The 134,985-nt window shown below is 46.2% G+C and overlaps 6 protein-coding genes across 9 annotated transcripts in view; 1 reads left to right on the top strand and 5 right to left on the bottom strand.

The window, feature by feature from the left end:
- LOC132780361 (uncharacterized) overlaps positions 1 to 6,804 on the bottom strand; it is a 13,894-nt gene extending 7,090 nt beyond the window's left edge. For 2 of the 3 annotated variants that reach the window (XM_067460644.1, XM_060784020.2), the window contains exons 1-4: positions 6,481 to 6,804; positions 6,213 to 6,342; positions 3,052 to 3,108; positions 911 to 1,013 (exon numbers count right to left, since the gene is read on the bottom strand). In XM_067460644.1, coding sequence (XP_067316745.1) covers positions 911 to 1,013; positions 3,052 to 3,108; positions 6,213 to 6,335 — 283 coding nt within the window. In that variant the 5' untranslated portion in view covers positions 6,336 to 6,342; positions 6,481 to 6,804. The remainder of the gene's footprint in view (positions 1 to 910; positions 1,014 to 3,051; positions 3,109 to 6,212; positions 6,343 to 6,480) is intronic. The other variant, XM_060784021.2, reaches the window with a different exon arrangement.
- A 4,155-nt stretch (positions 6,805 to 10,959) lies between these two features.
- Positions 10,960 to 29,990, bottom strand: MEAF6 (MYST/Esa1 associated factor 6). Its single transcript, XM_060784400.2, has 8 exons — positions 29,678 to 29,990; positions 28,201 to 28,316; positions 27,968 to 28,055; positions 24,911 to 24,956; positions 23,043 to 23,238; positions 16,558 to 16,587; positions 15,799 to 15,832; positions 10,960 to 11,341 (listed from the first exon to the last, which is right to left on the bottom strand). Exons 1-8 carry the CDS (start codon positions 29,879 to 29,881, stop codon positions 11,333 to 11,335), a joined length of 723 nt encoding a protein of 240 aa, XP_060640383.1. The 5' UTR covers positions 29,882 to 29,990; the 3' UTR covers positions 10,960 to 11,332.
- A 4,004-nt stretch (positions 29,991 to 33,994) lies between these two features.
- On the bottom strand, positions 33,995 to 40,984 carry SNIP1 (Smad nuclear interacting protein 1). Its single transcript, XM_060784018.2, has 3 exons — positions 40,734 to 40,984; positions 35,994 to 36,550; positions 33,995 to 35,214 (listed from the first exon to the last, which is right to left on the bottom strand). Exons 1-3 carry the CDS (start codon positions 40,890 to 40,892, stop codon positions 34,944 to 34,946), a joined length of 987 nt encoding a protein of 328 aa, XP_060640001.2. The 5' UTR covers positions 40,893 to 40,984; the 3' UTR covers positions 33,995 to 34,943.
- Positions 40,985 to 41,023: 39 nt separating this feature from the next.
- Positions 41,024 to 49,297, top strand: DNALI1 (dynein axonemal light intermediate chain 1). Its single transcript, XM_067460645.1, has 6 exons — positions 41,024 to 41,204; positions 45,230 to 45,420; positions 45,531 to 45,700; positions 47,302 to 47,480; positions 47,618 to 47,782; positions 48,931 to 49,297. Exons 1-6 carry the CDS (start codon positions 41,124 to 41,126, stop codon positions 48,964 to 48,966), a joined length of 822 nt encoding a protein of 273 aa, XP_067316746.1. The 5' UTR covers positions 41,024 to 41,123; the 3' UTR covers positions 48,967 to 49,297.
- A 343-nt stretch (positions 49,298 to 49,640) lies between these two features.
- On the bottom strand, positions 49,641 to 63,170 carry GNL2 (G protein nucleolar 2). The gene is made up of 16 exons (XM_060784019.2): positions 62,985 to 63,170; positions 60,223 to 60,307; positions 56,560 to 56,654; positions 56,202 to 56,341; positions 54,721 to 54,905; positions 54,294 to 54,360; positions 53,988 to 54,146; positions 53,437 to 53,550; positions 53,090 to 53,218; positions 52,689 to 52,793; positions 52,301 to 52,459; positions 51,768 to 51,875; positions 50,984 to 51,399; positions 50,660 to 50,739; positions 50,254 to 50,351; positions 49,641 to 49,790 (listed from the first exon to the last, which is right to left on the bottom strand). The coding sequence occupies exons 1-16, from the start codon at positions 63,046 to 63,048 to the stop codon at positions 49,656 to 49,658; spliced, it is 2,139 nt and encodes a 712-aa protein (XP_060640002.2). The 5' UTR covers positions 63,049 to 63,170; the 3' UTR covers positions 49,641 to 49,655.
- An 8,221-nt stretch (positions 63,171 to 71,391) lies between these two features.
- On the bottom strand, positions 71,392 to 108,067 carry RSPO1 (R-spondin 1). 2 transcript variants are annotated; one of them, XM_060784015.2, is made up of 6 exons: positions 107,796 to 108,067; positions 87,333 to 87,735; positions 80,558 to 80,749; positions 80,068 to 80,214; positions 76,651 to 76,839; positions 71,392 to 72,085 (listed from the first exon to the last, which is right to left on the bottom strand). In XM_060784015.2, the coding sequence occupies exons 2-6, from the start codon at positions 87,562 to 87,564 to the stop codon at positions 71,961 to 71,963; spliced, it is 885 nt and encodes a 294-aa protein (XP_060639998.2). In that variant the 5' UTR covers positions 87,565 to 87,735; positions 107,796 to 108,067; the 3' UTR covers positions 71,392 to 71,960. The 2 variants fall into 2 exon arrangements, with proteins under 2 accessions (XP_060639998.2, XP_060639997.2); XM_060784014.2 differs by lacking the exon at positions 107,796 to 108,067 and adding an exon at positions 100,241 to 100,540.
- Positions 108,068 to 134,985: the final 26,918 nt, after the last annotated feature.

Here is a 134,985-nt window from a genome sequence, read left to right on the forward strand (position 1 = left end):
TTTGAGGCAAGTGTGAATGTTGCAATTGGCCCCCTTGATTAGCATTTAATGGCCTAACAGTTATCAAGGTCTGGCTTCTTACTGCCTGGAGAAATCCTTTGTTGGGAGGTGATTAGTTGGGCCTGATTGTTTCTTGTCTGGAATTCCCCTGTTTTTGGGTGTTGTTCTTTATTTACTGTTATGATTTTTTAATACTGGTAGCCAGATTTTGTTCATTTTCAGGGATTCTTCCTTTCTGTTGAAATTGTCCACATGCTTGTGGAGTTCAATGGCTTCTCTACGTAGTCTGACATGGTAGTTGTTGGAGTGGTTCAGCATTTCTCTGTTCTCAAATAATATGCTGTGTACAGGTTCACACGTTCTGCTATGGCTAACTTCTTTTGTTGAAGTGCTTCTGGAAATGCTTCTGAAACACGGACATACAGACCGGAAAACACACAACAACCCAGTGATTCCAGCCATGAAAGCCTTCGACAATACGAGGGGAAAATTGTTGTGGATAAGAGGTGTTGATAGAAGGACAAAGAAGCCGAGGAGATGGGGAAAGGCTTGTGTGTGCATGTTTTTGCTTTGAACTAGCTGCATTTCAGATCTCATGGCACATTTCTTTCTTTGCTGGTCACCCCCAGTTTTGCTCTGGCCAGGAATAAAGCTGGAATTTGGATCTCCTGTCTCTAGTGTCATTCTTATTGGAAGAAAAAGGCACTAGAGACTCACCAAGCCTCCACAGTTGGAGGAGATCACAGTCAAGGAAGGGGTCATCCACATTCATCGTGTCCTCCCTATGTATTTTGTTTGGTTGATGGGACACAAAGGAGGCTCTCCCCACTGCAGATGCTAAGCTTCAAACGCATGCATGGACACATACACAGAGGGAGACATGTCCCAGCCCTTGGATCTTTGTACCAACCTGTATCCCAGGACCGGGGGCTCTCTAGCGGTGAGGAGAGGGTCTTGTCCCCATGGGTGACATCTCCAGCCTCCTCCAGCCACAAAGACAACGAGGAGCAGCCCTGCAGCAGAAAGGACACAGAAGGGAAGCCATAGCTGGACAGGGGACTCAGAAAGAGCAGGATGGGCAGAGGAACAGGCTGCCTGCACATGAGCCAGGGCACTTCCTGGAGTTACACTTCAAACCTATTCCAACCTACAAACAAATTCAACTTAGGAACAAACCTACAGAACTACCTTGTTTTTAGGGGCAGCTTTATATACCTACTAACATAAAATGAAATTAACTATACTATTGAAACACCAATTAAAACCATAAACTAACAAAAAGTAATCAATACAAGTCTAGTGCATTTCTTTTAAAACATTGGTTTTCAACCTGTATTCTGTGGTCCACTGGTGGGCTGCGAGACCTAAAATAAGGTCCACAGCTCTAGATTATTAAATATGGTTTTCTGTGGATGAGCAGATGGTGACTACTGGATGGTATATGTTCTGTATCAGAAACTAGAGTTGATGTGGTCTATCTAATGCAATTTTCTGAATCAGTACACCAAATACCCAAACAGACTCTTTGTTGTTGTTCATTCATTCATCGTTTCCGACTCTTCGTGACCTCATGGATCCCTGTCGGCCGTCACCATCCCCAGCTCCTTCAATCTAAAGTTAACCAAAAACTTATTTGTAACCTTTTTGGTACTAATGTTGGAGAGTGGACCCTGGTCAAAGTGGTCCCTGGTCAAAATGGTCCCTAGTCAAAGTGGTCCCTAGTCAAAGTGGTCCCTGATCAAGTGGTCCCTGATCAAATGATCCCTGGTCAAGTGGTCCCTGGTCAAAGTGGTCCTTGATCAAATGGTCCCTGGTCAAGTGGTCCTGGTCAAAAAAAGTTGGGAATCGCTGCTTAAAAACCTTTAGCTGTAACCAACAGACACTTGTTGAAGACCCATCTCTTGCTGAAGAAAGTCCTTGCCTGCTCATATAAGCTAGACATGGAGATGCTAGCTCAGGTTTTCTTGAAAGGGAGTCACAGAATTAGAGAAAGGCCACCAAAAAAATCCCTCTCTTGAATATGGGCCAAATGTACTTCTGAAGACGAAGGTATGACCCTCAAGGCTGAGCTGTTGATGGGGATAGCGGTCTCCAAGGAAGGAAGGCTCTTGGTCCAGGGATAGCGAGGAATGGAGTGGGCTCTGGACCCTGGGTCCACAGTCCTTACAAGCACTTTCCACCAATGGATCAGAAATTCAGCCTTTGCTTATAAATGGAGATTGAATGGAGCGGGTGGCCAGTTTTAAGTTCCTGGGTACTACATTGTTAAGGAAGTCCTGATCTGGGGCAGCATTCATACTGTGGCTGTGTTGGTTAAGCGAGCCCAGCAGAGATTGCATTATCCGAGACTTTTAACTGAGTGAAAAACTGCTGGTGACTTTCTACCACTGTGTTATAAAGAGGGTTCTAATCTATTGCATCTGCATATGATTTGCCAATTGCACATAGGAAGATGCTCCAGAGAATTATTGGTTGTCCTCTTTCTCCCCTCTTTGGAAGAACGTAATAATTCCCGCTGCCTTAAGAAAGCTCAAAATATTTTTAAGGATCAATCTCACCCTGGATACTCTTTTTTTTAAACGATTACCATCTGACAGACAGTATAGGATGATAAAAACAAGGACAAATACGCTGAGAGATAGTTTTTTTATTCCAGAGCTGTGACTATATTGAACTGTATGGTTTCACAGATGAGGCATGAGGGGTTGTGCAATAGTGATTAGAATGTGGAAGGATGAGTGTTTTGTCTTTGTAATTCTACATATATAATGCATATTGGGGATGGCATTGCATTTCGTTGTATGATGTACAATGACAATAAAGTTATTCTATTCTATTTGACAGTTGCAGAGTGTGGGCTCATCTCCTTCACCTTCCACTGACCTTAACTTCCAGATGCACTTTCCCTACCAACATCTACTTCTCCCTAGACTCCTTTCCAGCCAGTTCTGCCCCCCACTTTCAACAAATGCCAAGAGCCCCCCCCTTTTTTTTGTTGTATTTGCAAGGGAAAGGGGTCTCTTTGTCCACTGAGTGATTTGGGGGCCTTACCTCCTGCACCAGCTGGAAGATGACTTCCCAGAAAAGCTTGTAAAGGAGCAGAGCAGCCTGGAGGGGTTTGGAAAAACTAGAGTTAGCAGAAAGGAAGCCCAGGAGGGCGAGGAAGACACAATGCGAGATGAGCGTCCATGGCATGACATTGAAAACTTCTCAGGGCTTTCCTATATTCTATTATATCTTGGGAATTGCCCCTGAGGGAGACAGAAGAGGCCGCTTCCATGAGCAAAATGTCCACAGCTGAACAGAAGATGGTTATATCATCTCATCTGCATCCCTGGTAGTGCAATGGGTTAAACCCTTGTGATGGCAGGACTGCTGACCGACAGGTCAGTGGTTTGAATATGGGGAGAGCAGGTTGAATTCCCTCTGTCAGTTCCAGCTCCCCATGTGGTGAAATGAGAGAAGCCTCCTACAAGAATAGTAAAACATCAAAAACATCCGGGCGTACCCTGGGCAATGTCCTGGCAGACGGCCAATTCTCTCACACCAGAAGTGACTTGCAGTTTCTCAAGTCACTCATGACACAAAAAAGAAAATCTACACGGCAAGTCCCAGTGAGCTTCTACTGTATTTACTCGAATCTAATGCTCACATCTTTTCTTATCTTTTCTTTTTGGCTAAATTACCTTCCCAAACTGCATTACATTCTCATCATACAGTCATCTTTGAGCAAATGCAAAAGTGGAAGCTGCTTCGGGAGTACCAGGAGGTCCTATTTGAGGGATGCCATCCCTCCTTGAATTGCCATAGAGTTATAGAGTTGGAAGAGACCTCATGGACCGTCCAATCCAACCCCCTGCCAAGAAGCAGGAAAATTGCATTCAAAGCACCTCCGACAAATGGCTATCCAGCCTCTGTTTAAAAGCCTCCAAAGAAGGAGCCTCCACCACACTCCAGGGCAGAGAGTTCCACTGCTGAATGGCTCTCACAGTCAGGAAGTTCATCTTAATGTTCACATGGAATCTCCTTTCTTGTAGTTTGAAGCCATTGTTCTACATCCTAGTCTCCAGGGCAGCAGAAAACAAGCTTGCTCCCTCCTCCCTATGACTTCCTCTCACGTATTTATACATGGCTATCATGTCTCCCCTCAGCCTTCTCTTCTTCAGGCTAAATATGCCCAGCTCTTTAAGCCACTCCTCATAGGGCTTGTTCTCCAGATCCTTGATCATTTTAGTCGCCCTCCTCTGGACACATTCCAACTTGTCAATATCTCTCTTCAAATGTGGTTGGTGCCCAGAATTGGACACAATATTCCAGGTGTGATCTAACCAAGGCAGAATAGAGGGGTAGCATGACTTCCTTGGATGCTCAATGCTATGCAATGGTGGTATTTGTACTTTGGTGAGGCATCAGCTTTCTTTGGCAGAGGAGGCTCAAGACCTTGTCAAACTACAGCCCGATGATTCCATAGCATTGAACCAAGACAATTAAAATAGATTCATTCTACAGCATTTATCTATCTCACTGTTTTCTTTTCCATTGCTGAAAGCTTTGGTGTTTGAACACTTTTGTTTTTAAAGAAATCCTAAGCAGGCAGGTACTGTAATGTACACCTTTTGTGGCCAAATTACAAGGAACACACTTTTTGCTGTTGCACATAACATTCGCCAGAACATGGTTATTTTGGTTTCTGGGTTTTGAATATGGATAGCATAAATATCGTACTTTTTCCCACCCACTCCATAGGGTGTTATTTTTCTATTTTAGGGTGTGTGTGTGTTTGTGGCAGTGGGGGTGTTAAGAAACAGGCTAGCTTTTCATTAACACTCAACCCACTTTCCCTCCAGTCAGCTGAGCCGCTTTGGCGTGGTATACAGTGTTCCCTCACTTATTGCGGGTGTTATGTTCTAGGACCACCAGCGATAAGTGAAAATTCGCAAAGTAGGGACACTATATTTATTTTAATATTATTTTAATATTTATACATCATTTTAGTAGTTATACACTTTTAAAGTATTTATAAACTTATAATAAACCCAGTTTCTGTTTTACCGAGTACTCCTCCTCCTCCCCCCCCTCCCTTGCGGCTCCCCCCACCGTCCTCCCTGTCAGTGTGGTGGCTGCGAAGGAAGGAAGGAAGGAAGGAAGGAAGGAAGGAAGGAAGGAAGGAAGGAAGGAAGGAAGGAAGGAAGGAAGGGAAGGAAGCTCTCCTCGCTTTTCCCTTCACTGGGTGGAGAGAGAGTGAAGGAAAGGAAGGAAAAGCCCTTCCAATGCCCCATCTCTCCTACCTTGTTCATGCCTAGCGTTATTTTTAAACTTAAATTGCATTTGGCCCAGCCATAGATTTTAAAATGTGTGTTGTATTACTGTTATTGTTATTGCTTTTTTGTTTATGAGTTTTATTTTAATTGTTTATTGTTGTTGTTGTTGCTTGTATCGACGTATTGTGGGCTCGGCCTCATGTAAGCCACACCGAGTCCCTTGGGGAGATGGTAGCGGGGTACAAATAAAGTATTATTATTATTATTATTATTATTATTATTATTAAGGCTGGAGGGAGGACTGAGGAGGTAAAGTGCCTCGGAGAGTGGCTGCGGCAAAAACCCGCAAAACAGCTAAAATGTTGCAATATATTTATTTATTTACTTTATTTACTTTATTTCTATACCACTTTTCTCAGCCTGTAGGCGACTCATAGCAGTTTACATAGTACAAATTATCACAAGACAGTATCATAGGCAATTAAAACACATTATACATAACAGTCAATATCAATAAACAATCATTATCGTAACACCTCAGCACCAAATCAGAACCATTCTCATAATCCTTGTTCCATGTTCCTATGTTCGATTGCACCGTATTCCTATAATCAATTGCACTGTTTAGCCAAATGCTTGTTCGAAGAGCCAGGTCTTCACCTTCCTCCGGAACGCCAACAGTGAAGGGGCCTGTCTGATGTCTACAGGTAGGGCATTCCACAGCCGAGGGGCCACCACCGAGAAGGCCCTGTCCCTCGTCAATAAATATAAATTAATATTTATTGAAAAACCGCAAAACAGTGAGACTGCTAAAAGCGAACCGCGAAGTAGCAAGGGAACACTGTACCTTTGAATACAGTACCCCTTCCCAGTTCAAGTCTCCTTTGAGAAACCATTCAACCTGGTGGGATTCAGTGAGGTGCTTTTGGGGGTGGGGTGGGGCATACTGACCCAGATAATCCGCCAAAGGAAGAGAGCGCTGTCCACCGCCATGGAAACCAGGCTCCAGAGCGCCGCCAATCCATTCCAGGGGCTCAGCATCCGTAGGAAGGGGTGCTCTGGCTGCTTTTGCATGACACCACTGCAGCAGGAGGGACACAAGCAAGGGACAGAGGTCAGAGGTCTGGAGAGGAAGGACATCCTGCAGACCCCAAACCCACCTACTCCCTTCTCCACCCTCCACAAACCTCAGAGGGCCTCCCTCTCACACATTGCCTACCTGGCAGAATTGCTGTGAAGATGAACTGTAGGAAAGCCATAGACACCATAGAGCTTGAGCGCCTTGGAGAAAGGCTCCTAGTACTCAGTGGGTCATTCTCAGCATCGGACCATTAACATCTCTTAAGAACTTAAGTGGGGATCGCCTTCTTCTTCTTCGCTCTTCTTATCCTCCATAGACTCCACTGCCTGCAGCTGCTGGCTCCCCAATAGGGACCCCCCCCCCCCTTCCCAGAATCTGCCCTTTCTTGCAAAGCTGCCCGCTCTGCCTCCTTGGCCTTCTCAGGGCAGGAGAGAGAAAGGGATTAGATCTTGCAGGCCTTAATCCCATTGGAGGAAAGCAGCACAGGGACAGGGAGGGGGTGGCTTTTGGGTGCTCTCAGGATTAGCAGTGGCCGGCTGTAACGGCAAAGGACGCAAGCAGCCATAACCGCATAACCACAGAGAAGCAAAAGACTTTGGCCAGAGAAGGGGCTGAAAACGCCTGGGTTCAGCATCCTGTGAAAAAATTGGTTAGGGTTAATGGGATTAATTTATGTCGAGCTTCTGCCAACCTAGCAGTTCGAAAACATGCAAATGTGAATAGATCAATAGGTACCACTCCAGTGGAAAGGTAACGGCGCTTCATGCAGTCATGCCAGCCACATGACCTTGGAGGTGCATACGGACAACGCCGGCTCTTCAGCTTAGAAATGGAAATGAGCACCAACCCCCAGAGTCAGACACGACTGTACTTAATGTCAAGGAAAAACCAAGGGATTTTTTTTGTTTTTTAATGTTTGATTTTATATTGTTGTGTCGCTTATTATATTGGCTTTGCATTTTATGTATTTTATTTTCTGGTTTTGTTATGCTTTTGTGTTATATTGTGTGTGCTGTACTGATGGGCGTGGCCTCATGTAAGCCGCACCAAATCCCCCTGGGGGAGATGGAGCGGGGTATAAATAAATTATTATTATTATTATTATTATTATTATTATTATTATTATTATTATTAACCTTTACCTAGGGCGAAAGGATCTGGCCATTTTGTCAGAAATATTGAAAAAGTAGGTATTTTTAATTACAAAAGTGTGAGTCAAGCACTGAAAGAGTTAGTAGGCCGAAGCCTGTTAGAGTCAGTGGGCCAAAGCTAGTGTTAACCTGAGGAGTGTGAGGTCAACCTCAGTATGAGAGAAGCCTCATGTGAGAAAGCTCCAGTGTGAAGGGTGCTGCGTGCAAAGCTAAAAAGGTAATGGTTGTCCCCTGACATTAAGTCCAGTCATGTCTGACTCTGGGGTGTGGTGCTCATGTCCATTTCTAAGCCGAAGAGCCAGCAGAAGCTAGGGCTGACAGCAGAAGCTCACGCTGCTCCCCGGAATCGAACCTGCAACTTTTCAGTCAACAAGCTCAGCAGCTCAGTGCTTTAACCCACTGTGCCACCGGGGGCTCCGCATGTAAAGCTACTATGTATTTATTTGTGTTATGGAAACCTAATTCTTGTAAATAGTGCAACCATAGCCCTTCTCTCCATCCCGCCTGCTTCACAGGTGCGGCTCGCGGGTACGAGAGATAGGGCCTTTTCTGTGGTGGCCCCGCGGCTTTGGAATGCCCTCCCTACTGAAATAAGATCAGCTACCTCGCTAATGGCATTTCGGAAAAAACTGAAAACCTGGATGTTCCAGCAAGTTTTCGGCTAACCCGACCTGATGATGCTTGATCATGGATTAGCAATCTCGGACAACGAATTTGGATTGTGACTTTAATTATGAGATGTTCTGGTCTGTATTGGTGGCCCAATACTTTTATGTATGTATATGTATGTATTTTATATTTTAACTTTATATTTGTAATTGGAATATTGTAGTTTTAAATATGCTGTAAACCGCAATGAGTCGCCGTATAGGCTGAGATATTAGCGGTATATAAGCGTACCAAATAAATAAATAAATAAACCATATTATTTTACTACAAAGCACTTTGGGCTACCAGTCTTTATGACCAAGACTGCCTTTAATTTGTTTGAATTAAAGAACACCCTCTGTATTTGGCATAAATGAGCAGAGTAAGCAGAGAGCCCCAAAGTTGGGAAATTGGATTTATATATCTGTGGAATGTCCAGGGCGGGAGAAAGAACTCTTATCTTTTTAGGTAAGTGTGAATGTTTCAGTTGGCCACCTTGATTAGCATTTAATGGCCCAGCAATTCAAAAGTCTGGCTTCTTGCTCCCTGGGAGAATCCTTTGTTGAGAGGTGATTAGTTTGCCCTGATTATTTCTTGTATAGAATTCCCCTGTTTTCTGAGTGTTGTTCTTTATTTATTTTATGGTTTTGGAGTTTTTTAATACTGGTAGCCAGATTTTTTTTCATTTTCATGGTTTCCTCCTTTCTGTTGAAATCGTCAACATGCTTGTGGATTTCAGTGGCTTCTCTGTATTGTCTGACATGGTGGTTGTTGGTGTGGTCCAGCATTTCTGTTTTCTCAAATAATATGCTGTGTCCAGGTTGGTTCATCAGGTGCTCTGCTATGGCCAACTTCTCTGACTGAAGTAGTCTGCAGTGCCTTTCATGTTCCTTGATTCGTGTTTGGGCAATGCTGCGTTTGGTGGTCCCTTTGTAGACTTGTCCCGAATAAATTACTGCAACGCGCTCTACATAGGGTTGCCTTCGGTTGCCTTCGGAACTGTTCGGAAATTAGTCCAACGGGCGGCAGCTAGATTACTCACCAGAGCATCCTACAGGGAGCATACCATCCCCCTGTTGTGTCAGCTCCACTGGCTGTCGATCCAATTCCGAGCATAATTCAAAGTGCTGGTTTTGACCTATAAAACCCTGTACGGCTCCGGTCCAGCGTACCTGTTATTGTTATAACCTGTTGTGTTATTGTTAATATTTATTGCTTTTTTATGCTTATGAGTTTATTTATTGTTTTGTATTACTGTTGCTACTGTTTATTGTTGTATTGTGGGCTCGGCCTCATGTAAGCTGCACCTTGGGGAGATGGTAGCAGGTACAAATAAAGTATATTATTATTATTATTATTATTATTATTATTATTATTATTATATTACCTGTCCGAACGTATCTCCTTCTGTGTCCCAACTCGGAGTTTAAGATCTTCTGGGGAGGCCCTGCTCTCGGCCCTGCCTTTGTCTCTAACATGTTTGGCGGGGATGAAGGACAGGGCCTTCTCGGTGGTGGTCCCCCGCCTGTGGAATTTGCTTCCCAGGGAAATTAGGTCATCATCATCATTAATGTTTATGCTTTTAACTGTTATAATTGCTGTTTGGTATTTTATGATGCGGCAACGAATTCTTGCCAATTGGAAGCTGCCCTGAGTCCCCCTAGGGCAGTGTTTCTCAACCTTCCTAATACCGCGACCCCTTAATACAGTTCCTCATGTTGTGGTGATCCCCAACCATAACATTCTTTTGCTACTTCATAACTGTAATTTTGCTCCAGCTATGAAACATAATTTTGGAGTTGTAGTTGTTGGGATTTATGGTTCACCTACAATCAAAGAGTATTCTGAACTCCACCAATGATGGAATTGAACCAAACTTGGCACACAGAATGCCCACGACCAACAGAAAACACTGGAAGGGTTTGGTGGGCATTGACCTTGAGTTTGGGAGTTGTAGTTCACCAAACAATGATGGATCTGGACCAAACTTGGCACGAATACTCAGTATGCTAAATATGAACACTGGTGGAGTGTGTGGAAAATAGGCCTTGACATTTGGGAGTTGTAGTTGCTGTTATTTATAGTTCACCTACAATCAAAAAGCATTCTGAACCCCACCAATGATAGAATTGGGCCAAACCTCCCACACAGAACCCCCATGAACAACAGAAAATGCTGTGTTTTCTGATGGTCTTTGGTGACCCCCTACAGGGGTCCCGACCCCCAGGTTGAGAAACACTGCCCTAGGGGTTGAGAAGGGCGGGGTAAAAATGTTCGAAATAAATAAATAAATGTCCACACCTCTTTCTCCCACCCTGGATATTCTACAGATATATAAACCCAACTTTCCTAGTTTCCAACAGACCGCAAAATCTTTGAGGATGCCTGCCATAGATGCAGGCGAAATGTCAGGAGAGAATGCTTCCGGAACATGGCCATACAGCCCAGAAAACTCACAACAACCCACTCACATGACTGTCTGCCCCTGCCTCCCATCAATTCTACAAGACCTTCACTGAAAAGAGGATGAGGCCCGTGTCGTTGTGCCGTCCCAGGGCAAGGGACACTCAATTTCAGGGGTTCTTCAGGGACAGCCTTTACTATGCAAAGTGTGCGCTCAGAAAAAAAGCCCAGGAATATGGGGAGATTGTATATTGTATTTATTTACATATGGCAGACACGGATATCCCCCTTTTCCACCAAAGGAATGGCTTGACACCTTCGTGCCTTCCTTTCACTTTGAAAGGGCTCAGCAGCCTCCAAACAGGCTGCAGCACACATTAACTCACTTTTTTAAAAAAAATATAAAAACTAGAAATTTAAATATCAAGATTTATTTTTAAAAAAGAAAAAAAACAACATACAAGAAAACTGCGAGAGAATTGTGGCTGGAACCCAAAGCAGGAGAGAAGCAGAAGGGAACATCAAGAGGAGCGTCTCACAATGGATGGCTATGTTCTGAAATGGTTGAGGCTCAGGCCAGTCGGTCCATCGGAGGGAGGCCTGCCTTTCCCAAAGAAAAGGTGCCACCTCCAGCAACTGTTGCCCTTGGACCAGGGCCCCAAACGGCAGAGAAGGCGCATGGTCTGGGAAGGAGCGTTGTGCTTATTCAGTCTCTCGATGCGACCAGAGAAGGCGGGAAGGGAAGGTCAGGAGGGGAGGAGTTCTTGGATGAAGTGGCACAGAGAAGCCTAGTAGTCCTGCAGGGAAGAGAAGAGGAAGGCGGGTTTCAATGTGGGGCCTTCTGCACACAGCGGGAACACAACCCCTCCCCCCAATTCATGGCTCTGGGAAATTGAGACCCTGGCAGGCCCCTCGCATCTATAGCAGCACTTTTGTGGCCTCAAAGCAGCCCTTTCAGCAGCTAAGGATGCATTGGTGCAGCTCCATTTCCCAGGACCTCAATTCTAGGATTGGTCTCAACCAGAGTTCATACACTGAATCAAACAGGTTGGCTGGGTATGTTTCTCTTGGGGAAGAGAAGGCTGAGAGAAGGGGACATGACAGCAATGTTTCCATATCTGAAAGGATGTCCCATTGAGGAGGAGGAAGAGAAAAGGTTATTTTCTGCTGCTCCAGAGAATGGGACTCAATAGAGCAGTGGTTCTCAACCTTATTTATTTATTTATTTACGACATTTGTATCCCGCCCATATCAGCCCGAAGGTTGACTCAGGGCGGCGTACAAGTCGGCAACAATTAGAATCATAGAGTTGGAAGAGACCTCATAGACCATGCAGTCCAACCCCGTGCCAAGAAGCAGGAATATTGCATTCAAAGCACCCTTGACAGATGGCCATCCAGCCTCTGTTTAAAAGCTTCCAAAAAAGGAGCCTCCACCACACTCTGGGGCAGAGGGTTCCACTGCTGAACGGCTCTCATAGTCAGGGGTGTCTATTGCTTTATTGCAAAAACGCTGCAATTGAGCAACGGATGCAAATGACAGGAAAAGAGATCCCACCTAAACATTAGGAAGAACTTCCTGAAGGTAGTGGAATGTGCTAATAAAAAAAAACCAAAGTATGGATCTTTGATGTTACAATCCCAGGCGACAGCAAGGTTGAAAAGCAACAACTGGAAAAGGTAACACAATATGAGGATTTAAAGATTGAACTGCAAAGACTGTGGCACAAGCCAGTCAAGGTGGTCCCAGTGGTGATTGGCACACTGGGTGCAGTGCCTAAAGACCTTGGCCTGCACTTAAACACAAAATTACCATCTGCCAGCTGCAAAAGGACACCTTACTGGGATCTGCACACATTATTTGCCAATACATCACACAGTCCTAGACGCTTGGGAAGTGTCTGACGTGTGATCCAATACAACAGCCAGCAGAGTGATCTTGTCTGCTGTGGACTCATCTTGTTGTGTTTCAAATAATAATAATAATAATAATAATAATAATAATAATAATAATAATAATATCTCATTTGCTGTGACATACTGTGTTTTTGTATATATATTATATATACAAAATCTCCTTTCTTGTAGTTTGAAACCATTGTTCCGTGTCCTAGTCTCCAGGGCAGCAGAAAACAAGCATGCTCCCTCCTCCCTATGACTTCCTCTCACATACTTATACATGGCTATCATATCTCCTCTCAGCCTTCTCTTCTTCAAGCTAAACATGCCCAGCTCTTTAAGCCGCTCTTCATAGGTCTTGTTCTCCAGACCCTTGATCATTTTAGTCGCTCTCCTCTGGACACATTCCAGCTTGTCAACATCTCTCTTGAATTGTGGTGCCCAGAATTGGACACAATATTCCAGGTGTGGTCTAACCAAAGTGGAATAGAGGGGTAGCATTACTCCCCTAGATCTAGACACTATGCTCCTATTGATGCAGGCCAAAATCCCATTGGCTTTTTTTTGCCGCCACATCACACTGTTGGCTCATATTCAACTTGCTGTCCACGAGGACTCCAAGAACTTTTTCACACGTACTGCTCTCGAGCCAGGCATCGTCCCCCATTTTGTATCTTTGCATTTCGTTTTTTCTGCCTAAGTAGAGTATCTTGCATTTGTCACTGTTGAACTTTAATTAGATGCCATATATAAAAATACATACATCAATAAAAAGGAAAAACACATTTAAAAACCATAAAAACAACAAATAATAAAAAATATAAAAACTATGTCTTCTTGTTCAAATCCTCAACCGTTCCATCGCCTTAGCCGTTCCTAGTTCATTTTCCGATATTCTTTTCAATACAGTTCCTCATGTTGTGGTGACCCCCAACCATAACATTATTTTTGTTGCTAGTTCAGAATTGTAATTTTACTACTGTTATGAATCGTAATCAGAATCATCAGTTGGGAGCCCCACCCCTAACCCCGGCACCAACTAGCCAGAATGAAGAGAGAGGGGGTACAGTTGAAGACAGTTCCATCTTGTCTCCCATGTTTTACTAATAATATAATATATTGTATACATATACTTATAATATTATAATGTAATACAATATAATACTACTAATAATGCAATATTATAATTATATATTTTATATTACATGTAATATTACTAATAATATTACAACATAATGATATAGTACAATATCAGTAATATATAATACTGATATTGTACTATGCTAATAATGTAATATATTGTATGTATATATATCTTGTAAGCCGCTCTGAGTCCCCTTCGGGGTGAGAAAGGTGGCATATAAATGTCGTAAATAAATAAATAATGTAAATATCTGATATGCAGGATGTATTTTCATTCACTGGACCAAATTTGGCACAAATACCCGATACGACCAAATTTGAATACTGGTGGGGTTAGGGGGGATTGGTTTCGTCATTTGGGAGTTGTAGTTACTTGGATTTATAGTTCACCTACAATCAAAGAGCATTCTGACCTCCACCAACGATAGAATTGAACCAAATGTGGAACATAGAATTCCCATGACCAACAGAAAATACTGGAAGGGTTTGGTGGGCACTTGTCTCTTCCTCCTCCTCAGTGGGACATCCTTTCAGATCCATCATTGTTTGAGTCCACAGTTGTAGTTCACTTACATCCAGAGAGCACTGTGGACTCAAACAATGATGGATTGGGACCAAACTTGGCATGAATATTCAATATGCCCAAATGTGAACATGGGTGGAGTTTGGAGGAAATAGACCTTGACATTTGGCAGTTGTAGTTGCTGGGATTTAAGGTTTGCCTACAATCAAAGAGCATTCTGGACCCCACCAACGAGAGAATTGGGCTAAACTTCCCAATAAACCCCCATGACCAACAGAAAAGACTGTTTTCTATGGTCTTTGGTGACCCCTCTGACACGCCCCTCACAACCCCCACATTGTGAGTGGGCGTCTATTGCAGAAACTCTGCAATAGAGCAACGGATGCAAATGACAGGAAAAGAGACCCCACCTAAACATTAGGAAGAACTTCCTGAAGGTAGTGGAATGTGCCAATAATAAAAAAAACAAAGTATGGACATCGATGTTACAATCCCAGGCAACAGCAAGGTTGAAGAGAAGCAAAGGGAAAAGCTAACACAATATGAGGATTTAAATATTGAACTGCAAAGACTCTGGCACAAGCCAGTCAAGGTGGTCCCAATGGTGATTGGCACACTGGGTGCAGTGCCTAAAGACCTTGGCCTGCACTTAAACACAATCGGCGCTGACAAAATTACCATCTGCCAGCTGCATGAGTACACCTTACTGGGATCTGCACGCATTATTCGCCGATACATCACACAGTCCTAGACGCTTGGGAAGTGTCTGACGTGTGATCCAATACAACAGCCAGCAGAGTGATCTTGTCTGCTGTGGACTCATCTTGTTGTGTTTCAAACAACAATAATAATAATAACAATAATAATATATTATTATTATATTATAATAATATATATTTCATTTGCTGTGACATACTGCCTTTTTGTCATTAAAATAATAATAATAATAATAATAATAATATATTATTATTATTATTATAAAAATATATATCTCATTTGCTGTGGCATACCGTGTTTTGTGTCAGTAAAATAATAATAATTGGATCACGATTCTAGTTACGAGACGTTAATGTGTTATTATTGATGTGTCATTACTTTGTATACTATGCTGTTAATGGTTTTAAACTGTATGTTGTTATGATTGACTTTTTGCTCTTGTGAACCGCGTTGAGTCGCCTACGGGCTGAGAAACTGCGGTATACAAGCAAAGTAAATAAATAAATAAATATTGTTTGAGTCCACAGTTGTAGTTTACCTACATCCAGAGAGCACTGTCGTCTCAAACAATGATGGATATATATCTCATTTGCTGTGACATACCGTGTTTTGTGTCAGTAAAATAATAATAATAATTATTATTATAATTATAATAATTATTATTTATACACTGCCCTATCTCCCCGAAGGGACTCAGGGCGGCTTCCAAGCAAGAAGTGTCTCCTTGCCTGGAGGTTTTTAAGCAGAGGTTGGATGGTCACCTATCAGGAGGGCTTGGATTGCGTATTCCTATGTGACAGGATGGGGTTGGACTGTGTAGCCCTTGGGGTCTCTTCTGTCTCTTAAGATTCTACGATCCTATTATTCTACACCTTTCATATCCCACTGGACTCCTGCCCACTTGCACTTTACCCAGGCACAACAGTGGGGGGAGCACAAGATGGTGGTGTGTGTGTGGTGAAGTAATACTTACAGCTCGGGGCTTTTTGTTCAGCTTGAGATCGATCCTGCAAAGCAGAAAAAGGCATGGAGTGAAGAGTGGGGTCCAGTAGCTGCTGGCTCCCCCGTCATCCACGGCAGGAACAATACCACCGCAGGCAGAGCATGGCAACCCACCACCATCACCACCCACCTCCCAGTTCAACCAGTAACCTTCAGCCCAGACCCCGTTATAGGCTCTAAAGGGCAACTTGCACCCATTCAATCAGAAAAAGGGGGACAGAATCAGAGGGTTGGGCAGCCCTGAAGCCCACACAAAAGGCATGCACGAGATAGGCCTGTTTAATGATAGTGCCTCGCGAAGGGTTGGCTTTGCGATTGGAGATTGGCGACGAGGCCCTGGAGGTGGGAGGAAATTGCCAAATCCATTTGGGCAAAGCAGGACAAACCAAAGCAGGACAAACCAAGTCCAAAATAATAAAAAGGCCCTCAGTAGAAGCTGGTCTGCTTTTTAAAACCGAGGCAAAGAAGCAGAAGAGAGAAGCTGATTGGAAGGGGAAGGGGAGGATTTGCCAAGGAGATTAAATGAAACATTACCTCCGATGCGCTTTTGTCTGTATTTTAAAAACCTTGCCCGCCTAACAACCTAATATACATACCTACAATTAAACAGATAAACTATGGGTTAGAATGGCTTGGGGGAGGGGGGTGTTGGAAGACAGGAGACAGCAGGGAAGGAGGGGAGGCCTATGCAGCACGGCAAAGAACCCCAATCAAGGCAAGGCAAACTTACTCAAAGTCATAATCAAACATGCCAGACGGGCTGAGGGCCAGCGTTTGAAAGGAAGGAAAAGAGGAAGCAACAGAAATTAGTATTCGAGGGAATTAAAAGTCCGTTAGTTGATTAGAGCCACCCAAGCAAGAGAGCATTTCAGAATGACATAAATTGTGCAAAGAAGAGCCACGGACCAACTGCCCACTGCAGGAAGGGAAAGGGAAGTGAAGGGGCCTCTAGAGCAGGCATGGGCCAACTTGGCTCCTCCCTCCAAGTGTTTTGGACTTCAACTCCCACAATTCCTAATAGCTAATCAAACAGATCTAGCTGCTAGTAACAAAAATCCCTCACTCTGCTTCAGAGAAATAGTAATGGGTTTCTGACTAACCTATCCTCGGTAGTCCCCTGAGTTATCAGCTAACTCTTCCCAGAGTTCTTCCTGCTAACTAACTCAGCCTAGAGAGCTAATCCCTTGTGCTAATAGCCTACCAAGAATTGAAGGGCACTGCCACAAAGACATATAACTCAGAATATCAAGGTAGGAAATCCCACAATATCTGCTTTGAACTGGAATATATGGCAGTGTGGACTCAGATAACCCAGTTCAAAGCAGATATTGTGGGATTTTCTTCCTTGATATTCTGGGTATTATTATTATTACTATTATTACTATTATTATGCTTACATCTGGCTCAATTCGATGCCATTACATATACATAATACATACAGAATTATATATAAAGCATAGTAAATTAATTTTAAAATTAGTTTTAAAATAAAAAGAACATTGGGTTGTTGTAGGTTTTTTTGGGCTATGTGGCCATGTTCTAGAGGCATTCTCTCCTGACATTTCGCGTGCATCTATGGCAAGCATCCTCAGAGGTAGTGAATGCCTCTAGAACATGGCCACATAGCCCGAAAAAACCTACAACAACCCAGCGATTCCAGCCATGAAAGTCTTTGACAATACAAAAAGAACATTAATAAAAGTGCAATAATACTGGCTGTCTAGCCTTATGTGGAAATGAATTCAGCAAGCACAACACAATCGGAAGCCTGCCCATAGTTCATTTTCCATAACATTATCATTATTACCATTGTCAAATTATCTGCCGGCTACCCAAAGGTCTGGTCCCATAACCATGTTTTCAATTTCCTCCTGAAGTTGAGGAGGGATGCCACCACCGAGAAGACCCTGTCCCTCGTCCCCACCAAGCGTGTTTGCACCAAAGGCGGGGCCGAGAGCAGGGCCTCCCAATAATATCTTAAACTTTGAGGTGGGACGTAGAGGGAGATATGTTCGGACAGGTAAGCTGGGCCAGAGCCATACAGGGCTTTATAGGTAAATACGCTATGTGGAAGGGCCCGAAGACCAAAACACCTGGAGGGAGGGCCGGAGTTGGCCCATGCCTGCTCTAAAGGTACCTGGAAGCCAGGGGTGGAGTGGCCCCAATAACCAGGGTTTGGAGCAGAAGGCTCTGGACCCCCCAGGAGACTCCCAAGTCAATAACACTCCAGGTGACAGTGAAAAGAGAGGCAGGAAGCAGAGTTAGGAGCAGTTAGGAGGGGTTCTGGCCCAGGCATCTCTTTATCTCTCTCACACACAAAGACACAAACACAGCATAGCCTCACTCACAAGACAAGAACAGAGCTTCACTGGAAGGGGACGAAAGCCCAGACGAGGCAAAGGCAGCAAGTGAAAAAGATCTCTCTCCCTATTGTCGCCCCAGACTCCCTGCTCCCACAAATAGGAAAGAACGGGATGGGAGGATAAGAGACACCCAGGGTTTATCTCACAGAATCCGCACCCAGGTCAGAACTGAGCAAGGAAATCTGCCTTCATCCTCCGGCAGGAAAATAGAGCCCACGCTCACTCTGGAATTCCTTGCCACTTGAAGAGCTGTAAGAAAAGGAGCACTCTTTCCTTTGCCTGGAGGAAGGGGGCTTAACTGAATGGCCCCTGGGGTCCCTTCCAACTCTATATTCTATTATTATTATTATTATTATTATTATTATTATTAAGCAGAGACTGGATGGCCATCTGTCGGGGGGACTTTGATGGTGCTTTTCCTGCCTGGCAGAAAGAAAGGAGCTGAACTGGGGTCTCTTCCAACTTTATGTCCTACTACTACTATTATTATTATTATTATTATTATTAAGCAGAGGCTGGATGGCCATCTGTCAAGAGGGTGCTGATTGTGTTTTTCCTGCCTAGAAAAATGGAGGGAGTGAACTAGATGCCCCCTGGGGGTCTCTTCCAATTCGATATGTCTTCTTCTTCTTCTTCTTCTTCTTCTTATTATTATTATTATTATTATTATTAACCAGAGGCTGGATGGCCATCTGTCAGGAGGGTGCTGATTGTGCTTTTCCTGCCTAATAGAAAAAAGAGGGGGACTAGATGGCCCCTGGGGGTCTCTTCCAACTCTATGTCCTATTATTATTATTATTATTATTATTATTAAGCAGAAGCTGCATGGTGATCTGTTGGGAGGATGCTGATTGTGTTTTTCCTGCCTAAAAGAATGGAGGGGGTGGATTAGATGGCCCCTAGTGGTCTCTTCCAACTCTACGTCCTATTATTATTATTATTATTATTATTATTATTATTATTATTATTAATACCATGGCGGCAGCCATGGTATTAACAGGGGCTGGGCGCAGGGAGCATACAACTCCTCTGCTGTATCAGCTCCACTGGCTACCGATTAGCTACCGAGCCCAATTCAAAGTGCTGGTTTTGACCTTTAAAGCCCTAAACGGTTCTGGCCCTACATACCTATCCGAACGTATCTCGGCCTATCAGCCCACCAGGACCCTAAGATCTTCAGGAGAAGCCCTTCTCTCTATCCCACCTGCTTCACAGGTGCGGCTTGTGGGAACGAGAGATAGGGCTTTTTCTGTGGTGGCCCCCCGGCTTTGGAATGCCCTCCCTACTGAACTAAGATCAGCCACCTCGCTAATGGCATTTCGGAAGAAACTAAAAACTTGGATGTTCGTGCAAGCCTTCAATTGATTTTTGATGTGATGTTGTTTGACCATGGATTAGCAATCAAGGATAACGAATTGGACTACGATTTAAACGATGAGATGTTCCGATCTGTATTGGTGGCCCAATACTATGAATGTTTTGTATGTATTTTTAAATTTTTAAATTTCTAATCTATATGCTTAAAGTGTATTGTATATTTTAACATGCTGTAAACCGCAATGAGTCGCCGCACAGGCTGAGATGTTGGCGGTATATAAGCGTACCAAATAAATAAATAAATAAATATTAAGCAGAGGCTGGATAGCCATCTGTCAGGAGGGTGCTGATTGTGCTTTTCCTGTCTGGACGGCCCCGGGATCCCTTCCAACTTTATGATCCTATGGTTCTCTGCCTCCATCTGCTGCCCTCTTCTTGCTTCCTGGCATCACAGACACACTTTCCCTGCTGACAGCAGTCTTGGGATCTAACCATTTGGCCACACCGATTTATTCCCCACTGCCTCCATTCTATTCCTCAACTGGAAAGTGAGACGGGAATGAGTAAACGCATTTATCAAAGGAAGCCCGGGCTGGAAGGAATGGGATCCGCACCAAGTTCTGGTGAACAAGGCCAGGTGGAAACCCCTGGGTGAATGTGGGCCAGCCCTCTCCTTATCTCTCTCAACGCCTGTCCTACCTCACAGGGTCATTGAAGGCATGCAGAGACATGGAGGGAGAACTCATCTTCTTGGGTGACATATTGGGAAATGTGACAACAGAAAGGTCTTCCCCTCTGTACTGCAATATCCAGACTTCCAGCACAATACAACAAAGAGACAGAGGCAATTTCTGTATTTACTCGAATCTAATGTTCACCTTTTTTGGCTAAATGACCTGGCCAAATTAGATTTGTATCATATGGTAATCTTAGTGCTCATTAAAAGGACATGGCTGAATGCTATGCAGTGCTGGGATTTGTAGTTTGGTGAGGAACTAGGCTTCTTTGGCAGAGAAGGCTCAAAACCTTGTCAAACTAGGATTCTTTGACAGGATTCCATAGCATTGCTAATTAAAAGGACATGGCTGAAGGCTATGCAATGCTGGGATTTGTAGTTTGGTGAGGAACTAGGCTTCTTTGGCAAAGAAGGCTCAAAACCTTGTCAAACTAGGATTCTTTGACAGGATTCCATAGCATTGCTAATTAAAAGGACATGGCTGAAGGCTATGCAATGCTGGGATTTGTAGTTTGGTGAGGAACTAGGCTTCTTTGGCAAAGAAGGCTCAAAACCTTGTCAAACTAGGATTCTTTGACAGGATTCCATAGCATTGCTAATTAAAAGGACATGGCTGAAGGCTATGCAATGCTGGGATTTGTAGTTTGGTGAGGAACTAGGCTTCTTTGGCAAAGAAGGCTCAAAACCTTGTCAAACTAGGATTCTTTGACAGGATTCCATAGCATTGCTAATTAAAAGGACATGGCTGAAGGCTATGCAATGCTGGGATTTGTAGTTTGGTGAGGAACTAGGCTTCTTTGGCAGAGAAGGCTCAAAACCTTGTCAAACTAGGATTCTTTGACAGGATTCCATAGCATTGCTAATTAAAAGGACATGGCTGAAGGCTATGCAATGCTGGGATTTGTAGTTTGGTGAGGAACTAGGCTTCTTTGGCAAAGAAGGCTCAAAACCTTGTCAAACTAGGATTCTTTGACAGGATTCCATAGCATTGCTAATTAAAAGGACATGGCTGAAGGCTATGCAATGCTGGGATTTGTAGTTTGGTGAGGAACTAGGCTTCTTTGGCAGAGAAGGCTCAAAACCTTGTCAAACTAGGATTCTTTGACAGGATTCCATAGCATTGCTAATTAAAAGGACATGGCTGAAGGCTATGCAATGCTGGGATTTGTAGTTTGGTGAGGAACTAGGCTTCTTTGGCAAAGAAGGCTCAAAACCTTGTCAAACTAGGATTCTTTGACAGGATTCCATAGCATTGCTAATTAAAAGGACATGGCTGAAGGCTATGCAATGCTGGGATTTGTAGTTTGGTGAGGAACTAGGCTTCTTTGGCAGAGAAGGCTCAAAACCTTGTCAAACTAGGATTCTTTGACAGGATTCCATAGCATTGCTAATTAAAAGGACATGGCTGAAGGCTATGCAATGCTGGGATTTGTAGTTTGGTGAGGAACTAGGCTTCTTTGGCAAAGAAGGCTCAAAACCTTGTCAAACTAGGATTCTTTGACAGGATTCCATAGCATTGCTAATTAAAAGGACATGGCTGAAGGCTATGCAATGCTGGGATTTGTAGTTTGGTGAGGAACTAGGCTTCTTTGGCAAAGAAGGCTCAAAACCTTGTCAAACTAGGATTCTTTGACAGGATTCCATAGCATTGCTAATTAAAAGGACATGGCTGAAGGCTATGCAATGCTGGGATTTGTAGTATGGTGCGAAACTAGGCTTCTTGGACAGAGAACACTCAAAACCTTGTCAAACTAGGATTCTTTGACAGGATTCCATAGCACTGCTAATTAAAAAGGCATGGCCGAATGCTATGGATTTGTAGTTTGGTGAGGAACCAGGTTTCTTTGGCAGGGGAGGCTCAATACCTTGCCAAACTAGGACTGACTGACAGGATTCCATAGAATTGCTAATTAAAAGGACATGGCTGAATGCTGGGCAATGCTGGGATTTGTCGTTTGGTGAGGAATTTATTTATTTATTTACTTACTTACTACATTTATATACTGCCCCTCTCAGTCCACAGGCGATTCGGAGCTAGGCAATGCTGGGATTTGTAGTTTGGTGAGGAACCAGGCTTCTTTAGCAAAGAAGGCTGAAAACCTTGTCAAACTAGGATTGTTTGACAAGATTCCATAGCATTGATAATTAAAAGGACATGGCTGAATGCTATGCAATGCTGGGATTTGTAGTTTGGTGAGGAACCAGGCTTCTTTGGCAGGGAAGGCTCAATACCTTGTCGAACTAGGATTGTTTGACAGGATTCCATAGCATTGCTAATTAAAAGGACATGGCTGAATGCTATGCAATGCTGGGATTTGTAGTTTGGTGAGGAACCAGGCTTCTTTGGCAGAGAAGGCTCAAAACCTTGTCAAATTAGGATTGTATGACAGGATTCCATAGCATTGAACCAAGGCAGTTAAAGTGGATTCATTCTACAGCAGAGATGAACTCCAAGGTTTTCTTTTCCATCTCTGGAAGTTTTGGTGTTCTAACACAATTGTTTACAATGGAGAAATCCTAAACAGGAAGCAACAGTAATGCGCACATTTTTTGGCTGAATTACAAAGAGTGCATTTTTTGCCGCTGCACATTACATTTGGCAGCAAATACTTTTCTTGGGTTTCAGGGTTTTGGAAATGGAGGTGCGCATTAGAATCAATGGCGCGTGAGACTGGCATCCATATGGTATGCTGGGGCCTGGGCTGGAAGGGGCTGAAGGGCCTCCTTCCAAAGGAAGGCCTTCCCAGCCCATCCCTGCCTCTCTGCCTACAATGCCCATTCCCAGCCCTGCTGGCCCACCTGTGCCGGTTTTTGTTTTTGCGCTTCTTGTGGCTGCTGCTGCTGTGGTGGCTGGCGGAAGCAGAGGAGGCGGCCTTCTGCGGCTTGACCGCCTGGACGGCACCATCCAGCTCCTCGGCCTCCTCTTGGCTGGGCTCGTTCTCCTGGTTGTGGAAGTCCGGGGATGTGTCACTCTCCGTCCCGCTGCCGGGTTCCCCTGGAGCAACAATTTGAGAAGAGGGGGTGTCATGAATGACTTTTCAATAACTTTAAAGCATAGGTTCGTTTTATTGCAATTTCCAGTGTGAGAGGGTATATCAGATTGCAGAAAAACATTTAGACATACAGATTCTATACAACTACATTTGATTTATAGTTATTTTGGTTAACAAACAAACAAAGGAGAATTACATTTTCAATCACCATTCACACACATGTACCGTATATTCCGGGGTATTAAACGACTGGGGCTATAAGACGACCCCCCAACTTTTGCATGCAAAATAGAGAGTTGGGGATATACTCATCATTTAAGACAACTCCCCAAAACAGCTAGGTGGTTTCTGTCCTCGGGCCTCTGGGCTGCTTCCTGCGCCACCTCCAGAAGGGTCTCCGGCACTGCTCAGGCCGCTCTCCTTCTTCCTGGCCAGGCCTCGTGCAAAGCGCCTCTTCTCCCGCAAGACAATGTTGTCTCGCCAGAGAAGAGGCACTTCTCGCGAGGCCTGGCCAGGAAGAAGGAGATCGGCCTGAGCAGCGCGGGAAGTAGCCCAGGGGCCCGGCCACCAACAAACAAGAGACCTGGGCCTGAGCAAGGAAGACAGCCAGGAAGGGAGGAAGGACGGGAAGCCTTCCCGGGAGGCCGCCATGAGCCAAGGCGGAGGAGGAGGAGGAGGGGAGCCCAAGGCCAAGGCAGCCATAGTATGTAATTTTATTATTATTTTAATTTTATACCCGGCGTACTAGACAACCCCCAAAATTTTATAAGGTTTTACATGCCTAAAAAGTCGTTGAGTACTCCAGAATATACGGTACATGCATTCATCGTCATGCATACAAATATTACCATATCCTTTTCTCCCTCCTTAGAGAAGCACCTGTTAGGCCAGAACCTGCTTCCCTGCAGCCTGCCAACGCATAGTTCCAAAACTTCCATAACTTTAAAACTCCAAAATGCATCCTTTCCCTAAGCACAATGCCACGGATCAGATGTCTGTTTTCCATATGGCAGAACCTGACTCTCTGCACAAAATCTAAGACTCCAAACACACTTCTTCCTCTTCCCTTGAGAAAGAAGGCCAAAGTGACCAGACTGCTCCCTTGCAAATCTGCCACTCCATGGTACGCTATCTCTCCCCTTCCCATGGAGCAGAGCATAGCAGGTGAACAGCGTCTCTGTCTGTCACACTTTGAGACTTATTAGGTTGAGTCTTTTATAGGAATATTCTGCTGTAGTCCCAAAGTTGTAAATTAATAATAGACGTCTTCCATCTTGGATCCATCGCAGTTTCCTGGCCAGATGTCGATTCTTCTTGATAGGTGTTGGTCTTATGTTGACTTCCTTCTTAACATTGTAAACATTTCTGTTATCATTGTCTCAGTTCTTATCAGAATTTACTTTTTTTTAGCAACTTTTAATTACAGTCCAGCAAGCAGGCCTTACTATTTTACTGGTGCTTCCAAAATTATTAACTCCATTCATATATCCTTCCATTCATACAATATATAATATTAAATTCACATTTATCAAATCTGCAATAATATTTTCATGATAGGAGAAGCAAAGGAAAGCTTCAGATGAAGGGCTTCGGGGGGGGGGGGGGGCGGGGGCAGAAGGAGACTGGGACGGCCGCCAAAGCAGCACCAGAGGAAAGACACCTGTCCCAACTTACGTTTCTCAATGAGCTGGTCCTGAACTCCAGCCAATGCGCTGACCGCCTAGAAAAACAGAGGAGAGGCCAGGATGAGAAGGGCAAAGAGAAAGTGGGAGTGAGGAAAGTCCAGGGGTGGCCTTTTAAGACTGTTTGGAAGCTTCAAATAGGTCAACAAGAGGCAGCCAGGTTAATAACTAGGGCAGCGTACGGGGAGCACACAAATCTCATGTTACGTCAGCTCCACTGGCTGCCTGTTTGCTACCAAGCACAATTCAAAGTGCTAGCTTTGGCCTGTAAAGCCCTAAACGGCACCAGCCCAGTTTACCTGTCCGAATGCATCTCCCTTTACAAACCACTGCAAAGACTAAGATCTTCTGGGGAGACCCTACTCTCGCTCCCACCACCGTCACAAGCGCCTTTGGTGGGGACAAGAGACAGGGCCTTCTCAGTGATTGCCCCTCGGCTATGGAATTCCCTTCCTGGCACTATTAGATCACACACACACCCTCCACCTGTCCTTCAGAAAGATGGTGAAGACCTGGCTGTGGGACCAAGCCTTTGGGGCAGTGCAATAAGGCTATAATAGAATGGTGTCCTGAGATGGTTTGTAAGCAACTGATTTTAAAGTAGATGTAAGTGATTTTAATGTTTGTATAGATTTATGGTTTTATGTCCCAGCATTGAATATTTGCCGTATATATGTTGTGCTCTGCCCTGAGTCCTCTGCAGGGTGAGAAGGGCGGAATATAAATGTTTCAAATAAATAAATAAATTGGAGAAAGGTGGGGGGCAAGGCTGGCTGGAGAGGATGCCACAGATTCCTTCTGTCACTTTGAGGGCAGGGTCAAGGGGAGCCTCCCAAATGGTGTCTCGTTGTTCGTATTGTTCTCTGGAGTGTCTTTTTCTGTGATGTCCTCCACAACAGACAAGGTCCAACCATGTGAAAGGCAATGGTTTCATTATTCACGTTGCCCAAACAGCCTCCATGAGGGCCTGAGACTCAATTCCCCACACTCTATGCGAGGTTGCCTTTGCAGACTGTTCGGAAGCTCTGATTGGTCCAATGGGCGGCAGCCAGACTGGTTACTGGAGTGAGGTACAAGGAGCACACAACCTCCCTGTTATGCCAGCTCCACTGGCTGCCAGTCTGATACCGAGCACAATTCAAAGTGGTGGCTTTAGGCTATAAAGCCCTAAACAGTTTCAGCCCAGCTTACCTATCCAAAAGTATCTCCCTCTATGAACTATTTCAGTTAAGATTTATTTATTTACTTCATTTATATACCGCTTTTCTCAGCCCTTGGGCGACTCAAAGCGGTTAACAACAGCAAAATTCAATGCTCAACATCATAAAAACAGTTAAAAAAACAATAAAAATAATAACATAATAGTTAAACATCAATATAACATCTCATTAGCGTCTCAAGTAAAATCAAGATCCAATCTCATCATCCGTTGTTCCATATTCCTATGTTCATTACACTGCCTATTCAAATGCCTGCTCGAACAACCAGGTCTTCACTTTCCTCCGAAATGCCAATAGGGAGGGGGCCAATCTAATTTCTGTAGGAAGGGCGTTCCACAGCTGAGGGGCCACCACTGAGAAGGCCCTGTCTCTCGTCCCTGCCAGACGTACCTGTGATGCAGGCGGGACTGAGAGCAGGGCCCCCCCAGATTACCTTAACGTCCTAGCTGGTTCATAGGAGGAGATGCATTTGGACAGGTAAGTTGGGCCAGAATCGTTTAGGGCTTTATAGACCAATGCCAGCACTTTGAATTTTGCCCGGTAGCAGACTGGTAGCCAGTGGAGCTGGCGCAACAAAGGAGTTGTATGCTCCCTGAGTGCCACTCCTGTTAATATCCTGGTTGTCGAGCGTTGGACCATTTGAAGCTTCCGAGCAGTCTTCAAAGGCAACCCCACGTAGAGAGCGTTGCAGTAGTCTATATAGGATGTAAGATCATCTGGAGAGACCCTGCTCTCAATCCCACCTCCCTCGCAGGTGCGATTGGTGGGAAGAGAGACAGGGCCTTCTCAATGGTGGCCCCTCGACTATGGAATTCCCTCCCCAACGAAATTAAATCAGCACCCTCCCTACTGACTCTGAGAAAAAAAGTAAAAACTTGGCTAAGAGCCCAAGCCATTGGGCAGTAAGCAGTACAAGGAACAATCAGGGATGATGTGCTATTGTTATTTGACATTTGGAATAGCCTTGAACCCTGATTCAAGGGTTCAATGTCATTTTAACGTTTATATTAGTATGTTTTTAACTCTACGTTGCAATTGTCTAAATGTTGTTACGCTTTCATGATCTAATTGATAGTTATATGTTATTGTTGTTTTGTTAGCTTTCATATGTATGTGAAGTATTAAAATTTGCCATAAATATGTTGGAAACTGCTTTGAGTCCCCCACCCCACCCCGGGAAAGAAAAGCAGTATACAAGTAAAGTAAATAAATATAAATAAATTAAAACTTCCATGACCCTTGGGATGGGCACCAAATTCTCTGGCCATCTCTTTCCATGTGTGTGCTCAGGAGAAGGTGCATGCTGGACCGTGCACAGCTGGATGCTTACCTATCCGAACGTATCTCTCCTTATGAACCTTCTAGGACTAAGATTTTCTGGGGAGGCCCTGCTCTCGCTCCTGCCGTCTTCGCAGTCGCGTTTGGCGAGGACAAGAGACAGGGCCTTCTCAGTGGTGGTCCCCCTCCCTCCTAATATTTCGAAAACAAGTCAAAACCTGGCTTTTTGAGCAAGCTTTTGCAAATGCAGTGCAACTGGCAAATTTAAACCCATGGAATGACTGGACAATGCGATTGGAAAATGTTTTTTAGTAATGAGACACTGAGGACTTACGTTTTTACTGGTTTTATATTATATGTTAATTGTTTTAATGGTAATTTATGTTGTTGGGGGCATCAAATTGTGCCGACTGTAAACCACCCTGAGTCGCCTTCGGCCTGAGAAAGGCGGTATATAAGTAAGGTAAATAAATAATAAATAAATAGGGTGCCGCCACCCCCCCCCCCAAATATCCTGGGAGGAGGGAGAGGAATGGGAAGAAGGAACTCACAGCGGCAGAGGTCACCGAAGACTTGCTGAAGAGGCGCTCGGCTTCCTTGAACTTACGGTTCCGCCGGTCGTTCTTGCTGTTGGAGTTCCTGGCAGGGAGAAAGGAGGAGAGGCAGGCACTGGGTCTGGGGCCTCCTGGCTGCATCTGGGGGCAGACCCCTGCACTTTACGAATGCCCAGGGACCACAGAACCTCCCATTGCCCCCCTCAATGTGTCAGGCCTTCCTTGCTTACTTCTGGTTGGTGAGGTAGCGGTCCCACCCACGGATGATGTTACCGTACATCTGGGTGTCCTCCAGGTAGCTGCCCTCAAAGGCATAGATCTGGCGTTCCAGGTTGGCCAGGGTCTCCTGGGGATGGAAGAGGGCAGGAAAGGAAGAAGGAAAGAGAGAAAGGAAGGAGATTGAAAAGGTGGGAAGTTGGAGGGAGGAAATAAAGGAACATCATCAGCCATTGCATCCATGGGGAAGGAAGAGAGGAAGGAAGAAGGGAGGGAGTAAGAAAGAATGCAAAAAGGAAGGAAGGAAGGAAGAAGAAAAAAGAAAGCAAGAAAGCAAAAGGGAAGAAGGGAGGAAAGGAAGGAAGGGGAAGGAGGGGGGAGGGAAGGAAGGGGAAAGAAGGAGGGAGGGAAGTGCAAGGAAAGAGAGAGGAAGAAGGGGGAGGAAAGAAAGAAGGAAAGAAGGGGAAAGTAAGAGAGAGGAAGAGGGAGGGAGGAAAGGAAGGAAGGGGAAAGAAAGAAAGAAAGAAAGAAAGAAAGAAAGAAAGGAAGGAGGGAGGAAAGACAGGAAGAAGGAAAGAAGGAGGGAGGAAGGATAGGAAGGAAGGAGGGAGGGAAGCAAGGAAGGGGAAAGAGAGAGGAAGGAGGGAGGGAGGAAAGAAAGGAAGGAAGGGAGGAAAAAGAAGGGAGGGAAGGAAAGGAAGAAAGAAGGAAAAAGAGAGAGAGAGGAAGGGGGAGGGAAGAAAGGAAAGAAAGAAAGGAGGAAAGAAAGAGGAAGGAGGGAGGGAAGACAGGAAGGAAAAAGGGAGGGAGGGTGGAAAGAAAGGAAGGAGGGAGGGAAGCAAAGAAGGGAAAAGAGAGAGAGGAAGGAGGGAGGAGGAAAGATGGGAAGAAGGAAAAAGGAGGGAGGGAAGCAAGGAAAGAAGGAGAAGGAGAGAGAGAGAGGAAGGGATGAAAAAAGGAAGTAACAAGGAGGGAAGGAAAGAAGGGAGGGAGGAAGGGAAGGGAGGAAAGAGAGAGGGGAGTGAAGAAAGAAAGAAAGAAAGAAGGAGGGAGGGGGAAAGAAAGAAGGAAAGGAAGGGAGGAAGGGGAAGGGAGGAGAAAGAGAGAGAGAGAGGAGGGAGGAAAGACAAGAGGAAGAAAAAAGGAAGGAGGGAAGGGCAGGGAAGAGAGAGGGGAGGAAAAAGAAAATGAAAGGAAGGAAGAAGGAAGGGAGGGAAGGAGGAAAGGAAGGAAGAAGAAGGAAGTGAGGGAAGGAAAGGAAAAGAGGGAGGAAGGAAGGAAAGAAGGGAAGGGGAAGGAAGAGAGCAAAGGAAAGAGTGGGAAGAGAAGGAAGGAAGGAAGGAAGGGAAGGCGTTTGGAGGGAGGGAGGGAGCGCGGGAGGGAGGGAAGAAGGGCAACCCATCAGCCATTGCATCCCTGAAGGAGGCGACTTGGGGGGGGGGGGAGTGCAGCGCCCCTCCCTGCTCCCCTCCCCACCCTCCCTCTCCTCACCGCCAGCTCCTGCTTGCGCTTGACCAGCTCGGCCAGTTCGCGGCGGGTGTCCGGGATCTGCGGGGGGGCGCCGGCCTTGGCCGCCCCTGAGGAGCCCCCTCCCGCCCCGCTGCCCCCTCCGCCGCCGCCCCCCGCTCCTCCCCCGCCGCCCCCTCCTCCTCCTCCGGCTCCTCCGCCCCCGCCTCCCCCGTGCAGCGCCGCCATCGCCCGCTCAAAGAGGAGGGAAGAACGGAAGGCCTCCCGAGGCGCCTAGGCCCAGCAGTGGCAGCAGAACGGCGAGGAGGCGGGGCCAGGAGGAGGCGGGGCCAGGAGGAGGAGAACACTAAGCCCCGCCTCCGAGGGAAGAGCCTTCCCTCCCAGCACTACACTCTCAGTTGAGACTAGATTGACAGGCGTGCGTCCACTTCGGCCCTCCTTCCAGGTTTTGGACTTCCGAGTCCCACAATTCTCCCGAAGTTGGCCCACGCTTGGAGTGGAACTGAATACAGGCAGTAGACACCTTTCTCCAATGCCATGCTTCCCAAATGTTTTGGCTTCATAGAATCATAGAATCAGAGTTGGAAGAGACCTCGTGGGCCATCCAGTCCAACCCCATTCTGCCAAGAAGCAGGAATATTGCATTCAAATCACCCCTGACAGATGGCCATCCAGCTTCTCTTTAAAAGCTTCCAAAGAAGGAGCCTCCACCACACTCTGGGGCAGAGAGTTCCACTGCTGAAGGGCTCTCAAAGTCAGGAAGTTCTTCCTCATGTTCAGATGGAAGCTCCTCTCTTGTAGTTCCACGTCCTAGTCTCCAAGGAAGCAGAAAACAAGCTTGCTCCCTCCTCCCTGTGGCTTCCTCTCACATATTTATACATGGCTATCATATCTCCTCTCAGCCTTCTCTTCTTCAGACTAAACATGCCCAGCTCCTTAAGCCGCTCCTCATAGGGCTTGCTCTCCAGACCCTTGATCATTTTAGTCGCCCTCCTCTGGACATATTCCAGCTTGTCAATATCTCTCTTGAATTGTGGTGCCCAGAATTGGACACAATATTCCAGGTGTGGTCTAACCAAAGCAGAATAGAGGGGTAACATTACTTCCCTAGATCTAGACACCATGCTCCTATTAATGCAGGCCAAAATCCCATTGGCTTTTTTTGCTGCCACATCACATTGTTGGCTCATGTTTAACTTGTTGTCCACGAGGACTCCAATTTCTTTTTCACACGTACTGCTCTTGAGCCAGGCATCCCCCATTCTGTATCTTTGCATTTCGTTTTTCCTGCCAAAGTGAAGTATCTTGCATTTGTCACTGTTGAACTTCATTTTGTTAGTTTTGGCCATTCATCTCTCTAATCTGTCAAGATCGTTTTGAATCCTGCTCCTGTCCTCTGGAGTATTGGCTATCCCCCCGCCCCCCCCAATTTGGTGTCGTCTGCAAACTTGATGATCCTGCCTTCTAACTCTTCATCTAAGTCATTATTCATTTAGGGTTAGGGTTAACCCTAACCCTCTATTCATAAACATTCTACTCTATTCTAAAGCCTTTGACTGTGTGGATCATAAATTGTGGCAAGTTCTGGGTGAGATGGGCATACCGAAACATCTTGTCTCTCTCCTGAGGAATCTATACAAGGACCAAGTAGCAACAGTAAGAATTGACCATGGAACAACAGACTGGTTCAAGATTGGGAAAGGCGTACGGCAGGGTTGGATACTCTCACCCAACCTATTCAACTTGTATGCAGAACACATCATGCAACATGCAGGGCTTGACGTATCCAAGGCTGGGGTGAAAATTGTGGGAAGAAACATTCACAACCTTAGATATGTAGATGGCCAAAAGCGAGGAAATGAGGAACCTTCTAACCAAGATGAAAGACAAAAGTCTGGGTTGCAATTAAACATCAAAAAGCCCAAGATCAGGGGTCCTCAAACTTTTTAAACAGAGGGCCAGGTCACAATCCCTCAAACTGTTGGAGGGCCGGATTATAATTTGAAAAAAAAAACATGAATGAATTCTTATGCACATCTTATTTGTAGTGCAAAAAACACTTTAAAACAATACAATAATTAAAATGAAGAACAATTTCAACAAATATAAAATTATTAGTATTTCAATGGGAAGTGTGGGCCTACTTTTGGCTGATGAGATAGGATTGTTGTTATTGTTGTGTGCTTTCAAGTAGTTTCAGACTTAGGCTGACCCTGAGCGAGGGCCGGGTAAATGACCATGGAGGGCTGCATCCGGCCCCCTGGCCATAGTTTGAGGACCCCTGCCCAAGATGATAGCAACCAGACTGATAACTGGCAAATAGAGGGAGAAACATGGAGGCAGTGACAGACTTTGTATTTCTAGGTGCAAAGATTATTGCAGACGCAGACTGCAGCCAGGAAATCAGAAGACACTTACTTCTTGGGAGGAGAGCAATGGCCAATCTTGATAAAATAGTGAAGAGTAGGGACATCTCACTGGCAATGAAGATCCGCATAGTCAAAGCCATGGTATTCCCCATAGTAACCTACAGATGTGAGAGCTGGACCATAGGAAAAGCTGAGCAAAGGAAGATAGATGCTTTTGAACTGTGGTGTTGGGAGGAAAATTCTGAGAGTGTCTTTGACTGCGAGAAGATGCAACCAGTCCATCCTCCAGGAAATAAAGCCCAACTGCTCATTGGAGGGAAGGATAGTAGAGGCAAAGATGAAGTACTTCGGCCACATCATGAGGAGACAGGAAAGCTTAGAGAAAACAATAATGCTGGGGAAAATGGATGGAAAAAGGAAGAGGGGCCAACCAAGGGCAAGATGGATGGATGGTATCCTTGAAGTGACTGGCTTGATCTTGAAGGAGCTGGGGGTGGCCACTGCTGACAGGGAGATCTGGCGTGGGCTGATCCATGAGGCCACGAAGAGTCGGAAGCGACTGAACAAATAAACAATTCATTAAAAAGTTAGCAAAGCCAATGCTCAAGTGCAGTGATTCCCAACCTATGTTCCGTGGACCACCAGTGGTCCGCAAGAACTAAAATATGCTCAGCAGCCTCGCTGTTACTAGACTATTTCAACAAGAGCAACTGGTCTCGCAAAACTCTCTTATTTGTTGGGAGGGGAGATGGTATGGATGGATGGTATCCTTGGAAATGACTCGCTTGGACTTCAAGCAGCTGGGGGTGGCCACAGCCAACAGGGAGCTCTGGTGTGGACTGGTCCAGGAGGTCACAAAGAGTCGAAAGCAAATGAACAAATAAACAATTGGTTTGCAGGTTACAATAAACAAAGGTTCAGGAAATATAATCCTCAGCATTGTGCACTATACCATATCTTGAACGTTATTATTTTTTTCAGCTTTAACAAAATTGTATTTTATACAAGTAACAAATAGAACAAATAATACAACAACAGACAAAAACTATACAATCACAACATCTCATTCCACACCATGATCCCACCACCTGACTTCTGTAACTACTCCTTGTGAGTCTTTTGTCTATTAAAACCTATCTTTATATCTGCTTTAATAAATTCCCCTTGCAGCATCTTTAAAATCTACATTTGCCTTTCTTTCCAAATATCCAAATGCCAAGCCTCCATTTTTTAGCAAATTCCTCATTGTTTCCTCCTCTAATACCATTGGACAACTTGGCCATTTGAATACAGTCTGGCAACTTTTTCCTCCAATCCTTTTTAGATAGTTCTTTTTTCCCCTTCCAAGATTTCACTAATCTAGTTGCAACAAAGAGATGTTGACAAATTTCTTCCTTTCCTATCTCTCTCTCTAAATAGCCCTAAAAGACATTTTTTGTGTTTTTAAAATCATATTATCCTTGTTTAGCCCCTGGTGGCACAGCAGGTTAAACCACTGAGCTTCTGAACTTGCTGACTGAAAGGTCAGCGGTTCAAATCCAGGGAGCAGGGTGACCTTCCACTGTTACCCCAGCTTCTGCCAACCTATCACTTTGAAAACATGTAAATGCAAGTAGATAAATAGGTACTGCTTCTGCAGGAAAGGCCCTTGCAAGGGCATGCAAATCCCTTGTGGCAGCAGGCCCCAATCTAACCACCAACCTTATTCACAATGGGGACTAATGGAAGGAGGGGGCATGCTTTGTCTCATGGGTCTCTGGTCCCAAATGAAAGCCACAACAAGTCCTTTCATAAGTACAAGGACACAAGATGGAAGAAGGCCAGTAATTCCCCAACAATGTGTTCCTGAGAACAAGGGAAAACACTTGCCGGAGATAGCTTGACGCACACCTTCTGCATCTTCCTGCCGTTTGTAAATTATACTTTACAGAAGAGAGACTGCTTGGAGAAAAATTATCACAACAACAATGCATTCAAACTAAATTTACAAATATTTAATTTTTTAAAAAATACAGACTATTGTAAAGGACACCGAACTGCTGTCCCAAGTTGTTTTCTGGCACCTTCTGCCTGAATAAATGGTCTTTGGCCCCACGCTTACATGATAATAAACCCTCTGCAAAGCCTTGGACTGCCTCCCTCCCCAGCCCTCTCTCTCCCATGAGACACATGACGATGTTGTTCTCCTCATGCTTTTTCTGGGAATTATAGCCACTGCATTAAGTGGGAAAAGGGCCACGGTGGCTAGAAAAGCACTTGCATCAAACACCTTCCCACCCCCTCACCCCCATTTCATCAATAAGAAATCCACAGAAGCCAAATGCTCTTTTTAAAACTCCAGACAGGACAGCCTGGGAATTAGTTATACACACTTATCCCTGAAAACTGGTTATGTGCATTGTAGAAATCCATAAAAAGTCTTATAATTTCTTTCCTTTTAACACATTAATAAAAAACAAAGACATTACACAGAACATTCACCAAGCTTTGTATATTCCAAAATTCTACTTCAAAAAATAATAAGTAGCTTCTATTTTTTAGCTGTCAAAATGGGGAAGGAAGGGGGCAGGAGAGAACAAAATCAATATAACAGTTGGTCGTTTTGGGGAAGGCCCCGCTTTTGTCCAGTATGGTTTGTGGCCTCAGAGTTTTTGTTTTTTTAAAATAATGCAAATGCCACTTCCTTGGCTGGTCCACAAAAAGCTCCCTCGCTTCTCTGGATTGATCAGAACCAACTGAAGAGCTGATTCCGTCAGTCAAGGCCCGCAACCACTGAACCTGGAGGCAAATGAGCCCTAAAGTGTCCCAACGCAAGAGTTTAAGGCAGTGAGAGGTGTCAGGGCAGCGGTGCCTCAACCGTCTGGTCTGGATCTGAGTTTGGCTGCAAAAAAAGGCCCAGTATTCCCTCTTCAGAAGAGCTTTCAAGTGGATTCCTCCTCCTCCTCGTCTTCCTCCTCTTCCTCTTCCTCCGACTTGTGCTCCACTTCTGTGGTGTCTGACGATTCATGGAGGAGAACATACTCCCTGCTGCTGAAACCAAACTTCAGCACATCTTTCTCTTTCAGTTCGTAATAACGCTGAGGCTCGATGCGCTGATTGTTCAGAAACGTGCCGTTGCCTGAACCAAGGTCAATGATGTAGGGCTTCACTTTCCGGCCCGTTGTGCCATCCGGACGGGTGTATTCCACCAACCTGGCAAGAAACACAAGGTTAGGACAGAAGAACACATCCCTCTGAAGCTAGATTCCACCCAGAATTACATCCCAGGTGCCATTAATACTTTAATCACTTTTCTACCCTAGTTTCCAGCAATCTCCCAATAACCCCCCAAAGCATCTTTTCCCCTGATCTCCAGAGACTTCTTACTTTCACACCAATATTTTTCTGGCTCCCTCTCCACTCCTTTGGACCCAGGAGAAGCTTCCCGTACTGACTTACAAAGCTGTCACAGCAAATGTGTATTTAATGTGCATTTCATAGAAATACATTTGAACATATGTATTTTACTGAAAGTTTTATGATGGTGTGTTCTTGACTATGCCATGCTATTACTATTATTAATTTTCTGGTTCACCAAATGTTTCTCTAGGCACCTCTCTGCTTTCCTTAGCCTTATTATTATTATTATTATTATTATTATTATTAATTTGGTGGCTCACCAACTGTTTCTCTAGCTCCCCCTCTGCTCCCCTTAGCCAAGTTATTTCTATTATTATTATTATTATTATTATTATTATTATTAGATACATAACAAAATTAGTACACAGCAAACAAGATCACTATGCTAGCTTTTGTATTTGATCACAGAGCAGGGACTCAGAGTGGCTTACAAGTAGAAAACAATTCAATGCCGCAAAAATAGACATATAAATAAAAACATATATATTAAAAGCCAAAAAGTTTTTAAAAAACAGGTAAAGATTAAAACCAGTAATTTAAACTACACAATCCATGTATAAGTCCAGACTGACCTGTACTGGAAGACAGCATGCTGCTTGGAGCAGGACGGGTGGTCAATGGGGATGTCAGCGATACGTCGATGCCGTCCCAGGAGGTAGGCGCTTTGCCGGTGGATGTACATGACCGGGAGGACCTCATCATTCTTGAAGGGGTAGAGCCGCCACCGCTTCTTGGGGATGCGGGCCTCTGGGGGCTCGCTGTACTTGATCACCACGCCCCGGAAAGTGTTGGTGTCCTCCAGGAGGGCCCCTGAGAGCTCGAAGCTGGGCTTCTCCTTATCATCGGCTGGCTTCTCCGTGCTTGCTCCACCAGGGCCTTGCTCCTCCAGGCCCCCCTCATCCCCACTGGCCACAGCTTGCTGGCGGCGCTCCCTCCGACGTGCATTGTAGAACTCCCTCTGGGCCTCCTGCTCTGGATCCGGCAGAGTGGCCCTCTCCTTGCCGTCTCTGTGGGGCTTTCTCCGGCCAGAAGGGCCCCGGTGACGGTCCCTGTTGTCGCTTCTCCCCCGCCCAGAATGATCCCGATGCGGTCGCTCCTCATGGCCCCTCCGAGGTGGGTCCTCCCGCTCCTGCAAAGGAGAGATTGAGGCCAGTTTCAGCTGCCTGTTTCCTGACTTAGAATAGTGTTAAAAACAGAAAGGTGGATCTAAGCATGGGCAAACTTCCGCCCTCCCTCCAGGTGTTTTGGACCTCAACTCCCACAGTTCCCAGGAATTGGCCCATGCCTGATACACGTAGCCTTAGTGTGAATAAAATAATTCTAAATTAACAGTATATTCAGGTCATTTTTTATTTTATTTTCCTTGGCATGTTTTTGGGGATGAAGGGAAAGTATATCCCAGGCATGGGCAAACTTCAGCCCTCCGAGTATTAGGAATTATGGGAGTTGAAGTCCAAAACACCCGGAGGGCCAAGGTTTGCCCATGCCTGGTATATCCTGTACCTTTAAAAAGTTAATGTGATAGTAAAAACACACACACACACACACACTGTGGCCATTTTTTGAATCAGATGCCAAAAATTAGTTTTAAAAAAGCCAAGTGTCAGATTTGAGCACCACGGAAATCGTGTTCCCAAGTGTAATAATACTCCCCCCCCCCCCCCCCACCAACTGCCACTCTGGGTCCAGAGTGAAGAAAGGGAGACAGAAAGACAGAGTTCCACCGTGTCTCCTGTGTCATTGCTTGGGAGCCCCTCCCCCAGCAACAATATAGTAATGTATAATATTAATATTGTTCTGTGCTAATCATATATTGTATACACATATAATATTGATGACAATATTATAATGCAATACAATGTAATAATAATAATAATAATAATAATAATAATAATAGAAACTTTATTTCTACCCCGCCACCATCTCCCCAAAGGGGACTCGGAGCGGCTTACATGAGGCCAAGCCCAGCAATACATTACAGCAACATAAAATATAAACAACAAAATAACATCACAATAAAATAAACGAACCAATCAAGTAAAATAAACAGTACAAAATAACATCATGGAAAATAAAACATGTTGGGCTAAATGCACAACATAAAATGATAAAACTCTGGATGAAGTAACAATGAAAAGGTACATTTGTGGGGGAGGAGCTCGTAGGGGACTGAACAGTGGAATTAGACTTTCAATAAGGTGGGGGAAAGTGCAATATGAGGGAAACAGTGTAGGTGAAACAACAGGACTGGAATATATGGTCACTCTCCAAAGGCATTAATAATCCAATATAATAACTACATATTTTGCATTTCATGTAATACTACTAATAATATTACAATATAGTGGTATAGTACACTATAGTAATATATAATACTAATATTGTGCTGTGCTAGTAATATAATATATTGTATACACATATAATACTGATAATAATATAAGGTAGTTCAATATAATACTAATAATAATTCAATATAGTAATGACATATTTTATATTAAATGTAATATTACTAATAATATTACAGTATAGTGGTATAGTACAATAAAGTAATTTACAACAACAAAATTGTGTTATGCTAATAATATCATACATTGTATGTACATATAATATTAATGGTATTATAATGTAGTACAATATTATACAAATAATACTACAATATAATTACATATTTAATAGTACATGAAATATTCCTCACAATATTACAGTATAGTGGTATAGTACAATACAGTGACAGATAATACCAATATTGTGCTATGCTAATATAATATATTGCATGTGCACATTATACTGATAATATTACAATGTAATTTATTTTAAACGTCGTTGTGTTATTGTTAATGTTTATTGCTATTTTCTGTTAATGAGTTTTATTTATTGTTTGTATTACTGTTGCTATTGTTTTTATTGTTGTATTGTGGGCTCGGCCTCATGTAAGCCGCATCGAGTCCCTTGGGGAGATGGTAGCGGGGTACAAATAAAGTTTTTATTATTATTATTATTGTTATTTATTTCTCGCATTTTTATCCCGTCCTTCTCAACTCCTGAAGGAGGACTCAGAACGGCTTACAATGGGCCCCATTACGAAGCCATTACATAACAAATTACAGTAATTAAAACCACAATTAAACGTAAGAGCATAATTAACAATACATAAGCCATCATTAAAACAATAAGGCAGTCTCATCAGCCATATCGTCATTCCAGTCACATTCCTTTAAAGTGCTGCTTGCATCTATTGTCCAAAAGCCTGGTCCCAAAACCATGCCTTTAATTTCTTTTGAACAGCTAGGAGGGAGGTGGCCAATCTTACCTCAGTTGGGAATATGTTCCATAGGTGGGGGGCCACCACCGAGAAGGCCTTGTCTCTCGTCCCTGCCAGGGGCATTTGTGCTGTTGACAGGAGCGAGAACAGGGCCTCCCTGGATGATCTTAGGTTACAAGGTGGGAAGTAGGGGTGGATGCGTTTGGACAAGTAAGCTGGGCCAGAACCATATAGAGCTTTATAGGTCAGAACCAGTATTTTGAATTGGGCTTGGAGATGGACCAGCAGCCGTATTATTATATGTAGTAATAATAATAATAATAATAAACTTTTATTTATACCCCGCTACCATCTCCCAAAGGACTCGGTGCGGCTTACAATAGGCCGAGACCAATACAACAATATTGTAATACAATATACTACTGCCAATAATACAATATAATTACATATTTTATATTACGTGTAATTTTATAGTGGCCCCGCGACTCTGGAACTCTCTCCCTCTGGAGGCCAGAACCGCCCCATCCATCCTAACATTTAGGAAACGGGTGAAGACGTGGCTGTGGAGTCAGGCCTTCAATGAATGAGGCAACACCATAGGACCCTGGCTGGAAGTTGATGTAGATCCATCTTAATAGGACGACTGACCACTGTAGTTTTATATATTGTGTTTTTAAAGTTGTTTTTGTAATTGTGATATATGATATTTTAATGAGTGTAGATGTTTTTTATGGCTGGAAACCGGGCTGAGTCCCTCAATGAGGTTGAGAAGCTCGGTATAGAAAACTGTGAAATAAATAAATAAATAAATTATAGTATAGTGGTATAGTACAATATAGTAATGTATAATACTAATAATAATAATAATAATAATAATAATAATCTCAGTTCTTGTGGGTTTTTTCGGGCTATATGGCCATGTTCTAGAGGCATTTCTCCTGACGTTTCGCCTGCATCTATGGCAAGCATCCTCAGAGGTGAGGTCTGGAGCTGGGAAAAAAGGGGTTTATATATCTGTGGAATGACCAGGGTGAGACAAAGGGCTTTTGTAAATTGGGCTAGGTGTGAATCTTTCAAACGACCACCTTGATTAGCATACAATGGGCTGACTGTGCCTGGAGCAAACTCTTCTTAAAGGGTGATTAGATGTCCCTGCCTATTTTTCTCTCTGCTGTTTTTACTGTTGCAATTTTAGAAATTTTTTTTTAGAATTTTTTTTTTTTTTTAGATTCACACCTAGCCCAACTTACAAAAGCCCTTTGTCTCACCCTGGTCATTCCACAGATATATAAACCCCTTTTTTCTCAGCTCCAACAGACCTCACTTCTGAGGATGCTTGCCATAGATGCAGGCGAAACGTCAGGAGAAATGCCTCTAGAACATGGCCATATAGCCCGAAAAAACCCACAAGAACTGAGTGATTCCGGCCATGAAAGCCTTCGACAATAATAATAAACTTTATTTGTACCCCGCTACCATCTCCCCTGGTGGCGCAGTGGGTTAAAGCCCTGTGCCGGCAGGACTGAAGACCGACAGGTCGCAGGTTCGAATCAGGGGAGAGGCGGATGAGCTCCCTCTATCAGCTCCAGCTCCTCATGCGGGGACATGAGAGAAGCCTCCCACAAGGTTGATAAAACATCAAATCATCCGGGCGTCCCCTGGGCAATGTCCTTGCAGACGGCCAATTCTCTCACACCAGAAGCGACTTGCAGTTTCTCAAGTCTCTCCTGACACGACAAAAAAAAAAAAACATCTCCCCAAGGGACCTGATGCGGCTTACATGAGGCCAAGCCCAAAGTACATCAAACAAAACAATAAACACAACATCAATAAACAATCAATAAAATGCAAATCATATAAATCACATAAACAAAAAAAACCCCTAATATTGTGTTGTGCTAATAATATAATATATTGTATGTACATGTAACTTGTAAGCCGCTCTGAGTCCCCTTCAGGATGAGAAGGGTGAACAACACCACCACCAAATACAGTCAGAGGCTCCGGCCTGCCCGCCGCCCAGAAAGGCCCAGGCGGGGCCGCCTCGTACCTGCTTGACTCTGACGAGGCTTCGGCGGGGGCTCCGGCTCCTTTTCTTCCGCTTCTCCTTCGGCGGAGAGCGACTCCCTCCTCCTTCTCTTCCCTCTCCGGACGGGCTCCGCTTCCGGTGGTGGCGGCGTCGACGACGGCGGTCGGCCTCCTCCTCCATGGCGACTGTTGTGAAAGCGCCGGGCTCCTCTTTGCCTTTCTCTCACTCTCAGATTCCGGTTCCGGCTCTCAGAAGTGATGCGCATGCGCCCTTTTCCCCTTCGTGAGGCCGGCTCACGGCGGTGACGTCAGGACGTGCGCCACGGCAATGCCCTCCTGAGCTCGAAGATCGCCATGGCAACCGCGGCACAACAGGCCCGACGGGTGAGGGCACAACAGGCCCGCCGCCACCATGATTCCCCCGGCGGACTCGCTGCTCCGCTATGACACGCCGGTGCTGGTGAGCCGCAACACCGAGAAGCGCTCGCCCAAGGTCAGTAGGCCCCGGAAAAAGGGAAGGAGGAAGTGGAAGGGAAGAGGGAGGCTAAGCTAGGATAGGAAGGAAGAAAAGGAGGAAGGGAGGGGGGGACAAAAGGGAACAATATAATATAGTGTATATACATATAATATTTATAATATTATAATGTAATACAATATAATACTACTAATAATAATCTATATATATATAAATGCTCTGTGCATAATGAGTTCCTTAAAAACAAAAGAACCAATGAACGAAATCACACCAAATTTGGCAACAAAACTTCTCACAACACAAGGAGTGACCATCACTCAAAAAATTATGATTTTGTCATTTGGGAGTTGTAGTTCCTGGGATTTATAGTTCAACTACAATCAAAGAGCATTCTGAACTCCATCAACGATGGAATTGAACCACACTTGGCACACAGGACTCCCTTGACCAACGGAAAATACTGGAAGGGTTTGGTGGGCATTGACCTTGAGTTGGGGGGTTGTAGTTCACCTACATCCAGAGACCACTGTGGACTCAAACAATGATGGATCTGGACCAAACTTGGCACAAACACACAATATGCCCAAATATGAACACAGATGGAGTTTGGGGGAAATAGACCTTGACATTTGGGAGTTGTAGTTACTGGGATTTATAGTTCACCTACAATCAAAGAGCATTCTGAACTCCATCAACGATGGAATTGAACCAAGCTTGGCACACAGAACTCCCATGACCAACGGAAAATACTGGAAGGGTTTGGTGGGCATTGACCTTGAGTTGGGGGGTTGTAGTTCACCTACATCCAGAGACCACTGTGGACTCAAACAATGATGGATCTGGACCAAACTTGGCACAAGCTCTCAATATGTCCAAATATGAACACAGATGGAGTTTGGGGGAAATAGACCTTGACATTTGGGAGTTGTAGTTACTGGGATTTATAGTTCACCTACAATCAAAGGGCATTCTGAACCCCACAAATGACAGAATCGGGGCAAACTTGCCACACAGAATCCCCATGACCAACAGAAAATACTTAAGGCCATCCAATCCAACTCCCTTCATCAGGGCAAGAAAACGTAATCAAAGTCCTCCTGACAAAGAGCCATCCAGCCATAGATAAATAGATAGATAGATATGATTCACACACAGAGATATAGTATCATAGATTTGAAAGGGACCCAAAAGAAGGACTGTGATATGTTGTATGTTCCAGAGTAGGCAAACCAGACAATCTCGACATCAACACTGACAAAGAAACAACAAGAAATACTGTTTACCCACAAGCAGAAAGACATTACATATATTAGAAACCAAAACTTTCTCATTCCCTTTATTTTCCAGATCAACAGACTGGGCCAAAGCGACGCGTGGCAGGGGACAGTTACTTATAATGGGTTGTTGTAGGTTTTTTTGGGCTGTATGGCCATGGTCTAGAGGCATTCTCTCCTGACGTTTTGCCTGCATCTATGGCAAGCATCCTCAGAGGTAGTGAGGTCTCAACAAAAGATTGCTCCAGGCACTGTCAGGCCATTATATGCTAATCAAGGTGGTCAGTTGAAACATTCCCACCTAGTTCCAGCAGACAAGAGTTTTTTGTCTCACCCTGGTCATTCCACAGATATATAAACCCTTTTTCCTAGTTCCAACAGACCTCACTACCTCTGAGGATGCTTGCCATAGATGCAGGCGAAACGCCAGGAGAGAATGCCTCTAGACCATGGCCATACATCCCAAAAAATCCTACAACAACCCAGTGATTCCGGCCATGAAAGCCTTCGACAATACATTACTAATAATGGTATAGTACAATATAGTAATACAGGGTTAGTCAAAATGCATAGGCCAATAAGCCATTCAATTGAATGGCTTATTGGCCTATGCATTTTGACTAACCCTGTATATAATACCTATATTGTACTATGCTAATACTATAATGTATGTATGTATATTAGGCTTGGGCGGTTTCGTTCGTTAATTTCGTAATTCGTTATTAATTCGTATTTAAATTAGCTTACGATCCAATATTGAGCCATGCAGGACTACTGTGAGGAGTAATTAAAAATCGAAACAATTTTTCCAATTTATTTCGTATTGTTTCGTAATTGTTTCGTAATTGGTTCAAAATTGTTTCGAAATTGTTTCGTAATTATTTCCATATGTCTGGTGCAAGTTTTATAGTTGTTTGTTTTATCAGTGATAAAAAATAAATTATCACACCAACAGTCAACAACAGAGGGAGAGGGAAGCTTCAGAAGTTCCCCCTGTCCCATTTGGAGGGTTTTTTAGCATATTGCGCAATCGCGTCCGCCATTAACGATTCGTAATTTTACGAAATTTCGTATATTTTGAACTTTTTTAAAGTAAAATTTCGGAATTCTTTAAAAAAAACGAAACGCAAGGGCCCCCCTAAAAACGAAACGAGTTTAGAACCAAATTTTTCTGTGGTTACCCAAGCCTAATGTGTGTGTGTGTGTGTGTGTGTGTGTGTGTGTGTGTGTGTATAGATCTATCTTGTAAGGCGCTCTGAGTCCCCTTCGGGTGAGAAGGGCGGCATATAAATGTCATAAATAAATAAATCACTTAATAAGATAGGAAGGAAGGAAAGAGAAAGGGAATAATAATATTAAGGGAAGGGGGAAGAAAGGAAATGAGTAAGGATGGATTGATGGATGGTATTAAGGAAGGAGAAGAAAGGGAGGGAAGGTTCATGAATAGGGAAGGAGGGAAGACAGAAAATGAAGGAGAGGTAATAATAATAAAGGAGAAAACAAGGGAAGGGAAAAGGAAGAAAGAAAGGAGGAGAAAGAATGGGAAAGGATTATAGTAAGGAAACAAAGGGATATTGGAGGAAAGAAGGGAGGGAAGGAAGATGGATGGATGGTATGAAGGAAGGAAAAGAAAGGGAGGGAAGGGGAGAAATGGGAAGGAAGACATAAAGGAGGGAGGGAATAATAAGGAGGAAAAGAAGGGAAGGAAAAGAGGGAAAGGGGGAGAAAAAGATTCTTCTCCCCCCCCCCCCTTTTCCCTTTTCCCTCCCAGGGAATGGAAAGAGAATAGAGAGAAGGGGGATAATAAGGGGGCGGGGAAGAAAAGGAAGGAAACGGAATAAGGAAGGAGAATGGATGGATGGTGCGAAGAAAGGGGAAGAGAAGAATAGAAGTGGTCGGCAAAGGTTGTCCTCTCTCGCTAACTCTGCCATGGTTACTACAAAGGAGGAGTTGGAAGAAGGGTTACTTCTCCCACCTCCAAATTGGGCTTTAATAGGGTGGCGGGTTAAATCGCTGAGCTGCTGAACTTGCTGATCTCAAGATTCGCAGTTCACATCCAGAGAATGAGATGAGCTCCCGCTGTTAGCCCTAACTTCTGTCAACCTAGCAGTTAGAAAATATGCAAATGTGAGTAGATCAATAGGTACCACTCCAGTGGCAAGGTAACAACGCTCTATTTAGTCATGCCGGCCACATGACCTTGGAGGTGTTTATAGAAAACACCAGCTCTTTGGCTTAGAAATGAGCACCACCCTCCAGAGCCAGACACAACTAGACTTAATGTCAAGGGGAAAACTTTACTTTATCTTTAGGGAGCAAAAGCAGGTGCAGCCAAAGATCAAAGAAGCAGTCACTGCTTCAGAACAGAATAAACAGCAACCCAAGTGGACAATGAAAGTCTTACCACTCTCAAGTGGGAGCACTTGAGAAACCTGCATAAATAGCTGAGGTCTGGAATATTTAGCTGTGGGTAGCAACATCAGTTCATTGGTTCTCAGTAGCAGCCTTGAGCATCATATGTCTTGTGCCTTGAACCCTTGAAAGATTGACTGTACTTTGGAAGTTAGTGTGCGGAATATGTTTTAGCTTGCAGCCTTGGTATTGGTGAGACAATTTGGCTTTGAACATTTTGGAAAGGACTTTGGACTACTCGTGTATCTCAGCCTTCATTGAATGACCTCAGACTGCTTTGGATTACAATACAGTGTGTGGCTGTTTAATAGTAATTTGGTGGACAGGACTGTCTCTGTTTCTCTGCCTGCCCCTTAGGCCCATCCGCTGAAGGCCACTGCTCCGATTCCACCACCACCACCTCCTGCGCCTCCACTCCCGACGCCGCCCCCCTCCGCCCAAGGCCCCGCTCCACCGCCGATCCCACCTCCAAAGGGCAAGCCCCCTGCCCCATCCCTTGAGGCCGGGAAACACGCTGATGAGATCCTCAACGCCATCCTCCCGCCACGGTGAGCCAGCACTGGGGCCCCTTGGGAGCCTGGGCGGAGGAGGGGAGAGGCAGAAGGACTGCCTACCAGGGACTGACCCACTGGCTCTTCACCCCACTCCACCCCGGCAGAGAATGGGCAGAGGGGAACCAGCTGTGGACGCAGCAGGTGTCCAGTACGCCCAGCACCCGTATGGACGTGGTCCACCTCCAGGAACAGCTGGACCTCAAGCTGCAGCAACGCCAGGCCCGCGAGACCGGCATCTGCCCCGTCCGCAGGGAGCTCTACTCCCAGTGCTTTGGTAAGGAGGTGGCAGGGAGGGAAAGGGGGAAAGTGGTGGGGCTAAGATCTGAAAAGTGGATTTTACAAGAAATTTAAGAATAGGTTAAAGAGAGGGGAGTAGAGAATGAAAAGAATTTGAGAGATCAAAATGAACTGACAGAGATGGGAGGAGGGAAAAATTGCACAGCAAATGTTTTTCAAAACAAGATTGTTTAAGAACAAGTTTAGGAGCAGAGACAGTGAATTGAAGAACAGTCAAACTTGGCACTATCCTGGCGCTTTTTTGACTTGAATTTATTGTAACCACCCCTTCATGTTATTCTGCAGATTAAACTATTGTATTTTTAATTTCATTTCTAGTTTCTGATTGGGAATAGACTAGAAATATTTCAACACTGTGCCTCAACAAAAGAGGCAGGCAGGCTGGCAGGCAGTGCCCTCCTGCGCCCTTAGATCCCAGGAAGGACTTCCTATGATGTCTTTGTCTCTTTCCTCTCCTCAATCACTAGACCCACTTGGCCAAGAAAGGCCTTATGCGGGCTTCCAGGCCAGGGCCAGCTCACTGAGGGAATGAAATTTTACTGAGAAAGCCAAAGGAAGTCAAGGCAGAGGGGAGGAGGGAATGAAGGACTTGAAAAGAAAGAATGAAACATGGCCATATAGCCCGAAAAACCTACAACAAGCCAAGAATGAAACTCTTTGCTAGTCAAAACAGCTGCACAGCAGGAGATAAAAGTAGGAGAAGGTTCAAGAGAAGGACTTTATGACCTGAAGAGAAGAGAAGAGAAAGAGGGGGGAAATTGTTGTGGATAAGATGAGCCAATAGGACAAAAAAGAAACGTGTGAATTGGGGGAGGGGGAAGACTTGTGCGTGAATGTTTAGACATTTTAGAAACCTCCACTATAAAAGGGCTTGTAGCACTATTTTCCTTTTGCACACCCAATAGCTTTGCTCTGGCCAAAATAAATCTATTGCAGTTTCCTCTTCTCTAGTGTCTGATTGGAATAGATACTAGGGGCTTTGGGGGGCACCAAGCCTCAACCAATTTTTTGTGTACAAGAACCATTGCTGCTTCTTTAGCTGAAAGACTGCCCAGCAGGCTGGTAAATTCATGGGACACATGGCAGAGAAGCATAGCTAGGCCACAGGGATTTAATCGCCTAGCAGTTCTCTTTCTTGAAAGGATTTAGCTCAGCAAGTTAGTTTTACTGAATTCTTGCAAAATTCGCCTCAACAAAAGCTGGAAAATGCTTTGAGATCTAGTTACTGACCTTATTGTAAAATTATATTACAGAAATTGATATAATTTTTAAAACAAATGTAAGTATTACTTTTGTGTCACCATTTAATCTGACTTATTTTATCCTAAATCCTGTAGTAGAGCATGGTAAGTAGACAGAGGGGCCTGCCAAAGATCATGGCCTAGGCCTCACTTTAGGATGTTAAAGGGGGGGGGGGGGGCAGGTGCTGCTGTCCTCTCACAAAGGTGGCAACTTTGCAGAGGCTGTGGCAGCTGCCTCAGCCTCCAACTCCCTGCGGCCTTGGAAGTGGAGCAGCAGCATCAGGCCTTGGGTCAGAAGAGCCGGTGGCCAGATCATTGCATGTCTCTTGCCTTGCAGATGAGCTGATCCGGCAAGTGACCATCAACTGTGCAGAGCGGGGCCTGCTGCTGCTTCGTGTGCGAGATGAAATCCGGATGACAATCGCGGCCTACCAGACCCTTTATGAGAGCAGTGTGGCCTTTGGGATGCGGAAGGCGCTACAGGCTGAGCAGGGCAAGGCTGACATGGAGAAGAAGGTAAGCAGAAGCTGCCTTTCAGTGGGAGGAAAAGAATGCCCTCACTCTCATGGAGAGAGGGAGGGGAGGGGTGGGCAGGCCTTTGGTGCTGTCATGCTGCCATGGACACTCACGGCAACCATGTCTTCTATCCTAAGATTGCAGACTTGGAGGAAGAGAAGCGGGACCTGGAGAGACAAGTGAATGAGCAGAAGGCCAAGTGCGATGCCACTGAAAAGCGGGAGCTGGAAAGGCGGCAGGTGGAGGAAAAGAAGCACACAGAGGAGGTCCAGTTCTTGAAACGGACCAACCAGCAACTCAAGGTTGGTCCCCGCTGATCTCTTAGTTCTGTTCATGTGATACTTTGCCCCAACCCAAAGAATTGCTGATTTTTGACAGGTCATTCTTTTGTCCCTCTTAGCCATGGGCGAGTTTGGCTTGATTACTGCAAGTAGTGAGTCAATGGCATTCCCTTTCTGCTGGAAGACCCCCCCCCCCCAAAAAAAAAAAAAACCAATCCCATAGAAATGCCACATAGACAGATTGGCAGTGGTCTTAAAGACCGAGAGGACCCAGGACTGGCTGAATGAAACAGCCCCAAAGCTTTACTGGCTGAGAGGCCTGTGCCATTGCACCCATGCTGCTTCAAGAGATGGGATGCCAGACCCTGGCTAGTAGGCACTGTAACCATGGCAAACCTGCCCCTAGTTTAAAGAGAGGTAAAGGGTTGCACAGGTGAGAGTTCTTCCACCAATTGGTTTTATGGCTTGTTTGTGGCAGGGAGAAGTCTGCTTAAATGCCAAGTCAAAAGGGTACTTGATTAGTAAGCCTCTTGTTAGATCTACTTTCCTCCAAACAGTTTGGGGATTTCATAACTGGAGATGAAAGCTGTTTTTCTCTGAAAGCTTGGCTGGCTGTCTCCAAAAGAAGTGAGATTGGATGTGGCCCCACTCCCTGCTCAGTGGCTGACCAGCCCCATCTCTCGTCTAATGGAGCATGTCAACTTGTCCTGGTTCTTATGCCAAGCCCCAAACTGACAGCTGGCACTCGGTGCCCAGCCATCAGGCAACAAAGGCATTCGTAGCCAGAGGAGGAGGGCAGAGAAGGCAGAAACCACTATTTCAGCGACTTCATCTGGATTTCCTTTTAGAGTTTAATATTATGAAAGGAGACCTTGGTTGCCAGGACACTCTCATTCCTGGCATGCAGAGCTACTGTGGTATGAGCAGAGAGTGGAGCTGGCCAGCTCTCCACTCTGTTCATACCACAGTAGCTCTGCATGCCAGGAATGAGAGTAACTAATGTATAAAACATGGAACAAGGAATGTAAGACTGAATGGGCAGCCCTCACTCCCTTCTTGAAGATTCCAGTGCTCCCCCTCCTCTCAGGACAGACAGAGGTACACCTTTTGGCAGCACAGAGAGAGAGAGAGAGGTTCATTCCTTGCCTTCTCTTCTTTTTGCATTTCAGGCACAACTTGAAGGCATCATTGCACCAAAGAAGTAGGCCTTCGCACAGACACGCCCAGGAAGTGTTATTAGCTGCAAGCGAGCAGGTCTTCAAGCATTCCTTACCCACTTTCCCAAAGAGACCCTCTTTTGCCTGGATCACCTCAGATTCTCATAGTAATGAAAACCCCTACCCAGTGCCTTCAGTCATTCCTATCAACTGGATTTGTATTTGCCTGTCATTCCCATTTTCTGGGGGTTTTGTAAAATATTTTTATGTAATAATAGCAGCAAACCTTTTCAGTACTGTGCTCTATACAAGAGCCTGTTAGTACTGGGCCACAAAGGGTTGTGCAGAGCCATATTAAAGTCTAGTCACATCTCTGAAACTTGGCCAATGTGTTCCATAGACATTTCCCTGATGCGAACAGCCTTATTCTCCCCTTAAATTTCTGGTGCTCCTCATGTCTTTCTTGGTAGGTGAAAAGTTTTGCAGGTATTCAAACCCACAGGCAATTTATTCTTATGCCTTTTAGTTCCGATAATAAGGGCACTGTACGTTTTACCTGTGTGCTTATAGAAACAGCCTCACTGCCTTGTGCCAACCTTGGAAATTCATGACCTCTTAAGAAATGGCCTTCTGCTTGAAAAGCCTGCGGAGCATTCATCTCCCCTCCAAGAATCAGCCATTCAAAGAGAGGGGAAAGCCTTCAAAGCAGAGGGAGACAAGGGAACTATTGATGATGTTTATTTCTTTGTTTTCATTCTCTTCCCAGCCGTGTCCTGTTTCTTCTTGTTCCTGTTTTTATTCTTGACGTTATGAGTCTCATAATAGCGAACTCCGACTTTCTTGGAGTGCTGCTGCCGTTCCGCTCGTCTCCGCTGCAGAAGCAAAGCAAATGTTGATGCTAAGAGCCGCCCCTCAACAAAGAGCCAGAAGCTGTTATGCCCCAAATACCCACCCCCTCCCCCCCCGCCCAAAAGAGCTTGCAGTGATGGCAGAAGAGTTGACTTCTTATTGCAACCTCCTCAGGCTCCAGGGAGACAGCAGGATAAAATGCAAAAGGGTAGCTAGGCTCCCTATAAACTGGTGCCACAGCTGAAAGGCCTCTGCCTGTGCTGCCTTCCCAAGAGCCCACAGGAAGACTAAGGGCAAAGGAGGGGAAATGTGTTGTGGAGGCACCGAGACAGAAGAAAAGCCACCAAAGCCTTCCCTCCGGTCTTTAAGCACGAGTTAAGACCTTCTGGGGTTGTTGTAATATGCTCTTTGAACCTTCTGTACATGACATTGATCGTGCCTGCTCTATTGGCGGGGGGAGCTATGGGGGGCTTCTCTGGCACCTACCTCCTTTGAAGTCAGCTTCTTGCAAGGTTTCTTTGCCAGATCAGCATCCATCTCCTCCTCCTCTTCTTTCTTCCTCTTCCCAACTTTCCTCGGGTGGCCTAAAAAAAGCATTTCAGTAAATGCATTTCAGCCAACCTTCCAGCGCAGGGGTTTCTCTGACTTGCCTTCTTTTGGCTCCTGCTTAGGACACATCCAGGCACACATAACAGATCCCAACGTCTCCGTCCGATTCAACCCCCCCCCCCCCCCAACAAGGACACTGGTTTCAACACTGAAAACAGCATGAGTAACTTAAGGAAGCTGGATGCACATCCTGAGAGGAAAATGCACACATGCACCCTGCCCACCACAGTTAAGCCAGTCCCTGAAATGAAATGGAACTGCCCCTGGAACAGTGGGCCCTTACCTCCCGTTGCCTCTGCTGCTCCAGTCGGGGAGTCCAGCTGTGATTTGGCAAAGACCTTTTCGCTCAGCCCTTTGGGAATCCTGCCAGAAAGAGGGAAATAAGACTATTATGTTCCTAGAAACCCTGTTCTCCCACTTGTGCCTTCAACCCTTGCTGATGGAGCCTGTGTTCGGCCTGTGCAGCAGCCAAGGGCTCCAGCAATGCCATTTTTGCTCAGATGGGAAAGGCAGTCTCTTTGTGGATGAAGCCACCAAACCTCAAGAATGATCTGTACCAACTGCATTGCCCTCCCACTCACAACCTGTTGTTCATAAATCTGCTCACCTTATGGCTGAGAACCGCTTGGCCTTGGCCTTCTCCAGGAACTTCTTGCACTTGGCAATCTTCTCATCCAGTGACTTCAGCAGAGCCTTGGAGTCCTGCCTGGTGACTGCCCCATTGAGCTGGCCATGCGGCTCCAGCTGCTCTTCCTCCTCCCCCTCAATGTCCTCCTCTGGATTACTGTCGCTCTCATCCCCCACCATTCCATCCACAGGGACCAGGTCTTCTTGCGAGAACTCAGGTGCCACATTGATCTTCCCAAAGTTCTGCCGCACCTGAGACAAGGGCCACGTGGCCACAGAAGCAGGGCGGTCATCACTCCCAGCCTCTTCTGCCGGGATTTCTGTCGGCCCCTCATCTTTCGTGGATGGGATGCTCTGAATGGTGGCTGCAGGGACTTCTGAGGGAGCTGCTGTGGGCTGAAAAACAGAAAGGAGGAGAGAGGGGACATGGGAATGCCTCTGTATGCCATAATTCCCCCCCACACACAGGCGCATACCAACAATCCAGACAATGTCTTCCACTGACAGGATTTTAATTGCCCACAGGCTGACACACACATGAAAGGAACACTGGGAAATGTGCAAAGTGAACTATCACCCCTGTGATCTCTTTCATATTAAGAGTGGGATGATGTCTGCTGCTGCCATTCCAGGCAGGGCTCAGGAAGGCTTCGACTTGAAAAAACTGGAGAGCACTGGTTGCCAGGCAAAGCCTCACAGGCTCTCCTCTGGGAAGGCAGCACCTTCCTGTTCTTAATGCATCCCAACGTCCACACAGGCTTTACCTGGGGCCCAGGCTCCATGTTCGGGGGTTTCACAAAGTAGGGGATCCGGCCCCTCTGCCAGTCATTCAGCACCATCTTGCTGACTGTACGCACATCAGGCTCTCCTCCCTGGAACAAAGTGCAGAAGCCCTTAATTTGGGACTGACAGGCACCCAGAGAGAAAAGTGAGGCAGAGCCAAGCTGCCCCTTCCAAAATGCAAGGCAGGTGGCAAACAGAAGGGAGAAAGAAATCCTGGGGAGGAACTCCCTGGAAAACTCATTAGCCCAGTACACATGGCAGGGGGTGGCCCTTTAGCGTAGCCCCGTGGGCTCTTCCCATTCTATGCCTCTACAATTCACTCCTTTGACTGTCAGCCATGGCCTGCCACTTGTCAAGGGAGACACACAAGGGCAGCTGCTCCCTTCACCCCTCCATCACTTCTCAAATGCCGTTTGGCACAACCAAACGGTAGTGTAACTGCCAACTGCCTGCCCCCACAATGGTCCAGTATTCAGAACCCGCCCCACAAAAAAGAAAGGGCTGCCTCCTTCACCTTGAGCAGCTTCCCTGTCTGAAAGGCCAACTTCTCCAGGAAGTCCTCTGCATTTTCCCAGAAATCAATCTTGTAGGTCCTGCTGACATATTCTGCCTTGGCCCGCTCCAACACCGCAGCAATATGGTCTTCTGGAGTCTTGATTTTTTCTACCTGAACCTGAAAACAGCAGAGGGCCGGTGTTACTTCCGAGTAACTTTAATGTTTTGGTCTTTGAAGTTGTCCTGAAGCCCAGAGGCAGCAGCAAGGAAGAGGACAGGTGGCTCTGAAAGGGCAGGCACCAATTATAGGAGGCCCATGCATTGTCCTTGTAATCTTTTAAAAGGGAAGGCACGGCAAGGCATGGCCACACAACACTTCAGCCAGCATTCCCTCCCTCCAGACTCACCACCCCCTTCAGCACGATGTCTGTTTCTGTGTCTCCAGAGGGATAGACGACGCCTGGGCAGTCGATGAGGAATATGCGACGCATCAAGGTGATGTACTGCCACACCTGCCGGAGCAGAGAATGCAAATTAATTCACACTTTTTTCTTTAGCAAGAATTCAAGATGGCAGCTGCTGTTGCTTTAAGTTGGGATGAAACGGACCGGGTCATTGCTGTGGCTGTAAGGATTAGACTCTTAGGCCTGGAGATGCCAAAGGACCCTGACCTCTGCACCAGGCATCTTTCCCAGAGCAGAAACAGGAGACATGGGCTCCCTCCACTCCTCAGCCCTTGAGGCTCACAGGGACCTCTCCCTTTACTTCCCTCCTCCCAGATCCCATCACAGTCAACTAGGAGACTTGCCTTGGTTTCACCAGCAATGGGGGCTACATTGCAGACCTTCTTGGAGCGGAGTGTATTGATGACGGAGCTCTTCCCCACGTTGGGGTAGCCAATGAAACCCACGCTGATCTGCTTCTTGTCCACATGCAGCTATGGGGGAACAGGCGCAGAGAAAGGCATGCTTGCCACTGACGTCCTAGAGAACCCAGGAAAGGCCCTCCAGGAGGGCTGTGAACAGCTAGCAGGCAGGCAGTCTGCCACTAACAGGGGAAGCTCAGTGAGAGCTGCCTGCCTCAAAGGGGCCCCAAGCCCTAATGGTCACCCCCTGCTAGGTGGGACAACCACTGCAGAAGAAGGGGCTGCAGTACCTTTCCAAACTGCCTCAAGAGCTGGATGAAGGCTCCTTTTCCAAAGGGGTTGGTAAGGCTGGCGTGAAAAGCCAAGGTCGGGTATTCCTGGGAGAGGATGGCCACCCAGCGTTTCTGGGAAGAAGAGGAAGAAGAGTCACTCAAAAAGGGCACAGCTCCTCAACCACAAAGAGCTCAGAACATCTCATACACTTCTGGAATTCCAAACACTCTTTCAGAACTGGTTTACTTGCTTCCATCAAACAACAGGCCTGAGCTAATGGAAACAAGACCAGCTACAGCTCAAGCGTCATGTGAGTCCAGAGAGCCCTTTCAGAGCAACAGAGAAACAAGCAACCACTGTATCATCCTTTTTAAAGAAAGTGATTGCAGAAGTGTTGCTCCTGCACATAAGAGACTTAAAGAATCATAAAGTTGGAAGAGATCTTGTGGGCCATCCAGCCCCACCCCGTGCCAAGAAGTAGGAAAATCACATTCAAAGCACCCCTAACAGATGACCATCCAGCCTCTGCTTAAAAGCTTCCAAAGAAGGAGCCTCACACCACACTCACTGTGGCCCAGGCAGGCACCAGGTCACATTTGTTCAAGACGAAAATGAGGTGCTTCCAGTGCTTCTCCTTCTTCAGGTAGGCCTCCACATGCGGGGATCGGGTTCCCACTGGGTCTCTGGCGTCCAGCACTTGCACAACAACATCAGAGGAATCAATCACCTGGTGGTTCACAAAGAGAGCAAGGGATAGTTTGGACTGGAGAAAAATGCTCTAGGAGATTCCTTATATCCTACAGAACAAGAGCACTGCTTTAGAAGCGCTTTATGCCCCATTTCTCCTCCACTAATAATTCCTTTATGCGCTTACCTTATAGAGTTCTCCCCAGATCCGCTTGGACTGCCCCTTCTTGTAGATCTCCTCCTGCACCTCATCCCTAAAAAAGGTCAGTGAGAGACATCAGGAGGAGGTAGGCTGCAGTTCCCAGCACTCCTTTCCACTGACCGTCCCAATGGGATGCTGAGAGTTGTGGTCCAATGCCAGCTGGAAGGGTACCCCATTGTTGAATGGAAGGCGCCACTCTGGGGCTGCCCTTTTTGCACAGAAGGCTGTAGGGGGCAAAAGACTCCGGCCTTGTCCAAGGGAGGTGAAAAGCCCTCTCAGGTAAAGGTGACAGACCACCACCGGCAGAAGGCCACAGCCTGAATCCCTTCCTCAGGGAACAGGATGGGGAGGAGGAGTACACAGGGAGGAGAAGGGGTACATGGGAGGCGGGGACCTTGTTGTGACCACTCACCGCACTCCTGTGTCCTCCGTCACCAGATCCCGGTCCTTCTCACAGTCGTAGTTGCTGGCCTCAGCCTCTGCGTTTTCCACCAGAGACTGAACATCGCTCACTGAAAGATTGGGCCGCTTCCTTTGTGATTTGGGGCCAAACGTCGTTTCATATGTTTCGGTGTCAAGAATGTGGACTTTGGAATTCTGAAAAAGGAAAGAGAGTTTGGAGGGATATGAACTCCCTTTCAGAGTGGTGTTCTCAACATGAAAGCAGCAGAAAACCCAAACCACTTCTAGTCTTGCCCCAATCCTTCTCTATTTATGTAGCAGAAGGTATGTCTATCCACAAGGATGAAATGGCAATGGTTATCTGTGCTTGCTACATTGCTCCATCACTGGGGCTCTGCAGGCCTGCCAAACCCCCAATTTGCCAAGGATAATCTGCCTCAGATTTCAATTTGCCTTTGAAAGGCTTGCTTGCTGCAAATGCCCTTTCTTAGAACGACATCCCCTCCAGTCCCAGAAGGAACAGCTCATTTAGCAATGATTGCCTGAGTTACAGAGCCCTTTCTTAATTTAGGATGTTTTCCTTTTATCAGAGACATATGGGGACTCCGGCAAAAACAGAACCATTCAGTGCCACAGTTCAAGGCACATAAAATGAAAGGAACAAGACTAGCACGACAAGGAGGGGGGTGTTGAGCTCAAGGCTCCTCCTCTGCCCAGAAAGTCTTTTCAGAAGAGCAATCAAAGGAAGATGGCTGCTAACAGAAAACAAGGGAGTCAGTCCTGTGGAAACATTGAGGGCCACCAGTGGAGCAATGGATTACACTCTTGTGCAGTCAGGACAGCTGACCGAAAGGTTTGTGGTTCGAATCTGAGGAGCAGGGTGAATTCCTGTCTGTCAGCTCCAGCTTCTCATGCAGGAACAAGAGAGAAGCCTCCCACAGGATGGTAAAACATCCAGGTGTTCCCTGGGCCAATTCTCTCACACCTGAAATAGCTTGCAGTTTCTCAAATCGCTCCTGACACAAAAAATAAATTGAGAGGGATGGAAGAAGTGCCTAAAGAGGTGGCCAGTCTCAAGCTGACCGCTTCCCTGGTGCAAGATTCATGCGAAGAAGCCAAGAAGAGGAAGAAGACAGGCAACCTGAGGAACCCCTTTTCCTCTTACTGTCCACTCCTCAGAGAAGCTTGCTTTCAGGCAGCAAAGACTCCCTAAACCTTGTCCATCTTCCCGGACAGCAGAGGATCAGGGTGTGCGTGAGCAGCTGGACTAAGGAGAACATTCGGCTTACAATGCTGAGTTACAGTAGGTTTTCCTTCTGCATTCCCAGGTCAGCTGGGAGTGCAGATGTTTTTCAAATGAGTTTATAAGAGACAGTCAGATGGGTGCCCAAGGATTTGTGGAGAGTGAGAGAGTACCATGAGCTCAAACCTCTGGCTGCTCAGTGAAGGACAAATCGGCCTAAGCCTCAGCCAGAGGAGCAGGGGACTCACGTGTGGCTTGATCCGGTCGTGAAGGAGGGAAAGGGGAAGCTTGCTCTGTTTCATGACCACTCTGTAGGGGTCCTTCATCACTGACCCCATCTCCTCCTGGAACTTCTGCAGAGAGGACTGCTTGATCACACGCGTGTTTCCTGCATTGAGGGGGAAGCATCATTAGGTGCTACAGGCCCTTTCTCTCCCTCCCAGGATCTCTGATGCTAGTGCCCCCCACGTCATGCCCAAGAGGGTGGCTCTCCAGCCCAGCAAGGCCCTTGCCGTTGTCTCCAGGACCACCTCCTCCCCACCCTCCTCCCAAGGAGCCCCACCCAGGACAAAGGGTCCCATGTTGTAGAACTGAGGGCAGGCTCACCAAACCATTTGATGTTGGGCTCCACTCGGGCCACTGTGCCTGGTGCTACTGTGGACTGGAACTGCAGTGGACGGATCAGTTGCCCACGATTGTTTCTGTAAAATAAGAGAGCCACAGAGAGATTGCCTCTGTTCATCTCGTCTTGTAGGCACTCTCTTAAGTCTGGGTCCCATCAGTGTCCCAATTCCTTCCTGGCACAGTCCTAAGTTCAAACCCCTCCATCTTGACACAAGGCTGGAAACCCCAGTCAGTGTGGACAGCTGTACTATAGAAATACAATCAAAGTTCTCAAACTGTTGTTGAAAGGCTACAGAAAGGGCAACTGACAAAATCAAACCTCTTGCACCCTGCGTCTGAGAGAAAGGCCAAGCAAAGGCTCAAGCCAAACAATGGAACAGCATTAATTCAGCTCCAAGTTAAGGACTGGAAGCAATAAGGGTTCCTTGGCCCTGCATCAGGTGGGATGGCAACGGGGCTAGCGAAGCAGAGGCAAGAATGTCTGTTATCCGAGGCTGACACTTTTCCACAGGCCGTGCCAAGCAATGGAGCCGAGCCTCTGGAAAACACTCTGTTAAGAGGTTCCACATTGCACTCCTGGCCCTTGTTCACAGGGAGAGGAGTGGGAGCGCTTGAGCAGGCCTGCTTCCATTTAGCACCTGCTCGTGCAAAAGCAGCACATGCCAGAGCACCACGGGGCAAGACGGGAACTTGTTTACAGGCAGAGGGGAAGACAAGGCTCCTTGCCCTTGTTCCTAAGGGAGGCCACTGCATTTGCTCCACCCAGCTCCAGGCTCCTTCTGGAGCAGGCACTAAGAGGTCAAAGCTCAAAGGGCAACATCTCCCCACCACCTGCCATCCCTAAAACGTATTACTACTATTACTGATTACAAACATGGACTATCCTGAATGAAGTCCCTGGTCTGGCAAGAAAGAAGAGTGTGTTTAAGGGCAGCTCCTGCTCTTATTCAGTGAGGAAGAAAATGAATACATGACGTTTACTATTATGGTCACAGACCAAGAGTGTAAAACATTAAAAACAGAGTTGCTTTTTTTAAAAAAAAATCTTAGCATTAAGACCAGAAATTCATAAAATCCTAAAATCCATACTATGGAATCGATCAACATGGCTTCATATGTGACACTTATAAAATCTATGGGTATGGATAATAAAACGAGTAAGTTAAAACGTTGTCCACTAAAATCCCAACAAACTGCTTCCTTATTTTTATAGCTGCTGCACAAAACTTATCCACTCTATAAGTGATTGATAAATCACTGTCCTCTTATAGAAGTGACACTATAAAAGGACATGCCTGGCAGTTTTCATTTTCTCCATACCGCATGAGCATACACCCATAGTAGGAGAAACCTGTAATGTCTGGAGGAAGGACAATTCTTGTCTCCCATCTTCTGTGAAAAAAGGCAGCTTGCCCATAAGGGCTGCAGGTAAGCAGGCTGTGATTCTGAGGGAAGAGTGCCGGAGGGGGCTATTGTGGGGGTTCCCATCAACAACTAAACCGAGACACAAACTAGCTGAAAGGCACATAGCATTCCCTTTCTGTTGCTGACAGGTGCTTGGCTGGATCAACCCAGCAGTTCCCTGCCTCAGTGACAATGCTCCCTGGCCAGGCTTGGACCCTGAAATGAAACTGCCAGAGAGGGGTTTGCTTTGTCCTTTTCCTGAAGATTTCCATGGAGTGGGGTGTTGTGTGGTTTCCAGGTGGTATGGCCGTGTTTTAGCGGCATTTTCTCCTTTTTTGATTTTGCCTGTATCGATGGCTGGCATTTTCAGATGATCTGATGGTGGTAAAACAAGTGGAGAAGATATACCTGTGGAATATGCAGGGTGGAGGAAGAGAACTATTGTCTTTTAACCAAGGGTAAAGGGTTCAATTGGCAAACTGGATTTGCATGTGTTGAGTGAGATCCACCCATTAGCATGTGAGTAACCATAAAGATAGAATAGTCAATTACTGAGGGCATATGCCTGAAAGTAGCCTGACCCTCGTTCCCTTCAAATTGTTTGTTACCAAGAGACATCCTTTTTCTGGGTGCCCTTTATTGCTTACTTCTTGGAGACCTACTGTGTCTGGGTGGTGTTTATTGTTCACTATCTCAATTCTAGTGTTTTTCAATACTGGTAACCACATTTTGTTCATTTTCATGGTTTTTGATGGTTTCTTCCTTTCTGTTGAAATTGTCCATGTGCAAGTAAGGGTGTGTGTGTGTGTGTGTGTGTGTGTGTAAAACCTTACTTGCTTATCTACTATCAGATTCTCTTAAGATGCCTGCCAGCCACAGATGCAGGCAAAAAGTCAGAAGGAGAAAATGCTGCTAGAACCCGACCATACAGCATGGAAACCATGCAATACTCTGGCCATTAAGGCCGTTGACAATACTTCCATGTGATTTAAAAAAACTAACAAAATTATTACAAGAAAGATTAAGAAAAAAAACAGAAAATGTCTTTTAGGGCTATTTAGAGAGAGAAATAGCAGAGGAAATGAAGAAATATGTCAATATATTTATTTACAACATTTATACTCTGCCCTTCCCACTCCGAAGGGGACTCAAGCTGGCCTCACAACAGGCAGCAATTTGATGCCATACACATATATGTCCATAAAATAAACAAATACAATTCACCCCCTGCCAACACCAGAGATCCCTCCATTCTGAGGACCAAGATTTATTGGAAATTCCCAGTGTCGAGACCTTGCATCTAACAGCAACCAGACGCAGAGCCTTTACAGCAGTAGCACCATCACTCTGCAATACTCTGCCACCTGAAGTCCGTGCCTTGCGGGACCTATCAGCTTTCCGCAGGGCATGTAAAACATATCTGTTTCGACAGGCCTTTGATATTGTTGTTTTTAAATTGTGTTAGATTTTAGCCTGTTCTTGTAAGCCGCTCCGAGCCCCAGGGGAGTGGCGGCATATAAGTTTGAATAATAAATAAATGAATGAATAAATAAATCCAAGCAATTAAAACATCAATTAAAATCACACAATCCAAACCAGATCCAGGGCCGTTCCACTATAGCTTTGTTGCAGCTAGATTACTAACAGTGAAATCATGAAAGGTGGAAAATAACTACTTATAAAAGACTGGAGAGAAAAACCATTAGATTATATTCAAATGGTCAAGCTATCCAATTGTATTCAGAGAGGAAAGAGTTCACCAAAAATGGAGGCTGGCACTTGGATATTTGGAAAGAAAAATGTAGGTTATAAAGTAGCTGCAATGGCAATTTATTAAAGCAGGATAGGTTTTAATAGATTTAAGATTCACAAGTAGTAGTGACTGAAGTCATAAGTTGTGGGTTCACGGCTGTGGGGAAGGGGGGTAAGGGTGCAATAAAATGTTGTAATTCTATTGTTTGTTATTGTTTATTCCTTTTTTATGTTGGTTCACTTGTATTTTTTTTTAGTTTTTTGTTTGCCCCACTTCCACCCTTCACCCCTGTGTTTGTTTAGTTGTATACAATAAAAATTACCCCCCCCCCCCAAAAAAGGACAATACTTCCATGAACCTTTCCTCAAATATGTGACAGAAGCCATCCTGTGACAGAAACTGTGGCTAAAGAGCCCAACTGGCAGCTGGCCCAAGAGGCCTCCTCCTCCATTGCTCAGCCTCTCTCCCTCCACAGTCTCCCTTCTCACCTGCGCTCCTTCTGCCGGTACATATTCAGGCGCCTGATAGTGGCCCGGTCCCGCATGTTGTGGCCTCCTGAGCCAGCCGGCCGATCTACAAAGACAGGTCTCCATCAGTAACAGCACAGACCTCATTCAATTGGTGGAGTTGTGGCCAATTACATATTGGAGACAGGAGATCCAGCTACAGCTTTATCTCTGATCAGAGCAAACTGAGGTCCTTTCTACACTGCCATATAAAATCCAGGTTATCTGCTTTGAATTGGATTATATGGCAGTATTCATTTATCATGTCAGAAGCAAATTGAGAATACAGTTACAATGTATATGACAGCGTAGACTCATATAAACCAGTTCAAAGCAGGTAATCTGTATTATCTACTTTGATCATCCAAATTATATGGCAGTGTAGAAGGGGGCCAAAGTTGCTGCTCGGTACCTTTGATAGCCCAAAGCAAAGTACCATGCATGCATGAGCAAACCTTTCCCCATTCCCAATTTTTTGCCTCCCCTTGCCCCCCTTTCTCCCAGTGCCTCTTTTCAAAAAAGATTCTCCCTCTCTTCCCCTTCCTCCTGTGCTCCCCCTTCCTTTTTCTTCAGGTAATAAATTCCTCTTGAAAAACCTTTTACCTATGATGCCACTTAATCCAGATTATCAAAGCAGATAACCCACATCCTCTGCTTTGATCTGAATTATGTAAGTCTACACAGCCATATATTCCAGTATAAAGCAGAAAAACAGGGATCAGATCCTGGGATACTGGCCTGTCTGGAAGGGCCTGGATCTACACTGACATACAACCCAGATTATCAAAGCAGATAGTCCACATTGTCTCCTGTGCTATAATATAATGTAATATAATATATTGTATATACATATAATATTTATAATATTATAATGTAATACAATATGATACTGATAATAATGATATTATAATTTATTTATTTATTTATTGTCATGTCAGGAGCAAGTCGCTTCTGGGGTGAGAGAACTGGCCGTCTGCAAAGATGTTCCCCAGGGGACGCCTGGATTATTTGATGTTTTTATCATCCTTGTGGGAGGCTTCTCTCATGTCCCCGCATGAAGAGCTGGAGCTGACAGAGGGAGCTCATCCGCCTCTCCCCAGATTCGAACCTGCGACCTGTCGGTCTTCAGTCCTGCTGGCACAGGGGTTTAACCCACTGCGCCACCGGGGGCTCCTATGATATTATAATTATATATATTTATATTACATGTAATATTACTAATAATATTACAATATAATGGTATAGTACACCACAGTAATATAAAATACTGATATTTTACTATGCTAATAATATAATATATTGTATGTCTATATATCTTGTAAGCGACTCTGAGTCCCCTTTGGGGTGACGTAAATGTCGTAAATAAATATGATCTGTTTTGAACTCATAGAATCATAAAGTTGGGAGAGACCTCATGGGCCATCCAGTCCAACCCTCTGCCAGGTTGCAGGAATATTGCATTCAAAGCACAGATGGCCATCTAGCCTCTGTTTAAAAACCTCCAAAAGAGGAGCCTCCACCACACTACGAGGCATAGAGTTCCACTGCTGAACGGCTCTCACAGTCAGGAAGTTCTTCCTCGTGTTCAGATGGAATCTCCTTTCTTGTAGTTTGAAGCCATTGTTCTGTGTCCTAGTCTCCAGGGAAGCAGAAAACAAGCTTGCTCCCTCCTCCCTGTGACTTCCTCTCACATATTTATACATGGCTATCATATCTCCTCTCAGCCTTCTCTTCTTCAGGCTAAACTGAAGAAGAGCTTCCGAGCACAATTCAAAGTGCTGGTGTTAACCTATAAAGCCCTAAACGACTCCGGCCCTGTTTACCTCTCCGAATGTATTCTCCCCTATGAACCATCAAGATTATTAAGATCGTCTGGAGAGGCCCTGCTCTCGGTCCCGCCGGCCTTGCAAGTGCGTCTGGTGGGGATGAGGGACAAGGCCTTCTCGGTGGTAGCCCCTCGATCTCTCCCACTGGAGATCAGAACCACCCCTTCTATCCTGACATTTAGGAAACAGGTGAAGACTTGGTTATGGAGACAGGCATTCGACGAGTGAGCCAACACCCTGTGATATGGATGGAAGATGATGAGCAACGATTTTAGTGTGACGACTTACCATTACAGTTATTGATTGTAATCGCTGTTTTAATGTTTTACTGTAATATGTATTATGATGTTTTATTGCTTGTATGTGATATTATGGTTGGAAACCGTTCTGAGTCCCTCAAGAGAGTTGAGAAGGCTGGTATACAAAACTTTTAAATAAATAAATAAACAAACAAACACACCCAGCTCCTTAAGCCGCTCCTCATAGGGCTTGTTCTCCAGACCCTTGATCGTTTTAGTCGCCCCCCTCTGGACACATTCCAGCTTGTCATCACATTAGTCTACACTGCTTTATAATCCGGTTCAAAGAACATAATCTGGATTTTATATGGCAGTATAGATGGGGCCCTAGTTTCATCTTTCAATTGCTCATCCAAGGCTCCTCCCTCACTTTAAAGCAGCGGCTTCCAACAGGCCAAAGGTTTCCCAATCTGCTTTCCCAGCTGGTTTCGACTTCAGCTCCCAGAATCCCCTGGCTGCTATTACAGAAGCCAGGGGATTCTGGGATCTGAAGTCGAAACCAGCTGGGAAAGCAGATTGGGAAACTTTTGTCCTGCTTTATTGGCCGGCTCCCGTATCCGCGCCGCACGTGGGAAGCGTGGCCCTTCCTCCTTCCTTCTCTCTCACTCTCGCTCCTCACCGGGGTTGGTGCTGGACCGGGAAGGGTTGATGGTCGCCCGGCCTTTGAACTTCGGCTTCACCATCGCGGCGGCGGCGGCGGGCAAAGAAGACTCCGGAACCGTGAAAAGAACCTGTGCGCGACGGAGGCACACTGCAATGAGAGAACTTCCTCGCCGGAAGTCGGTCGTGATGCACTTCCGGGACACGCTGCGAGACCTCCCTGCAGACTCCGCCTCCCGCTGCTTGGAAGACGCCGGGCGGCGCGGTGACGTCACTCCTGGGGAGGTGGTAAGGGCGGGGCTTTGGGCCTGGGGGCGTGGTCTACAGGCTTCTCTCCTCCACCAGGCGCACCAAGGGCCACACTTGGCACCCCAATAACATGGCAGTGAGGGGAACAAAGTTGTAGAGACAGTTAACAGGGCCCTATGCCTTCTCTTGTATCCTCCTGCCCAGTCCATAGTAGAGCCTGGGCCTGGGTCTCATCCTGGGGGTCCATAGAGCAGAGTATTGTGCATTAATACATGATTTTTTGTATTGTTAAATATTTTTAAATTGTTGTTTATTCGTTCAGTCACTTCCGCCTCTTCGTGACCACACTTAGAGATATTGACAAGCTGGAATGTGTCCAGAGGAGGGCGACTAAAATGATCAAGGGTCTGGAGAACAAGCCCTATGAGGAGCGGCTTAAAGAGCTGGGCATGTTTAGCCTGAATAAGAGAAAGCTGAGAGGAGACATGAAGAGAGCCATGTATAAATACATGAGGGGAAGTCATAGGGAGGAGGGAGCAAGCTTGTTTTCTGCTGCCCTGGAGATTACGACACGGAACAATGGCTTCAAACTACAAGAAAGGAGATTCCATCTGAACATTAGGAAGAACTTCCTGGCTGTGAGAGCTGTTCAGCAGTGGAACTCTCTTCCCCGAGTGTGGTGGAGGCTCCTTTGGAAGCTTTTAAACAGAGGTTGAATGGCCATCTGTCAGGAGTGCTTTTAATGAAATTTTCCTGCTTCTTGGCATGTGGTTGGACTGGATGGCCCATGAGGTCTCTTCCAACTCTATGATTCTATGACCAGCCCACACCAGAGCTCCCTGTCGGCCATGGCCACCCCCCACACCTTCAAGGTCAAGCAAGTCATTTCCAATAAATCTGCAAATAATGTGTGCAGATCCCATCCCAGTAGGGTGGCCTTTTGAAGCTGACAGATGGTAACTTTGTCAGCGCCAATTGTGTTTAAGTGCAAGCCAAGGTCTCTAGGCACTGCACCCAATGTGCTGATCACCACTGGGACCACCTTTACTGGCTTGTGTCGGAGTCTTTGCAGTTCAATCTTTAAATCCCTATATCGTATCAGCTCCTTCAGATTCTTCTCGTCGATCCTGCTGTCACTTGGGATTGCAACATCAACTATCCATTCTTAACACGATCATGAGATCAGGAGTATTGTGCTCCCAAACTCTGTCAGTCTGAATTCAGGCTTGTGGTCCCGCCAATTCTTTGTCACAGGCAGATGGTATTTGTGGCACAAGTTGCAATGGATCATCTGAGCAACAGTTGTTGTTGTTGTTGTTGTTGTTGTTGTTGTTGTTATTTAAAATGGTAGAAGCACAAAGTGAAGAAGCTGAAGCCTCATTTTCTTCATACTGTACTCATTCCAGCCTCCCTCCCTCTCTCTCTCTTTCTTCATGAAGCCAAACATATCAGAATTAAAAACTACAGAGCAGACAGCAAAGCGGACAAGAGCATGAGGAACGAGGCACAGAGGCTGCTCCCTTGAAGCTCTAAAGCCTGTACTCGCACTAGCTCTTAACTCAAAATTCAGCTCTTATGTCAAAGCAAAACCTGGGCCAAGCAATAGCTCTTAACTCAAATGCTCTTAAGTTGGTATGCTCTTAAGCAGAGGTCCAATTGTATATAAAAAATAGTTAAAGAAAAGAGGAGTGTAGATGAGTGGTGGGGGGCTACATTGTCCTTTCCTCGTGCAATGCCTGAGTTGACCTATTCCCAATGAAAAATTGGCCTTTTCAATTCCTGGTAAGTCAAAAAAAGAGACTGTGTGGGGCAGGAAGTATGGTGCAATTATAGTGGATGTCCTTTCCCCATTTTCCCTCATTCACATCTGGGCTGCTTGCTCTGTGCGCTTGACATTCTTCCTCCTGTGGGATTTTGAAAGCAAAACACTCTCCGCAGCTAATTCCTTGAGCCCTTCTTAGCGGCAAGTATGGTTCCCATTAAGGCCGATATCCATCTGGGGGGCTGGGGAGGGCTCTGGATCTCCGGAGGCTCAGACTAAATAGTTGAGTCATGCTTGCTCTCCTCACCCCTCGCTGCCTGGCCTTTTCTCCTACGAAAACACACTTTGTGTGCTTTTGGGGGGAGACTCAACACCTGTCTTGGTGCAAGGACCCAACATGCCCATTTGAGGAAAGTGGCCCAAGTCACGGCTGGAAATGAGACAAAAATAGACTAAAGATCATGGATTAGTGCACACTATTTTGCCCTGCGTTCAATAGGGGATAACAAAGAAACCCATTCTGGGATGTGCAAAAGTTCACAGGCCATGGGAAATGAAAGAGATGGGGTCATGAAATGGGCATTTCAGTGGGCAATACCCTTCTGCCTTTCTTTCTATTACTCGTTTAAGGCTTGACTTGCCCCTTTGCCTCTTTCTCCTGCTGCTCCAGCTTTCTTTCTGTCCTGTTTGTTGCATTTGTGGATTTGTAACCCCAAAACTTTGATTTTCCTGCTCATTCTTGCAAAGTGCATTGAGGCAGAGCCTTGCGATCTCACACCTGTGCGCTCTCTTAGCAACTCTGAGCAACGGCTGGGAAATCATTCCCATCGAGGAAATGAGCCTTTTCCAGTTAACCGGGATCTCAGTTCTGTTTCACTTTAGGCCATTTTTTGCTGCGTCATTTCAACAAAGCCTCTGGATCCAGAGGAACTGCAGACACATAAGCAAAACAAACAGCCTCAAAGGCCTGACCGTCTCACCTTCCTCTCAACACATTGGGTTTTCCTGGGAGAGAGACAGCAAACAGTCCCATCCACTGTCTTTGGGGAAAGGGTAGACCCTGCACCAGTTATTCATGTGCTGGATGAAGGTGGCTGACATGAGGGATGGTCCAGGAATGGCAATTGTATGCCTTCAAGTCGCTTCCTACTTAGGGCAATCTTACTGCAGACTCATCACGGGGAATTCGCAGCTGTATTTTCTGGTATCCTTTTCCTAATTACCATATATTCTGGTGTATAAGACTACTTTTTAACCCAAGAAAATCTTCTCAAAAGTCAGGGGTCGTCTTATACGCGGGGTCGTCTTATACACAGGAGTAGTCTTATACACGGGAGTTGTCTTATACACGGGAGTTGTCTTATAGAATGGGTGCTGAAAATTCCAATCAGATTGGAGAATCTGTGGTTGCCGCATATGGTGGGGGGAACTCAAAAATGAGAATGGCTTCAAGCTGCAGGCTTCTGGGGCGCCCGGGGTATGGAAAAAAAGAGATAGAGTGGCTCTGGGCCCAGAAAAACACAACTCTTTTACCTATCTGGTCTGCCCTTGTATCCTATTACCATACCTCCTCCTCTGCCTCTCAGATCTCGCTCCTGAATACTGTAGTGAAGTGGTGCAGGTGCGCAGGTGCGAGATCTGAGAGGCAGAGAAGGAGGTACAGTAATTACCATATTGAAATCAAATCTGATGCTTTTAAAATGCTTATTTGTTGTGCGTTGGAATAAGGGTAGTCTTATACGGTAAATATATCCCAAACTCTATATTTTAACTGGAAAAGTTGGGGGACGTCTTATATGCCCAGTCGTCTTATATGCCGGAATATACGGTATTCATTTCTGCTGAGTTGGACCACTGAAAAAGTGTCATGAGTTGAAGGCGCACACACCATGCAGAGTATAAACCAAGATCTCTTTGCAGTGCCAAGCCATTCCAATGTAAACAAGGCACAAGGGAGGTATATACATTCCCTACGTTGCTATGGAGCCCTGAGACTAGTAAATTATTATTGGGGGGCTTCACATGAACAGGCTCCACCGACCTGCCAACAGAACTGCGAAAGTCGGGATTTATATTAAACACGGCCGGAGCAGATAATCCTCCCCATCCGTCTCTGCTGGGAAGGGGACCAAGCTGGCTGGCCCTCTGCGGAGGAGAGTCCTCTGGGGGGAGAGAGGGGAGGGAACCCTGGCCTTCCGCCTTGCATGCCACTTCTTTTCTTTTGCATAGCTGCTCATTCTTTGCTACTTAACATTTCTCTCTTTTTACCCATACCTTGCTCAAAGGGGGCAGTCCAACTGCTCTTTGGGGACCCCAAAGGTGAGGCCTCTCCATGGAGTGCACAGTTCATGGAGTTCTGTGGAGTGTCCCTTCATCTTTCTCTCCCTTTTAGGACACCTTTCCCCATGCTGTTTCTTCTGCTTTCCACATATCTTTAAAAAAAATTAAAATATTCTTTTTCCAAAGTGTACACATTATAACATAACTATTGGTATATAAAGCCACCAAGTAACAGTAGTAATTTTACACCTTTTAATAATAGTAAAATGTGAGCATCTTATTTGAACGAAAACTTCCTGATCCTACACCAGGATGATAGAGTCTTACGATACTCTGTCGTATCAAAGCTCTTAACAAGCAATGTATACTTATAATTATATATATTTTTGTAGAGGTTCGGAGCTTTAGGTGCTCTTACTTCCTATTACAGGTAAAACCAGCTGATTTCCAATCCATCTAAAACACAGACGTGTGCTTTTCACCTTAAGAACAGACAAGCATCTTGAACTCTGAGCATTACTTGGGAAGGAACCTCACTAGAGCATTGCAGCACACCCAAATACCTCGGAGTTGCCCTGGACTGTGCTCTGACTTACAAGAAGCACCATTTCAATATCAAGCAAAAAGTGGGTGCTAGAAACAATATCATACGAAAGCTGACTAGCACAACCTGGGGATCACAACCAGACACAGTGAAGAGATCTGGATGTGGCTCTTTAATGAGACATACCGCATCATCACAGGATTTCTACATTCTACACCACTGGAGAAATTATACTGTTTAGCCAGCATTGCACCACCTGACATCCACCAGGAAGTAGCAGCCAATAATGAAAGGACCAAGGCAGTGACATCCCTGGCCCACCCCGTTGGGATATCAGCCGGCATGCCAATGTCTTAAATCAAGAAATAGTTTTCTAAGATCTACAGAGATACTTGCAGGAACGCCTCAGCAAGCGAGAGTCCAAAAGTGGCAGGCTAAAACCTGGAACCTCAATCAATAGCTGATACCAGATGAGATATTTCCTCCTGGGCACACAGAAAAATGGGCGACTTGGAAGGTGCTGAACAGACCATGCTCTGGCACCACATATACAGAGCCGACCTGAAGAAATGGGGCCACAAAGTGGAGTCCACGACATGTGAGTGTGGAGAAGAGCAAACCACAGACCACCTATTACAATGCAACCTGAGCCCTGCCACATGCACAATGGAGGACCTTCTTATAGCAACACCAGAGGCACTCCAAGTGGCCAACTACTGATCAAATGATATTTAGTATAATGCCAAGTTTTTAGAAAAACGTTGTGTTTTTTAAATACATTACAACTGTATCCTTGGTTTGCTTCTGATACGATAAATAAATAAATTTTATATACATGTAAAAGGTACATAAAGTATACAAAAGTGACCTAATTGTATAACTTTTATCATAACCTTGCTCTTCTTTCTGTTGGTGTATATTAGTCACTCAATGCCATTATGGACCTGTCTTTAACTGTTCTACCTATATGTTCTCCAAAAGGCTTCCAATTATTTTGTCTTCCAAGGAGAGAAGTCAGTCTATCAAATTCTGCAAAGTTTAGCAGTTTGGTCAACCAATCACTAACAGATGGAACAATACTTTCTTTCCTCACATCTTGAAAAAGGAGAATCCATGAGTGCTTTAGCTGTGGATTTCTGCTACTGAGTGAAGGGGGTTGGACTAGATGTTCCCTGGTGTCCCTCTGACTTTAAGATTCCATCCTGAAATTCTTGTTCCCACCATGTTTGGTCTCTGAGGTCAGGTCTGAAGCAACGTGTGGCCTGACTCCAAGGAAAGCCCTCGTCTTGCCAGGAAAGCCAAGGGTCGGCAGGATCACTGGGCCCAAAAGAGCCATGTGTTTCTCACTTTCTGAGAGGGAAGCCCTTGGTGGAGAGGGGGCTGTGGAGAGACCCTCTTTGGCTCTGGCCTCCAAGCTCCTCTGCAGCCATTCAAAGACTGGGAGGAGTCCTTGCTTGGAATGGTACTCATTTATCATCGCCCTGAAATAGAACACCTTCCAAAAGATAGAACGGCTTGCTGTCTACTTGAGCACAAAGTGGATGCCAGACTCGTTGGATGGATCTCATTGCAGCCCTGGAACCAGGACAACTATGCCACTCCCCCGTTGGATGGAGCCAGGAAGGCCGCTCAGTAGCCTCTCCCAGAACCCCCAAACTGAACTGGGAAGGGAAAGGGGCATGTAAACACCGAGGTTGGCAATCAGTGACCCTTCTGTCTGGCCAGGTACTTGGGGGGGGGGCTGTATGAAGGGGAAGGGGCCGAGGGGTTTTCAGAGGAGGGAGCCCCCAAGTATTCCATGTGTATTTACACTGCCCAGCTTCACAGGTCCTGCAAGCATGGGTTAAAGTAACCTTTATTTCAACCGATTTGCCTTGTGTGGGTTGGGCACCCTGTTCCCTGTCAGATTGTCCCAGTCCCTTTGTCCTCCCTCCTGCCCTCTCTAAAGCTGCAGAGCAAGGACCCATTTCAATCTGGAGGACCACACACAAGATTTCCCGAAGGAGTAAGTCTATTGTGACAAGAGCAACAAAGCGTCTCTTGATAAGCTTTAACGGGTACGTTTTATTCGGCACAAGCCCCATGCATTTGGTGAGCTGAGCTAATAGAGTCTGTGCCAGCTTTATGCCAAGGGCGACCCTGTGAACCTTTGAAGTCCTACACGAGGCTTTGCTATGCCTTCTTTTATAATACTGCCTTTGATTCTCAGGTGATTCCCTGGGAACAGTCCTCTGGCCACAGCAAAGGAAGCACCATGGAGAGCTGCCCTGTGATTAGCTGCTTTGAGTCTCCTTTTGGAGAGAAAAAGCAAGGTATAAATAAACATACACATTATTATTATTATTATTATTATTATTATTATTATTCCAGGGGAAAATTGAGAGTCAAATTGACAAAGAAAAAACATGGCTGTGGCTCACAAATGGAACTTGGAAAAAGGAGACATAGGAGGGCCTGATTCTGGCAGCCCAAGAACAAGCCATTAGAACAAATGCCATCAAAGCCAAAATTGAGAAGTTGACAACAGATCCCAAGTGTAGACTCTGCAAGGATGCAGATGAAACAATAGATCACATCTTCAGCTGCTGCAAGAAGATAATGCAGACAGACTACAAGCAGAGGCATAACATCGTTGCTCAGATGATTCAATGGAACTTGTGTCACAAATACCATCTGCCTGTGACAAAGAACTGGTGGGATCACAAGCCTGAAAAAGTTACAGAAAATGAACATGTCAAACTACTCTGGGACTTCCAAATTCAGACTGAAAGAATTTTGAGCACAATACTCCTGACTTCATGATTATGTTAAATAACAAAGTATGGATTATCGATGTTGCAATCCCAGGTGACAGCAGGATTGATGAGAAACAACTAGAAAAGCTGAAACAATACGAAGATTTAAAGATCGAACTGCAAAGACTCTGGCAAAGCCAATGTGGTCCCAGTGGTGATCCACTCACTGGGTGCAGTGCCGCAGTGCCTAAAGACCTTGACCTGCACTTAAACACAATCAGTGCTGACAAAATTACCATCTGTCAGCTGCAAAAGGCCACCCTACTGGGATCTGCACGCATTATTCGCCGATACATCACGTAGTATTAGACACTTAGGAAGTCTCCAGCGTGTGATCCAATACAACAACCAGCATAGTGATGTTGTCTGCTGTGTACTAATCCTGTTGTGTATCAAATAGCAACAACAACAACAACAATAATAAGGTCCCTCTGGCCATCACAATAGCTTCAGGCCACGTCTCCTCCACATTGTACTGAGAGAGGCCCCCTGGTGGTGCAGCGGGTTAAACCACTGAGCTGCTAAACTCACTGACCAAAAGGTTGGCGATTCGAATCCAGGGAGCAGGGTGAGCTCCCGCTGTTAGCCCCAGCTTCTGCCAACCTAGCAGTTCCAAAACATGCAAATGTGAGTAGATCAATAGGTACTGCTTCTGCGGGAAGGTAACAGTGCTCCATGCTGTCATGCTGGCCATAGGACCTTGGAGATGTCTATGGACAACACCGGCTATTCAGCTTAGAAATGGAAATGACTACCAACCCCAGAGTCGGACATGACTGTACTTAATGTCAGGGGAAAACTTTATATTTTTATTTCAGAGAGAAAACCCATGCCTGCCATTCAAGCATGTTCCTGAAGTACAGAAATACTATCCTCTGAATTTCCCACCTGGAAGACAAAGAAGGAGGATATACAAATGCAGGAACCAGATTTTTTTTGGGGGGTGGGGTATTTTAATTTGAGATTTGGAAGCAATTTTAGAGTGGATGCCCCTGAATGTGGATCACCAACATGGAAGACATGCATTCTCTGTGGTGCAGCTTGAATCACAAGAGAGAAGGAAGGGAAGAAGCCTTTATGCATTTTCAGATCTTGAGCAAACTCTTTCCAGTCTCAGCCTTGGAGCCGGAAACCACATCTGCCCCATTTCCATGGGCAGCTCCTCAGCGAGAGATGTCCGCTGACCGGCTCTCCTCAAAGCAGATGCCCCAAGGGTCCATTGCTCTCCTCAAGGAGTCTGGGCCTGTGTCCATGCCGCCCTTGACTTCTTCTGGCCCTTGTGTCCAGACATCTCTGTCTGGCTCCCTTGGTGCCATTGTCCAGTTCAAAGGCGCATTTGTGTCCATAGCAGCAGTGGAGGGGCCTCTACTGAGGAGGGCTGGTGGTCGACGGCATTCCCTCCCGGGGCTGCTGGCCCTTCCTTTTCCTGGCACCCGTCCGGTTCTCCTTGCCCTCTTTCCGGCCCCTGTCCTCCTTATTCTTCTTCCGACCTGCAACCAAACAGAAGGCTGTCAATGGACCAAGGAACACACTGCCCCCAGGTTAGAAATCCAGTGGTACATAACCCCACAAAGATTATCAAAATGTTCTTAAAATGCCTCAAATAAGTGTTGGAAACCACCAGATAGGCACTTTTTTCCATATCTGGTGGTCATGTAAAAAAGCAAAAAAATATTGGATTGCTATACATCAGGAAATTAAAAAAATATTAAAAACTAGAATGAATTTGGAACCAGAGGTTTTCTTTATTAGGGAAGCTGAACTTGGAAAAAGAAAAAAAAATGAAGAGATCCTTTTCAATTTTTTATGTACAGCAGCAAGGATAGTGTACGCTAGAAATTGGAAGCTAAAAGAAACACCTACGATAGAAGATTGGCAATATAAAATATTAGAAATAATGAATATGGATAGACTTACTTATTGGATAACACCCAATCAAGGGCTACTTAAACAACAGACGAACTGGGAACTAGTAAAAGATTATTTAAAGCAATCTAAACTAGAACTAAGAATATAGAAGAAAAGAAAGTAGAAATTAGGGGTGAATAGTTTTCCAAGACATTTAATGGCCAGTCTGGGGATTATGATGTACTGAGAAGTTGAGAGAAAAGGAACATACGCGATACCCGACCACCGGAGAACAGACGGAAGTCAATGATTTTTTTTCTTCTTTTAAAATTTTTTTATTATGGTTCTTGTTTTCTCTCTCTCTCTCTCTCTCTATATATATATATATATATATATACTAGCTGTCCCCTGCCACACGTTGCTGTGGCCCAGTCTGTTGATCTGGAAAATAATGAGAAAGTGTTGGTTTCTAATATATGTAATGTCTTTATGCTTGTGGGTAAACAGTATTTCTTGCTGTTTCTTGGTCAGTGTTGATGTGGAGAGTGTCTGGTTTGTCCACCCTGGAACATGCAACATATCATTGTCCTTCTTTAGGGGTCCCTTACAAATCTATGATACTATATCTCTCTCTGTGTGTGAATCATATCTATCTATCTATCTATCTATCTATCTATCTATCTATCTATCTATCTAATCTATGGCTGGATGGCTCTTCGTCAGGAGGGCTTTGATTGGGTTTTCTTGCCCTGATGAAGGGAGTTGGATTGGATGGCCTTAAGTGTTTTCTGTTGGTCATGGGGGTTCAGTGTGGGAAGTTTGCCCCGATTCTGTCGTTCGTGGGGTTCAGAATGCTCTTTGATTGTAGGTGAACTGTGAATCCCAGTGACTACAACTCCCAAATGTCAAGGTCTATTTTCCCCAAACTCCATCTGTGTTCATATTTGGGCGTATTGAGTGCTTGTGCCAAGTTTGGTCCAGATCCATCATTGTTTGAGTCCACAGTGCTCTCTGGATGTAGATGAACTACAACTCCCAAACTCAAGATCAATGCCCATCAAACCCTTCCAATATTTTCTGTTGATCATGGGGGTTCTGTGTCGGATGTTTGGCCAAATTCCATCATTGATGGGGTTCAGAATGCTCTTTGATTGTAGGTGAACTATAAATCCCAGTAACTACAACTCCCAAATATCAAGATCTATTTCCCCCCAAACTCCATCTGTGTTCATATTTGGGCATATTGAGTGCTTGTGCCAGGTTTGGTCCAGATCCATCATTGTTTGAGTCCACAGTGCTCTCTAGATGTCGGTGAACTACAACTCCCAAACGCAAGGTCAATGCCCACCAAACCCTTTCAGTATTTTCTGTTGGTCATGGGAGTTCTGTGTGCCAAGTTTGGTTCAATTCCATCGTTGGTGGAGTTCAGAATGCTCTTTGATTGTAAGTGAACTATAAATCCCAGCAACTACAACTCCTAAATGACAAAATCGTAATTTTTGGAGAGATGGTCACTCCTTGTGTTGTGAGACGTTTTGTTGCCAAATTTGGTGTGATTTCGTTCATTGGTACTTTTGTTTTTAAGGTACTCATTATGCACAGAGCATTTTTATATATAGAGATACATATTATTATTTTTTTCATTTATATACCTTTCCCCCCACTTTTCTATATCACCATTGTTCTCCCACTTTACATGTATCCCACTTCTCTTTCCCTTTTTTTTAAACCTCAATAAAAAATATTTTTTTAAAAAAAAGGCATGTAATGAGGAGGAGAGGAAATGGCCTATGGGATTCATGGGACACCCCCCACCCCCACTGCCATTTCCACCACTATGTGGAGATGTTGGGTTTCATCCCTGGACTACACAAGTCTTTTGTGTCATCAAGTATCCAGAGCTCAATGAGTAGCTAGACTAGAGATAGGATTAGGCTGAGGGATTCCCCCACATTCCTATATATGTTTCCCAAAAGGACTTTGCCTTTATTCTTCCTCCTTTCCACTATCTCCTCCCCTTTGATGATGTAGGAATGGAATTCTGTGAGGGAACTTCCTTTTTTAAAGGTATTTTTATTGCCCTGGGCTGGCCATGTGGCCTTTCACCATTCTTCCACCGAATTTCCACCTAATTCCAAAGAAGCCTCTCGAGTGCTGGACGAGTGCCTGGCCGCTGTGGCCGTCTGGATGAGGAGGAACAAGCTGAAGATCAATCCCGACAAGACAGAGGTCCTCCTGGTCGATCGAATACGGGATCGGGGTATAGGGTGGCAACCTGTGCTCGACGGGGTTACACTCCCCCTGAAGTCACAAGTCCGCAGTTTGGGAGTTCTCCTGGATTCATCACTCGTGCTTGAGGCTCAGGCGTCGGCGGTGTCCGGGAGGGCTTTTGCACAACTGAGACTCGTGCACCAACTGCGACCGTGCCTCGCAAAGGCTGATCTGGCCGGGGTGGTCCATGCCTTGGTCACCTCTAGATTGGACTACTGTAATGTGCTCTACGTGGGGCTGCCATTGAAAACGGCTCGGAAATTTCAGCTAGTCCAGTGGGCGGCGGCCAGGATGTTAACTGGTGCTCCTTACAGAGAGAGGCCAACCCTCCTGTTCAAGGAGCTCCATTGGCTGCTGTTCATTTTCCGGTCCCAATTCAAGGTGCAGGTGCTCACCTACAAAGCCCTAAACGGTTTGGGACCTGCCTACCTGCGTGACTGCATCTCCGTTTATGAACCCGCATGTTCCCTTCGATCATCTGGAGAGGCCCTGCTCACGATCCCACCTGCATCACAGGCGCGCTTGGTGGGGACGAGGGACAGGGCCTTCTCTGTGGTGGCCCCCCGACTCTGGAACTCTCTCCCTAAGGACATCAGACAAGCCCCAACATTGGCAGTCTTCAGGAAGAGCCTGAAGACCTGGCTGTTCCAGTGTGCCTTTCCAGAATAGGAAACTTCCGGCATCAAGTCCCAAATGCATTTTGTTAGAGATTTAGGATTATCTGCACATTGCACCTACCTCCAAATACCTCTACATATTACTGTCAAGTTCAGCACTTTTAAATTTTGTTTATTACATTTGGCCCGGCCTTTAGGTTTTAAATTGCGTCACTGTGTCATCGTTTTACTGTTTTATTGTCAGCTTGAGGTTTATTATTTGCTTATGAGTTTTATTTTATTTTTTGAGTTTTATTGTATATTGTATGTTGTTGTCGGCGGCCTTGGCCTTTGTAAGCTGCATCGAGTCCTTCGGGAGATTTTGCGGGGTATAAATAAAGTTAATAATCTTCCACTCTTCTGCTTTTCTTTCTATCTATGAGGATTCACATTTTGCCTCCCTCTAGGCAAAATGTACCTGCATGGACTTTTTACCCTTTTACCTCTTTACAAGATGAAATTTAGTAAGCTAGTGAGTTCCAAGACTTTTTCCCTCAATAATGTATTTCTTTTACTTCAATAAATACTTCTGAAGCTGAAGTTCTGACTCTGCAATCCTGTGCCATCCCAAGAAAATAGAAGCTTCTCCCAGCTCATCACACGTAAGTTTCTGCTGGTTCTGAAATTTGCTTCTGGTACTCTGCTATATTTATGGTGGAATCAGCCCAACTGAGGGTTATTTTGAACCTAACAGCTCAGATTCCCCAAAAGGAGCAAACCGCAACCCACAAGGCCATTTCTTTGGGCTTTGGCTCCCCTTCTGGGGCTGTATTTCAAGCTATTGGTTCCAAGGTGACTTTTCTCATTGGCCTTTTCACAGGTTGTGCTCAGGCTCCAAGAGGTTGCCTTGGATGAGCCACCTTCAGCAATTGGCTCCTTGGGGTTGCTGCTGCTGGGTTTTGGGGTCATTCTCTTGGCCTTTTTCCTTTTCTATGGGATTCCACTCTTTCTCCTGGCAAGCATTTTGTTTTTGGAGAGGCAACTGTTTCTGTTCTGCTCCTGGCAGGGATTGGGCTTGCTTGCTGATGGGCTTTTATCTGTTAACCTTTTGCCGCGTCTGTTCTTAATGTACGTTTGATGGAGATTTCGTAAAATTCTGCACCACCGTGGGCGTTTTTCCATTAAGGAGAACGATATAAATGGTATTAGTAGCAGAAATGAAAAGCAGCAGACAGATATGGAGGGGGCTGTATCTGTCTGGAGTTTTTCCCAACCTTTCATGGCAAAGGAGTGGGGAGGAGCACGAGGTCCCACAAAAGAGAGTTCACAATCCCATTCACCTTCTGGACACGGATTCCTCTGCACCGTGCACCTCCGGAGCTCTGTGATGGCCGGACAGATCGACTCCTCCCCGAAGGGCGCTTGGAGGATCCTTCTGGAACGCTCTTCATTGCCCCGCCGGAACCCGCACACCTTCCGCTTCTTCAAGCAGGGCCCCCAGGGGCCCCATTCACTCATTTCACATTGGGCTGCAACAGGGAAAGAGGAGGTGGGGGCTTTTTAGTGCAGATCCGCCACCTGCCGTTACTGCTGCTATACACACACACACCAATCTTGGACCAATTGCTCATCAAACCCTGGGGCCCTTCATTCTAAAACAGTGATTCTCAACCTGTGGGTCCCCAGATGTTTTGGCCCTTCAACTCCCAGAAATCCTAACAGCTGGGATTTCCGGGAGTTGTAGGCCAAAACACCTGGGACCCACAGGTTGAGAACCGTTGCTCTAAGAAGTCACAGATCTGGAAAGGTATACATCCAAAACAACCCCCCTGATTGGCGGAGAGAGGGGAAGGAGGGGACCTAAGGGAACACAGAGAGACTGCCTCCTGTCTGCACTGAGGTCCTCTGGGGAGAGAGGGAGAGATCCCCATGCAGTTACTGATCTTCTTTGCTCCCCAGTCTCAGGAGAAAGGAATGCAGCCCCCCACAGTGACACCAGAGGGGAATGTCATGAAGCTCTGAGCACAAGGTGCAGAAGTCTGTCCGTGGGCTTCTTTTTGAAACATTGAGCAGAAGGGAGGATTAGATAAGCATCCCATTGAAGGGACTGGGGCAAAGAAAAATGAAAAGAAGTAGAAAATTACCAGAGAAAGGTTTAGACCAGTGTTTCTCAACCTGAGGGTTGCTGAGGGTTGGGATACCCGGGGGGGGGGGGGGGGTCCTAGACCAGAGTTTCTCAACCTGAGGGTCAGGATCCCTGGGGGAAGGTCTAGACCAGCATTTCTCAACTGGGAGTTGGGGGTCCTGAGGGGGGGGGGGGGGTCTAGACCAGCGTTTCTCAACCTGGGGGTCGGGATCCCTGGGGAAGACAGCATCATGAGAGGCAAAATCATAATGTTGCACAAGATAGATGGCTGCAACAAAAGGGGAAGACTGGATTACAGATAGAGTGACACCACCAAGGAAGCAATGGCTGAGTCTGCAAGACCTAAGCCAGGCGGCTGGGGATAAGAGGGCACAGAAGTCTCTCTTCCAACTTTTCATGTCTGTTGTTGTGTGCCTTCAAGGCATCTCCAACTTACAAAGGCCTCAAGACAGTTTCTTGGGGGTTTCCTGGTAAAATCTAGCTAGAGCAGCATTTCTCAACCTGAGGGTCAGGACCCCAGGGGGGTTGCAAGGGGGGTGTCAGAGGGGTTGCCAAAGACCATAAGAAAACATAAGAAAACACAGTATTTTCTGTTGGTCATTGGGGTTCTGTGTGGAAAGTTTGGCCCAATTCTATCATTGGTGGAGTTCAGAATGCTCTTTGATTGTAGGTGAACTATAAATCCCAGCATCTACAACACCCAAATTTTCAAGGTCTATTTTCCCCAAACTCCACCAGTGTTCACATTTGGGCATATTGCGTATCCGTGCCAAGTTTAGTCCAGATCCTGATGTTTGAGTCCATAGTTCTCTCTGGATGTAGGTGAACTACAACTCCAAAACTCAAGGTCAGTGCCCACCAAACCCTTTCAGTATTTTCTGTTTGTCATGGGAGGTCAGTGTGACAACTTTGGTTCAATTCCATCATTAGTGGAGTTCAGAATGCTCCTTGATTGTAGATGAACTATAAATCTCAGCAACTTCAACTCCCAAATGACAAAATCAATTCCTCCCAACTCCACCAGTATTCAAATTTGGGTGTATCGGGTAATTGTGCCAAATTTGGTCCAATGAATGAAAATACATCCTGCATATCAGATATTTACATGATGATTCATAACAGTAGCAAAATTACAATTACGGAGTAGCAACAAAAATAATGCTTTGATTGTGGGGTTACCACAACAAGAGGAACTGTATTAATGGGTCGTGGCATTAGGAAAGGTGAGAGCCACTGGTTTAGACAAAAAAAGGGGGGGGGGGGTGAAAGAGAGAGAGAGAGAGAGATGGGAAATTTTCTCCTCAAAGCAATAAGGGAATAGATGAAAGAGGAGAAAGTTCAAAAGACAGAGCTTGATGACCTGCAAGAGGGGCAATTGTTGTGAATTGCTGTTGTAAACTGCGGATAAGAAGGCACCGGAAAAGAAAAAAGGGAAAGAAAAGTGTGAATGAAATAGTTTGTGTGCTCATGCCAAGAAAGTAGGGGGGGGGGGCTAGAAGGGCTTCAGCCTCCCCCCCCCCCCCCGAAATTCTCAGGGTGGTCCACGAGAAGGCCTTACTGGTACATTATTTAAACTGTTATGTTTATTCATATCATGATCTGATCACCATGCTCAATATATCCCATATGCATGGGGGTATTGGGATAACGACCCAAAAGGTTTGCTAGGGTAGATCCTGACCCCCCCCCCCAATCAAACCCCCTCCCCCCCCCTCCCAAAAAAATCAAAATCCTGGCTATGGGCCTGCTCAGGGCTTTCCTATATTCTATTATATATCTTGGGAATTGCCCCTGAGGGAGACAGAAGAGGCCTTTTCCATGAGCAAAATGTCCACAGCTGAATAAAAGATGGTTATATCATCCCATCTGCATCCCTGGTAGTGCAATGGGTTAAACCCTTGTGCTGGTAGGACTGCTGACCAGCACAAGGGTCAGTGGTTTGAATGTGGGGAGAGCAGGTTGAGTTCCCTCTGTCAGTTCCAGCTCCCCATATGGGGGCACGAGAGAAGCCTCCCACAAGAATGGTAAAACATCAAAAACATCCAGACATCCCCTGGGCAACGTCCTGGCAGATGGCCAATTCCTCAGCCCCCCCCCCCCCCCCCACACACCTTTGAATCAAACTCACCCACCTCTCCCCCCCCCCCCCCGGAAACAAACTCAGCACCCCCCTAATCAAAATCCTGGCTACGGGCTTGGCTCATGCTTAAAACCTTTGACTATAAAATACCCTGAGCTGTGTCATAGAGTGCGGCACTTTTTTCTTGCCCGCCCAATGGGAGATGTGATCAAATAAATCTGTGGTGCTTGATCTCCTCGCTTCATAGTGTCCAATTGGAGAGAGACCCTAAAGAAGACATGGGCAAACTTCAGCTCTCCAGCTGTTTTGGACTTCAACTACTGGTTGTTAGGAATTGTGAAGTCCAAAACACCTGGAGGGCTGAAGTTTGCCCATGTCTGCCCTCAAGGTTTTGGGGTGGCCTTTTCGAAGTGACACAGCAGTGGGTTTCAACACCACCCGACTCCCTTCCCTTTTTGCCCAATGGGCCTATACTGTATTGGCCCTGCCAGGCAAGACCCCCTTCCCAAAAGAGCCCCTTGTGGGACTCACCAGGGCTGCTGCATTCCAGAGTGCTGTTGGCTGCTGAGAAGTCCTGGGCGCAGGCATAGCATCGTCCCTTGTGCAAGTAGAAGCCTTCCTTGCACTTTGTGCAAAAGTTGCGGCTGAAGCATTCCTCACAGTTCTCAATTTTGCATTCTGGGCCCAGCGAGGAAGGGAGGGAGGGAGAGAAAAGAGACTCATCAGCTGGAACTGCCCCTTTTAAGGCTTGTCCACTCTGTCCTCTCCGCCTCCCGCCACATCTTTTCCTGTGTCACCAAATCTCAGGGTGTTCCATCCAAGCCACGGACACCACTGTTCAATTTGAAGGAATGTAATTGGCTCGTCATTTGGAGGGAATTTGAAGGAAATCTAGCACATAAGCACTGGTGGCTTGGGATGTTAACTCCCATCTTTGACCATGGCACTCTGAAGACTTTGAGCTCAGGCCCAGCCCCTCCCAGGCCTCCACTTGCCCCCCACCCCACCCCTTGAGACTCACTGATGCACTTGTTCATGTCTGGGTTCCGCAGACCAAAGTAGCCCCCCGGACAGGAGGGGAGGCAAATGCCGGTCTGGCGAATGTCGTTCCGCTCCAGGAGGATGAAGAGTTTGGGGGAGCAGCGGAGGCAGCCATTGAACTCGGAGCAGAGGTCGCACCCCTTGGCACAGCCCTGGCTCATCTCGGCGCTGACTGCAAATAAGAAGAGAAGGAGGTAGAAGAAGAAAAGTGAGGGAAAAGAGAGTGGCATGAGAAGGACCACAGTAGAGCCAGGCCGCCATCTGATCCATACCTTGGGAAGTCTGACTTGGCCACCGTGGTCCACGCTCTGGTTACATCCTGAATAGACTACTGCAACACACTCTACGTGGGGTTGCCTCTGAAGACTGTTCGGAAGCTCCAACTAGTCCAACACTCGGCAGCCAGGTTGCTCACGGGAATGGGGTACAGGGAGCCCACAACCCCCCTGTTACACCAGCTCCACTGGCTGCCAATTAGCTTCTGAGCACAATTCAGAGTGCTGGTTTTATCCTACAAAACCCTACACGGGTTCGGGCCTGGTTTACCTGTCCGAACGTATCTTCTATAAACCATCAAGGACTTTAAGATCTTCTGGAGAGGCCCTGCTCTCGGTCCCACCATCTTCACAGGCGCATTTGGTGGCGACGAGAGACAAGGCCTTCTCTGTGGTGGCCCCCCAGCTATGGAACTCTCACCAGCGAGATTAGATCTGCCCCCTCTCTCCTGTCATTCAGGAAACAGCTAAAATCCTGGCTTTGGAGTCAGGCATCTGCAGATTGACGGATGATTTGATATAGACTAAGAGTTATTTGGCCACAGCGTTTTGGACTGAGTTGGATGTTGTTTTTAATGTGATGAATTGTTTTTATATGTATTTTAGAACTTATTTAATGTATGTTGTTTATGATATTATTTATTGTTTAGCATTGAATTTTACTGTTAGCTGTTCTGAGTCCCTCCACGGAGGTAGAGAAGAACGGGATACAAAGCTTCTAAATAAATAATCCTTGCAGCAGGACTTGGGAGCAGACTCTTAGGGTTGCATGTCCAGAGCACTGTCCAAAACCTGGTTGTCTCTCTGCCCACATGAATGTGCTGGGTTTCATTCCTGGACTACACAAGTCTCTTGTGTCATCAAGTTTTCAGACCTCAATGCGTAGCTAGACTAGAGGTAGGATTAGGCTGAGGGATTCCTCCCCCAACATTCATGTTTCCCAAAAGGACTTTGTATTTATTTATTTGCCATACTTGTACCCCGACAGGGGGGCTCAAGGCGGCTTACAATGGCACAACGTCATGCCTCAACACAATCACCTAAACATTTCAAAAATTGCAACATATTAAACAGAGTTAAAACAAACTTAGAAAGTTAAAAACTTAGAAAACATGCCATCCAAGTTCATGGTCTGAGTCTGTTCCGAGATCAATTGCTCAAGGTTTTGATTCAAAAATACTGCATTGCCTTAATTTCAAAAGGCCTGCTCACAGAGCCAGGTTTTGACTCTTTTCATAAAGGCTAATAGGGAGGGAACTGCTCTGATGTCGCTAGGGAGGGAGTTCCACAACTGAGGGGCCACCACTGAGAAGGCCCTGTCTCTTGTCCCCGCCAGATGCGCTTGTGAGGACGGCGGGACCGAGAGCAGAACCTTCCCAGAAGACCTTAATCTATGTGCTGGTTCATAGGGGATGATACATTCAGACAGGTAGCCTGGGCCAGAACCATTTAGGGCTTTATAGGCTAAAGCCAGCACTTTGAATTGTGCTCAGTAGCAAACTGGTAGCCAGTGGAGCTGATGCAGGAGGGGAGTTGTGTGCTCACTGACCGCCACTCTAGTGAGCAACCTGGCTCCTGCTTGCTGGACCAGTTGGAGCTTCCGAACAGTCTTCAAAAGCAATCCCACGTAGAGCACAATGCAGTAATCTATACAGGATGTAATCAGAGCATGAACCACCGTGGCCAAGTCAGACTTCCCAAAATATGGAAGCAGTTGGTGCACAAGTTTTAATTGTGCAAAAGCTCCCCTGACCACTGCCGAAACCTGTGCTTCCTGGTTCAGCAATGAGTCCAGGATCACTCCCAAGCTGTGAACCTACACCTTACTCTTTCTCCTTGCTACTGTCTCCTCCCCTTCGATGATGTAGGAATTGAATTCTGTGAGAGAACTTCCTGTTTAAAAGGTATTTTGTTGCCTTGGGCTGGCCATGTGGCATTTGCCATTTTCCAGTCTCTTCTGGGTTTTTTTTTCAACCTATGAGGATGCATATTTTTTTGCCTCTCTCTAGGCAAAATGTAGCTGTATGGACCTTTTAGCCTTGATAACATAGTAATGGAATTCTGTAAGGGAACTTCCTCTTAAGTTTAAACTGCCCTGGGTTGACCACGCAGTCCCCATCATTTTCTGAGTTCTGCTTTCTTTTTACCTATGAGGATGCACATTTTGCCTCTCTCTAGGCAAAATGTAGCTGCATGGAACTTTCGCCCTTTTACCTCTTTAGAAGATGAGATTTAGTATGCTAGTCAGCTCCAAGACCTTTTCTATCAAGAATGTATTTCTTTTACTTCAATCAATACTTTTGAATCTAAAGTTCTGACTCTGCAATCCTATGCCGTCCTAAAGAACAGAAGCTTATCACAGCTCATCACATGTAAGTTTCCACTGGTTATGAAGTTTACTTCTGGTCCATTGCAATATTTATGGTGGAATCACCCCAACTGAGGGTTATTTTGAGCCTAACAGCTCAGATTCCTCAAAAGGAGAAAATGCACCGGAAGAGCAAACCGGACTCTACAAGGCCATTCCTTTGGGCTTTGGCTCCCCTTCCAGACCTGTATTTCAAGCTATTGGTTCCAAGGTGACTTTTCTCATTGCCCTTTTCACAGGTTGCGCTCAGGCTCCAAGATGTTGCCTTGGATGAGCCGCCTTGAGCAATTGGCTCCTTGGGGTCGCTGCTGCTGGGTTTTGAGGTCAGCGTGTGGCATCCTAAGCAGGTGGTTAGTGGTTTGCTCTTCTCCACACTCACATGTCATGGATTCAACTTTGTAGCCCCATTTCTGAAGGTTGGCTCTGCATCTTGTGGTGCCTGTTCAGCGCCTTCCAAGTCGCCCAGTCTTCTGTGTGCCCAGGGGGGAGTCTCTCATCTGGTATCACCCACGGATTGAGGTGCTGGGTTTGAGCCTGCCACTTTTGAACTCTCGCTTGCTGAGGTGTTCCAGCGAGTGTCTCTGTAGATCTAAGACAACTATTTCTTGATTTAAGTTGTTGACGTGCTGGCTGATACCCAAACAAGGGATGAGCTGGAGATGTCTCTGCCTTGGTCCTTTCACTATTGGCTGCAACTTCCCGGCGGATGTCAAGTGGTGCAATACCGGCTAAGCAGTGTAATTTCTCCAGTGGTGTAGGGCGCAGACACCCTGTGATAATGCGGCATGTCTCATTAAGAGCCACATCCACTGTTTTAGTGTGGTGATATGTGTTCCACACTGGGCATGCGTACTCAGCAGCAGAGTAGCATAGCGCAAGGGCAGATGTCTTCACAGTGTCTGGTTGTGATCCCCAGATTGTGCCAGTCAGCTTTCGTATGATATTGTTTCTAGCACCCACTTTTTGTTTGATGTTCAGGCAGTGCTTCTTGTAGGTCAGAGAACGGTCCAGAGTGACTCCCAGGTATTTAGGTGTGATGCAATGCTCCAGTGGGATTCCTTCCCAGGTAATCCTCAGAGCTCGGGATGCTTGTCTGTTCTTAAGGTGAAAGGCACATGTCTGTGTTTTAGATGGATTAGGGATCAGTTGGTTTTCCCTGTAATAGGCAGTAAGAGCACCTAGAGCTTCGGAGAGCTTCTGTTCAACCATCTCATAGCTCCCTGCTTGATGGCACGATCATCAGCATAGATGAAACTCTCTGTCCCTTCTGGCAGTGGCTGGTCATTTGTGTAGATGTTGAACATGGATGGAGTGAGCACGCTCCTCTGAGGCAGGCTGTTCTTCTGTTTCCGCCACCTGCTTCTCTGGCCCTGGACCTCAACAAAAAAGCTCCTGTTTTGTAGCAGGATTACCTTAACAGCTCAGATTCCCCAACAAAATGCATGTCTTCATCTAAGGGGCTCATGCAAAGCTTTCCCAATGGCCATTAATAGCCCTGCAATTAGGTCTCCTCCTTTTTCCCTATGAGAATGGCCTGGCCCCGATGGGAGATGGGTCATCTTGGACCCCTGCACTTCCCTCCATTCCCTCTTTCGGGGAAGGCCTAGCATTGCCCCACTGTCACAGGCACCCCTTCTTTGCCCCCTTCCCCCCTTTGCTTCTTAACTAAGCTCTCTTTTGCCAGAAGCAGAAGGTATTGCCCCCCTGCTCCGCCGAGGGATGGATCCTTCCCCGGGCCCTTGGTTCTCGGTCCAACAAAAACATCCACTTTTATGTCTTCCCGGCTTTCTGGGATCAATTACCATGGACAACTCAGCCCAGTTTTTAAACAAATCGTCACAGGTTATTTATACTGGTTAATTATGCAAGCATGGGCTTTTGTTTACAGGAAGGAGGACATCTTTTTCGACTTTATTTTAAACATGTTATTTATTCTTCTTCCAAAGCAAGTGCTCTGGCATTCCTGAACATCGCCAGCCTTGGCTTCTCAGAGGCGGGGAGCTGTTTTCCCAAAAAGAGGGGCGAAATACACACAGGGCTTTTGTGAAGCTGCCACTCTCTTGGGAGAATCCAAGAGCTCTGTAGTCAGCGGTCAAAGCCGGTCAAAGTGAGGCTGCTTCTTGTTCAAGTCCACTGAGGACCCTAAGGCTTGACCCTAACCCGAAACCTTTCAAGCAGCAAAACTGCCAAGGTTTATTTATTAGCCATATTTATACCCTGCCTTTCTCTACCCCAGCAGGAGGACTCAAGGCGGCTTAAAATGGCACATACACAATGCTTCAAAACAACAAATTCACCTTAAAATAGTTTAAAATTATGACATATTTAAAATGGTTAAAATACATTCAAAGTTAAAAACACACCACCCAGAGTTGAAGGTCTAAGGCCATTCCAAGGTCAAATTGCACATACAGTGTTCCCTCGCTACTTCGCAGTTCGCTTTTCGCAGACTCGCTGTTTCGCGGGTTTTTGCCTCCCAGTTTATGAATGGTTGCCGTTGCCCAGAGTGGGATTCAAATCCCACCTCCCGGCAACAATGGAGTGTGGAAAGGGGTTTCACCCTCCCTCTCAGGAGAGAGGTAGCCAATCAAGAGAAAAAAATAGTGCATGGTGTCTTTAAATCTTGCCTCTCTTCTGCCTCACCCTCAGAACACGATATACATATATAGCATCCCTACTTAAGGGAATTTCACTTTTTGTGGGTGATCCTGGAGCGTAACACCCATGATAAGTGAGGGAACACTGTAATTCTATATTTGGCATACTGCATTGCCCTAATTTTCAAAAACCTGCTTACAGAGCCAGGTTTTGACTCTCTTCCTTAAGGCTAGTAGGGAGGGGGCTGATCTGATGTTGCTAGGGAGGGAGTTCCACAGGCGACACCACTGAGCAGGCCCTGTCTCTCGTCCCCACCAGCCATACTTTTGAGGCAGGCGGGACCAAGAGCAGGGCCTCCCCAGATGATCTTAGTCTCCGAGCTGGTTCATAGGGAAGATATGTTCGGACAGGTAGCCTGAGCCACAACTGTTTAGGGATTCATAGGCTAAAGACGGCTCTTTGAATTGTGCTTGGTAGCAGACTGGCAGCCAGTGGAGTTGACACAACAGGGGTGTTGAATGCTCCCTGAGCACCGCTCCAGTGAGCAACCTGGCTGCCACTCGCTGGACCAGTTGGAGCTTCCTAACAGTCTTCAAAGGCCACCCCATAAAGAGTGCGTTGCAGTAATCTATACGGGATGTAACCAGAGTGTGGACCACCGTGGCCAAGTCAGACTTCCCAAGGTACAGGCGCAGTTGACACGCAAGTTTTAATTGTGCAAAAGCTCCCCTGGCCACCACCGAAACCTGAGGTTCCAGGCTCAGCGATTAGTCCAGGATCTCTCCCAAACCCTGGGTTTAGGCCCTTTGATAGGCAGCACCTCTGGACCTCATACACGTGCCTGTGTTTCTCTCCTTCTCCCATTCCATACACACCTTTCTTTCCCCTTCCCCAACCTTTTGTATTTCAAAGATCACTCTCCAGCTCAGGGATTCCCTAAGTAAGTAGCCTTGAAGGATCCTCATCACCCAAAGCCATGCTCTCCATGAACACCAAACAACGTGGCAGGACGCATTTCATTTAAGGACATATGAGAACAAAGCAAGGCTTGAGTCAAGTTCCTGATGGGTTGGAGCTGCCATTGTTTGTGTTTCAAAGAATCCAGGGACTGGTACAAAGCTCTTGAAGCTGCACAGCTGGTGCAGGAAACCTTTCTCTTCCCCCCCCCCCCCACCCCAAAACCCAGCCATCCCATTACCACCAGCAGGAACCTTTCCTCTAACCCAGGCATGGGCAAACTTTGGCCCTCCAGATGTTTTGGACATCAACTCCCACAATTCCGGAATTGTTGGAGTTGAAGTCCAAAACACCTGGAAGTCTAAAGTTTGCCCATGCAACCACTGTGAGGTGTAATGGGGGCAGGTTCTTCACAGCTCACAGTCTTCACAGCCAAGCCCCCCTCGCCTGAATGTAAGTCTAGATCCCCCATCATCCCCAGCCCTCAAAAGGTCTAGAAGAGCCACACCAGAGTGACCACCAAGCTGGTCATCCCATAGGGGCCACATGATACATACTTCGCCTCTGCCGCTTGCCCTTCGGTGACCTGCTGCTGCTACTGTTTTTTGCCAGATCCACCCAGCTGAGGAAGACCACCACGGCACACAGCAGCAGCGGCCCAAGCTGCATAGTCACGTCCCAGCCGCCCGGGGCCCTTGGGGGCAGCGTGGATGGAAGGATCCGGCCCAGGACCCCTTCCTTTCTTCCTCCTAATGCGAAAGGGGCCCGACTAGGGCCAAATGTCTGCATACGAAACCGGGTGAGTGGCCGTCTTCCTCTTGCGCCAATACTGTGGCCGCAGAAGCATTAAGTAGCCGACAGCAGGATTCTGTTTCCAGCCCCATAAGGAATGTGGGAGGTGGCAGGTAAGAGTCTCATCTGTGGGGCAGTTGGATCCACCGTCCTGTTTGCACCGGTAAGCTGTAAATGGACAGAATGGAAGCAGGTTAATTTGAAAGATAGAATAGATTGGCATTTTCTATGCTTCTCTCCTCTTACAAATGTGCAATGCCCAAGTGTGAAGCCCTGAAAAGCACAACATTGTGCATTTCTGTTTGCTCTTGTGAAAGAGATGGCTGTATGATGACCAAGGCCACAAGTGGTGAGTAGGGTCCCTCCCAGGTTCACAGAAGTGGGACCGTTGCCATTGGCCATGATCCCCGGCCACGACGGACAGACAGTGCATTTGGGCCAAACAGATGGAGAGGAGCCTTCGCTGCTCTCGCTCCTGTGGCTCTCCAGGCAGTTGCCAAGGCCGCCAGATTGTGTTGGTATCAAGCATGTGTTTGCACTTAGAGAGACACTCCACCATTGCATCTGTCTGTGTGCTGTGTGTGCGCACGATTTCAAATAAACAATTAGCTGCTTTGTGTAAATCCCGCTTGGCTTTTGGCTCAGAGAGCTGTTTGATGCACCCCTGAAGTGCAAACACGCCCCTTGAGGGTCTGCATGTCTCTTGCCAAAGAGGGTCTCCTCTCCAGAGAAGGAGTCGAAGGGCTTATCTGATGGACCCGCAAATGAAGCCCCCTTGTGATCTGCCTGTCCTCTCCTGGCCTGCAAATAAGGGTGTTGGGTTTCATCGCTTGACTGCACAAGTCTTATACCCCGCCTTTCTCTACCCCAGCAGGGGGACTCAAGGTGGCTTACAATGGCACATACACCGTGCCCCAAAACAACAAATTCACCTTAAAATAGTTTAAAATTATGATATTGTGTCATCAAGTTTCCAGACCTCAATGAGTAGCTAGTCTAGAGATAGGATTATGCTGAGGGATTCCTCCCCTCCCACATTCCTATGCATAATTCCCAAAACAGCTTTGTCTTTACTCTTCCTCCTTGCCACTGTCTCCTCCCCTTTAATGATGTAGCATTGGAATTCTGTGAGGGAACTTTTATTTCAAATTTATTTATTTCAAATATTTGTACCCCACCCTTCTCTACCCCCGAAGGGGGACTCAGCGCGGCTTACAGCAGGCAACAATTCAATGCCGTCCATATACACACAGATAAACAGCAATTACAAAATAGATAAAACATTAATATAAATTAAAACCATTTAAAATAGTGCAAATCTAAATCTGAGTTATACAATCCACAACTTGGTCCGAAGTCTGTCCATAGTCCATTTACCATAGCATTATCATCATTTATCAACCTACTATCCAAATGCCTGGTCCCATAGCCATATTTTCAACTTTTTCCTGAAGGACAGGAGGGAAGCAGTTGATCTAATTTTGCTGGGGAGTGAGTTCCACAGACGGGGCCTCTGCCGAGAAGGCCCTGTTTCTCGTCCCTGCCAAACGCGTTTGCAACAGAGGCAGGATCGAGAGCAGGGCCTCCCTGGAAGATTGTAAGTTTTGAGGTGGGACTTCCTTTTTAAAGGTATTTTTTATTGTCCTGACCTGAGCCCCGTGGACATTTGCCATTTTCCAATCTCTTCTGCTTTTCTTTCTACCTATGAGGATGTACATTTTGCCTCTCTCTAGGCAAAATGTAGCTGCATGGACCTTTTACTCTTTTACCTCTTTACCAGCCCGATCAACATATTTAAAATATAAGACCCTAAAATACAAAATACATAAACAATAGCATAAAACAAAATAATACAACAACATTATAACGGAATATGAAAGCAACCATCAAACCAACAACCAATAAACATGCGATTCATTTCTGGGCATGGGTGGGCAATGGACTAATGCAAATCAATTGTGAGGATAGGGCTGATGGATAAAGTGCAAAGTCAAATGGCAACAGTAAGGATAGGGGCAATGTAAAATGGAGCATTATACAGTAGTTTTGGGTACAGAACAGTAGTAATGTGCAAGGATGAGATTTTGGGCCCTAGCTGGGCTAAGTTATCTGGGGAGTTGTCTAGTCCAAAGGACAGTGGAACATTCATGTCTTTGGACCTGAAGCTACTTCAGGAACACAAGGAGCTCCTATTTGAGGGACCTCATCTCTAATTTAATGGCTAGGGCTCAATGTTATGAGATTCTGGGATTTGTAGTTTAGTGAGGCATTGTCAAATTACAGCCCCCATGACTCCAAGGCAGTTAAAGTGGATTCACTCTACAGTATAGTTGCACTTCAAGGTTAACTTCCCATTGCTGGAAGCTTTGGTGCTTTAACACTTTTGTTTTTAAAGAAGGAATTCTAAGCCGGCTTTAGCACAGCAGCTTAATCACCAGCTGCAGCTGCAGTAAATCTTGCCAACCAAAAGACTGACAATTCGAAGTGAGTCAGGGTGAGCTCCTGACCTTCAGCCCAGCTTTCCCGCCCATTTAGCAGATCGAAAACAACAGTGTGAGTAGATGAACAGGAACCGTATTACGCGGGGAGGTATTTTAGGCACGGCGTTTCGGAGGGAAGTTTACACACAAAGAAAGCTCTTCGGCAAGGAGATGGAGCAACAACACCCCCCTGTGGCCAGAACCAAGCACAGCCTCCAAAAGGTGCCAAATTATGAGAAAAAGCCTAAATATGCCTCTATTTCTTGTCTGTCTTGTCATTGTAAAATCGGAATTGAATGTTTGCCGTATATGAGTTCTGTGATTTGCCCTTCAGGGGGAGAAGGGTGGAATATATAAATGTGAAATATAATCTATCGTGAGGAATTGAACACAACGACATAGTTTTATAATTTTTATTATTTTTATTGCTTTTGTGGCTTTTAAATGTATTATTATGTAATTTTTTGCTTTTATCCGATGTATGTATTTATATATAGCATCTAATTATTGCTGATTTGTATGCTGCCCTGAGTCGCCTTCAGGCTGAAATGGGTGGGATAAAAATGATGTAAATAAAATAAATAATATAATATAAAATAAGTACTGTAAATAAAATAAATAATAAATAAGCATGCTAAAAACTGTACTACACACGTTTTTTGGCCAAATTACAAAGAGTGCACTTTAGGCAGCGAATAATTTTTGGTTTCAGGGTTTTGAACATGGAGGTGCACATTACATTCGATGGCACATCAGATTCAAGTCAATACCATAGGCCTTCAGGCAACTACATCACATACACATATACAGAGCCAAGGCCAGTCAATGCGAGGGCCATTGACTGCCTCTCCCTGCCTGCCCCTCCACTATTTCTTGAAGCCACCCCAACACCAACCTTGGGGACAATACATTACAAAAGGAGATTTTGCTGGTTGCAATCAGCTTTCTGGAATCCTTTAAAGTCTTTTGCCTCATGTGTGAAGCGATGGATTATACATTGTTGCTTACAAACTGTCTTAATCTTCTCTCCTGTGAATCTTAGGGTGGCCAAGAGCTTCTGTTGTCCTTTGGACTGCTGGTATAAAATACTGCTAAATGCGGCAGCTGCTACGAATGCCAGTTTGAATTGCTTGGACCTAGGATGAGGTCATGAAGAGTTGGAAGCGACTGAATGAATGAACAACAACAGGATTACCAGACAATCCCAAGCCTAAGTCACAGTAGAAAGAGGAGGAGGCCAGCAAGATGGGCCAAAACTAACAAAATGAAGTTCAACAGTGACAAATGCAAGATACTCCACTTTGGCAGGAAAAACGAAATGCAAAGATACAGGATGGGGAACAATGCCTGGCTCGAGAGCAGTACATGTGAAAAAGATCTTGGAGTCCTTGTGGACAACAAGTTAAACATGAGCCAACGATGTGATGTGGCAGCAAAAAAAGCCAATGGGATTTTGGCCTGCATCAATAGGAGCATAGTGTCTAGATCTAAGGAAGTCATGCTACCCCTCTATTCTGCTTTGGTTAGACCACATCTGGAATATTGTGTCCAATTCTGGGCACCACAATTCAAGAGAGATATTGACAAGCTGGAATGTGTCCAGAGGAGGGCGACTAAAATGATCAAGGGTCTGGAGAACAAGCCCTATAAGGAGCAGCTTAAGGAGCTGGGCATGTTTAGCCTGAAGAAGAGAAGGCTGAGAGGAGATATGATAGCCATGTATAAATATGTGAGAGGAAGCCACAGGGAGGAGGGAGCAAGCTTGTTTTCTGCTTCCTTGGACGTGGAACAATGGCTTCAAACTACAAGAGAGGAGATTCCATCTGAACACGAGGAAGAACTTCCTGACTGGGAGAGCCATTCAGCAGTGGAACTCTCTGCCCTGGAGTGTGGTGGAGGCTCCTTCTTTGGAAGCTTTTAAGCAGAGGCTGGATGGCCATCTGTCAGGGGTGATTTGAATGCAATATTCCTGCTTCTTGGCAGGGGGTTGGACTGGATGGCCCATGAGGTCTCTTCCAACTCTTTGATTCTATGATTCTATGAAGAGCTCTATACAGGGAAATGGAATAGACCAACTAAGGCTGGCCTCTAAGGGATATTGTGCTCCACCCAAAAACTAATACAAAGGTGTCTACAATATTGGGAAAATCTATGAACAGGGGGAACTGAAGCAAAGGAGAGGAGAAGGCAGAGCCAAGACTTCACACAACTACATATATATGTGTATACACAGCCAGGGCTGTCCAGGCTCTACTACCATTTGGTTCCGACTGTAAAGGGGTCCTGCCCCCTTGGGCCTTGCTTTTTTGGTCCTGAGCGTGGCACCTGAGCTGCAAACAGGCTTTGGGATGGCTCATAGTTTCATGGCTGTTGCGAAAACCACTTCCAGGACTCCCTTCCAAGAAAGAGGGAGAGCAATGAGCCTGGTCTCTTTCTGTGAATGGACATCCCGCCTCCCAGGGGAGAAATGGCAGCCGAAGTCCAGCCTTGGAGGAAGGAGCCTTGAACTGGAAAAAAAGGGGCAGGGACAGCTTTGTCCCACTCCTGCTCCACACCAAGGGAGGCGAGTCTGCGATTGAAGGGAGGGGGACCTTCCCTTCCCTGCACTCAAATACACACAGACAGAGCTGTGAGGGCCATTGACTGCTTCTCCCTGCTTGCCCCTTCCTCTCTTGTCCACTTTGGTGCGGGCTGCTGCCCTACTGTTTCTTGAAGCCACCCCAACACCAACCCTGGGGACAACAGCCCCTCCCCCAGAGTATTTGACATCCTCCTGGTGCCCCCCCCCCCCCCCCAGTCATCCATTTGCCCATTCCAGCATGCTCCCTCTGTTTCTCTTGGCCCTGGCCCCTGGGACGGGATGATGCAGTACTGACGCTGAACTGCCTCCTGCCAAGGCATCCCTCTCCTCCTGGACAGCAAGAAAGGAATCTGCTTTCGTAAATAGAGGTTTTAATAGGTCCCTGCCGGGGCTCGACTAAGGCTGCTCTAAATCCAAAGGCGACTCATCCGCTCTGAACGCCCAGCAACCACACCATCCCCTCGCCCCTCACTTTGCCCTCTCCATCCTACAAGGAAGAGAACTGGGAACTGTATGGAGAGGGCAGGCTTTGTATGCCAATGCCTACACAGCCAGACACCTTTTTCCTTCAGGATCATTCAAGTAGCCAAAGACCAATCCCAAGGGCATAAAAGCCTAAGTAGTGGTTCTCAACCTGTGGGTCCCCAGATGTTTTGGCCTTCAACTCCCAGAAATCCTAACAGCTGGTAAACTGGCTGAGATTTCTGGGAGTCGTAGGTCAAAACACCTGGGGACCCACAGGTTGAGAACCACTGGCCTAAAGGGAGGGAGGAGGGGAGAAGCATGTGCATAGTGCATTCCCTTGGTGTTTGAAGTTGGATCAGAAGAAACAAAAAGAAAAAGCCAATGGAGTCTCGGCAGCATCCCAGAGGCCAGCCTTCTTCAGGTCAATATGGCTCCTTCTCATTCTCTGGGAATGAGATTTTAAACTTGTGTCCGGTGTTCTAATCTCTCTCCTGTGTTGTAGGGTTTTTTGGGCTGTATGGCCATGGTCTACAGGCATTCTCTCCTGACGTTTCGCCTGCATCTATGGCAAGCATCCTCAGAGTCTCTCCTAGAATCATAGAATAGAATCAAAGAGTTGGAAGAGACCTCATGGGCCATCCAGTCCAACCCCCTGCCAAGAAGCAGGAATATTGCATTCAAATCACCCCTGACAGATGGCCATCCAGCCTCTGCTTAAAAGCTTCCAAAGAAGGAGCCTCCACCACACTCCAGGGCAGAGAGTTCCACTGCTGAATGGCTCTCCCAGTCAGGAAGTTCTTCCTCGTGTTCAGATGGAATCTCCTCTCTTGTAGTTTGAAGCCATTGTTCCACGTCCAAGGAAGCAGAAAACAAGCTTGCTCCCTCCTCCCTGTGGCTTCCTCTCACATATTTATGCATGGCTATCATATCTCCTCTCAGCCTTCTCTTCTTCAGGCTAAACATGCCCTTAAGCCACTCCTCATAAGTCTTGTTCTCCAGACCCTTAATCATTTTAATCGCCCTCCTCTGGACACATTCCAGCTTGTCAATATCTCTCTTGAATTGTGGTGTCCTGTGTATTTAATATGCATTTTATAAAAAATACATTTTATTATGTATCTTTAATAGAACTACCTTTTAATAGGCATATTTATAGAATGTTTGCAATGTTTGTGTACTTTGACTGTGTTGTCCTCGAGCCAGGAGGAGTAAGTGGGTAAGAAATCAAATTATTATTATTATTATTATTATTATTACTAGCTGTACCCACCATGTGTTGCTGTGGCCAACCTTTCCTCCCTCTTTCTCTCTTCCTTTCTTTCCCTCCCTCCTTCCCCCCCCCCCTTTCCTTCCTTCCTTCCTTCCTTCCTTCCTTCCTTCCTTCCTTCCTTCCTTCCTTCTCTTCCTCTTTCCTTCCTCCCTCCCCCCGCCTTTTCTTTCCCTTCCTCTTTCTCCCCTTTCTCCCTTCTCTACCTATTCTTGCACTGCAACTCCCAGCAGTCTCCTGATCAATCTATCTATCTCTATCTAATCTTTCTATCTAGAGGATTGCTGGGAGTTGCAGTCCAGGAATAGGAAATTGGAAATATGGAGAGATTGGGATGCTCTCAAAGAAATCCAAGGAGAAGAAAGCTTGGAGCTTGGAAGCAGTGCATTTGGATCATCCTCCTCTCCTAAACGGCCTGGTCTAGGGGAAGCTGGGAGCTGTAGTCCGGAAGAGAGTGTGGATATGCTATTGTGTGTTTTGTTTGCCAGGGGGAGTTGTTTTTGCACATGTGCTTTTTGCTTTTTTGGCTTTTTAAGTCCCTTCCATTGTGTTTTTCAGTGTTTTTATGAGTGATGGTCACTTGTTGGCCTGATAGGTGTATTATGTCCAAATTTCATGTCAATTTGTCTAGTGGTTTTTGTCAGTCCCTTCCCCCAACCGCACCAGTATTCAAATTTGGGCATATTGGGTATTTATGCCAAATTTGGTCCAGTGAATGAAAATACATCCTGCATTTCAGATATTTACATTATGATTCATAACAGTAGCAACATTACAGTTATGAAGTAGCACTGAAAACAATGTTATGGTTGGGGGTCACCACAGCATGAGGAACTGTGTTAAGGGGTCACGTCATTAGGAAGGTAGAGACCCACTGGGCTAGACATTTTCAAAGGCTTGTCTAAACATCCAAGTCTTCAACTCCCTCCGGAAGGAGGACGGGGTAGGGGCCTGCCTAATCCCCCTGAGGAGGGTGTTTCAAAGCTGGGAGCCACCACTGAGAAGGCCCTCTCCCTTGTCCCCACTAATCATGCTTGTGTCGGTGGTGGAACCATGAGGAGGGACTCCCCAGCAGATCTTAATGCTTGCACAGAAACATGGGGGGTGCAGTCACAAAGATCGGCAGGGCCCGAACCATTTAGGGCTTTATAGGTGAACCCACTAGCTGTACCCACGACGCATTGCTGGGGCCAAACTTCCCTCCCTCTTTCTCTCCTTTCTTTCTCTCCTTCCTTCTCTTTATTTCTTCATTCTCTCCTTCCTTCCTTCTCTTCCCCCCCCCCCTTTTTCTTTCTCTTCCCCTTTCTCCCCTTTCTTCCTTCTTTAGATATACTTGGACTGCAACTCCCAGCACTCCTCCTGATCCATCTTTCTACCTACCTATCTATCTCTATTTAATCTATCTATCTTATCTATCTGGAGGATTGCTGGGAGCTGCAGTCCAGGAATAGGAAATTGGAAATATGCAGAGATTGGGATGCTCTTAAAAGAAATCCAAGGAGAAGAAAGCTTGTAGCATGGAAGCAGTGCATTTGGATCATCCTCCTCTCCTAAAGGGCCTGGTCTAGGGGATGCTGGGAGCTGTAGAGTGTGGATATGCTATTGTGTGTTTTGTTTGCCATGGAGAGTCATTTTGCGCATGCACTGTAGTGTCTTTTTGCCTTTTTTTGCCTTTTTAAGTCCCTTCCGCTGTGTTTTTATGAGTGATGGTCACTTATTGGCCTGATATGTGCATTGTGTCCAAATTTTGTGTCAATTTGTCCCGTGGTTTTTGAATTATGTTAATCCCACAAACAAACATTACATTTTTATTTATATAGATTATCTACTCTTTAAATTGGGACCGGAAACTAATCGGCAGCCATTGGAGCTCTTTTAATAGAGGTGTCATCCACTCCCTATAATTAGCAACCTGGCTGCCAACCTTTGCACCAGTTGTAGTTTCCAGGCCATCTTCAAAGGTAGCCCCACGTCGAGTGCATTGCAGTAATCCAACCTGGATTTAACTAACGCTTGGACCACTGTGGCCAAATCAGCCCTCTCGAGGTACAGTCGGAGCTGGTGCACAAGCTGTAACTGTGCGAAGGCCCTCCCAACCACTACGAAAACCTGAGAATCAAGTGTCAGCATTGAGTCCAGAAGGACCCCCAGTTTGCAGACCGGCGTTCTCAAGAGGCGTGTAACACAAAGAATGCTCCACCCTACATTTGAACCCAACCTATTGTGATGAACACTGTGGCTTACGACTTTTTAAGTGTAGCACTCAATGGGATTTCGTAAATGTGATGAAGTGGTAAAAGTTGAGGGACACTCAGCTGTGGTTTGACCAGTTCCTTCCTTAGAAGTAAAGCCAACTGCACCTGGTATTATTTGGCAATAATTCAACCTGGGCTAACACTGTGCCCTGGTGCCACAGTGGGTTAAACCACTGAGATGCTGAACTTGCTGACCGAAAGGTTGCAGGTTCTAATCCACAGGTTTGAATCCCGCTGCTAGCCCCAGCTTCTGCCAACCTAGCAGTTCGAAAACATGCAAATGTGAGTACATCGATAGGTACCGCTCCGGTGGGAAGGTAAAAGCGCTCCATGCAGTCATGCCAGCCACATGATCTTGGAGGTGTCTATGGACAACGCCGGCTCTTTGGCTTAGAAATGGAGATAAGCACCAATGCCCCAGAGTTTGACACGGAACAAGAAACCATCAGGGCCATATAATCCCAACAAAGGATTCCCCCAGGCAGGAATCAGCTAGGCTTTGAAGTTGCAAAGCCATTAAATGCCAGGGGGAAACCTTTACCTACTTAACACTGCTTAGTGCAGTGGTTCTCAACCTGTGGGTCCCCAGGTGTTTTGGCCTTCAACTCCCAGAAATCCCAGCCAGTTTACCAGCTGTTAGGCTTTCTGGGAGTTGAAGGCCAAAACATCTGGGGACCCCAGGTTGAGAACCACTGTGGGTTGTTGTAGGTTTTTTGGGCTGTATGGCCATGTTCTAGAAGCTTTCTCTCCTGGCGTTTCACCTGCATCTGTGGCAGGCATCCTCAGAAGCAGGCATCCCCAGAACTCTTGTCTGTTTGAGGCAGGTGTGAATGTTGCAATTGGCCACCTTGATTAGCATTTGATGGTCTTGCAACTTCAAAGTCTGGCTGATTCCTGCCTGGGGGAATCCTTTGTTGGGACATGATTCGACATCTCTGATTGTTTCTTGTCTGGAATTCCAGTTTTTGAGTGTTTTTCTTTATTTACAGTTATATAGAGTTTTTTAAATACTGTAGCCAGATTTTGTCCATTCTAAGATATATAGACTCCATTTTCCTAGTCTCCAACAGATCTCACAACCTCTGAGGATGCCTGCCGTAGATGCAGGCGAAACGTCAGGAGAGAATGCAAAGGACAAGAGTGATCCTCTCACTTCTGCAGGAGTCTACCATGTACCATGCAGCTGTGGACAAGTCTACATAGGGACCACCAAACGCAGCATTGCCCAAACACGAATCATGAAAGGCACTGCAGACTACTTCAACCAGAGAAGTCAGCCATAGCAGAACACCTGATGAACCAACCTGGACACAGCATTTTATTTGAGGACACAGAAATGCTGGATCACTCCCACAACCACCATGTCAGACTATACAGAGAAGCCATTGAAATCCACAAGCATGTGGACAATTTCAACAGAAAGGAGGAAACCATGAAAATGAACAAAATCTGGCTACCAGTATTAAAAAAACTCTAAAATTACAACAGCAAAACAACAGAGAAGAAACAACCAGGCACATCTAATCACCTCTCAACAAAAGATTCCCCCAGGCACTGCCAAGCCATCAAATGCTAATTAAAGTGGTCAGTTGAAACATTCACAATGAGTCCTTTGTCTCATCCTGGTCATTCCACAGATATTTAAACCCCCTTCTTTCCTAGTTCCAACAGACCTCACTAGTACCTCTGAGGATGCTTGCCATAGATGCAGGCGAAACATCAGGAGAAAATGCCTCTAGAACATGGCCATATAGCCCGGAAAAACCTACAACAACCCATGGTCATACAGCCCGAAAAACCTACAACAGTGTTTCTCAACCTGGGGGGTCGGGACCCTTAGGGGGGGTCGCAAGGGGGTGTCAGAGGGGTCGCCAAAGACCATCAGAAAACAGTATTTTCTATTAGTCATGGGAGTCTTGTGTGAGAAGTTTGGCCCAATTCTGTCATTGGTGGGGTTCAGAATGTGCTTTGATTGTAGGTGAACTATATATCCCAACAACTTCAACTCCCAAATGTCAATGTCTATTTCCCCCAAACTCTACCAGTGATCACATTTGGGCATATTGAATATTCATGCCAAGTTAGGTCCCGATCCATCATTGTTTGAGTCCACAGTGTTCTCTGGATGTAAGTGAACTACAACTCCAAAACTCAAGGTCACAGACACCAAATCTTTCCAATATTTTCTGTTGGACATGGGAGTTCTGCATGCCAAGTTTGGTTCAGTTACATCATTGGTGGTGTTCAGAATGCTATTTGATTGTAGGTTAACTATAAATCCTAGCAACTACAAATCCCAAATGACAAAATCAACCCCTCCAATAGTCAAATTTGGGCCTATTGGGTATATGTGCCAAGTTTAGTCCAGTGAATGAGAATACATCCTGCATCTCGGATGTTTTCATTATGATTCATAACAATAGTAAAATTACAGTTATGAAGTATCAACGAAAATAATGGGATGGTTGGGGGTCACCACAACATGGGGAACTGTAATAAGGGGTGACGGCATTAGGAAGGTTGAGAAACACTGACCTACAACAACACATGAAAGCCTCCGACAATACATTTAATGCATTTAATACATTTAATACATTTAATGGAGCCCCCTGTGCTGACAGGACTGACGACCGACAGGTCGCAGGTTCAAATCCGGGGAGAGGCGGATGAGCTCCCTCTATCAGCTCCAGCTCCCCATGCGGGGACATGAGAGAAGCCTCCCACAAGGATGATAAAACATGAAATCATCCAGGCGTCCCCTGGGCAACTTCCTTGTAGACGGCCAATTCTCTCACACCAGAAGTGACTTGCAGTTTCTCAGGTCGCTCCTGACACGACAAAAAATCCTTTTAATACTGCTGAGTTTCCTTCCCCGTCTGCCTGCCCCCTCCCCTCACAGCCCAAGGGGCGCCTGACTTCTTCATCCCCCTGCTAAGCATGACCCCCTCCCCAAAATCACAGAATCAAAGAGTTGGAAGAGACCTCATGGACCGTCCAGTCCAACCCCCTGCCAAGAAGCAGGAATATTGCATTCAAATCACCCCTGACAGATGGCCATCCTGCCCCTGTTTAAAAGCTTCCAAAGAAGGAGCCTCCACCACACTCCAGGGCAGAGAGTTCCACTGCTGAACGGCTCTCACAGTCAGGAAGTTCTTCCTCGTGTTCAGATGGAATCTCCTCTCTTGTAGTTTGAAGCCATTGTTCCTTGTCCTAGTCTCTAGGGAAGCAGAAAACAAGCTTGCTCCCTCCTCCCTGTGGCTTCCTCTCACGTATTTATACATGGCTATCATATCTCCTCTCAGCCTTCTCTTCTTCAGGCTAAACATGCCCAGCTCCTTAAGCCGCTCCTCATAGGGCTTGTTCTCCAGACCCTTGATCATTTTAGTCACTCTCCTCTGGACACATTCCAGCTTGTCAATATCTCTCTTGAATTGTGGTGCCCAGAATTGGACACAATATTCCAGGTGTGGTCTAACCAAAGCGGAATAGAAGGGTAGCATGACTTCCCTAGATCTAGACACTATGCTCCTATTGATGCAGGGCAAAATCCCATTGGCTTTTTTGGCCGCCACATGACATTGTTGGCTCATGTTGAACTTGTTGTCCCCTTTGAGGGCTGCCTTACCTCGGAGTTGCTCAAGAAGATGACCCTCTGCCTGTCTTGTCTGCCCAGGGCTTTCGGACAGGCTGTGCTCAGGGCAGGACAGGCTTGGTAGGCAGGCAGGCAGGCAGGAGGGCGGGCGAGACGAAGGGTCCCCAGAGTCACCTGGGCATCCGCGCCTCTGCCCGGACGGCTCTTCCCACTCCTCCAGCGCCACTCCGTCCTTCTTCCCTCTTTCCTTGCCTTCGAAGGTAGCCTGGCAGCCCCTCAGAGGCGCCCCGTGCGGACTCCCACGGACGGAGGGAATCCCTCCCCGCCTCCTCCTCCTCCTCCTCCTCCTCCTACGACGGGACCCTGCCCAAAAAAAGCGCCCGACGGATGCAAAACCTGGACTGGAGCGCCGTGAGCGAAGCCCAACGCGGAGACCAGAGAGGGGGAGAAAGGGGGGGGGGAGCAGAGGGACCCCTTCTCCCTCCCCCTTCTCTCCCTTTTCCTCTCTTCTTCCTCCTCAAGGAGCTCTCCTTGAGTTGGAAGAGAATCCTTCAGTTGGAAGAGACCTCGTCCGCTATCCAGTCCAACCCAATGCCAAGAAGCAAGAAAACCGCATGCAAAGCACGCATATACACACAACACACCCGACAGATGGCCATCCAGCCTCTTTTTCAAAGCCTCCCAAGAAGGAGTCTCCCTCCTCCATACACCGAGGCAGAGAGTTCCACTGCTGAACAGCTCTCACCCTTAGGAAGTGCTTCCAATCCTAACCCTAACCCATCCAGCCTCTGCTTAAAAGCCTCCAAAGAAGGAGACTCCTTCCACCACACTCTGGGGCAGACTGTTCCACTGATGAACAGCTCTCACCCTTAGGAAGTCCTTCCAACCCTAACCCAGACAGCCTCTGTTTAAACGCTTTCAAAGAAGGAGCCTCCACCACACTCTTGGCAGAGAGTTCCACTGCTGAACAGTTCTCACCCTTAGGAAGTGCTTCCAACCCTAACCCTAACCCATCCAGCCTCTCCTTAAAAGCCTCCAAAGAAGGAGCCTCCTTCCACCACACTCTGGGGCAGAGAGTTCCACTGCTGAACAGCTCTCACCCTTAGGAATTCCTTCCAACTCTAACCCTAACCCATCCAACCTCTGCTTAAAAGCTTTCAAAGAAGGAACCTCCACCAAATTCTGAGGCAGAGAGTTCCACTGATGAACAGCTCTCACCCTTAGGAAGTGCTTCCAACCCTAACCCTAACCCATACAGCCTCTGCTTAAAAGCCTCCAAAGAAGGAGCCCTCACCACACTCTGGGGCAGAGAGTTCCACTGATGAATAGCTCTCACCCTTAGGAAGTGCTTCCAATTCTAGCCCCAACCCATCCAGCCTCTGCTTAAATAAAGCTTTCAAAGAAGGAGCACCCACCACACTCTGGGGCAGAGAGTTCCACTGCTGAACAGCTCTCACCCTTAGGAAGTGCTTCCAACTCTAACACTAACCCATCCAGCCTCTGCTTAAAAGCTTTCAAAGAAGGAGCCTCCTTCCACCACACTCTGGGGCAGGGAGTTCCACTGCTGAACAGATCTCACCCTCAGGAAGTCCTTCCAAATGTTCACTTGGAATCTCCTTTCCTGTAGAAGCCATAAGAGAGTTCAGTGCCGGAGAAATTTACCAACAGAGGCCACTGTAGAATCATAGCATCCTAGAGTTGGATGGGACCTCAAAAGAGCATCCAGTCCAACCCCCTTCTTCCATGCACAAAGTACCCCTGAGTTGGAAGAGACCTCGTGGGCCATCCAGTCCAACCCAATGCCAAGAAGCAAGAAAATCACATTCAAGGCACCCCCGACAGATGGCCATCCAGCCTCTGTTTAAAAGCACCCTAGAGTTGGATGATACCTCCAAAGAGCATCCAGTCCAACCCCCCTGTTCCATGCAGGAAACAATCAAAGTACCCCTGACAGAAAAGCACAAAGAACCCCTGACAGATGGACATTCAGCCTCTGTTTGAAAGCCTCCAAAGAAGGAGCCTCTACCACCTCATGGGCCATCCAGTCCAACCGCTTGCCAAGAAGCAAGAAAATTAGATTCAAAGAACCTCCAACAAATGGCCATCCAGCCTCTGTTTAAAAGCGTCAAAAAAGCCTCCACACTCCAGGGTAGAGAGTTCCACTGCTGAACAGCCCTCGCCATTAGGAAGTTCTTCCAAATGTTCAGGTGGAATTTCCTTTCCTGTAGAAGCGATAAGAGAGTTCGGTGCCGGAGAAGTTTAGCAACAGAGGCCACTGTAGAATCATAGAATCCTAGAGTTGGATGAGACCTCCAAAGAGCATCCAGTCCAATCCCCTTCTTCCATGCAGGAAACACACAAAGTACTCCTGAGTTGGGAAAGACCTCGTGGGCCATCCAATCCGACCTCCTGCCAAGAAGCAGGAAAATTGCATTCAAGGCACCTCCGAAGGATGGCCATCCAGCCTCTGCTTAAAAGCTTTCAAAGAAGGAGCCTCCACCACACTCTGGGGCAGAGAGTTCCACTACTGAACAACTCTCGCCATGTAGAAGTCATAAGAGTTTGGTGCCGGAGAAGTTTACTGACAGGGGCTACTGTAGAATCATAGCATCCTAGAGTTGGATGAGACCTCCAAAGAGCATCCAGCTCAACCCCCTTCTTCAATGCAGGAAAAGCACAAAGTACCCCTGAGAGATGGACATCCAGCCTCTGTTTGAAAGCTTCCAAAAGAAGGAGTCTCTACCACCTCGTGGGCCATCCAGTCTAAACTCTTGCCAAGAAGCAGGAAAATTGGATTCAAAGCACCCCGGACAGATGGCCATCCAGCCTCTGCTTAGAAGCTTTCAAAGAAGGAGCCTTAACTCTGAGGCAAAGAGTTCCACTGCTGAACAGCTCTCTCAGGAAGTTCTTCCTAGCGTTCAGGTGGAATCTCCTTTCCTGCAGCTTCCTGAAGCCACTGTTCTGCTTCTTAGTCACCCAGGGCAGCAGAAAACAAGCTTGCTCCCTCCTCCTTATGACTTCCCCTTACATCTTGATCCATGGCCCTCATCATGTCTCCTCTCAGCCTTCTCTTCTGCAGGCTAAACATGACAGATCTTCAAGCCACTCCTCATAGGGCTTGTTCTCCAGGCCCTTGATCATTTTGATCACCTTCCTCTGGACACATTCCAGCTTGTCAACATTTCCCTTCAGTTGTGGTTCCCAGAATTGGACACATTGTGATTACAGGTGTGGTCTGACCAAGGCAGAATAGAGGGGTAGCATGACTTCCCTGGATCTCGACACTAGACTCCTATTTATGCAGGCCAAAATCCCCTTTTTTTTTTAGCCACCGCATGACCTTGTTGGCTCGTGTTTCACTTGTTTTTCCATGAGGACTCCAACTCGGGAGGAAGAGGATGATGGTCTTGGAGCAACGACCAAGCCAGCCATAGCACAAGCGCAGACTACCCCAGGAGCCCTCACTTGACCATAATGTCACAAGGAGAAAGGGTATCATAAGGATGGAGGGAGAAATCTTCCTTTCTGCCATGGGTTCAAATGACAGAAAAAGCCATTCCATGAGCTTTAGGAAGAACTTTAGGCAGATTGTAAGAAGAGCCCTTCACCAGTGGAACTCTGCACGGATGAAGAGGGTTGGACTGGATGCTCTTTGGAGGTCCTATCCAATGCTAGGGATCTATTATTCTACAGTGGCCCCTGTTGAGAAACTTCTCCGGCACCGAACTCTCTTATGGCTTCTACAGGAAAGGAGATTCCACCTGAACATGAGAAAGAACTTCCTAACTGTGAAAGCTGTTCAGCAGTGGAACTCTCTGCCCCCGGAGTGTGGTGGAGGCTTCTTCTTTGAAGGCTTTCAGACAGAGGTTGGAGGTCCATCTCTCAGGGGTACTTTGTGCTTTTCCTGAATGGATGAAGGGGGTTGGACTGGATCCTCTTTGGAGGTCTCATCCAACTCTATGATTCTATGAGTCTGCAGTGGCCTCTGTTGGTAAACTTCTCCTGCACTGAACTCTCTTATGGCTTCTACAGGAAAGGAGATTCCACCTGAACATTAGGAAGAACTTCGTAACTGTAAGGAGAGCTGTTCACCAGTGGAATTCTCTGCTCCAGAGTGTGGTGGAGGAGCCTTCTCTGGAGGCTGGATGGCCATCTGTCGGGCATACTTTAAATATGATTTTCCTGCTTCTTAGCAGGGGGTTGGACTGAATGGCCCATGAGGTCTCTTCCAGCTATGATTCTATGGTTCTAGAAATAGATCACTTTGGTGGGAATCCCAACAGAGAGGCTGGAATGGCGGGCAAGGAGGCCGGGGAGGAGCCAGGAGGCTACCAGGAGCCAGCCCCGGTCACCACAGTGATTTGGCAGCCTGAAAACCCCTTTTTTCTCCAGCCATCTCAGCAGGGTTCCTTGGCATTGCTGCCTTCCAGCTGCTCTGGGTTTCATTATCAGGGGCTTTGAAAAAAAGGAAGAAGACTCAAAATTGTGTAGATAGTCCTAAACCAGTTGCAACTGCGATCCTTTGCGTTAAAATCCCAGTTCAATGGATGAGAGGATCAGCTGAGGGCTCAAGAGATGCCAGGGCTGGACCTTACCAACCTGAAAGACATTTTGGCAAACCTCTCCCCTTTGAATACTGGTCAGGAGGGGATTTTTGCCACTTGGGAGTCGTATTTGCTGGGATTTATAGTTCACCTACAATCAAAGAACATTCTGAACTCCACCAACAATGGAATTGAACCAAACTTCACACACAGAACTCCCATGACCAACAGGAAATACTGGAAGGGTTTGGTGGGTATTGAGCTTGAATTTTGGAGTTGTAGTTCACCTACATCCAGAGGTGGATTCAAACAAAGATGGATCTGGACCAAACTTGGCACGAATACTCAATATACCCAAATGTGGAGCACTGGTGGAGTTTGGGGAAAATAGACCTTGGCATTTGGAAGTTGTAGTTGCCGTGATTTATAGTTCACCTACAATCAAAGAGCATTCTGAACTCCACCAAGGATGGAATCGAACCAAACTTAGCACACAGAACTCCCATGACCAACAGAAAATACTGGAAGGGTTTGGTGTGTTTTGACCTTGAGTTTTGGAGTTGTACATCCAGAAGTGAACTCAAGCAATGATAGATCTGGACCAAACTTGGCACGAATACTCAATATACCCAAATGCAGAGCACTGGTGGAGTTTGAGGAAAACAGACCTTGACATTTGGGAGTTGTAGTTGCTGGGCTTTATAGTTCACCTACAATCAAAGAGCATTCTGAAGCCAGCCCACAGAGGCTGGATGGCCATCTGTCGGGTGTGTTGTGTGTATATCATTCATTCCAAGCTAAGAATGAGCATTGGGCAGCCACAGCAACAATTGCCACTTTCTGGTCCCTTTTTGGATCCTGTCGTCCAAGGGCAGGAGAATGGCTGCGGGATATTTGGAACCAGGTGACCCCAGTTCTTGTCTGTGTGAGCATTAATGGGGATGCCAAATGTACTGTTGGGGTACAGGGATCTTTCATAAGACTTAAGTGTCCCTTTGGTGTCCCTTTGGTCGCCCTGCTAGTGCAAGAATGTTTCACAGTTTCCATCCCATCTGGGTTGGTCCATCCATGATTTGCTAATGACAAGATTGGTTCAAGAAGAAGAGAATTATAAAGAGATACTACCTGGGTTGTTGTGAGTTTTTCAGGCTGTATGGTCATGTACCAGAAGCATTATCTCCTGACATTTTACCTGCATCTATGGCAGGCTTCCTCAGAGTACAAACAGTAACAGAGCAGATCTATCTTTCAAAGTAGTGCTCTTGCCCTGCGATTCCTCCTCCACTCCCAAGGAACTGAGATCTGGGTTTCACATTGCTCTAGAACAGTGTTTCTCAGCCTTCCCAATGCCGCGACCCCTTAATACAGTTCCGTATGTTGTGGTGACCCTCAATCATAAAATTATTTTTGTTGCTACTTCATAACTATAATTTTGCTACTGTTATGAATCGTAATGTAAATATCTGTTCCAGAAGCATTCTCTCCTGACATTTCACCTGCATCTATGGCAGGCTCCCTCAGAGGTTATGAGTTCAGGTGAGAATGCTTCTGGAACATGGCCATACAGCACAAAAAACTCACAACAACCCAGTGATTCCGGCCATGAAAACCTCCGACAATATATAGATACTTCCCGATAATCTGCTTAGCCAATTAATGGGCAGCTTGGTTCTAAGACTATGACATGCACTAGGATGGTCATGACACACATTATATTAAGTACCAACCCCAAGTATAGCTGTAAAACACCGAGAGCAATGCACACGGTAACAGAGCAGATCTATCTTTCAAAGTGGTGCTCTTGCCCTGAGATTCTTCCTCCACTCCCAAGGAATTGAGATCTGGGTTCTACATTGCTCTAGAACAGTGTTTCTCAGCCTTCCCAATGTCGCGACCCCTTAATATAGTTCCGCATGTTGTGGTGACCCCCAATCATAAAATTATTTTTGTTGCTACTTCATAACTATAATTTTGCTACTGTTATGAATCGTAATGTAAATATCTGTTCCAGAAGCATTCTCTCCTGACATTTCACCTGCATCTATGGCAGGCATCCTCTGAGGTTGTGAGGTCAGGTGGAAATGCTTCTGGAACATGGCCATACAGCTCGGAAAACTCACAACAACCCAGTGATTCCAGCCATGAAAACCTCCGACAATATATAGATACTTCCTGATAACCTGCTTAGCCAATTAATGGGCAGCTTGGTTCTAAGACTATGACATGCGCTAGGATGGTGATGACACACATTATATTAAGTGCCAACCCCAAGTATAGCTGTAAAACACCGAGAGCAATGCACACAAACAGTAACAGAGCAGACCTATCTTTCAAAGTGGTGCTCTTGCCCCGAGATTCCTCCTCCACTCCCAAGGAATTGAGATCGGGGTTTCACATTGCTCTAGAACAGTGTTTCTCAGCCTTCCCAATGCCGCGACCCCTTAATATAGTTCCGCATGTTGTGGTGACCCCCAATCATAAAATTATTTTTGTTGCTACTTCATAACTATAATTTTGCTACTGTTATGAATCGTAATGTAAGTATCTGTTCCAGAAGCATTCTCTCCTGACATTTCGCCTGCATCTATGGCAGGCATCCTCAAAGGTTGTGAGGTCAGGTGGAAATGCTTCTGGAACATGGCCATACAGCTCGGAAAACTCACAAGAACCCAGTGATTCCAGCCATGAAAACCTCCGACAATATATAGATACTTCCCGATAGCCTACTTAGCCAATTAATGGGCAGCTTGATTCGAAGACTATGACACGCGCTAGGGTGGTCATGACACACATTATATTAAATGCCAACCCCAAGTACAGCTGTAAAACACCAAGAGCAATGCACACAAACAGTAACAGAGCACACCTATCTTTCAAAGCGGTGCTCTTGCCCTGAGATTCCTCCTCCACTCCCAAGGAATTGAGATCTGGGAACAACAATTGGGTATTAAAAACAGCAACAGTTCCAAGACTCCTAAGAGACTAGTCCACTGTGTTCTCCTCACTTCATCACTGTTCCACAAACAGCCACAGAGCACACCTACCTTTCAAAGCGGTGCTCTTGCCCTGAGATTCCTTCTCCACTCCCAAGGAATTGAGATCTGAAAACAGCAGTTGGGTATTTAAAAACGGCAACAGTCCCAAGGTTCCTAAGAGACTAGTCCACTTTGTTCTCCTCACAGTTCAGCCCTTCAAATCCCACTTTCGACTTTCCCTGGTTGCTCTTTGGAAAACCTGGCAGTCCTGCGGTGCGCACTCACTCATTCACTCACTCACGCATTCACCAGGAAGGGAAAGGGCCGCCTCACACGGCCTCCACGCCCTCCATTCCTGGAATGAGGTCTCTGTCATCTATTCCTCCTCCATCAAAACATTCATTCTTTGGCACGGCACCACATAACTGGCTGAGAACAAATTGTTGAAAACATCCCGTCTGAACTGGAATGCGGTTCTTCCCGCACTGTGATGGTGAGAAGGGGGGCAGAGGTCTCTTGATTGGGGCTGGATCATCTTGGGGTGCACACCAGGGGTTTTTTGGGGATGGGTCCCACTTTTGCACCTGGCCAGCACCTGCGCTTACAGCTGAGCATTGCTGGAGGGGCTGCCTGGTCTCAGGCTCATGGCCAGGAAAAGCCCCCCAGTCAAAAAAGGGGGGTCTCCTTTCTCAAGGGATCCTTGGATTTACCTCCCAAGTAACTGAGCTCACCCTCCCGTTGCAGGAGGCGGAGGTGTAGAGATTGCCAAGGTATCTTGATCCATCTTTATCAGCCTGGCTCCCACCCAAGACGCCGCTGGGCCTTTCCATCTCAGAATTTGCCTATGCGCTTTGCTTCCTGCCTGCAAAGCATCAGATGGGATTCCAGAGAGAGAGAAATAAGGAAACAAAGATGGCCTGGAGGCCAGGGGGTCAGCCCTTTGGTGAGTCATGTCGCCTCTGCAAAGCCAGGATTAGGCAGGGCAAAAGGTAGGAGAACGGTGCCACCTATATGCAGATGACACCCAGCTCTACTGCTCCTTTCCACCTAATACCAATCCCAACCCTGCTATATGCCTGCGAAACGTGGATGACTATCAACAGACATCACATGCAACTCCTGGAACGATCCCATCAGCTTTGCCTCTGAAAAATCCTGCAAATCTCTTGGGAAGACAGGCGGACACATGTCAGCGTGCTGGAAGAAGTAAAGACCACCAGCACTCAAGTGATGGTCCTCCGCCATCAACTCCGGTAGACTGGCCACGTTGTCCGAATGCCCGGTCACCGTCTCCCAAAGCAGTTACTCTACTCCAAACTCAAGAACGGAAAACGGAATGTTGGTGGGCAGGAAAAGAGATTTAAATAAGGGCTCAAAGCCAACCTTAAAAACTGTGGCATAGACACTGAGAACTGGAAAGCCCCGGCCCTTGAGTGCTCCAGCTGGAGGTCAGCTGTGACCAGCAGTGTTGTAGAATTTGAAGAGGTACAAATGAAGGGCGAAAGAGAGAACTGTGCCAAGAGGAAGGGGCCTCAAGCCTACCCTGACTGGGACTGCCTTCCACCTGGAAACCAATGCCCTCACTGCAGAACATGCAGATCAAGAATAGGGCTCCACAGTCACCTACGTACCCACCACCAAGCTACCACACTTGGAGGACAATCTTACTCAGACAACGAGAGATTGCCTAAGTAAGTAAGTAATGCCAAGGAAGCTGTCCTGACCCCACTGTCTGTCATCAGTAATGGACTGGATGAGGGCAAACAAATTCAAACTTAATCCAGGTAATAGGGATCCAGCCTGCGCTGGATGGGGTCACACTCCCCCTGAAAACACAGGTCTGCAATTTGGGGGTCTTCCTGGACTCAGTGCTGTACTTGAAGGCCCAGATGTCGGAGGTGGCCAGGAGGGCCTTTGTGCAATTAAAACCTGTGCGCCAACTGCGCCCATTCCTTGAGAAGCCAGAAGTCACAGTGGCACATGCATTAGGACCCTTCCACACAGCCATATAATCCAGAATATCAAGGCAGAAAATCCCACAATATCCTATTTGAACTGGATTATCTGAGTGCACACTTCCATGTATTTTGCTTCAAAGCATATAATGTTGGATTCTATTTATTTATTTATTTATTTACGACATTCACATGCCGCCCTTCTCACCCCAAAGGGGACTCAGAGCAGCTTATAAGATATATATATATATATATATATATATATATATATATATATATACACACACACATACAATATACTACATTATTAGTACAATATCAGGATTAAATATTACTATATTGTATTATAGCATTATATTGTAATCTTATTAGTGATATTACATGTAATATAAATATATAATTATAACATCATATTATTAGTATTAGTATTATATTGCATTACATTATAATATTATAAATATTATATGTATATACAATATATTATATTATATTATATTATATTATATTATATTATATTATATTATTAACATAGCACAGGAGACAAGGTGGAAATGTCCCCTGGCCTCCTCTCCCTTCACTCTGGCCCAGAGCGGCAGTTGTTTTATTCAGCTTTGTGGAAGGGGCCTTAGTTACATCCTGTCTGGTTTATTGTAGCACGCTCTACATGGGGCTCTCTCTGAAGAGTGCTCAGAAACTTCAGTTGGTTCAAAGAGCTGCAGTCAGGTTGCTCACTGGGGCTGGCTACAGGGAACGGACAAGCCCCCCTGTTGAATCAGCTCCACTGGCTGCCAGTCTGTTTCGGGCACAATTCAAAGTGCTGGCCATTACCTTTAAAACCCTAGATGGTTCAGGTCCAGGCTATTTGGCCAAATGCATCCTTGTATGAACCTGCCCAGGCCCTGAGATCTTCAGGAGCGCCTCTCTCTCGGTCCCACCTCCATCTCAAGCTCGGTTGGTAGGAACGAGAAAGTGGGCCTTCCTTCTTGGTGCCTGCCCCTTAAATGTGGAACTAAATTCTTCCCAAGAAAACCAGAATAGCCCCCTCCCTGCTGTCCTTCCTGCAGCACACTAAAGCCGCCTTATTCAGAGAGGCTTTTAAAGAAGAAAGTTTTTCAAATCAAGTCAGGGGGTGCTGTGGGTTTTCACCTTGAATATGTTTTAATGGATTATAATGGATTGCGGTTGTACCTCTCACTTTTGCCTCTTCCTTGCCTCCTGCTTCACTCTTCCATCGTTTTTCTTTGCCTATTGTTGTTTTTGTTGTTGTTGTTGTTGTTGCTGCTGCTGCTGCTGTTATCATGTCAGGAGTAACTTGAGAAACTGCAAGTCGCTTCTGGTGTGAGAGAATTGGCTGTCTGCAAGAACATTGCCCAGGGGACGCCCGGATGTTTTGATGTTTTACCATCATTGTGGGAGGCTTCTCTCATGTCTCCGCATGGGGAGCTGACAGAGATTTATATTTAATTATGTTTTAATGTTTTCATATTTGTATATTTTAATTTGTATGCTAATGCCTTTATGTTAAGCCGCTTTGTGCTCTTCTTTCGGAAAGATAAAGTGGGGTAATAATAATAATAATAATAATAATAATAATAATAATGAGGAGGAGGAGGAGGAGGAGGAGGAGATAGGGTTTAATTCTGTTTCAATGTTTGCAAATTTGAATATTTTAAATTGTATGCTAATGTTTTTATTCTAAGCCACTTTGAGTTCTCCTTTGGGAAAGATAAAGTGGGGTATAAATAAATATAATAATAATGAGGAGACATGGTTTAATTCTGTCTTAATGTTTGCATATTTGAAAATTTTAAATTGTATGCTAATATTTTTAGGTTGCCTTTAGGTATTTTTAGGTTAATCTGCTTTGGGTCTCCTTCGAGAGAGATAAAGTGGGATAATAATAATAATAATAATAATAATAATAATAATAATAATAATAATGGAGACCCCAGTGGCGCAATGGGTTAAACCCTTGTGCCAGCAGGACTGAAGGTCAGAGGTTCAAATCTGGGGAAAGCACGGATGAGCTCCCTCTGTCAGCTCTAGCTCCCCATGCGGGGACATGAGAGAAGCCTCCCACAATGATGGTAAAACATCAAAACATCCGGGCGAACACTGGGCAACGTCCTTGCAGATAGCCAATTATCTCACACCAGAAATGACTTGCAGTTTCTCAAGTCACTCCTGACACGATAACAACAACAACAACAGGCAAGGAAAAACGAAGGAAGAGTGAAGCAGGAGGTAAGGAAGAGGCAAAAGTGAAAGGCACAACCGTAGTGCTCAAAGTGCCTCCATGTGTGTCCTGTTCAATGCACATCTGCATGCAGGTGAGGCTCCACAGCACCAATGGCACCAAATGTGCAACGACACTTCCACAACCTTCTACTGAATTTGTCCTTCTGCACCAGAGCAAAACACCCATCTTCCAGTGGAGAAGCTTACAGCATGTCTAAGGGATGAATGGAATGCCAAAGAAAGCTGGAGCCAGGGAGTTGCACCTATCATCTTCCCAAACTGCTATGACTGGCTGCCATTCTCCCCTTCCAAAGACCAGGAAAGCCCTCATTCTGCCAAGAAACACATAGCAAATCATCTTCTTTCCAGCGCTGTCAGGAAGATGGAGCACAGCTGGTGGGAGGCAAGCATGTGATCCAGAACAAGTGAGGACCCCTCCACCCCACCCGCTGGCCCTCCCCTCCTGCCCAGGACAAGTGCAGGAAGGAAAAGATGAATTAGTGATCCAGACCAAGTAATGAAGGGACACGATGTCCATTTGCAGGGTCAGGCAGGGAGGCAAGGTCCTCCCGAAACAGGAATGAGCCCCTGGGTTCCACATTGCTCTAGAACAGTGTTTCTCAGCCTTCCCAATGCCGCGACCTCTTAATAGAGTTTCTCGTGTTGTGGTGACCCCCAACCATACAATTATTTTTGTTGCTACTTCAGAACTGTAATTTTGCTACTGTTATGACTCGTAATGTAAATATCTGATATGCAGAATGTATTTTCATTCATTGGACCAAATTTGGCACAAATACCTGATACGCCCCAATTTGAATATTGTTGGGGTTGAGGAGGGGATTGATTTTGGCATTTAACGTTGTAGTTGCTGGAATTTATAATTCACCTACAATCAAACAGCATTCTGAACTCCGCCAATGATGGAACTGAACCAATCTTGGCACACAGAACTCCCACGACCAACAGAAAATACTGGAAGGGTTTTGTGGGCATTAACCTTGAGTTTTGGAGTTGTAAGGTAAAGGTAAAGGTAAAGGTAAAGGTAAAGGTAGTCCCCTGACATTAAGTCCAGTCATGTCTGACTCTGGGGTGTGGTGCTCATCTCCATTTCTAAGCCGAAGAGCCAGCGTTGTCCGTAGACACCTCCAAGGTCATGTGGCCGGCATGACTGCATGGAGCGCCGTTACCTTCCCGCCGGAGCGGTACCTATTGATCTACTGACATTTGCATGTTTTCGAACTGCTAGGTTGGCAGAAGCTAGGGCTGACAGCGGAAGCTCACGCCGCTCCCCGGAATCGAACCTGCGACCTTTCGATCAACAAGCTCAGCAGCTCAGTGCTTTAACCCACTGCGCCACCGGGGGCTCCTGGAGTTGTAGTTCACCTATATCCAGAGAGCACTGTGGACTCCAACAATGATGGACCTGGACCAAACTTGGCATGAATACACAATATACCCAAATGTGAACACTGGTGGTGTTTGGAGAAAATAGATCTTGACATTTGGGAGTTGTAGATGCTGGGATTTATAGTTCACCTACAATCAAAGAGCATTCTGAACCCCACCAATGATAGAATTGGGCCAGATTTCCCACACAGAACCCTCATGACCAACAGAAAATACTGTGCTTTCTTATGGTCTTTGGCAACCCTTCTGACAGCTCCTCCCAACCCCTTAGGGGTCCCGACCCCCAGGTTGAGAAACACTGCTCTAGAAGAAACAGATCACAATTTTAGTTCCATTTGGAACAGAAACAATGTTGTAACAAGTAAAGGCATGGGGGGCACGTGGATTTGCCAGTTGTTTGCTGTGCCGTCAGCCACGGTGCCTCAGAGATGGCCATTGACTTTGGCTTCCTTAAGCACGAATGCCCCTCATCCTCGAGGCTGTCTGCCCCCAAGGTTCACTATATAGACTTCCAGGAGCCACCTGAGGTTGGGGCCAGGGAGAGAGAGGTGAGAGTGGCTTGTAAAAACCCCTCCTGAGCAGCCTTGCCCTCCTCAGTTGCCCTGGTTGCCCCTTCCTAGCAAAAAGGCATTCCATTCAGCACCAAGGCTCTGGATGTTTTGTTCAGCACTTTCTCTTTATGGTTTTTCTGAGTCTGGATGGAATTTTTATGGCTGTTTATTATTTCAATTGACTGTTGAGCCCCTTCTCAGCTGAGACCCTACTCGGCTCTCAGACAACATTGTGCTCCCCTGGCATTGTGCAGCTCCTAAAGAGAATCCCAGCACAGGCTGCAATGTATTAATTGGTAGCCATTGTGCCAATTCCATGTGTCATGTGCACACGCCTCAGAAGCACTCTTTCAACATTTACCTCCGATGGCGTGTGCCATGTCTGAACTTTGTTGTGCTGCGATGTGCACAATCATTTCGCTCATACAGCTATTACTCTAGAGCCGTGATGGTGAACCTATGACACTCGTGTCAGCACTGACATGCATGGCTATTTTTGCTGACACACAGACACAAAGAAGAACACCTTATAAGAGCCAAACTAATTCCATCCTTAAATTTGTAAAAGGCTCTACAAATTTAACATCTGCACATTTGAGCATTGTTCACTCTATAACTCAGCATGGATTATACATTTTTCTTATTTAAACTATAAATATTGCCATTTTTTCTTGAAGTGACACCCCATCCAAGTTATGCTCAGGTTTTTGGCGAATTTTGACACACCAACCGCAAAAGGTTGCCCATCGCTGCCCTAGAGAATGAATTCACTTTAAATCTGGTTGCTGCCTCCTGCAGAATTCTGGGGTTTGTAGTTTAGGGAGGAGCCTTTAACAGCCTCATTAAACTACAAACCCCAGAATTCTGCAGGAGGCAGAAACCAGATTTAAAGTGGATTCATTATCTAGTGAGATTTTTTTTCATGTCAGGAGTGACTTGAGAAACTGCAAGTTGCTTCTAGTGTGAGAGAATTGGCCATCTGCAAGGACATTGCCCAGAGGACGCCCAAATGTTTTGATGTTTTACCATCCTTGTGGGAGGCTTCTCTCATGTCCCCATATGGGGAGCTGGAGCTGACAGAGGGAGCTCATCCGTGCTGTCCCCGGATTCAAACCTCCACCCTGTCGGTCTTCAGTCTTGCTTAACCCATTGCATCACCAGTGGCTCCTATCTAGTGTGTTGAAGTAGTATTATTCACCATCAGTTGTGTACCTCTGGGGCATTGTTCTCTAAAATCACTCCACATGTGCAGTGCAACCTATGCCAGCATTTACCAGAAACATCAGGATTGTGGTCTATGTGTGTGACATCAACAGGAGTGAGTGTGAAAGAGAGAGAGGATGGGGCTCAATCCTGCACTAAAAACCAAAGGGACCATGAGACACAGCCCACTCTGCAAACCTGAGGGCACCATGGCTTTGCCTGGTCATTAGAGTTGAGAGCAGAGCTTTGGAAACATTGCTTTTTTAGATTCTCGCTGGATCCTGGAAGTTACTTTTCCCAACCTCTGCCCCTAGGACATGGGAGCCTCGTTTTCAGCCTGGGAGCCTCCATCTTTTGCTTTGCCTTTCACCACTAGCTTCTAGTGATTCCCTCCAAGGAAAGAGACCGCCAGGTTAGCCGAGGGGCCCCTGGAACTCCTTGCCACTTGGAACGCAGGGTGCAAAAACATGGCAGTGACACTGCACAGCCCGTATCTGTTTGCAGGGGAATAGTTGTGGCAGGTTTGTTTGTGTCTCTATTCCCTCCCCCTCCTCCCCACGCCCCAAATTGGCTCCAGATGGCTTTGATCTCCCCACATTTGACATTTGAAGTCATCTGGACACTTTGGTATTTATTTTAGGCTGAGGATCCACTTAAGCAGAAGCTATAACTTCCCTTTAATGAGCTCCAGCCCCAGCTGTGCTGCTCCGAAGGGTGACAGCTCCAAGGCTGTGACTCACACACCGCCGCCACCCCCCCCCCAAAAAAAATAAGAGAGGGAGTGTTAGAGGGCTGCCTAGTCATTGCTTGCCCTCCCCACCAAGGTCACATACAAATCCAGCCCCCCATAAACATATTCCAGAGGTGTTACTGCACTGCAGTGCCCAGCATTCTTTGTCATTGCTGAGAGTGCTGGGAGTTGCAGTCAAAGAAAGTCCCAAAGAAAGTCCACAGAAATTGAACACTGTGTTGTTGTTGTTGTTGTTGTTGTTGTTGCTGTTGCTGTTGTACTATGCGGTATTTTTCCTGTCCTCTGATTCCCCCCTCCCTCCAAGGATGCTTTTCATACACAAACATCTAGCACTTGGAAGGTTCCCATCAAAACCCTTTTTCTGGCCAAACCCAGACAGGCGCAGAGAGAAAAGCCTTTCCAGTGTCAACATTTGGGGAAGGCGCCTGTTCCCTGTCCCCGGGAGCCCTGGCTTGTGAAATGCAGACGGACCGAGGGTCAGAAGGGCCGCTTTGCGTCTCAGAGCCTGAGTCCAGCGCTCAGCCGCTTCCTTGCTTTCTTCTGTGGCCAGAGAATGGCTCAGGTTACGCCAAGCAAGCCTCACCGGTTGTAAACCCTTCCAGATCCGGTTCCCAATGAGCACACTTTAGCTATCTGGCTCCTTTGGGCCACTTGTGGCCTGTGAGGGGAAGGGCAAGACTTCCAGGGGGTTGTAATATCAGCTGCTAGACTCCTGGCTATGACCACAAAGCATGAAGGCATTTCACGGATTGCCTTTTGGCCTCCTCCTTCCCAATTATCTTCCTGCACTCGAGCCCTTCGACAAGGCCAACTGCTGTGGTCTAACCAAAAGCATGCTTCCAGGGTGTTTTTGGTGCTCAGGCGAAGACCGTGGCTTATTCTGGGCAGCAGTCCCCACTCTTCCTCTTTGTTGCTCTTGTGTGCCCTCAAGTCAGCTTTGACTGGACAGGGTCCCTAAGGGCCATCTATTTATTTATTTATTTATTTATTTAATACACTTGTATACCGCTAATATCTCAGCCTGTGCGGCGACTCATTGCGGTTTACAACTTGTTAAAATACAATAGTCACTTAAAAATATAAAATAAGATATCAAAATACAAGACATAAAACATACATAGTATGAACATACTTAGTATCGGGCCACCAATACAAGTCGAAAGCATCTCATAGTTAAAATCGTAGCCCAGCCCCCTGCCTTGGAAACATCTGCAGCTGAAACACTATGAAGAGATGGCCATCAAGCTACCTTCCAGGGTCCCTTGAGGTGGCCTCATGGGTGACAGACCTCCAAGGGAACCTGTTCTTGACAGCTCAGGTCTTGCAAACCCAGGGCAACAGCCTTGGTGGGCCTTGTCACAATAAGCACTAAGAGCCTAGCGAAAGAAGGAACACACACAAGGCAGCACTCTCACCCGGAGGTTTCTGGCCCTGAAGATCTCTGTGAATGTGAGGAGAGTGACTAAGGAAGACCAAGGGATCCCCTCCCCTCAACTTTCAGCACCAGCAGCACCTCCCCCCCCCCAAAAAAAACCGGCTAGAGTTTGCTCCCTTCTTTTCAGAGAGACCTCCCTGAAGGCCAGAGGCTCCCCCGTAGGAGGACCCCGAATAGTTGCTGTCTGGAAAAGGGAGATAAATGGAGATGGAGCCAGGAGGTGGCTGGGTTTACACCATGGGAGGACAAGGAGGAGGGTCCAACTATCTGAATGCCTGCGCCTCTCACCTGGGTGTGTGGTCTCTTGTGGGGGGGGGGGGGTGGAGATGGGTGTTTTGTGTGGGATGGGGGCTTCCCCAATGGAGAGAGGGAGGAAGGGAAGGAGAGGGCAGCCTTTACCTTCTATGGACTTCATCATCCTCAAGCATCATTCTATCCACTTTAAATTCAGTTGCTGCCTCTTTTTGCAGAATTCTAGGATTTGTAGTTTAGTGAGGCCCAGGATCTCTCTGCCTGAGCAGTTTAAGGCTCCTCCTTTAACTACAAACCTCAGAATTCTGCAGGAGAAGCCAGCCACCGGATTTAAAGTGGATAGATAGATGCTCTAGTGTAGGGGTTCCCAAAGTGTGCTCCGCAGAGCCCTTGGGGCTCCGTGGGTTATTGTGAGGGGCTTCGCATCAGGCGACACCTTCCTCCTCCTCCTCCTCCTTCTTCCTCCTTCTCCTCCAATTGTTAGCTGCTAAACTAACTGGACATTGACAAACTCTGTTGCAAGAAGCAGGCATATTCTTAACTTCAGGTGTACATGTAAGATGGTAACATTTTTCAAATATCTTAACTAGTTGTTATATCATTTTGTAGATTTAAATAATGAATAATATTGCCTCCAGTTCTTTTTTGCTGTTCATAGAATCATAGAGTTGGAAGAGATCTCATGGGCCATCCAGTCCAACCCCCTGCCAAGAAGCAGGAAAATTGCATTCAAAGCACCCCCAACAGATGGTCATCCAGCTTCTGTTTAAAAGCCTCCAAAGAAGGAGCCTCCATCACACTTTGGGGCAGAGAGTTCCACTGCTGAACAGCTCTCCCAGTTGTGAAGTTCTTCCTAATGTTCAGGTGGAATCTCCTTTCTTGTAGTTTGAAGCCAGTGTTCCGTATCCTAGTCTCTTGTTTCCTTTATTGTTGTTTATTCGCTCAGTCACTTCTGACTCTTCATGACCTCATGGACCAGCCCATGCCAGAGCTCCCTGTCGGCCGTGGCCACCCCCAGCTCCTTCAAGGTCAAGCCAGTCACTTCAAGGATGCCATCCATCCATCTTGCACTTGGTTGGCTCCTCTTCCTTTTTCCTTCCATTTTCCCCAGCATAATTGTCTTCTCTAAGCTTTCCTTTCTTCTCATGATGGGGCCAAAGCACTTCATCTTTGACTCTAATATCCTATCCTCCAGTGAGCAGTTGGGCTTTATTTCCTGGAGGATGGACTGGTTGGATTTTCTTCCAGTCCAAGGCACTCTCAGAATTTTCCTCCAACACCACAGTTCAAAAGCATCTATCTTCCTTCTCTCAGCTTTCCTTAGGTTGCAGCTCTTACATCCATAGGTTACTACAGGAAATACCATTGCTTTAATTGTGCAGATCTTTGTTGCCAGTGTAATGTCTTTGTTGTTGTTTATTTATTCAGTCGCTTCCCACTCTTCGTGACCTCATGGACCAGCCCAGGCCAGAGATCCCTGTCGGCAGTGGCCACCCCGACTCCTTCAAGTTCAAGCCAGTCCCTCCAAGGATAGCCTCCATCCATCTTGCCCTTGGTCGGCTCCTCTTCCTTTTTCCTTCCATTTTCCGCAGCATCATTCTCTTCTCTAAGCTTTCCTTTCTTCTCATTATGTGGCCAAAGTACTTCATCTTTGCCTCTAATATCCTTCCCTCCAATGAGCAGTCAGGCTTTATTTCCTGGAGGATGGACTGGTTGGATCTTCTTCCGGTCCAAGGCACTCTCAGAATTTTCCTACAACACCACAATTCAAAAGCCTCTATCTTCTTTCACTCACTCTTCCTTATGGTCCAGCTCTCACATTCATAGATTACTACGGGAGAATACTATTGCTTTAAGTATGCGGATCTTCGTTGCCAGTGTGATGCCTCTACTCTTCACTATTTTATTGAGATTGGTCATTGCTCTCCTCCCAAGAAGTAATTGTCTTCTGATTTCCTGGCTGCAGTCTGCTTCTGCAGTAAATACAAAGTTTGTCACTGCCTCCACATTTTCTCCCTCTATTTGCCCGTTATTACACACACGCACACACACAATATTAAAGGAATATGGCAAAGGTTAAGGTTTTCCCCTGACATTTAGTCTAGTCATGTCCGACTCTGAGAGTTGGTGCTCATCTCTAATTCTAAGCCGAAGAGCCAGCATTGTCCATAGACACCTCCAATGTCATGTGACTGGCATGACTGCATGGAGTGTGACCTTCCTGCAGAAGCAGTACCTATTGATCTACTCAAATTTGCATGTATTCAAACTGCTAGGTTGGTAGAAGCTGGGGCTAACAGCGGGAGCTTACCCCATTCCCCAGGTTCGAACCACAGACCTTTAGGTCAGCAAGTTCAGCAGCTCAGCAGGTTAACCCACTGCGCCACAGAGGGCTCCATATATATAATATATATACTTTATTTTTCATACTTTCCTAAAGGTATTGTGTGTGATATGCCTAGACAGATAGAACTAAACACTAAATATTTCCTGGGGATCCATGAGAAGCAGCTGAGTGGCTGAAGGGGAAAAGGAAACGGCCTGAGGCTGTTAGGAATTGTGAGAGTTGAAGTCCCAAACACCTATAGGGCCCAAGTTTATCATGCATGCACTATCTGTGTACCAAATAGTCGGTTCTTGAATCCAAAGGGCTTGTCCCTCTTGTTGCCAGTTTTAGGGACAGGGCACTTTTGGCATTGTTTTTACAACTCACCAGCCCCGATATCCCACCGAGCAAGAAGGCCAAAGTATTCCTGCCCCATTTGACCCCTACTCCTCTTCCTAAGGCCCCCCACCCCACCCCAGGACCAGTTCACAGATACAGCAAAGCTCTGGCCCGCATTCCCTCCCAAAGCAGCCATTTGGGGGCTTCCACTGCCAGCTTCCTCATTGGAGAGGTGGCCCGCTGATTCCGCATGATTCTGCACATTTCCGGGATAATATAATAGGGGGCCCGGCTGCCACCCAGACACACTAATCCTGCCCCATTGTGTGCCATTCCGGGGGAGTTAGCGGCTCTGCAACCGTAGCAGAAATGGTAATCTGGGCCAAAGGAACTGAGGCACAGAGTTCACCTGGGGCTGGAGTGTGTGTTGCAGCCGGTGGGATCTTGCTTACTAACTGGTCATCATAAGAAATATTTTTTTAATCTGAGAGAAATAAGAAACAGGAAGAAAAGGGAGCGAATTGGGCCCAGTGAAACTCATCCCCACAAGCCAGCTTTCACTTCCCAGAATGGATGCTATTACCACAATTTGAGCATGGACACTGCATTCATTACGCTCTCCTTCTCTCTTGCTGACCGTAAATTTCGCAGTTCGAATCCGAGGAGCGGGGGTGAGCTCCTGCTGTTAGCCCCAGCTTCTGCCAACCTAGCAGTTTGAAAACATACAAATGTGAGTAGAACAATAGGTACCACTTCAGCGGGAAGGTAATGGCGCTCCATGCAGTAATGCTGACCACATGACCTTGGAGATGTCTATGGACAACGCCGCTCTTCGGCTTAGAAATGGAAATGAGCATCAATCCCCAGAGTTGGACACAACTAGACTTAATGTCTGGGGAATACCTTTACCTTTACTACTTTTAGCTTTATATTACAATTTGGGATACTGCAGGGATTTAGAAATTTCACAATAAAGCACCTAGCAGAGTGCCACCTTGGGATCCCTTCCAAGAGTCAGACACAACTAGATTTAATGTCAAGGGAATCTTTTACCTTTATCTTTTCTCCCTTTCACAAGGAAAGTGAATATTTAATGACTATTCAAATGACTTCATTAAATAATTAACACATTTGAAATATGGGTCTGGACGAAAGTGGGCTATGAAAAAGAGCAAATGGACTGCAGATAGAGCGACCCCACCTAGGAAGCAATGGCTGAGTCTGCAAGACCTAAGCCAGGCGGCTGAGGATAAGAGGATGCGGAGGTCTCTCATCTAACCTGCTGCTGCTGCAGTTGTTGTTGTGTGCTTACAAGATATCTCCAACTTACATAGACCCCAAGACAGTTTCTTGGGGTTTTCCTGGCAAGATTTAGCTAGAGCAGTGTTTCTCAACCTGGGAGTCAGGACCCCTGGGAGGGTCTCGAGGTGGGTGTTAGAGGTGTCATCAAAGACCATGAGAAAATACAGTATTTTCTGTTGGTCATTGGGGTTTGTGTGGAAAGTTTGGCCCAATTCCAATTCCAGCATGCGTTTTGATTGTGGGTGAACTATTTTTTTTTTTTTTTGTTAAAGCATTGTGCCAGCAGGACTGAAGACCGACAGGTCGCAGGTTCGAATCTGGGGAGAGGCGGATGAGCTCCCTCTATTAGCTCCAGCTCCTCGTGCGGGGACATGAGAGAAGCCTCCCACAAGGATGATGAAACATCAAAAATCATCCAGGCGTCCCCTGGGCAACGTCCTTGCAGACAGCCAATTTTCTCACAACAGGAGCGGTTGCTCCTGACACGACAAAAAAAAAAGGTGAACTATAAATCCCAGCAACTACAACTCCCAAATGTCAAGGTCTATTCTCCCCAAACTCCACCAGCGTTCACATTTGAGCATACCTACCTAGTATTCATGCCAAGTTTGATCCAGATCCATCATTGTTTGAGTCTACTGTCCTCTCTGGATGTAGGTGAACTACAACTCCAGAACTCAAGGTCAATGCCCACCAAACTCTTCCAGTATTTTCTGTTGGTCATGGGAGTTCGGTGTGCCAAGATTGGTTCAATTCTATCGTTGGTGGAGTTCAGAATGCTCTTTGATTGTAGGTGAACTATAAATTCCAGCAACTACAACCCCAAATGACAAAATCAACCCACCCCCTGCAAACCCTACCAGTATTTAAATTTGGATGTATCGGGTATTTGTGCCAAATTTGGTCCAGTGAATGAAAATACATCCTGCATATCAGATATTTACATTCTGATCCATAACAGCAGCAAAATTAAAGTTACGAAGTAGCAACAAAAATAATGTTATGGTTGGGGGTCACCACAACACGAGGAACTGTATTAAGGGGTTGCAGCCTTTGTCGTGTCAGGGCAACCAGTCAATTGTATTACATTTCTAACAGAACAAAACAAACAAACAGACAAAATACAAAATTTGCGAGCTTGGTATTTGATTAAATGTCCTTTGACCAGTATGTGGCCACTTGGAGTGCTTCTGGTGTTGCTGCAAGAAGGTCCTCCATGGTGTATGTGGCAGGGCTCAGGTTGCATTGCAGCAGGTGGTCTGTGGTTTGCTCCTCTCCGCACTCGCATGTCGTGGATTCCACTTTGTAGCCCCATTTCTTGAGGTTAGCTCTGCATCTCGTGGTGCCAGAGCGCAGTCTGTTCAGCACCTTCCAAGTCGCCCAGTCTTCTGTGTGCCCAGGGGGGAGTCTCTCATTTGGTATCAGCCATTGGTTGAGGTTCTGGGTTTGAGCCTGCCACTTTTGGACTCTCGCTTGCTGAGGTGTTCCTGCGATTGTCTCTGTAGGTCTAAGAAAACTATTTCTTGATTTAAGTTGTTGACGTGCTGGCTGACCCAAACAGGGGATGAGCTGGAGATGTCTCTGCCTTGGTCCTTTCACTGTTGGCTGCTACTTCCCAGCGGATGTCAGGTGGTGCAATACCGGCTAAGCAGAGTAATTTCTCCAGTGGTGTAGGGCACAGACACCCTGTGATAATGCGGCATGTCTCATTAAATGCCACATCTACTGTTTTAGTGTGGTGAGATGTGTTCCACACTGGGCATGCGTACTCAGCAACAGAGTAGCATAGTGCAAGGGCAGATGTCTTCACTGTGTCTGGTTGTGATCCCCAGGTTGTGCCAGTCAGCTTTCATATGATATTGTTTCTAGCACCCACTTTTTGCTTGATGTTCAGACAGTGCTTCTTGTAGGTAAGAGCACGGTCCAGAGTGACTCCCAGGTATTTGGGTGCGTTGCAATGCTCCAGTGGGATTCCTTCCCAGCTGATCCTCAGAGCTCAGGATGCTTGATTGTTCTTGAGATGAAAAGGACATGTCTGTGTTTTAGATGGGTTGGGGATCAGCTGGTTTTCCCTGTAATAGGCAGCAAGAGCACCTAGAGCTTCGGAGAGCTTCTGTTCTACCATCTCATAGAATCATAGAATCAAAGAGTTGGAAGAGACCTCATGGGCCATCCAGTCCAACCCCCTGCCAAGAAGCAGGAATGTTGCATTCAAATCACCCCTGACAGATGGCCATCCAGCCTCTGTTTAAAAGTTTCCAAAGAAGGAGCCTCCACCACACTCCGTGGCAGAGAGTTCCACTGCTGAACGGCTCTCACAGTCAGGAAGTTCTTCCTCGTGTTCAGATGGAATCTCCTCTCCTGTAGTTTGAAGCCATTGTTCCGCGTCCTAGTCTCCAAGGAAGCAAAAAACAAGCTTGCTTCCTCCTCTCTGTGGCTTCCTCTCACATATTTATACATGGCTATCATATCTCCTCTCAGCTTTCTCTTCTTCAGGCTAAACATGCCCAGCTCCTTAAGCCGCTCCTCATAGGGCTTGTTCTCCAGACCCTTGATCATTTTAGTCACCCTCCTCTGGACACATTCCAGCTTGTCAATATCTCTCTTGAATTGTGGTGCCCAGAATTGGACACAATATTCCAGGTGTGGTCTAACCAAAGCAGAATAGAGGGGTAGCATTACCTCCTTAGATCTAGACACTATGCTCCTATTGATGCAGGCCAAAATCCCATTGGCTTTTTTTGCCGCCACATCACATGGTTGGCTCATGTTTAACTTGTTGTCCACGAGGACTCCAAGATCTTTTTCACACGTACTGCTCTCGAGCCAGGCATCGTCCCCCATTTTGTATCTTTGCATTTTGTTTTTCCTGCCAAAGTGGAGTATCTTGTATTTATCACTGTTGAACTTCGTTTTGTTAGTTTTGGCCCATCTCTCTAATCTGTCAAGATCGTTTTGAATCCTGCTCCTGTCCTCTGGAGTATTGGCTATCCCTCCCAATTTGGTGTCATCTGCAAACTTTATGATCCTGCCTTCTAGCCCTTCATCTAAGTCATTAATACAGATGTGGAACAGGACTGGATCCAGGACAGAACCCTGCGGCACTCCACTTGTCACTTCTTTCCAAGATGAAGAGGAAGCATTGGTGAGCACCCTCTCGGTTCATCCATTTAACCAATTACAGATCCACCTCACCGTAGTTTTGCCTAGCCCACATTGGACTAGTTTCCTTGCCAGAAGGTCGTGGGGGACCTTGTCAAAGGCCTTACTGAAATCCAGGTACGCCACATCCACGACATTCCCTGCCTCTATCCAGCTTGTAACTCTATCGAAGAAAGAGATCAGATTAGTCTGGCATGACTTGTTTTTGATAAATCCATGTTGACTATTAGCGATGACCGCATTTGTTTCTAAGTGTTTGCAGACAACTTCCTTAATAATCTTTTCCAGAATCTTGCCTGGTATCGACGTGAGGCTGACCGGACGGTAATTGTTTGAGTCATCCTTTTTTCCCTTCTTGAAGATTGGGACCACATTGGCTCTCCTCCAATCTGCTGGAACTTCTCCCGTTCTCCAAGAACTCTCAAAGTTGATTGCCAATGGTTCCGAAATGACTTCCGCTAGTTCTTTCAATACTCTTGGGTGTAGTTGATTTGGCCCTGGGGACTTGAACTCATTTAGAGCGGCCAGGTATTCCTGGATGACTTTTTTCCCAGTTTGGGGTTTGATGTCCTCTAATCCCTCATCCACTCCATCTTGCTGAGGTTGAAGATGACCTTCTTTTTGTGAGAAGACTGAGGCAAAGAAGGCATTAAGTAGTTCTGCCTTTTCCCTACCCCCTGTCAGCATTGCCCCATCTCAAAGCTGATAGAGTGACACCACCAAGGAAGCAATTGCTGAATCTGCAAGACCTAAGCCAGGCGGCTGAGAATAAGAAGACACGGAGGTCTCTCATCTAACTTGTTGTTGTTGTTGTTGTGTGCTTTCAAGTCATCTCCAACTTACAGAGATCCCAAGACAGTTTCTTGGGGTTTTCCTGACAAGATCTAGCTAGAGGCTGAGAGAGTGTGACTTAAGGTCTCCATAGCAGATTGGGAACCATCACTCCCGTTGGCCCTCCCAGTGGGAGCTGGTTGGCAGCCCTTGGAAATGCAAGTAGAGCCAACTGCAGCAAAGAACATGTCCAAGGGAAGCTTGCTATTAAACTGCCACTAACATAAAATAAAGGGATGTCGGGATCTCTGTTCTCTGGGCAAGAGCGCCCTGGGGGCCATTGCAGAGTAGAAGCCCCCTGGAACGCCCTCCCCATGTTCCCCTTGTGCTGAGATTGCCCTGAACCAGAGCAGCCTTGAAGGCACATGGAAACAACAGCAACCATCACAGCTGCTACAAGGCTGCTACAAAGGGAGGAAATGTGCCCGGCACCTGTGTGCTTTGGGTCATGTCCAGGAAAGCAAGTGACATGCTGGTGGCAGAGCCCTGTTCTCAGGAACCCCACCCCCCAATTAAGACATGGGGGAATTGCCGAGGAGCTGTGAGTGAGGGGAGCTGGGGCACCCGTGGTCTGGACTGGCCTTCGCTTGACCGCACTTGGCGCATGGCTCCTCTATCAAGCCAAGTCTTTGGGAGGAGGAGCCCCTCCCTCAGAGCCCCCCTACCACAGAGCCCCCCTCCTCATCCAGAGCCACCCTTTCCCCTCCCAGCTGCTGCTGCCGCATGAAGGATACAAATCTGCCAGTTGTGCTTAGCTCTAACAAATAATGGAAACCACACAATCTGGTTCCAGGGAAACTACTCTGCCACAATTTATTTTAGTGCTTTCAACCTCACGCCAAACTCTGTGGCCGCATTGCTAAATCAATGTGGGCTGCCTTCTAAATAGCCCTCTTCAGATCCCAAGCATGTTATGGGGGGGAACGGTTCCCTTTGAAATGTTTCCCACAGCTTTTCGGGCTGCACAGAGAAGAAGAAGAAGAAGAATGTGCCCAGCATCCCGCCGCTGCCAACATGTGGATCCCACATTTCCCAGCTCCTTTGGGGAGGTGCTCAATGGGCAGGGGATCTTCAAGCAGCCTCAGATCACCCCCCAAGGGGGAAATAGGACTTGGGGGGGAGGGGGCAGGGGGGACCCAGTTGCTGTGGATGCCCCAGAGAGACAATACCAGAGCAGGGGGACAGGTGGGTCCAAGCAAGAAGGGCAGAAGTGGGCACCGTGGCCACACAAAAGGCCAAGAGGCCAGAAAGGGCAGCCAACACAGCCCCACTACTGGGGCTCAAGATGAGTCAGAGGAGTATCATGGCATAGCCATGCATTCATGTCACAATATCATAGAATATGACTCTTGGAAGGGATCCCAAGTGTCTGGTTGGGTGGCACTCTGCCAAGTGCTTTAGTGTGAAATTTTGTGAACCAGATTCTTTCTAAATCCCTCCTGTATCCCAAATCAAAATATAAAGCTAAAGGTAGTAAAGGTAAAGGTAATGTAAATATCTGATGTGCAGGTTGCATTTTCATTCACTGACCCAAATTTGGCACAAATACCTGATACGCCCAAATTTGAATTCTGGTGGGGTTCAGGGGGTTGATATTGTCATTTGGGAGTTTTAGCTGCTGGGATTGATAGTTCACCTACCATCAAAGAGCATTCTGAACTCCACCAACGATGGAATTGAACCAAACTTGGCACACAGAACTCCCATGATCAACAGAAAATACTGGAAGGATTTGGTGGAAGCTGACCTTGAGTTTGGCAGTTGTAGTTTACCTACATCCAGAGAGAACTATGGACTCAAACAATGATGGATCTGGACCAAACTTGGCACAAATACTCAATATGCCCAAATGTCAATACTGGTGGAGTTTGGAGAAACTAGAGTTTGACATTTGGGAGTTGTAGCTGCTGGGATTTATAGTTCACCTACAATCAAAGAGCATTCTGAACCCCACCGACGATAGAATTGGGTCAAACTTCCCACACAGAACCCCCATGACCAACAGAAAATACTGTGGTTTCTGATGGTCTTTGGCGACCCCTCTTACACCTCCTCGCGACCCCCCCCCCCCCCAGGAAACGTTGCTTTAGCCCATTGCATCACCGCTAACACCAGCCCTTCTCTCCCTTTGGCCTTTCCCTGGCCAGAGATGGAGGGAGGAGGAAGGCAGCATAGGAGCCCCAGAGCTAAATGTTGGGTGAAAATGGTGGCAAACGTTCCATAGGGAGGGGCATATGGACCCCTTCTTGCCTGACGCACCCCTCTGTTCTTCTCATAGGATTAAAGGGCTGGACTTGGGGGTCAGAGAGGGGAGGGCTGGAGGTGGCTGGGGCTCGGCCCTTTGCTCCCGGACATCTGGCTCCGCTGATGGGGAAATTCAGACATACTATTTTTCAAATCAGCAGTTCGGCTGGTTCCAAATGTGAAACAGATCTTTCTGGTCCTGCTTAGCATTTTTAACAAGTTTCAGTTTCAGCGTTTTCATTGGAATTATTGACTTGTTTATTTAAAGAAAGAAAGAAAAACTCCTTTTTTGTGGTCATTTTTTGGCAACATTGTACTCCCAAGATAAAATTTACAGTTCATCAAAACACACACATACAAAAACCTGGATTCTTGGGAAATGTGAAAGGTCAGCCTGAAGAAGAAGGGGCCCCAAGAGGTCTCTGAGACGGCAGTGCCACTGCTGCCTTTGGCCCTTTGGGGAAAACATCTAGATTTCCTTCCCAGAGGTCAGGGGCCCTTCCCCAGGCCTCCAAGCATCCCACCTGCCCATTTGCAGCAACAGACGACTTTCCAGTTAGAGCAGTGGTTCTCCGCTTTCCTAATGCTGTGTCACCTTAACAGAGTTTCTCATGTTGTGGTGACCCCCAAACATAAAAGTATTTGTGTTGCTACTTCATAACTGTAATTTTGCTACTGTTATGAATTCTAATGTAAATATCTGATATGCAGTATGTATTTTCCTTCACTGGACCAAATTTGGCACAAATACCCAATATGCTCATATTTGAATACTGGTGAGGTTGGTGGAGGGATTAATTTTGTCATTTGGGAGTTGTAGTTGCTGGGATTTATAGTTTGCCTACAATCAAAGAGCGTTCTGAATTCCACCAATTATGAAATTGAACCAAACTTGGCACACAGAACTCCCATAACCAACAGAAAATACTGGAAAGGTTTGGTGGGCATTGACCTTGAGTTTTGGAGTTGTAGTTCACCTACATTCAGAGAGCACTGTGGACTCAAACAATGATAGATCGGGACCAAACTTGGCATGAATACTCAACATGCCCAAATGTGAACACTGATGGAGTTTGGGGGGAAATAGACCTTGACATTTGGGAGTTGTAGTTGCTGGGATTTATAGTTCGCCTACAATCAAAGAGCGTTCTGAATTCCACCAATGATGAAATTGAACCAAACTTGGCACACAAAACTCCCATAACCAACAGAAAATACTGGAAAGGTTTGGTGGGCATTGACCTTGAGTATTGGAGTTGTAGTTCACCTACATTCAGAGAGCACTGTGGACTCAAACAATTATAGATCGGGACCAAACTTGGCATGAATACTCAACATGCCCAAATGTGTACACTGGTGGAGTTTGGGGGAAAATAGACATTGACATTTGGGAGTTGTAGTTGCTGAGATTTATAGTTCACCTACAATCAAAGAACATTCTGAGCTCCACCAACAATGAAACTGAACCAAACCTGGCACACAGAACTCCCATGATCAACAGAAAATACTGGAAGAGTTTGGTGAACACTGACCTTGAGTTTTGGAGTTGTAGTTCATCTACATTCAGAGAGCACTGTGGACTCAAACAATGATAGATTGGGACCAAACTTGGCATGAATACTCAACATGCCCAAATGTGAACACTGATGGAGTTTGGGGGGAAATAGACCTTGACATTTGGGAGTTGTAGTTGCTGAGATTTATAGTTCACCTACAATCAAAGAGCATTCTGAACCCCACTAATAATAGAATTGGGCCAAACTTCCCACACAGAATTCCCATGATCAACAGAAAATACTGTGTTTTCTGATAGTCCTTGGTGACCCCCCTGACACTCTCTCGTGACCCCCCCCCCAGGGGTCCTGACCCCCAGGCTGAGAAATGCTGGATTAGACGAAATGTCATCCACATCTCCGAATTAAGCCTTTTCCGATCCAACCAGGAACAGATGTGCAAAGCAGATTGGAAAACTCTGGAACAACACAATGGAAGAAAGGTAAGTGTCTCTTTCGTCGTTGTCCCTGTAAGCCCCCCCCCCCCCCTTGAGAGTGGTCCACAAGAAATACTCAGTCCCCCATCTGGACCCTGATCCCCTCTCTAGCCACCGTTTTTGGACCCTCTCCCAGGCTGGGCCTCTGGAAAGGGGACTTTGGGGGCCGGTGGGGAGCCCTCCCCATTGCAAGGGCTACTGCGGTGCTGGCTAGCCTCCATTGGAAGCCGCTTTTTCTCCCCTTTCTTTTCTAAGCCTCTTCCCATCTGCCTGTCCAGCTTCTGAAAGAATGTCCAACTGGATCCACCTTAACCTTCTCACTTGCCAGGAAATGTTTTGGAAGCCACACTCCTTCTCTCTCCCTCTCTTTGCCAAGGCGGTTAGGGTTTCATAAAGGCTCCGTGGTAATAGGTTGCAAATGTACCTATAATTGTGTTGTTTCTTTCCAGCAGGATCCCTGAAGTCTCTTCTGAAGGGGAGGGGGGGGGGGGATAGGGGAAGGTCAAACTCACGCTGTCCCTCTCTTCCATTCCAGAGAGCTTCAGGCCAAGAAGCTGACAGTTCAGTAGGTGTTTTTTCTCTTCATCACATTAGGCAGGGAAGTATGTGGCAGAGCTATGCAGAGAAGAGCTCAGTCTTACTCAGTTTTTAATGAAACAGATATGTTACCTACCTTCTATCACACTGTTAAATGTCTCATTTCCTTTCAGTGTTCTTTCACGCTGCAGAGATGTGGCCCTGCAACCATCCTCCCTCCCCCCTCTCTCTTGGCTGCCCGACAGAGAAGGATGTGGGTCTAGGAAAACAATAATTCCCAGGACTACATAGTGTGGAGCTGTGTTATTTAAAGTGGGGTCCAAAAGCATTCATTCCATGGTGTAAATGCATCAAGGGAAGGGTTTGGACCTTGGGAAACTATAATTCCCAGGACCACATAGTATGGAGCTATGATATTTAAAATGGGGTCCAAAAGCATTCATTCCATAGTGTAAATGCACCAAGAGAAGGGCATGGACCTTGGGAAACTATAACTCCCAGGACTGCACAGCATGGAGACATGGCATAACAACAACAACAACAACAACAACAACAACAACAACAACAATCTTTCTCTCCCAGCTTTCCCATGCAACACAAGGTACAGACATATCATGGAAGGAAGAGAAGGGAAGGACCCAGAAAGGCTATTTTTTTAAAAAAAGAAGATTGTTCTGGCAAAGTAAAAACCCAGTGAGCAAAATGTAATGCTTTTCCTAACAAGGGTACTTTTGGTTCCTCCCACAATTTTCCTTTCCTCAAATTGGGGAAACGTTTCATTGTAAACCTGCACGCAGCTAATGCCATCACATTACAGGAATGGCCAAACATAATAATAATAATAATAATAATAATAATAATAATAATAATAATAATAATGATACCTCCGTTATTTTAATACCCTGCCTCCATCTCCCTGAAGGGACTTGGGACGGCTTACAAAGGGACAAGCCCAGAGAGCACAGAGCTAAAACGTAATAAAAACAAAACAAAACCAAAAAAAATTCATAATAAAACATAACATCATGAAAACAATATCATGGGAGCAATAAAAGTGCTGAGTTCAGAAGGCTCTGAGTTTGTGCAAAATTCCTAGATGGAGCTAAGGGAAAGTGCAAAATTCAGTGGCAGGGATGGGAGAGTAGTGTCCTTGGGCTTTATAATGCCAGGATTGTAGAGCGGAGGGCCATGCTAAAGTGCTGAAACTTAGGTAAAATTGGGCCAATTCTTTGGAACTGCCTAATCAAAGGGACAACGGAACATCCATGTTTTTAGGTTCTTGCGGAAGGACAGGGTAGGTGACAATCTGATCTCTCTAGGAAGAGAGTTCCAGAGCTGAGGGGCCACCACCGAGAAGGCCCTCTCCCTCATCCCCACCAACCACGCCTGAGACGGAGGTGGAAATGAGAGGAAGGCCTCCCCAGATGATCTTAGGCTTGTGTTGGTTCATAGGGGAAGATGCAATCATGAAGATAGGCAGGTCCTGAACTGTTTGGGGCTTTGTAGGTAATCACCTGCACCTTTAATTAGGATCAGAAACTCATTGGAAGCCAGTGGAGCTGTTTTAATCAGGGGATTGATCGCTCCCTGTAGCTTGCTCCAGTTATTAATCTGGCTGCTGATCAGTTGCACCAGTTGCAATTTCCGGGACGTCTTCAAGGGCAGCCCCACATAGAGTGCATTGCAGTAATCCAATCTGGAGGTAACTAGGGCATGGACCACCATAGCCAAGTCGGACTTCATGAGGTACGGGCGCATCCAGATGATTTCAAAAAATCCACTTTCCCACCACACCACCTCATGAAATATTTTAAAAGAATGCTGGCTCTCGTGCTTAAAATACGCAAAGAATGCTCTATCCTACACTTAAAGCCAAACCAATGTGATGACAAGAGTGGCTTCCCAGATTTTAAGTGTAGCACTCAGTGGAATTTAATAAATGTGATGAAATGGTAAGAAGCACAGCAGAAATCCCTGAGATGGATGGGCAAAGCTTGGTCCCCTTGTCCCTGGGTTTTGAAGGCACTGCCTGGCAACTATTTAGGTTTGTTTCAAGGACAAGGAAGGAAAGGAAGGGCTTCTAGGATGCCATCTCTTTGCTTGAACAGAAAGGCCTTTGCCAGCTCAGCCTTGGGGCAGACACCAAAAGACCCCACCATGTGGCCCCACAGCCATCTTCCCCCGAAAGAAGAAGGGGGTTTGAGAGAAAAGCCACTCTGACAAAGGGAGAGGCTGCAACAGTGCAACGGCAGATCTTTTGGAGACATCCCTTTGAGTCCTTTCCAGGAAAATATGGAACGGGTTAAGCATGTAAATGAGGAGCTGGTTTGTCTTCTGCTCATACAACTCTCCTCTCCGTGCCCTGAAATTACAAGATTATTTATACATTTTGAATCTTCCAAATTAATTTGAGGGGATACATATGAGTATGTGGTTCTGGAACAGGGGGGGTGTCTTGCCTCCCCGGAACAAAACATTGCAACCTTAATGCAGACCACATGGTTTCAAAAGGGAGGGATGGAAGTACTTCTGGTCTGGATGAACTCCCCTCCCTGACAACTTTCTGGGTGACCCCTCTGATGGCCTTGTGTGGCTCTTCTTATCCAAAGGAGCCTCTCCAAATGCAATAGAGGGATTTGCGAAGGATACCTCCCCTCCTCACTTTGGACCGCCTAAGGGTCTACACTGCTCAGGTCCAACTGGGGCACACCCACTGGATTGGTGCTGAATGGTACAAAGAGCCTCCTGGAGCCAGTTGGGGGACTTGGCTGAGGCTGGAGAGAAAAAGAGTATCAGCAAAGCAGGAGCATATAGCTGCTCTCCATAAAGCTGTCCAAACCTTATATCCCAGATATCTTTCACTTTGGACATCCATGATAAATCAGCTGAGAAAAAGCCTTCCACTTGGCTGTGTTTGTGAACTGCTCATGAGCTCATCACCTCATAAATAATAAACTGTTGCCAAGAACAGGCCAGAGGCACTGCCTGTGCCAAAAGAAGCCAAAGAGGGGAGCCAGGATCAGAGCCTTCCCCTTCCTCCTTCCTGAAGGGAGAAAGCAGGTCACCGGTTCTCAGCCCCACAGGGTCAGCATTGGGCCAGGCCCCGTCACTCGTCCTTGTGGACCAGGACAAGTCCTAGCACTAAGAAGGAGAGCGGAGGAGAAGGGAGACATGGTTCCAAGCTTTTTTTCTTGACATCCCCTGCACCAGTGGCGCAGTGGGTTAAAGCACTGAGCTGCTGAGCTTGTTGACCAAAAGGTCACAGGTTTGAATCCGGGGAGCGGCGTGAGCTTCCACTGTCAGCCCCAGCTTCTGCCAACCTAGCAGTTCGAAAACATGCAAATATGAGTAGATCAATAGGTACCACTTTGCCAGATTTACTTATTTGTCGTGTCAGGCCAACCAGTCAATTATATTACATTTCTAACAGAACAAAGCAAACAAACAGACAAAATACAAAATTTGTGAGTTTGGTAGTTGATTAAATGTCCTTTGACCAGTATCTGGCCACTTGGGAGTGCTTCTGGTGTTGCTGCAAGAAGGTCCTCCGTTGTGCATGTGGCAGGGGTCAGGGTGCATTGCAGCAGGTGGTCAGTGGTTTGCTCTTCTCCACACTCGCATGTCGAGGATTCCACTTTGTAGCCCCATTTCTGAAGGTTGGCTCTGCATCTTGTGGTGTTCAGCGCCTTCCAAGTCGCCCAGTCCTCTGTGTGCCCAGGGGGGAGTCTCTCATTTGGTAACTTTGGCAGAAAGGTAACGGTGCTCCATGCAGTCATGCCGGCCACATGACCTTGTTTCTACGGACAATGCCGGTTCTTCGCCTTAGAAATGGAGCTAAAATTCATAAAACAGAATCAATTCGAAAACGCAAACAAAATAGGTAGATACCTGGCCTGGAAAATTAGGAAGAAGAAGAACGAACAATCGATAACTAGAGTAGAAGGAGGAGAGAAGTCATACACAAAACAGAAGGAAATAGAAGAACAATTTCGCATATTCTACAAGAAACTATACACAGATGATAACATACCTAAAGAGAAAGTATGTAATTATCTGGGGAAGCAGAAAATACAGAGAATATCTGATGAAGAACGGGAAGCACTGAACACCAAAGTCACAGAAGATGAAGTAAGAACAACAATCGCAAGCCTACCAACGAATAAATCTCCGGGTCCGGACGGGCTAACAGAAAGATACTACAAAGCTTTTAGTGAAACGATAACTCCGCACCTCACAAAAGTAATAAACAAGGCCCTAGAAGATAGAATAATACCGGAGACATGGAGAGCAGCATACATAACCTTAATACCCAAAGAGGGCCAGGACAATACAAAGGTAAAGAACTTTCGACCAATTTCCCTGCTCAACGTCGATTATAAGATCTTCTCGGGAGTCCTGGCAGCAAGACTTAAAAAGATACTGACTACAAGAATAAACGAAGATCAAACTGGCTTTTTGCCAGGTCGTCAAATTAGTAACAACACCAGAACGATACTCAACACAATAGAGTATTATAACAAACACATCCAAAAAGAAGTAGGAATTCTGTTCTTGGACTCGGAGAAAGCATTTGACAGGGTTAACTGGGGATACATAATAGAATTACTAAAAGAAATGGACATGGGCCTTAATTTTATAAACGCAATTAGGGCAATATACTCCCAGCAATCTGCCAAAATAATTGTCAATGGCCAACTCTCAGAATCAATCAAAATAAACAGAGGTACCAGACA

The sequence above is a fragment of the Anolis sagrei genome, chromosome X (genome assembly GCF_037176765.1).
Source record: "Anolis sagrei isolate rAnoSag1 chromosome X, rAnoSag1.mat, whole genome shotgun sequence".
NCBI lineage: Eukaryota > Metazoa > Chordata > Lepidosauria > Squamata > Dactyloidae > Anolis > Anolis sagrei.

What these genes read in the sequence shown, in the direction of transcription:
- GNL2 (XM_060784019.2), bottom strand. Translation starts at nt 63,048, where the DNA reads ATGGTGAAGCCGAAGTTCAAAGGCCGGGCGACCATCAACCCTTCCCGG. An exon ending in TCTGGGGAGAACTCTATAAG is followed by an intron (nt 54,147 to 54,293) that starts GTAAGCGCATAA and finishes GTGAACCACCAG; the next exon opens with GTGATTGATTCCTCTGATGT. An exon ending in CCATTGCTGGTGAAACCAAG is followed by an intron (nt 52,794 to 53,089) that starts GCAAGTCTCCTA and finishes CTGCTCCGGCAG; the next exon opens with GTGTGGCAGTACATCACCTT.
- RSPO1 (XM_060784015.2), bottom strand. Translation starts at nt 87,564, where the DNA reads ATGCAGACATTTGGCCCTAGTCGGGCCCCTTTCGCATTAGGAGGAAGA. An exon ending in GGGCAAGCGGCAGAGGCGAA is followed by an intron (nt 80,750 to 87,332) that starts GTATGTATCATG and finishes TCTTATTTGCAG; the next exon opens with TCAGCGCCGAGATGAGCCAG. An exon ending in AGACATGAACAAGTGCATCA is followed by an intron (nt 80,215 to 80,557) that starts GTGAGTCTCAAG and finishes CGCTGGGCCCAG; the next exon opens with AATGCAAAATTGAGAACTGT.
- SNIP1 (XM_060784018.2), bottom strand. Translation starts at nt 40,892, where the DNA reads ATGGAGGAGGAGGCCGACCGCCGTCGTCGACGCCGCCACCACCGGAAG. An exon ending in GCCTCGTCAGAGTCAAGCAG is followed by an intron (nt 36,551 to 40,733) that starts GTACGAGGCGGC and finishes TCTCCTTTGCAG; the next exon opens with GAGCGGGAGGACCCACCTCG. An exon ending in CATGCTGTCTTCCAGTACAG is followed by an intron (nt 35,215 to 35,993) that starts GTCAGTCTGGAC and finishes GTTTCTTGCCAG; the next exon opens with GTTGGTGGAATACACCCGTC.
- DNALI1 (XM_067460645.1), top strand. Translation starts at nt 41,124, where the DNA reads ATGATTCCCCCGGCGGACTCGCTGCTCCGCTATGACACGCCGGTGCTG. An exon ending in CCGAGAAGCGCTCGCCCAAG is followed by an intron (nt 41,205 to 45,229) that starts GTCAGTAGGCCC and finishes CCTGCCCCTTAG; the next exon opens with GCCCATCCGCTGAAGGCCAC. An exon ending in AGGCTGACATGGAGAAGAAG is followed by an intron (nt 47,481 to 47,617) that starts GTAAGCAGAAGC and finishes TTCTATCCTAAG; the next exon opens with ATTGCAGACTTGGAGGAAGA.
- MEAF6 (XM_060784400.2), bottom strand. Translation starts at nt 29,881, where the DNA reads ATGGCGGCGCTGCACGGGGGAGGCGGGGGCGGAGGAGCCGGAGGAGGA. An exon ending in CGCTACCTCACCAACCAGAA is followed by an intron (nt 28,056 to 28,200) that starts GTAAGCAAGGAA and finishes TCTCCCTGCCAG; the next exon opens with GAACTCCAACAGCAAGAACG. An exon ending in ATGTTTGATTATGACTTTGA is followed by an intron (nt 15,833 to 16,557) that starts GTAAGTTTGCCT and finishes TCTGCTTTGCAG; the next exon opens with GATCGATCTCAAGCTGAACA.